General features: G+C 47.6%; 4 protein-coding genes across 6 annotated transcripts; 1 reads left to right on the top strand and 3 right to left on the bottom strand.

Annotated features, from left to right (window-relative positions):
- Positions 1-8,521: 8,521 nt before the first annotated feature.
- MFSD4A (major facilitator superfamily domain containing 4A) lies at positions 8,522-33,606 on the top strand. Its single transcript, XM_029574286.1, has 10 exons — positions 8,522-8,837; positions 22,807-23,005; positions 25,810-26,049; positions 26,597-26,768; positions 27,769-27,884; positions 28,210-28,383; positions 28,543-28,690; positions 29,098-29,168; positions 30,773-30,893; positions 32,067-33,606. The coding sequence occupies exons 1-10, from the start codon at positions 8,608-8,610 to the stop codon at positions 32,120-32,122; spliced, it is 1,527 nt and encodes a 508-aa protein (XP_029430146.1). The 5' UTR covers positions 8,522-8,607; the 3' UTR covers positions 32,123-33,606.
- Positions 33,607-38,831: 5,225 nt separating this feature from the next.
- Positions 38,832-53,032, bottom strand: ELK4 (ETS transcription factor ELK4). 2 transcript variants are annotated; one of them, XM_029574284.1, is made up of 5 exons: positions 52,612-53,032; positions 46,650-46,865; positions 45,258-46,022; positions 44,400-44,516; positions 38,832-43,682 (listed from the first exon to the last, which is right to left on the bottom strand). In XM_029574284.1, the coding sequence occupies exons 1-5, from the start codon at positions 52,699-52,701 to the stop codon at positions 43,584-43,586; spliced, it is 1,287 nt and encodes a 428-aa protein (XP_029430144.1). In that variant the 5' UTR covers positions 52,702-53,032; the 3' UTR covers positions 38,832-43,583. The 2 variants fall into 2 exon arrangements, with proteins under 2 accessions (XP_029430144.1, XP_029430145.1); XM_029574285.1 differs by lacking the exon at positions 52,612-53,032 and adding an exon at positions 51,883-52,573.
- Positions 53,033-66,681: 13,649 nt separating this feature from the next.
- On the bottom strand, positions 66,682-94,949 carry LOC115074340 (Krueppel-like factor 15). Its single transcript, XM_029573689.1, has 3 exons — positions 94,894-94,949; positions 85,511-86,447; positions 66,682-67,800 (listed from the first exon to the last, which is right to left on the bottom strand). The coding sequence occupies exons 2-3, from the start codon at positions 86,377-86,379 to the stop codon at positions 67,641-67,643; spliced, it is 1,029 nt and encodes a 342-aa protein (XP_029429549.1). The 5' UTR covers positions 86,380-86,447; positions 94,894-94,949; the 3' UTR covers positions 66,682-67,640.
- A 5,842-nt stretch (positions 94,950-100,791) lies between these two features.
- SLC45A3 (solute carrier family 45 member 3) lies at positions 100,792-119,847 on the bottom strand. 2 transcript variants are annotated; one of them, XM_029572908.1, is made up of 5 exons: positions 119,642-119,847; positions 107,876-108,322; positions 105,522-106,352; positions 104,803-105,068; positions 100,792-102,973 (listed from the first exon to the last, which is right to left on the bottom strand). In XM_029572908.1, exons 2-5 carry the CDS (start codon positions 108,045-108,047, stop codon positions 102,566-102,568), a joined length of 1,677 nt encoding a protein of 558 aa, XP_029428768.1. In that variant the 5' UTR covers positions 108,048-108,322; positions 119,642-119,847; the 3' UTR covers positions 100,792-102,565. The 2 variants fall into 2 exon arrangements, with proteins under 2 accessions (XP_029428768.1, XP_029428769.1); XM_029572909.1 differs by lacking the exon at positions 119,642-119,847 and adding an exon at positions 109,629-110,302.
- Between the last annotated feature and the right edge of the window lie 22,777 nt (positions 119,848-142,624).

Here is a 142,624-nt window from a genome sequence, read left to right on the forward strand (position 1 = left end):
GCAGCCACCATGGTACACACACTTTACAAGGACAAAATCAGCTCCTTCAGGCCTTGGAAAGGAACACAATCTTTTAGGAATAGAATGGAAATACATTACTGGTCTAATAATCTTATTTCAATATTAAGGGAAAGTTACATAAAGAAACAAGACTGCTATTTGTCTGCACAAAGTGTGGCTTTAATTCCCTTGGGTGCACGGGTGTCCCGGTTGTCGTACAAGTGATACTACATAGTAACATGGTAGTACGGCTGCCAGACACGGGCCGATGCAATAAAGTCAGCCTAGCCCAGCGCACAGGTTACTGAGCGTTTGGACGCGCATCCATAACTCCTGGTGCAATAAGGGGATCAGCGCATCCAATAAACTTGCCCAAACTCACGTGGAGCTAATAGCGCTCATCACATTAAATTCCATGGAGATGAGGCTATTAGTTAATATCCCGCGATGCACAAAATCCCCGTGCACCCAAGGCACCCTTTTTAACCCATCGAATTTTATGCCTGCCCCAGAGCAGGTGCAAAATCTTCCTGTGGGTCAAGGAGAAACCCAATAACTGAGGAGGAAGAGCCACAGAAAGCAGCACCATGCAAAAAAAAAAAGACTTGATGAAAAAGAATTTCCGGGGCACATAATATTCACCCACAAGTACACGCTCCGGGCCGTGTATACTGTGTGTTGTATTGTGCTAGTGAATTAGCGGCTGCGGGATAAAACGGATGCTCGTAAATTGAGTGTCATTTCCCTAACCCACACACAGCCACCTGTCCTGGGCGCCTGATGCCACGGATGCACAATTTATCCCTGCCACATCTTTTTTAGTGCAGCAGCTCATCTGATTATTGCATCGGGCGCCCAGGAGAAGAGATTGTGTGTTCGTTAATAAACATGCGCCCAGTTTGGATGCACATTGTGAACGGGTCGGTGTTGCATCGGCTTGAGAGATGGCAGATTGGGGGGGGGGGGAGGGGAAGATCAGATAATCCATGGAGTCTGCCCAGTTACTCCTACTGTGGAAGCACAGCCGCTGGCAGGGGCGGATGGGCCTATGGGGGGATCGGGCAAACCCCGGTGGGCCCATCGCTCCAGTCACGTGGTCTGCCATGCGCGGCCGTGACAGAGCCGCGCTCGGCAGACCACGTGACGTGTCCTGGGCCGGTCTGACATCGTGAGTCCGCCGCTGGCCGCTGGTAAGATCTCACTCCTTCTGCAAGGCAGCTGTTCTCACCTGCCACATCTGCTCGCTATCATCTCAGGCAAATGAGCAAACAGCATCCGCCACTTGAAATGGCCTCTCAGTCAGCAGACTGTGCATAATGGAGGGGATCCTGTCACACGTCTAGGTCAACCTCCTAGCATGCACCCGAAGTGAAAGTGGTCAAGCAATCCCTTCAGGGCGGAGAAGGGAGCACCTGACTGCAGGTCAGGCAGAACAGAGGAGCCATTCTGAGAAAAGCTTGAAGACCGGTCCTGCTGGTATCTCAGGGGACACCCAGAGCTGATGCCCAGCACTGCTCCAGCTTTAAGCTCATGGGATGTGCCCGGACCCAGATTTAGGCACAGCCTGTTCTAGTCATCCATTTCAAAGGGCACTGCCAGGGCACTCTAGGAGTCTGGAGAGGGACTTACCCTCTATCTGATTTCCAGGGGCGTCCACTGCCCCAAACATTCACTTTCCCAAATCCTAAATCTGCCACCAGGAGTTAAGGGCAGGAAGAGGTCAATCCCAAGTCTCCTTCCTTCATTGACCCTTCCAGTCCTAATATTTTTTTTTTCAATGTATTCTTTATTAATTTTTACAAATTCAAACAAAGCATCCACTTTGTACAGCAATGTGGCATTTCACTTGGAAACATTTTGGGAAAAGAAAAAGAAGAACATTTCATCTCAAGAAACATTCCCTTCTGTCTTAAGCACAATTATAGGGGGAGGGAGCAGTGAGAAAAGAAAGGGACTTAGGAAAAGGCATAACTCTGTCCGCCTTATTACTTTACGAGGTGATGATCTTACCTGGATGCTGCGAACGTGAAGCAGAACCTTCCTGCAATCAATAAAACTCCTTAAGTGTTCGGGCAGTTATCTCTCTTGTATTTAATAAGGGAACATCGGAAAAAAGGTCGCTCCCAAGGCCAGGAAGCCTTTCCTTTAGTCAAATCAGGAAAATCCCAAGTTTTTGACCCGAGAAGAGACTACAGGATTTCTTAAAATAACTCAAGTCTTTCTCATTGAAAAGATATCAAAAGAGGGCTCTTTCAATGACTCTAGAAAGCCAGTTCCATTCTCAAGGGCAATCGGAATAGCTTGAGATTGCGAGTTGACTCGAGTAGACAAAAAATAAACTTTATCCAGGGGGGGCGGGGGGGAGCCGATTCTGTTGTATATTCCAACGCTTCGAGGAAATATCTTCTAACAGTAATGCGTGAAACCTCTCCCTCAGCCCTGGGGAAATGTAACACTCGCAGGTTTAAGAGTCTCAAAGCATTTGCAATAAATTCTACCTTCCTATTTATTGCTGCGCAGTCTTGGATAACAGTAGACTGCACTGCTTTAACGTGATGTAATTCACTTTCCAGCTATTCTTACGCATTTTTAGCCATTTCTTGTGATAGAGAGTTAATTTTCAGGGAACAGTCAGAAAATGTTTTAGCCATTGCTGATGTAAGATCCCATAGGGAATCCAGAGTAACCACCGCGGGTTTCTGTGTCACCAAAATTACTCCAGGAATATAGAGGGGGATCAAATTCAGGCTTCTCACCTCCTCACCCCTTCCGGATCTAAAACGCCGGAGTCGCTCCCGAGGACTCGGATCCTCAAGTAGCTCAGCACGGGGTCATCCACCGATGCGGCTCCCGCATCCTCCAAGTCATGGGTTCCATCTTTGGGATTCCAGCCAGAGCGCAGCGTCATGGCCACCCGTGCAACCGGCGGTGGACAATCAGCCAGGGGGGCTAAGAGAGACTTCTTCCGAGGTCAGGGCGAGCTCTCCTCCGTCCGTCTCAACTGCCGGAACTCTAGCCCCAGTTTTCAAAGTCGTCCCGGCGCATTGCAAGATCATTTTCTGCCCAACAGGGATCGTGGGGCTTGAGGGGTAGGTCCTCACTCACCCTTTCCTCTTCGGGGGCATGATGATCCGAATTTAGGAAACGTTTTCCAGTAATCGTGGAAGCGAGCAGAGCAGTGCGGCCGTTCAAGTCGCCATCTTGGCTCCTTCCCCCCCCCCCCCAGTCCTACTATTTAAACGTCTGAAGTTTCACCCAGTAGTGGAGAGACTGCAGGGAGGAAGGGAGGCAGAGAGTGGTACCGCAAGGCATCCGAGGTGCCCGAGCCAGAGCAGCGAGAACAGTGGAGGAGCTGCCATCCTTGGGCAAAGTCAGACAGAGACTCACAGCCCTACTGTCAGGACATGGCTATCACAGGCACCTACAGGCGCGCCGCAGGCTTGCACACGTCACCCAGGATCAGCACAAGAACAACAAAGTGGGGCTCAGAACCTCTTGGGACTCTAATCATTTGAAAAGAAAAAAAAGCTATAAAGTATTTGAGTAGAGTGGACAACATTTCCAGCCTCCATAGGGGGCAGGGGCCACATAACTAGGGCTGGGGGGTGGAGGCAGGGTGGGAGAGGGGGCCTAGGGCAGGGCTAGCAATGGTCCTGGCTAGTTTGAACGGACAACAGGGGGTCCCTGGGAACACAGAAAAGGACAGGAGTGGTGGAGCCGGCCCCACTGAACACCGGGCAGCATTCAGAATTCCCAGGCTGCTTTGGAAAGACGCTGAGTGACCACGAGGACGCTTAATGAAAAAGTGGGTGATTTGGTGGAAATATTAGAGGGGGGTGCAGTTAAAGCCCGAGGACCTCTCTACAGATTGCTTGGACCTTTATCTGGCAGATTTAGGGATGGATACTTTTCTAATGGCACAAATGACCACAGAAAGGTCTGGAACAAACTCAGTTGTGGTGGTGGGGGGGGGGGGGGGGGGGGGAATGATTTACTGGTCAATGTCTAAAACTGGGCTGTTTACTCTGAGCATGGTGAGGGTGGTCTGGGGAGGTGCGGCTGTGCTCACGCAGCGAGCTGCCTTACTAGTTGCCGTTGTTCCTATCCCCTTGCTGGTGAGGGTAGAGTGAATTCTGAGATCATCTTGTTCTGCTTATTATTTATTACCTTCTTGCATTTACATTTGCATTCTATGGAAGTTAATGAAAGCTGCTGTGCCGTTTCATTCACTGCATAAAGAAATGAAGGAACTTTACTGGCAGAAGGGATAATGTGGTTATTGGGTAGAGGGAGGGGGCAGTTACGAGGTCACTAATCATCCCTAGAGAACATAAGAACATAAGAAATTGCCATGCTGGGTCAAACCAAGGGTCTTTGCTTCTGTGTTTACTAATGAGGATGTTGGGGAGATACCAGTTCCGGAGATGGTTTTCAGGGGTGATGAGTCAGACGAACTGAACGAAATCACTGTGAACCTGGAAGATGTAGTAGGCCAGATTGACAAACTAAAGAGTAGCAAATCACCTGGACTGGATGGTATGCATCCTAGGGTACTGAAGGAACTAAAAAATGAAATTTCTGATCTATTAGTTAAAATTTGTAACCTACCATTAAAATCATCCATTGTACCTGAAGACTGGAGGGTGGCCAATGTAACCCCAATATTTAAAAAAGGCTCCAGGGGCGATCCGAGTAACTATAGATGAGTGAGCCTGAATTCAGTGCCTGGAAAAATAGTGAAAACTATTCTCAAGATCAAAATCGTAGAGCATATAGAAAGACATGATTTAATGGGACACAGTCAACATGGATTTACCCAAGGGAAGTCTTGCCTCACAAATCTGCTTCATTTTTTGAAGGGGTTAATAAACATGTGGATAAAGGTGAACCGGTAGATGTAGTGTATTTGGATTTTCAGAAGGCGTTTGACAAAGTCCCTCATGAGAGGCTTCTAAGAAAACTAAAAACTCATGGGATAGGAGGTGATGTCCTTTCGTGGACTACAAACTGGCTAAAAGACAGGAAACAGAGAGTAGGATTAAATGGTCAATTTTCTCAGTGGAAAAGGGTAAACAGTGGAGTGCCTCAGGGATCTGTACTTGGACCGGTACTTTTCAGTTTATATATAAAAGATCTGGAAAGGAATACGACGAGTGAGGTTATCAAATTTGTGGATGTTACAAAATTATTCAGAGTAGTTAAATCACAAGCAGACTGTGCTACATTACAGGAGGACCTTGCAAGACTGGAAGATTGGGCATCCAAATGGCAGATGAAATTTAATGTGGACAAGTGCAAGGTGTTGCATATGGGGAAAAATAACCCTTGCTGTAGTTACACGATGTTAGGTTCCATATTAGGTGCTACAACCCAAGAAAGAGATCTAGGCGTCATAGTGGATAATACTTTAAAATCGTCGGCTCAGTGTGCTGCAGCAGTCAAAAAAGCAAACAGAATGTTAGGAATTATTAGGAAGGGAATGGTTAATAGAACGGAAAATGTCATAATGCCTCTGTATCACTCCATGGTGAGACCGCACCTTGAATACTGTGTACAATTCTGGTTGCCGCATCTCAAAAAAGATATAATTGCGATGGAGAAGGTACAGAGAAGGGCTACCAAAATGATAAAGGGGATGGAACAGCTCCCCTATGAGGAAAGACTAAAGAGGTTAGGACTTTTCAGCTTGGAGAAGAGACGGCTGAGGGGGGATATGATAGAGATGTTTAAAATCATGAGAGGTCTAGAACGAGTAGATGTGACTCAGTTATTTACACTTTCAAATAATAGAAGGACTAGGGGGCATTCCATGAAGTTAGCAAGTAGCACATTTAAGACTAATCGGAGAAAGTTCTTTTTCACTCAATGCACAGTTAAGCTCTGGAATTTGTTGCCAGAGGATGTGGTTAGTGCAGTTAGTGTAGCTGGGTTCAAAAAAGGTTTGGATAAGTTCTTGGAGGAGAAGTCCATTAACTGCTATTAATCAAGTTTACTTAGGGAACAGCCTCTGCTATTAATTGCATCAGTAGCATGGGATCTACTTAGTGTTTAGGGTACTTGCCAGGTTCTTGTGGCCTGGTTTGGCCTCTGTTGGAAACAGGATACTGGGCTCTGTAAAGTTTGCAGCTTAAGGCATTCCAGGACTTTTCATTTTGGAGAGCTAGCAGAGTAAATACTGCCCCCGTCTCTGTAAACATGAATGATATCATTCTGTTCTGCCCTGAGGAGATGAGGAAGAGCCTGGGTGCAATAATCAAAATTAGTAATTAGGAGAGGACTGGCATGAATGTATCACCCAGTGATTTAAGAGCTGCAAAAAAGCTGGCTCCTTCTGGAGCTGCTTGCCAGACCCCCAGGGGCAGGGATAATAATCATGGTTTCTTTCACTCTGGTGGCTAAAGAGACTATGTAGTTATATATCTCAGTTATGTTACGCCTTTATGTATCGTTAATGTTATTTTTTGTTATTAGGTTTCAATGTATTCTGCCCCCGAGGCGACAGTTTTAGTTCCCTGTAAACCGGTGTGATATGTATATTATACAGGAACATCGGGATATAAAAAATAAAACTAAATAAATAAATAGGGGACAAGGAACTGCAAGGAACACTGTGAATGGTTGGAGGGGGGAGGCACTCGGTGCATCCTCACCCCCCAAAAATAATATGGAGAATTTCTGGAGCCTGCGGTGCAGAGTGGCCAAGCCCCTTCCGCCTCTAATGAGCGAGTAAGGCGAATGCCAGGACCCCAAACAAAGCCAGCATTCCTTAATGCTTCGTCTCGTGTGAGGCAGAAAGAGGCAGGTATCCACCACCCTCTCCATGAAGAAATATTTCCTGACGTTGCTTCTGAGTCGTCCTCCCTTGTCGCATTGCTTCGCCGTCTTCAGATTGCCAGACACTGTCACTCCAAGGTCCTTCTCTTGCTCTGTGCACGTATTTGGACAAAAACTGAAAGGGAGCAATCTGCTGCTCCCAGGTCTGGATGATGGAGCAGGGTTGAACATGAGGCCCAGGGACAAAACCAGATAAAGAGAAGACGGCTTTCAGCGGAAGGTGTACAAACCTGATCTAATGGTGCCCTGACCGCAGAGCTCCTTATACCAAAAACCACCTTCAAAACTGGAAATGCAAAATCTACTGTCTGAAGAGTGAAGAAGGAGGCCTTGGAGACGGCGGTGGCTTGGACATGTGTGCTGAATGCCACCTCTCACACTGCCCAGGACAGACGTCTGCGGGCTGACACGGGACAACACCACAGACTGGCAGCAGTGGTGCTGGATCACAGAGGAGGGACTGAATGAAGGAATCTGAGATGCTCTGACCTGGCCCTGATTTTAACCTTCTATCCTTAAGCATCACTGGAATCTACAAACTTCTGAATATTTGGAGCAGACCTAAATTAATGTTCCTGACAGTTTGAGTTAACTGAGAAACCAACCATGATCATCATCCAAGCAAGGGGGGATCAGACCATTCCTGCCCCCACCCTACCTCCCTCTTTCCGGGGACGATGCAATAAAGTGCGCAGGTTCACACGTGGCTGGACTCACGTTTTGGATGCGTTACACTAGCACCCGATGAAATAAGGAGATTAGCACATCCAAAACATGCACCAAACAAATGCGAGGCCAATAGCGCCCATAGCATGAAAATTCCTTATACATGAGGCTGATGCCTTCCCAATGCAAAAAACCCGCTGGACGCCCAAACGCACACATTTTAATGTGGCAAATTTAACTCCAGTCCCAGAGGCAGCGTTAAGTCAATCCGCCAGTCAAGGCTTCATCGGAGGGTCCTCCTGGTCAGTATCCTTGTGACCCTTACATTTACTGCTTGCGGTAAATAAAAGTATATGGGCTCGATTTAAAAAACCCCATCCTGGACACAGCACTGGTGCTCAGCTATGGGCGTCCAGCAACCTCGGCCAGGAGCAGGATAAAAAGAGACGCTGGGGTTTAGTGCCCACTGCAGTTCTGGGCGCCGATGCACTTGAGCACTAGGGATGCACAATTCCTCCCCAGCGCAGCCCCTCATTCACATACGAGCACCCGTTTCTAACGCGCGTCTTATTGCATCGGCCCCTCTATCTCCACAGGCCGATTCCTACTGAATGTTACAAGAGGGTGGAGATGGCTTGAGATGCGGGAGACCCGGGTGCTAGTGCAATAAACTGAAAATCTCCAGCAGGGAGAGCGGGCACCACCTCCGACTCTCAAATTTACCACTAATGCTGGCCTCGGTATTTGCAATGGGTCCAAGAGCGCCTCCTACTGGAGCTCAGGGTGCAGGCAACACATCAGGCTGGGGCGCTCTCCGAATGCAGCTCGGATCTCCTCTCGCCACAATGTCCAACCTTTCGCCCTTGGCATGGCAGCGTCCTGCGCGATCGCTTGGCTTTGCGCGCTTTATTGTGCCATCGCCCTCCCTTCCTCTGGCGCCGGCTGCCGCTCTCGGGGGCGGGGCGGGGCGCGGTGCCCGCCCCCTGGGCGGGGCCCCGGCCACGCCCCCTCGCTCTGACCGCAGGCAGCGCCGCTCCGCGCTCCCCCTCCGCAGCACTTGCCGGGCTCTCTGCGCGCGCGTGGCTCCCCGGGGAGCCCCAGCTCAGGATGTGGCTGGATGAGCGGGTGCTTGCCCTGTTTAAGAAGAACCTGCAGCCCACCCTGACTTACTGGAGCGTTTTCTTCAGCTTCGGGCTGTGCATCGCCTTCCTGGGACCCACGCTCCTGGACCTCCGCTGTCAGACCCAGAGCTCCCTGCAGCAGATCACCTGGGTTTTCTTCTCCCAGCAGTTCTGTCTCCTGCTGGGCAGCTGCTTTGGAGGGCTCTTCAAGAGGACGTAAGGCACTTGCAAACTCAACACACCTGTAGCTCTCTCCCTTCTTCCTCATCCTGACACTTTACTCTCGCGCTCTCTCTCTGTCAATTAATGCCGAAACTCTAGCAAGAAAAAAACTTGCATTGCTTTATCTTTCACCAGAAATACTGCACAGGTCAGTCCCAAAATATGCGGCAAACTTGCTATTCACCTTGTATTATTGTAAGATTTAAGGGTAGGATGCTGAGGTGTGTGCATGGCTGCATGTGACCAGGAGCCCAGGGGCTGTCTGTCTCCTCCAGGACCCCCTCCATTCAATACCATCCTCAGACCTGCTTCTGCAACATTTCCAAGAGTGTAAAAAGTCTGCCCAGATGTAAAATCGCCATTGGACAGAGGACAAGCTCCCTTTCAGCTGGCCCTGTTAACTTTTCGGCAGCAGGTCAATTGTCTTGGATGGATGTCAGCTGCCTTGGGCAAATTCTTTGGAAAGGTGGCATATAAATTATAAAGAAAGAAAAGAAATATCTAGTCCTGTAACTACAATGAATATGCATGGGATCAACTGGGTACTTGCCACCTGAACTGGTCACTGTTAGAAGAGAGATGCTGGGCTCAGCATCTCTCTTCTTGCATTGGACCAGATCATGGTCCAAAGCTTTGCATTGGACCAGATCATGGTCCAAAGCTTTGCATTGGACCATGATCTGGTCCAATGCAAAGCTTATGTTCTTATGAAATATATTTGTATATATTGACTCTCTTCCTGAAAACCTGACTGAATGTCCCCATATACTTATTGCCACAACTAGGGTTGCTCGGGAAGTGGGGACCAAGGAGTGACTAGATGTATGCAAATTCTTTTATGTGTGAGCAACAATGTTTTTAAAGCAACAATTTTTGAGCACCAATATTAGTGTTGCATTTCTGTACATAGCACAAAGAACAATGTATGTGAGCGTGCATGTAAAACCTGTGAGCGATGCTCCGAAACGTATGAGCATTCACTCACACGCTCAGCTTAGAGGGAACTATGGGTGGGACTGTGCACGCTAAACATTGCCCGTTGGAGGCTCAATTGCTTCTCGCTGCTAGGTTCACAATAGCCACTTTTTGGAAATTCTTCCTTGCCTGAATTTCTGGTGCAGGCAGATCCGTGACATAGCTGATCTGGCGTTATTGTGTCAAAACTGAAATGGGACTGGATATGGGGAAGCTTCAGAAGACATTAAGGTGCCGATGCAATACAGTGCACTCTGCACTGCTTAACCCGCTGTCCGACGTGGGTTAAATAGGCGCTAATCCACCCCCTAATGCAATAGGGGATTAGTGCCTATTTAACAGCATCCAATGCGGAGTGAATGAGTTATTACTATTACTCATTCACTCCAAATGCAAAAAGATAAATGTGAAACATAGAAACATAGAAGTGACGGCAGAAGAAGACCAAACGCCCATCCAGTCTGCCCAGCAAACTTTCACACTTGTTTGTTTTCATACTTATCTGTTACTCTTGGCTCTTATAAGTAACTTTTTGGTTCTAATTCCCTTCCACCCCCACCATCGATGCAGACAGCAGTACTGGAGCTGCATCTAAGTGAAGTATCTAGCTAATTGGTTAGGGGTAGTAACCGCCGTAATAAGCAAGCTACTCCCATGCTTGTTGGTTGTCTGAATATAAATCCTCTTTTCTTCATCCCCCTGCCGTTGAAGTAGAGAGCTATGCTGAATATGCATTGAAAGTGAAGTATCAGGCTTATTTGGTTTGGGGTAGTAACCGCCATAACAAGCAAGCTACTCCCCTGCTTTTTTGTGGATGCAAATCCTTTTCTCCACATCTCAGATGCACAGTTATTGCTCAGATATTAATGCCTGCCTTTTCTGTACTTCTTTTTTAAAGTTAAAAATATAAAATAAAATAACTCGGCAGACCGCCGAGTTATGAAGACTGACGCCGGTAAACTCGGCGTCTGTTTTCATAACCGGCCGTCTGCCAGTAATGAAAATGGCCACCAATAAACTCGTGCTGGCCATCCATAGGGGCCGATGCAATAATCTTCACGGAAAGCGGGCGCTGACTTTTCAGCGCCCGCTTTCTTAATGCACACATGGCGCCTGCAAGAGGGGCACCATGCAATATGTAAATTAGGGGGTCATGCTAGGAAGGAGGCGCTAGGGTCGCTTGTGCAACCTTAGCGCCTCCTTGCTGATGCAACCCGCCGCGGCTGCCGGTTATGAAGACCAACGCCGGTAAACTCGGCCGTCTGCCAGAAATGAAAATGGCCGCCGATAAAGTGGATTTGTCAATAGGCACTCATTATCAGGCCGATACAGTACACTGCGCTCAGCCGAGCGCACTGTTTAACCTGCGGCTGGACGCGCGTTTTGGACACGCATCCACAACTCCTTACACCATTAGGGGTTTAGTGCGTCCAAAACGTGCGTCCAACCTCCCCAAAACTAACACTACTCATTACATGCAAATGTATGTTGATGAGGCTATTAGCTATTTGCCTTGGATAAAAAAAAAAAAAAGTGTGCCCGATCCGCACATTTTAGCGCTCAGAAATGAATGCCAGCCCAAAGTAAGTGTTAATTTTTGAGCGTCCATTTCCTAGCACCTAGCTGTGCACAGGTGAGGAAAGAGGTGCTTGTAAAATTGAGCATCCCTAGTGTCTCCCTATTAGTGTAATCCCTTATTTAAATATTGTATCGCGAGCCCGGGAGAGGTGGCTGGGCACGCGTTAGGAAAGCGAGCACTCAACGCTGAGCACTGTATGGGCCTGCCTTGGGCGGCAGGCTGTCCTTCAGGGGAGAACCACCCTCTGCTACCCTGTAATAGACCCTTACAGAAGATGGGGGAGTGAAAACACCAAAAGTGCCTAGAAGCAGCTACATTTTAAATCCATCCCTGGGTGCATGCAGTCGCGGCATGGGATGGATGTGACACATTCTGCCACTACACAAGCAGCAAAGAATGTAATGTAAGCACCAGAAATAGTCATTGTAGCCTCTGCCTAAACTCCAGGACATTTCTCAGATCATGAAAGGAAGAGCAGGCCATTTTTTGAAGTGACTTTCTTCTCTGTGTATGATGTCTTTCATCACACCGTAGACTATCCGCCTCTGTCTCTCACTTCCTTCTAAAAAGGCTTTCAGCTATGGCAGTCTGAAAAGTTGCGTAACTTGAAATACCAGGACTTCTAGTGCACAAATAAAAAGGTCATTTTTCCATATTGTTTTCTTTTGGAGAATGAAGACCTCTCCATGTCTTGACCTAGACATTCCCTGTACTGCAGCTAGAAAGTTCATCTGAGCCCAGGTCTCCCTCTCAGTGAATGTGCACTGCCTCCATTGTATGCAAATCGATCTCCTGCATATTCATTGTGGATATCCTGAAACCCTGACTGGCTGGGTGGGTCCTGAGGACTGGGTTCAGAACCACTGGTGTTTAATAATGATGATGAATCTATCAACAATGTAACAGCTTTAAAAAATCATTGTTCCATGTCAGGTTAAAGAATAGCTCTTTTAGCTCCAAAGCTGACATCCTGGTTCCTCCCTTTGGGCAAATATCTGACTTATATTTCTTGGGACAGACAGTGCTTTCTATTCAGACTTTGTTTCACGGCCTCTGACAAGATTTCATAGTCCCTTTTGCGCTGTTGCGGCTACAGAATGTTTAACCCCAGGTGTACCGCCTGTCAGACCCAAAAAGCAGCCAGCAAGCAGGCTCTTCCCTGTGGTTCATTGTGATGTCGCCAAACGTGGAATAAAACTAGAGCATTACAATGAAATAAAGCCATGTAACAGGAGAAGTCTTCAAGTACTTTAAATGATGTCATTCTTTGAAATGAAATGTACACGTGTCCTTTTCAACCATGCCTCCGAAATGCTCCTTTAATGCAGCTGAAAATCCATTTCTAGAGCTTCAGCCATTCTGCCTCTGTAACTTGCTTTTCCTGCTCAGATTTCAGTTAAACCTTTGAAAACTTACCCGCATATGTGTCTGGTACGGGCAGGGCAAATAACTGGTATGTAAAGTACCACTGCTCTGCCCACCGTGCAAGCTGGTCCTTGAAGGGAACGATAGTGTAGATCTGATCAAGCACCTTATTTATCACCCGCTTTTCTATACAAAATACTCAGACCCTAACAAAACTGAATGATCATAAAGCACAATCAAAATAAAGAAGTTTAATGAAAAATATAGCAGAGATGTAGACAAATCTAAGAAAAGGAGCCCAAAGTTGTATCTTAACCAGAACAATAAGATCAAATCTGCAATCACAGACTACTAAAACATGTCCATCTTTAAAAAAATTCAACCCTTAAAAGCTATTTCAAATAACCAGATTTTAACAATCATCCTGAATGATACAAAATCATTCAGCAGACTAATAGATTTAGGCAGAAAGTTCCATGGTTTTGGACCTGTACTAGAATCAGGAATATTTACTGGCCCGACCTTCTTTTGAGGCGTGAATAAGCTTGTGCATGAAGGGGGAGCAGGTTGATACAGTGCATTTGGATTTTCAGAAGACTCTCCCGGAAAATGAGAGGTTATGGGATTGGAGGCAGTGTCCTGTTGTGGACTGGTAACTGGAATCCAAGATGATGACAGGCAGCTCCCCTGCAGCTCTGCGTGGACCCATGGATGCCCGTGTTACCCAGGGTGCAGCGCTGCTGACAGTGGAGCCTCCTTGGAGAGAAAGCTGACCCCCCGTCTCCCCCCGGCTCGCTGGCATCTCTTGGTCTGGCGGTAAGAACGCCTTGGCTGGGGGAGGCGCTGACTGGTGGTGCTGATGCACATGAGGAGGACATTGTTTCTGTGGCTGGTCAGACCTTTCCACGGGAGAGCTTCAGCTGTATTTCCCCTTCAGTCCATCTGGCTTTGGGGAATGCTTCACCTTCATATCAGAAATCCACGAATCTGGAATCTCGCATTTGGCCTTAGAGAATTCTAAGGATGAAATGGATTCTCAGGAATCTGAAGTCTAAGCTAATGTGACTCGTGTAAAGGCTTTGCAAGAAAGTTTGCTTAAAGATAATAATTTCTTTCTAAGAGTTTGGAAAATTCTTTGATCTGTAGGAAGTTGCATTTAGTGATTTTCCCTGTGTGCCTTTGGTTTCAGGGCACCTATTGCTAGGATTTATTATTTGCTGCCCACTAAACGAGACGGCTTCCTATCTCCCACAGCTCCTTGAATGTCACTGCTAAGCCCTCCGCACTGCTGCGCTCTGACAGAGACTGGGATGTATTTTAGACATGGGGTTGGGACTTTCTTACAATGGAAGGCCATGGCATTTCCAGATGAGGCACGATCAGCTCCAAAGCCCAGGAAGCACTCCTGGGGCTTTGCAGCTGGGGGCTCAGTCTTTCCTCAGGTTCCCCTGCAAATGTTGCATTAAATAGAATAATACCGGTACTATCTATGTCTTTTTTTGAACTAGCCCACTTACTTTTTTTCCTACTGACAAATTTGTACCTTCGGATGCTCCCAGCCCTGCACCTACAGATCCAGTACAGGTATGAATTTGCCTTCTTTGCTATCTGATTGCCCAGGGGTTAGCTGTTCTGGTTTTCTTTTTTATTATATAAGTGTTTGGTTTTCTTATTAGATTGGGATCTTGGTATTCCTCACATTCTGGACTTGACTTATAGCTGATTATTAATTTGTTTATGTTCTATTGGATATATTTTTTCATTTTTTTTAAATTGTATATCAGCTTGTGCTTTTCTTTTTTCAAGTTTATTTTGATGCATGTAATTTGAAATTGCATAAATAAAAAGTAAAAAAAAAAGACAGGAAATGGAGGTTAGGACTAAATGGTCACTTTTCCAAATGGCGAAAGGTCGTTAGTACATAAATACATAAAACTTGCCATGCTGGGTCAGACTGAGGGTCCTTCAAGCCCAGTGTCCTGTTTCCAACAGTGGCCAATCCAAGTCACAAGAACCTGGCAGGATCCCGAGGGGTAGAGAGATTCCAAGCTGCTTATCCCAAGAATTAGCCGTGGATTTCTGAAACTCTCCAGGAACTTGTCCAAACCTTTTTTTAAACACAGCTACACTAACAACTTTCACCACATCCTCTGGCAACAAATTGCAGAGTTCAATTATGCATTGAGGGAACACAGAGACTCTGCAGGATATTAAAAAGCCATGGGATAGGAGGCAATGTACTTTTTGAGACTGATAACTGGTTAAAAGACAGAAAACAGATTTCCACATGGAGAAAAGTCATTAGTGGAGAACCACAGGCGTCAGTACTGGGATCTATGCTATTTAACATATTCATAAATAATCTGAAAAAAAGGAACAACGAGTGAGGTGATCAGATTTACAGATGACATGAAATTATTCAGTTGTTAAAACAGCAATAGATTGTGAGGAACTACAGGGAGTGCATAAGTGAAATTTAATATGGAAAAGTGCATAGTGATGCATGTAGGGGAAAATAATCCTCACACAATGCTGGATTTCACGATAGGAGCCACTATCCAAGAAAAGGACCTTGGGAATACCTTGAAATCCTTTGCTCAGTGTGCAGTGGCAATTGAGAAAGCAAAGAATGATCCAAAAAGGAATGAAGAATAAAACAGAGAATGTTATATTGCCTCTGTATCAGTCCATGGTGCGATCTCACCTTGAGTACTGGGTACAGTTCTGGTCACATCATCTTAAAAAAAAAAAAAGGCACAGTGGAAGTAGAACAGGAGTGCTGTGCTCCGGGTTATAAATACACGTGAAAAGCAGCCGAGGCTCGTGCTTCCCTCTCATCACACACTCGTGTTGAGACGGTCCCACATCCAGAAAGGCCCTTAGCTGCTTACCACACAGCAGGTAAATTATTTCCGAACCTAAGCTGACGGGCAATGCAAATCTTAGCTCCTGTCATCTTGTACGTTTCATACAAAGCTCCAAGCAGGAAAGCCATTTCTTTAGTATCTCCTCCTGCGCTGTTCACTTCATGCTGACTACAGAAGGGGCTTTATGTGCCTGAGACAAAGATTAAAGTTAGAAAACTAGGACTGTCCAGTATTCCCAAGAAACGATTTACTGCTAATCAAGATCAGAATGTAAAAACTGCCAGGGGGGACTGTCGGAGACCCACGTTACGCTCCTCACTTCTTTGTGGCTGATCCTCTCTCCTTTCAAGCTTCTTTGCCTTCAGTGCCCAGGGTCTTCCAGGAGTCCAGGTTGGCTGAAGCTCCCCATTCCCTCCCCAGGACAGTGGTGATCTGCACTCATGTTTCAAGATTGGGCAAATGGGCCCAGAGCTCTTTCTAGCAGAAAGGTAAACATCCTACAGCTAGACAAAAGGGAATGAACAGTTTGTATCAAAAAACAAACAAGTTAATCTGTCCTCATACACAGTCTTTGAGGGCATCTGAAGGCTCTCACCTAAAGGCAGAAAAATATCTTGCAACGCACAGGCCTGGATTTCGACACTGCCACCGGCATCAGAGCGTCTAAATCAAACCCCGCTGCCACATCTCTTCTCTGGTGGCAGCAGCAAGGAAATGTGAGACAAAAACCACGGCCCTTTCGCATCACCCCGCCACTTGCACGGGTTTCCCCAGGAACAGGGGGTCCGTTTCCAAAGGGTTTCGGCTCCTAACTTTTGGAGTTAGGCCCAAAGGTGCCAGCTCATGCTCCCTCGGTTGCCTTCACTCCGGCCTGGCCGGAATTCACCAGTGGCCCTGGGCTCGCCCCGTGGACGGCTGGCAGAAGAGCACAGAATGGCCTGTGCCGTGACTTGTGGGTCCGCTGGCTGGGTTCCTTCATGCGCCCCGTTGTCTCATTATGTGTGACGCACCATTTATTCAATAATTCAAGCTCTCTAAATATACACAGAACAGGGAATGTGGCTGCGACTCCAGCCCACCCAGCCCCTTCTGAAATGGGACACGTGTACCGCGAATGGGATTTGGGGCAGAAGTTTATCAGTTGCATTGCACATGAACAAGTCGTTCGGGTGAAATGAGACAGAACAAATTTAAATCTGGTGCTAACAGCGAAAGGCAAAGTAATGAGAGAGGAGATGACTGCTGGCCAGGTCTGTGATTAATGAGCCATGACTGGCTCAGGCGCCCCGTGACCTTCCTGGGGGTGGGTGGGAATTACCAGCGTACACAGCAGCGACTGCATCTCTCCCCCACTACCCGTGGCCATGCTGAAGCATCATCATCAGTGCAGCAGGCCCTGTGCATGCTGGGAGACAAAAACACTTTGCTGCAGACATGCGTGAGCCGAGCAGCACAGGTGCAACCTAAAATCTTGCATTTACTTCTACTAGAATTGCTTAAACCTGCCTTTCTGAGTATGACTACACCAAATCAAGAGCATCCACCCAGAACACCCCACTGTAGCACCCAGGGCCAGAGTGTTCCCCAGGAATACCTCACTGTAGCACCCCAGGGCCAGAGTGTTCCCCAGGAATACCTCACTGTAGCACCCAGGGCCAGAGTGTTCCCCAGGAATACCTCACTGTAGCACCCAGGGCCAGAGTGCTCCCCAGGAATACCTCACTGTAGCACCTAGGGCCAGAGTGTTCCCCAGGAATACCCCACTATAGCACCCCAGTGCCAGAGTGATCCCCAGGAATACCCCACTATAGCACCCCAGGGCCAGAGTGCTCCCCGGGAATACCCCACTATAGCACCCCAGGGCCAGACTGATCCCCAGGAATACCTCACTATAGCACCCCAGGGCCAGAGTGTTCCCCAGGAATACCCCACTATAGCACCCCAGGGCCAGAGTGCTCCCCAGGAATACCCCACTATAGCACCCCAGGGCCAGACTGATCCCCAGGTATACCTCACTATAGCACCCCAGGGCCAGAGTGCTCCCCGGGAATACCCCACTATAGCACCCCAGTGCCAGAGTGATCCCCAGAAATACCTCACTGTAGCACCCAGGGCCAGAGTGTTCCCCAGGAATACCTCACTGTAGCACCCAGGGCCAGAGTGCTCCCCAGGAATACCTCACTGTAGCACCCAGGGCCAGAGTGTTCCCCAGGAATACCCCACTATAGCACCCCAGTGCCAGAGTGATCCCCAGGAATACCCCACTATAGCACCCCAGGGCCAGAGTGCTCCCCGGGAATACCCCACTGTAGCACCCCAGGGCCAGACTGATCCCCAGGAATACCTCACTATAGCACCCCAGGGCCAGAGTGTTCCCCAGGAATACCCCACTATAGCACCCCAGGGCCAGAGTGCTCCCCAGGAATACCTCACTATAGCACCCCAGGGCCAGAGTGCTCCCCGGGAATACCCCACTATAGCACCCCAGTGCCAGAGTGATCCCCAGGAATACCCCACTATAGCACCCCAGGGCCAGAGTGCTCCCCGGGAATACCCCACTGTAGCACCCCAGGGCCAGACTGATCCCCAGGAATACCTCACTATAGCACCCCAGGGCCAGAGTGTTCCCCAGGAATACCCCACTATAGCACCCCAGGGCCAGACTGATCCCCAGGAATACCTCACTATAGCACCCCAGGGCCAGAGTGCTCCCCGGGAATACCCCACTATAGCACCCCAGTGCCAGAGTGATCCCCAGGAATACCCCACTATAGCACCCCAGTGCCAGAGTGATCCCCAGGAATACCCCACTATAGCACCCCAGTGCCAGAGTGATCCCCAGGAATACCTCACTGTAGCACCCAGGGCCAGAGTGTTCCCCAGGAATATTGCACTATAACATGTTTTACAGTCTCTCAAGGGTAGGAAAGGAGCACTATGTTAACCCATCAACAACAGTATTAGTTAAGGGGTTCAACAGAATGTTGGGAATAAGTGATACCTTGCTTAATCGCACAAATATTCAACAGTGGATGATTTTGGCTCACCTGCCTGTTGATTTTGTCAGGTTGGAATACATCTTTAATCACTTGGCAGTGACCTTGGACATCTCTCTGACAAGGGATTTCTGAGGAAATACCAAGTTCATCCCTTTCTGCAAGCAGCGTGGGATGTGGTGCAGTGACCGTGGCTGTCACTTCCCAGCCACATGTGGTCAAGCCAGCTCCCAATCAAAGTCAGTACTGCCGGATAAACTTCGGATCGGCCAATCAGACGCCTTCATCCCTGTGCATTTCCTGAGGGTTTCACAGGAGAAGGTTCTGACACCCCTGAAAGGCAAAACTCCATAGCATTCCTTGTGGAACCTCCAGTTTTATTTGTCTCTTGCATCCCTGTGCCCTTTGACCTGTAGTAGAGTCTGACCACAGAGGAGTGAAATGCTGAAACCTGCCCAAGCTCAGCCTGCAGACACATTAGCCACAGAAGACAAACAAGCATGGGATCAAGCCCGAGACGTGGTAAATAGTTTATTGTTTCAAAGAGCTAGAAAATCACAGAATGTTTTTAAACACAAGCAGGATAATTGAAAAATGAGCACATGTGTGCCCACACTCCATGAAGTTAGCATTGGGCACATTTAAAACTAATCAGAGAAAGTTCTTCACTCAACGCACAATTAAACTCTGGAATTTGTTGCCAGAGGATGTGGTTAGTGCAGTTAGTGTAGCTGTGTTTAAAAAAGGATTGGATAAGTTCTTGGAGGAGAAGTCCATTACCTGCTATTAATTAAGTTGACTTAGATAATAACCACCTCTATTACTAGCAACGGTAACATGGACTAGACTTAGTTTTTGGGTACTTGCCAGGTTCTTATGGCCTGGTTTTGGCCACTGTTGGAAACAGGATGCTGGGCTTGATGGACCCTTGGTCTGACCCAGTATGGCATGTTCTTATACACATATTGACACGCGAGCAAAGATCTGTTGGAATTTTTAATCGTTCGTGCACTTGCACGCGTACCAGACGTAAGTATGCATCTAAGTTTAAGAGGTTCCTCAAGCACAGCTGGGACTCGTCGGCTTTTACACGCATACGTCAACAAATCTGAAAAGCTGCTCATGCGATGCACATTCCCAGATTTCCAATAGCGAGGTCTTTCAGAGCCTTTCATTCTTCACCCTGCACGCCACCCAATTGATCCAGACCCCTCACCCTGCAGACTCGAGGAGCAGCAGTAAAGTTATGCGGACATCTCAGTTTTAATTTTATATTTATTCAGTTTTAATCAAAATTTCGTGATATAAAACAAAGCATTTTAAGTATTAATACAAAGGAAAAAAACTTACAAATAACAACCAATCTGCAAAAGAACAAGTCCGTATAATGCGAGCAGTAACAAACGTTCCTGGTACCATCTAAATCAGAAACCAAAGCATTCAAGACGTTTTGGCAGAAATACAAATTTCTAAGTGAACAGGATCCAGAAATATATATGTATTCTCCAGAAATTCTACCAAACATTTTACAGGGGCATTTTAAGAAAAAAGCACTCGAGATTTCAAACCCAGAAATGGCTTTCTTTTAGCTTATGGCTCTCTTGAGACAGTGTGAGCACAAAGTAAAGAGCTCTTACATTTAAAATATTGCTGAAGAAATAAATCCCTATCACTAGCAGACACAAAAGTGACCTGGTTGCTACGTTATCATTCGAGGTTGGCAAGAATAAAGAGACATCAGAACTATTAACGGACGCCAATCCATCCATGGCTCCATTTACCATTCCGGCTTCTCTTTTTTTGTCAGGCACATAATAGGAATTTGATAAAAGAAAGAGTTTGTCAGGAGAAAACTGTAAAATATCCGCAGAATATTTTTTAAAGAGCTCAACCCCAGATAATAAGCGGGTTTCGGGAAAATGTAACAAACGTAAAATCTTTGATCTCAGCCTATTTTCTAACATTTCACAGTTATAATGCAGTCACAAATTGTCTTTAATTCCTGAAGCTAACGAAGATTGTATATTGGTCATTGTCCCAGCTGGGGCACCCAAATCGGTCTCAGTTTGTCCCAGTCTTTTATCTACCTCTGTTAATTTTTAGAAATGGCAGATGAAAATTGACAAAGCTGTGCAAGAGAATTAGAAAGAAGATTCAATAAGTGTGATAGCATTCCAGATGTCTTTTAGCAAATTCACGGCTGGCTCACTGCTAACTGGCGGGCCGATACAGTAAAGTGCGCTCCGGTGGCGCGCACTGTTAGCCCACATTTGGCCGCGCGTTTTCCACGCGCTATTTTTACCCCTTATTCAGTAAGGGGTAATAGTGCATCGAAAACACGTGGCCAAACCCCCCCCGAAACTAATAGCGCTCGCAACATGCAAATGCATCTTGATGGCCCTATTAGGTATGTGCGCGGGATCCAGTAAGTAAAATGTGCAGCCAAGCCGCACATTTTACTTTCAGAAATTAGCGCCTACCCAAAGGTCGGCGTTAATTTCTGCCGGCGCCGGGAAAGTGCACAGAAAAGCAGTAAAAACTGCTTTTCTGTACACCCTCCGACTTAATATCATGGCGATATTAAGTCGGAGGTCCCGAAAATAAAAAAAAATTTTAAATTAAAAAAAAAAATTTAAAATGTGCCTGCGGCCCGCAGGTTGAAAACAGGACGCTCAATTTTGCCAGCGTCCGGTTTCCGAACCCGTGGCTGTTATCGGGCTTGAGAACCGACGCCGGCAAAATTGAGCGTCGGCTGTCAAACCTGCCATGGAAAGGCCATGCCCCTTTTCCGTCAGCTTGTTTTTCACACGTGCATGGGTACATACGAGTGTAATTTTTACAGCTTTTTTAAATCTGCACTCGGGTGCGGCTCAAATACACGTGTGTGGGGGCATTTTTGCACAAGCAATGCTTTTAAAATCAACCTCAAGCTCTTCAAGAAAGGAAACAGGGCTAGCAAAAGGCCAAAGGTCGGTCATCTCAGGAATCTGAGATGACCGGGGCAGCTTGAGATATAGAAGACAGCTTTCCATCCATTTTTAAGACATTAAACAGTCCACAGCCTGGGGCTGAAAATGTTAGAAGGGGATTTTCCAGGACCGTCTTACTGCACCTATTAGAGATGCAGAAGTGTATGGGGAAGGCACCAGGCTTGCGTGGGCTCGGTCTAGAGTATTATTAAATTCTAGTTTGCCCTTCTTTTTCCCATAAATACAATTACAAATAGCAAGCATGAAGATCCTAAGTACCCTATTAATTGAGGTTTGAATTGATAGCTCTCAAATGCATCTTTCAACGTCTTTGAAATGAGGTAACTCCAAGGTTTAGAGTCAGGCGCTCAGAGCATATTGTTTGTATAATTATGCAGGTGATTTAAGACTATTGTCAGTTCCACGAAAACACTCTCGAGCCCCTGAAGCAGGCAGCATTGTCCGCCGAAACGCTGTGCAGTGTCAGGTTCTAGAGGAGCTCAGGATGGCAGAGAAAGAGAGACTAACAAGCCACCAGAGTTATACAAACAATGTGCTCTGAGCTCCTCATTCTAAACATTAGAGTTGTCTCATTTCAAAGATGCTGAAAGATGCATTTGAGAGCTATCAGACTCGCTTGGAAAATATTTGCATGGGGCGGAGCTCACAATATTTTCCAAGTGATGCTGGATTAAGAGGCTAATGCATACGGACAAAAAGCACATACAAGGAGGAATACTTCTCGTTGATAAAGAGAAAAAAGAACAATGAATCTGATTCTAACAGCTTTTTGAGAATATTTATATATGTCAGTGCTGTACTAAGGCACTTATACTGCTCCATATTGCTCTTGTTCTTTTTATTGTTAATCAGTATACCGTATGCTGACTGTTGTAATAGGCATCGTCTGAATAAAAATTAATCAAGAAGAAAAAAAAAAGCAAAACATATGGAAAAACTGCCCTGTAAAGAGTTCTGTCCTCACTCGAGTAGGAATTTTAGTTTTACTACCACAGGGCTGGCAGCGCAGAATCTCTCGGAGCAGGGAAAGCGAATCGGAGCTGTGGAGCAGAATACCCGCACCCAAACACCCATTGAATTTAGTACATCTCAGGTTAAATTCTAGGATTCGGCAGTGCTAGCACATGGATAAATAAAATGCAATGTGTTTTATCATGCAGTGGCCCTTTGTCTTCCTCTTCTCTGGTTCAGGGTGAAGCAGTCCCTCCTTGTCCTCTTCATCTCAGCTTTGGCAATTTCGCTGGTCTTTTCCATCATCCCTTTCTGTCACAATGTGGTGTTGCTGGCAATTGTCATGGCGATGGCTGGGCTGGCAATGGGATGCATCGATACCATCTCCAACATGAAGTTGGTTGAGATCTACCAGAAGGACTCTGCCATTTTCCTGCAGGTAAGCAGCTGCCCCACGTTGGACAGGGTGCACCTACCCTTTCCCCATCAAAGCCTTCTGAAATTAAACTACACATCTCTACAGAAAAGGAGAATGTAACATTATGTCTCTTCAGTTTATTCTTCATGGTCTCGCAACACAAGAGACAACAACCTCCACTGCATCTAAATGACACTGTTGATCATCATCTAGTCTGTCCTCACTTCATTTCATGACTCTTTCTATCTTGGTTTTCTTCTTACCTCTCTCATCACGCTTTTAATGTACGCTCCAGTGGATCCTCTTCCACTGCTATCCCACTATCATAAGAACATAAGAAAATGCCATACTGGGTCAGACCAAGGGTCCATTAAGCCCAGCATCCTATTTCCAACAGTGGCCAATCCAGGCCATAAGAACCTGGCAATTCCCCAAACACTAAGTCTATTCCATGTTACCATTGCTAATGGCAGTGGCTATTCTCTAAGTGAACTTAATAGCAGGTAATGGACTTCTCCTCCAAGAACTTATCCAATCCTTTTTTAAACACAGCTATACTAACTGCACTAACCACATCCTCTGGCAACAAATTCCAGAGTTTAATTGTGCGTTGAGTAAAAAAGAACTTTCTCCGATTAGTTTTAAATGTGCCCCATGCTAACTTCATGGAGTGCCCCCTAGTCTTTCTACTATCCGAAAGAGTAAATAACCGATTCACATCTACCCGTTCTAGACCTCTCATGATTTTAAACACCTCTATCATATCCCCCCTCAGTCGTCTCTTCTCCAAGCTGAAAAGTCCTAACCTCTTTAGTCTTTCCTCATAGGGGAGCTGTTCCATTCCCCTTATCATTGCTGTGTCTCAGGACTGTCTTTGGATCTTCTTTTCCTCCCATTATATTTGTTCCCTCCTTGCTCTGATGTCCTCCCAAGCCTTTCAGTAACATCTTTATGCTGACTCCCAGAGCTACACAAAAGATTTCACCAGGAATCCTGTCCCAGATCTCAGCCTGCTTGACTGGTATTGCCACCTGGATGTCCCATTGCACCTTAACATGGCCTAAACAGAATGGGTTATCTTTCCTCCTTCCTCTCTCTATTGCTGTAGTAACACTGACATCTTCCTGGTCCCCTCAGTCTGTAACCTTGGGGTCATCTTCAATTCCTCTCTCTACACACATCCAAAATACTAGGGATGTGCATTCGTTTTGAACGAATGTGCAATCCGCAACTTATAGGTCTCTATTCATTGCATTCATGGGGTTCCGAAACGTATGGCGAACCCCCACGAATGCAACGTATCACTAACGAATAAAACCCCCACCCTCCTGACCCCCTTACTATGTCACAGGGGCAAAGGCTATCGGCGCCATTTTGAATACCGGCAGCCGATGGTCCGAGTGCAGGAGATCGCTCCAGGACCCCTGCTGGACCACCAGGGACTTTTGGCAAGTCTTGGGGGGGTCAGGAGGGTGGGGGGTTGTAGTTAATTAAATTTAAAGGGTTGGGATGGGGGTTTTTTTTAACTTTAATGGGAAATGAATACCATATGTAACTAATGAACGAATCGGGGTCCCCCGAAAACGGATGTAACGGATTTGGGTCCTGACGAATACGAATACCGAATCGAACGTATCCGACCCTGCTGCACATCCCTACAAAATACTGCTAAAATGTGTTACATTTTATATAATATCAACAAAATCCACCTCACACTTAAAATTATTGCAGCCAGCTTGTCATAGATCTCCCACTGAACCATCTGTCTTCACTATAGTCTATGCAGAATTCAGCAGCACACAACTTATCTTCTGCCAATATCACCCCACTTACTGTATACAACCCCTCTCTATCTGTTCCAACATAAGTTCAATCTTCTTTTACTCACCTACAAGTGTATTCATTCTGCAGTTCTTCATTACCTCTCCCTACACACCTCTTTGTGAACTCACTCCTGTCTATGTCCGACTCCTCTATCACCAGCTCCAGTCTCTGGGCTTTCCACCTGGCTGCACTACACACTTGGCATAGACTTCCTGAACTTTTCGAAAAAAAACTCAAGACTTGGCTATTCCTTCAGGCCTTCCCTTAACTTTCTAAACCCTGCAAATGCCATCTACTCAGACCCGCTAGATGGTCGGCTAGGCACCCCGCCTAACCTCCGCCTGTTAAGTAAACTTCTGTCCTTTATCTCTGGCTAACCTAGCCCCCGCCCCCAAGTTCATGTTACCCTGTTTTAAAGTAACTTTGCTTCTTGGTTAAATTGGTTTGTTAAGTTATATCCCCCTTGTTCCCTGTAAACCGACATGATATGATACGGTTCATGAATGTTCGGTATAGAAAAGAGTTAAAATAAAATAAATAAATAAATAACTGCTGCACTGCATTCTCTCTCTGGCCTTATTCAAATCCAGCCTAAAAGTCCTCCTTAATTCCAGGTTCTAACAATTTTCCATAGTAAATGTAACAGCCCAAGAGGTCAACATTGATAGCTTTTTTGTGTGTAACTTTTAAGAGCTGCACGCACAGAAATTGAGCGTTGAATATTCTCCCCTCTGACTGCTCAAATTTTGTGTGCACAAACCTTACCTGAGAAAGAGAGGCACGAATGGGGCACGGGTTTACGTGGCACATTGGGTGCAGTCTGGGCAGAGAGAGCACAATCCATTCAGCAGGACTTACACACACAAGACATGCACTGAACATGCAGGAGAGGGTCGGCACTTCACTTTTCACTGGACACTGACCTGTTTGTCTCTCCTGAGAAGGGATTGTCTCGTATGTGGATTTCTACAGGTCTTGCTTTGCTTCATATTTCCTCTTAGGCTCTCCATTTCTTTGTGGGCTTTGGCGCCTTGCTGAGTCCACTGATAGCAGATCCGTTCCTGTCCGAAACCAACTGCATCCAGTCCAACGGCACAGCCAACACCAGCAGCAGCCTTGAGCACATCCGCAACTCTCTGGTCGCCCACCACCCCAGGAACCTGTCCCATTACGAACTGCCCATGACGGGGCTGGTGATCACCAGAGTGTCCTATGCCTTCTGGATTATGGCGTTGATCAATGTAAGTGCCACAGGTGCAGCCTCTGCGACTTCCCACATTTTCCCTTTCACCTGTCTCCAGTTATTATGGCTCCATTCTCTTGTTTTACGCTTCCCTCAGACCTTTCCCTTTCTGTAAAGACATTGCAAGGTCTGCACTATCAACCTTTCTGATCCCAGTTCTCTCCAGCAGGACTGAGGCTGCTAATCCCTGTGCGGCAGCACACACAATGCTACCATGTACTCCTCATGCCAGGGATGTAAGAAAACATAGTGCAATTGTTAGTACTAATGCTCATTTGCCACCTATAGAACATGATTTGGCCATGTCACCATCCTTAAAAGCCACTTTCAGAATCAGCACTAACTGGTGCTCTAATTAACGTTTTCATTTTGAAAGAGCAAGCATTGACTAGGCCCGAAGTTTCTACTCACCACTAGAAGCATTTCCTCCAGACCAAGGAGAAGGCATTTTGCAATGATTACAGGTTTATGGTGAGGCTCCAGAAAAGTGCATCATTGTCTCACTAGCCTCAGACCGAAAATCCACTCTCTTGTTACTTCTCCAGCTGCCAGTGCCTATTGCGGTGTTCCTGCTCTTGTACAAGGAAGGGATGGTACCTGGCTGTGCTAGGAAGGGCAGCTCTCTCCTCAGAGCAGACGAGTTGGCTATGGAAACGCATGTGGCTGAAAAAGCGGAGGAGCACCACAGCACTCAGACAGCAGGACCCACAGCAAGCAGTAAGCAAGATGGTGATGAGCCGCAGGCTCCTAAATCAGCACTGAATTTGAGGCCGTCTTTATTTAAAATTCCCATATAGAAACACGACAGCAGAAAAAGACCGCATGGCCTATCTAGTCTGCCCATCCACACCAACTGATTCAGCTCTGCAGTCCCTTCCACTCCCTCAGAAATCCCTGCACTTATTTCATGCTCTCTTACATTCAGATACTGTCATTGTCTCTACCACTTCCATGCACCCACCACCCTCTCTGTAAAGAAAGATGTCCTAAGATTACTCCTGAACCTACCCCCTTTCACCCTCATTTCATGACCCCTCGTTCCACAGCCTCCTATCCTTGAAAGAGGCTCAGCTCCTGTGCATGGAAGGTCTCTCTCATATCTCTCCTTTCCTCTAGGGAGTACATGTTATGATCTTTAAGTCCTTCCCATATGCTTTAGAACAAAGACCACTGACCATTTTAGTGACCTCCCTCTGGACCGGCTCCGTCCTGTTTCTCTCCTTCTGAAGGTGGGGTCTCCAAAATTGTACTCAGTATTCCCAGTGAGGTCTCACCAGGGACCTGTACAGGGGCAATGTCACCTCCCTTTTCTGCTGACCCTTCCTCTCCCTATGCAGCCACGCAGCTTTCTGGCTTTTACTGTCGCTTTATCCATCTGTTTGGCCACTCAGGACTTTTTCAGTTTGAAACCAATCACAGGAAAATGATGACAAAAGTACAGGACCCATCGTTGCTTAAATAAAATTGCTGTAGGAACTCTAAAAAGCGCGGCTGATGCTATTGCTAGGCCCAATACTTTAAACGCAGAAGCATTCACTCCTGATCTTCCTGGAGCCGCTTTCGCTCCAGTTCCACTTTCTGCTTTTCTGGGGTACGGCAGGAGGTCCGAGCCCCAGCCTGGCAAACAATATTCCTATCCCTGCTACAAATTCCCACGAATGGCAGCTAGGAAATGCAAGCACTTGCCAAATTGTCTTTTTTTTTTTTATTATTTCAGGTCACGATGAGCTCTTTAGCTGCCTCCAGAGTAAAAACTTTCAAGGGGCTTCCTTCTCGTACTTTGCCATTCATGTCACTGGAGCGCTGGTTCTGTTCATGAGCGATGGCATTGTGGTAAGAGCCATGTCTGCTGGGCTGGGGCTGTGCATGCCTGCGTCAGGACGTTCCCCTCCAATGTCACGGCACCCGAGCCTCCCTTCTTCCTGTCAAAGTTTGGGGAGAGTCTGCTAGGCCAAACGCTCTGCTCTTCCTCTGAGGGAAGCTTGCTGGGCAGACTGGATGGGCCATTTGGTCTTCTTCTGCCGTCGTTTCTATGTTTCTATGCTTCACTTCATCCTTTTAATGGTTCCTTGTATTCTAGGTGATTGCTTTTCAGTAACACATTTTTTGCCTGAGAAATCTGTGGGCATGAATCTGTTTTCGGCTTCCTCCCACACAGGGCGAGTATGCTGGCTTTGTGTACACCTACGCTGTGGAGAAGCCTCTCTCCATAGAGCACAAGAAGGCCGGATACCTGCCCAGTCTCTTCTGGGCCTCTATCACATTGGGCCGACTGCTGTCAGTCCCCTTGTCCTATTGGATGAAAGCCACCACCATGATCTTCATCAATCTGGTAAGGCTTTGTCCACATGCTGCTAGCGAGACGCTTGAGATGGAAGAGCGAGATGGCAATGGGCAGGGTGGTTAGATTGCCTTCCCCTGAGAGAATTACAAGTTGAAGATGATTTCTTGCAGTTCCCCAGACCGACCATGCTGGCTCCTGTCATTGCAGAGCGGTGTGCTGCTCACGTTCCTGCTCCTGCTGCTCACCTCCTACAGCACCGTCTTCCTGTTTGTGGGGACAGCTCTGCTCGGTCTCTTTCTCAGCAGCATCTTTCCCAGCATGCTAGCCTATACGGAGGATGTGCTTAACTATAAAGGTAGCAGCCATGACTAAAAAGGGGGGGGGGGGGGAGGGCGTGCCCGAGGAAATTGCTGTAGGAGAAAGAGCCCTGGGGGGTGCCAGGAGGCTGCCACGTGGCGTGGCAGAAGCAGTCCTTTCAAGTTTCATTGATAAATCTTTCATGCCGTTCGTTGGGGCGTGTCGGGGGACCAGTGAATTTTTTAAATCTATACGCGCTGCATGGACTGTATTACTTGAAAAAAAAAATCATCTACACGATTCTCAATTTCTTTTTCAACTGTTTCCACCTCACGCTCTTTGGCTGAATCCAAGCAATGCTACCAGCTGGGCGAGGGATTTCCACTTTTCCATGGGCTGTTGGGGTTTGGCTGCTTCTTGCTTTCATGGAGTTTGGCTCTAACATCAGATTGTTCCCCTCTCCAGGCTGTGCCACGACGGTGCTGGTGACCGGGGCAGGGATAGGGGAGATGGTCCTCCAGATGATGGTGGGAACGGTAAGTACAGCGGAGAGTCCATTACTACCCTACGAGTGGGCTGCCAGACTGCTCAGCATCAGAAACGATTTCTAGGACAGCGGCTTGTGACCTCACATTGACTCCAGGTGACGAGGCGCAGAAACGTTTGCACACTCAGAGTAGAAATGTACCTAAAAGTAGTACACGTAAAAGGGATTTTTTTTCCAGGTGCCCGCTATTCTGCATGGTATTTCTTCTTTTCCGAGGGGAGCAGTCCCAGGTTGCAACCAGAATCTCATCTCATTTTAAAATCCAGTCCAGAGAGAATGAATAAATTAGGGTTCACAGAACCGCACCAGGACTGCCAACTTATGAAAATGATTTTTTCAGACATGCATCATTGCCATTTTGTGCACAAGACACCATACCCAGCTCCCCAATACTGCAGCCGTGACTTTCTTTTCATGGACTTGACAGCTGCTCTGCAGGTTAAAACCCTGTGTGTGGGGGGCAGGCAGAAGGAAGAAATTACCATTGAATGCAGAGGCAGTCCCCGAGGTGAAAATCATGCAACTGCTGACATCATTTATTTATATTATCCTCATTTATTCTACTACTTGGTTGATTTTTAAGTGCGCCAAAGTTCAGAAAACCTGGCGGGATATTAGAATTGATTTTTTGATTAGCCTGAGCCATGCAAATGAAAAAAATCAACCAAAAAGGCAAATATTAAAACAAAGATCTTAAGCTAGGAATAGAAGGGCATCTTGTTTCTGATTAATTAGGCAGCGACGTCACTGGGAAGGGGATGCTGTCTAATTACAGCAAATTATCATCCTGATTTGCATAATGCACACCAGATGTACACAGCACTATATGGATACATAATGGTGTCCCTGCACATGGGAGCTTACTATTTAGTTCAGACAAGACACAAAATAAAAACAAATAGGCTTAGAGTTAAAGCAGTGAGACTATGATTGGGATATAGAAGCAGAAGTTAACAGCAGATCAAGAGCTGATGGTTCATGAGCCTGCCCAGCTCTATAGTAGAGATGTGCATAGTTTTTTGTGTTCGTGTCGTTCTTCGTTTTTCGGCCGCCATGGAAAATGTCGTTTTTTTTTCGGTTCGGGTCTTTTTTTTCGCGAAAAATCGATTTTTAGTTAGTGCGCGCTAACTCCCAGTTAGTGCGTGCTAACTCCCCGTTAGTGCGCGCTAACTCCTGTTAGCGCGCACTAACAAAAACCGTTAGATTTTGTTAGTTTTTGTTAGTTTTTGTTAGTGCGCACTAACAGGACTTAGCGCGCACTAACGGGGAGTTAGCGCGCACTGACTCCCGTTAGTGCGCACTAATCAGAAAAACGAATTTTTGCGAAAAAACAGGAAAATCCTGATTTTTTTCGGGCTCCCTGAAACATGCCGAATTGGACAATTTCGTTGCAATTTTCCAATTCAGCAAAAACGAATGCACATCTCTACTCTATAGTCCCTTCCTCTCCTTCCCAGATCCCCTGTGCTTGTCCCATGCTTTCTTGAATTCTGATGTAGTTGTATGCGAATGGCCGAGAGCTCTGATACTCCTGGTTTCAGTACTGCCTGCCCCTCAGTCACACACACTATTTATTGTCTTTCCTTCTGGCAGATTATCCAGCAGGAGGGCAGCCACAGCTTCCTGGTGTGTGGGACAATCTTTGGGTGTCTGGCCTTTGCATTCTACGTTGTCCTCCTGGTGTTCCACAGGATGCATCGCAAGCCCTCAGCGGGTAAGGGAAAGGCACAGCTTTCTCCAGGGCTTCCTGCACCAGCTACCTTGGGTTAAACAATAAAAGAAAAAGAGGAAACTCTTGCTTGAAACTGGACAGAGGAAAGGGCGCAGTAAATTAAATCATGAAAACCAGAAAGCTTACTGGAAATAGATATTTTAGATTGAAAGTGGGAATGGATTGCATTCTACGTTTTATTTTTATGAGTGTATCTGTGCACTCTGCATTGATTCAGTGGATTTTGCAGAATATACAAATATGAAATAAACAAATACATACTGGGGTAGATTTTAAAAAATTGTGCAATCGCGTACTTTTGTGCGCGAACAAAAGTACGCTGGATTTTATAAGATACGTGCGTAGCCACGCGTATCTTATAAAATCCGGGGTCAGCGCACGCAAGGGGGTGCACATTTGTGCACCCTGCGCGCGCCGAGCCCAGCGCGCGCTGCCTGTTCCCTCCGAGGCCGCTCCGATTTCGGAGCGGCCTCGGAGGGAACTTTCCTTCGCCCTCCCCCCACCTTCCCCTTTCTTCCCCTACCTAACCCACCCCCCCGGCCCTATCTAACCCCCCCCTTACCTTTGTTGGCAGATTTACGCCTGCTAAAAGCAGACGTAAAGCTGCGCACGCCAGCGGGCTGCTGGCACGCCGTCACCCGACCCGGGGGCTGGTCCGGAGGCCTCGACCACGCCCCCGGGCCGGCGCCACGCCCCCGGGCCTGCCCCCGAAACGCCGGGGCCCCACTTCCGAAACGCCGCGTCATTTCGGGAACACCCCCGACACGCCCCCTCCCTGCCGCGTAAATCCGGAAGGATTTACACGCGCAGGGCTTTTAAAATCCGCCCCACTAGATTTTAGCTTTTAAAATAAAAGTGCTGGATCTTAGTTTAGGAAATCCCTCACTCTTTGATCATTCGTTAAACAAATTTCCATACCTAGGGGTGCTAAGAAGGAAGAACCTGCAAACTGCATGTGTCCAACTAGAAACAGAGCTGTCCTGTCAGCCCACCTAATAACTGGGCCAGCTGCATTCCCTGTCTGTTCATAGTGAGAATTTTTACACCAATCCTCTGTCCCTTCCCTTCCCCACATCCTGCCAGAGAGCAAATAAAAACCAAGCAGGCAGGCAGGCAATTGCATGAACTAACCCGCGGCTGTGCCTTCCTCTGCAGAGGTCTCAGGCGAGCAAGCAGCAATGAAGGAAGGGAGCCTGTCCTACCAGAGGTAGAGAGGACTGCGGGCCATGGCCTGCCGGAGAGGCGCTGCGCAAGAAGACCTTGCAGTGGGAGTAGCACTCGTTTCCTGCACCCACCCTGGCCTCTCACTATAGTGCTACGCTTATTAGGTGGTAGTGCTGCAGAGTGTGGAAACCGGCTGTGGATATGGAGCTGGTGAAGAGAGTAGCCTGGTTCCGAACCCAGTCCTCGGGACCCACAGAGCCAGGATATTTTGGGCCATTCTTTCGGGAATTCGGTCCTCAAGGACTTCCAGCATGAATCAAGTTATCTGTGTTTCAGAAAACAAGTCCTATCTTATTAAATCAGAGATTCAGAAAAGAAATGTAATTGTTTAGAGAACATTTCAATGAACATTGATAAAGCTGAAAGTTCATCATTACAACCTGCGCTTATTGTAATGATGTTTGTAGTCCTCTATGGCTCTCTCTCTGTTTATGATTTTACTTTAAGTGCAACCTGCTTTGTTGCTGGTGGGAAATCAAATGTTAATAAATGACATGAAAATGAATATGCATGAGCAAGATTTGCATGCAGTACCTCCTTGTATGTAAATCTTTCTCCTGCATATTCCTCGTGGGTATCCTGAAGCCCCTGAGGACTGGTAACATGCGCACGCTTTGGAGGTGGCGTCTGCCATATCTAAGGAAGGTGATTTTCCATGCCACATGTTATAATGCAAGGGGAGCCCCTAGGAGGTGTAACCGGAAAACCTTTCTCCTCCCTGATTTTAGCAGGGAGAGCCCCACAACCTGGAACTTGAAAGCTGCCCCACAGCAACCTCGCCTGATTGAGGTGCAAAACCCCCATGCCCACGCCCACTGTCTGACTGATTGAGGAACAAAAGGGAACAAGAATGAACAAATAAGAAAAAAATCTAATTGGATACAGGATTTAATCTAGCACGGTCCGGAATGGGTGTAGGCAGACCACTAAAGCTTACCCAATGCCCACTCCCTGGTCAGGCCCTGCTACCTCCATTTCTGTTCTCTGCAGGGCCTCCATATGCTCCAGTGAAAAATCATTTTTCATTTCTCCTGTTCCACGGGCCATTTCTGTACCTCTGCGAGCTGCCATTTTGGGGAAGTGGCAGGAGCTGAAGTCAGCAGCCGTGGAGCCTGGCCCGTGTGATGTCAGTGGGAGTCGCACAGAGCAAGAACTGACATGGGTTCAGCACTGCCTCGCCACGAAGGAAGGCTTTTCTTGCAGGATGGACCCCACATTTCCTCAGCTGATTTCTGAAAACAAGTGTAGCAGGCATCATGCCAATTCTCTCTTCCCTCAGAAATTGACAATTTGCCAGCAAGACATAACAGCACCTCTCAGCCAAATCGGCTCCCCCGAGAGAGGATATGCAGTCATGTTTCCTCTCTTGTAATGGACAAATAATTGAAGAAAAACCTTCCTGAAAACAGACTCCAAACGATGTTTGGTCTAGCTCTTAGTAGTTCTGTAAATATATTTAAATTGATAACCACTGGCTACTTTGTTATAGCTTCTGTGTGACTCCTTTGTACATTTCATCAGGATTTGGTTTTAAGTTCCAGGATGTGACTGGGAAACTCGTAACTGTCTAACTCCATGCAATGACAGTTTCTACAGCAGGATGAACTGTAGGCAGGGATTTTCTATCTGGCAGGACAGAGGTGGTGGAGGCAGCAGGCCTTGCATTGAAGGAGATGGGGGCTCTGCAGCTGCTGCCGTTGACTTGAATTCTCCCACGCCCGCACGCCTCTCTCTCTATCTAGATACAGGATGTGTGTTGCTGTAGCAGAATCATTAAAACCTATGCACGGGCCCTGAGGAGGAAGCTAGTGGTTAAAGCAGGGGGCTGAGAACCAGGGAAGCTCAGGGTTCAGATCCCACTGCCCCTCTTTGTGACCTTCAGCAAGTCACTTATCTCCATGTAGTTTGACAGAAATCCCTTCACCTAGCCGTCCTCTTCCTCCACCCAAGAATGAGATGCAGCGGCTACAGCCACACTGTAAGCTGGAACGCAGGCACTAACCCCGCTTATCAGCAATTCGGCCACTCAAGTGCTTGGGATTTCATATTTTGGCCCCCATAGCCAGAACCAGAGAACAGGGAAGGTGGGTGGGCTGGAAAGCAGTGCCAGCACACAGCCGAAAAGCACACGGAAGCAGGGTCCATAAGAACTGCTGTGCTGGGTCAGACCAAAGTCCATCGAGCCCAGCATCCTGTCTCCAACAGTGACCAGTCCAGATCCCATAAAGTAGGCTACCTGGCTACTACCAGAACCTGTCTAAACCCCGCTATGTTCATCACCTTGATCCCATCCTCTGAGAACAGGTTGCACAACGTGATAGTGCGCTGACTTTGAATGCACTTTCTAGCTGCCGGTTGTTGGGTTCCTGGCATGTTCGCTTGTTTATTATCTGAAAGTCCTTATTTATCTCCTGTCCTCTCTGTACCAAGCTGCATGGCCTCTCATGATAGGAGACCCTTTATCATTTTTGTCCCCACTCTAAGCACCTTTTCTAGTTCTGCTCTCACTTTCTGGAGATTGGACACCAGAACTGCACCCAGTACTGAAGGTACAGTCAAACCATGGCTCAGTCCAGACACAGTAGGCTATTTCCTGTTTCACTCTCCATTCCTTTTCAGATCCTTCCTAACTTTCTATCAGGCCAATACAGAATGGTGCGCCAACCCCCCCGAAACTAATAGCGCCTGCAACATGCAAATACATGTTGATGAGCCTATTAGGTATTCACCCGCAATACAGAAAGCAAAATGTGCGGCCAAGCCACACATTTTACTCTCAGAAATTAACTCCTGCCAAAGGAGTTAATTTCAGACGGCACCGGGCATGTGTATAGAAAAGCAGAAAAAACTGCTTTTCTGTACACCCTCCGACTTAATATCATAGCGATATTAAATCGGAGGCCCCAAAAATTAAAAAATAAATGAAAATCTGCCCGCGGCCCACAGGTTGGAAAACGGACACTCAATTTTGCTGGCGTCCGTTTTCCGAACCCATGGCTGTCAGCGGGTTCGACAACCGACACCGGTAACATAGCCGCTGCTTCCGCCAATATGGAGGCGCTAGGGCCGCACTGGTGTCCCTAGCACCTCCTTATTAGCACGGGCCCTAATTTAAATACTGAATCGCACGCCCAGGAAAGGAGCCTGGGCGCGCGTCGGGAGAGCGGGCGCTCGCCTTGGCGCGCCGGCTCTCCCGCACAGTTTACTGTATGGGCCTGTATTTGCTTTATTGATCACTGCCGCACCCTGCCAGCAGACTGTCCACAATGTCCTTTACTCCTACCACAGAACCCAGGATTATTTTTCCTTATCTGCATTATTTTGCACTTTTCCACATTAAATTTCATCTGCCCAGTCTCCCTGTTTCACAAGGTCCTTCTGCAGTTGATCCTGACTCTGTAGTTTTAACAATTTTGAATAATTCTGTGACATCTGCAAATTTGATCACCTCACTTGTCATTCCTCTTTCCAGATCATTTAAAAATATGGTAAACAGCACAGTTCCCAGGGTTTTGGCACTTTTCTGTTGCTTATATGTAAATCTGGGCATGGGATATCAGTTCCTTTCTGGGAGATGCAATAGAGCCTGGATCCCTGCTCGAGTGGCAAATTATATCAGACAAGTTACCAATGTAAAAAAGAATTCAATCCAATGTGCGTCTGTATTGAAACTTCAGTGTGCATCTCACTCGTTAGAGGAAGGATGCACATGAATGCCTGTTATGTTGCTTCAGGAAGAGGGAGCAGGAGCAGTGGAAAACCAAGAGAACATTTTGAATGGCTTTGCAGCAGCACAAGAGAGGGAAATTGGGATCACAGCCCTTGCTGGTGGGAAAGCCATTCTTAGCACAATAAGCATTGTGGAAACCGTGCAGCCTGTGCTGTTTCAGCAGTGTAACTCTGCACCCTAACCAGGCAGCCATGCCAGGACCGCTCCCATTCAAGAAACAGAACTGAAAAAATAGCATGAAGCTGATTTCGAGTGGATTAATGATAGGCCGCAGCTTTATTGCACAAAACCCTGACAATAGGTCTAAACTGCATACTCGAGCCTCAGGTATGGTTAAGGAGCCCCATTATCCAAGCTGACCCACTGCAGTAAGGCCATCCCGTGAAACCCGTGCACACTGCCCAGTAACAAATAAAAACCAGGAGAAGCGTTTCTGGCCTCGAGAATCTGTAATCTAGGAGCAGAGGCCGGCTTGCCTGCTGAAAGAACATAGCTTTCCCTACTTTTAAAAACCTCTGTCCCTCCAGCTGTGCATCCGGTGCTACAGACAAGTGCCCTAGCATTTGGGATACAGAGAATTGGCTTTCTAAAGCCTGCTGGTTTGTGCATTGACCAGACTAGCAGAAATAATTCTACAGCCTCAACCAAGGAGCTGCACTGTGAAAACTTTCAATACAAATCTACTTTTCACAGCTGCTAGACAGTTGGTGATAGATGAGAGGGCTTTGTTTTTTTGCAGCAGGCATTTAACAATAGCAGAGTTGGCACCTTCTGTTATAGTGGCTGTAGACTGAACTGAAACAGCAAAAAACAAATATTTGAATGGTGAGTTGTAATTAACTTATGTTGTTTAAATTGTTCTGCCAGAAATCAGGCAATGAGCACCAGCGCAGGGTTCCATCCCTGATTTTATGAAGGCAGCAGAGGCCACCACAGCCCCTGGAACGATGAATTAGGCAGGAGCCAGGCTGCTGGTAACTTTTCTGCAGCTATGGTTTCTGCCTAGCCCTCCAGTCTGGGGGCAATAATGCAACATGTTTCAGCAGATTTACCCGCCTCAAAGCATGGGTCTCCTCTCCTCAGGACCAAAAGGCATGGTTTTATCTCGTGCTGGGTCTGGTCCTGCCCATTTAAGTGCAACGCGCATAGCCCATGGGCAGACCCGCAGGGTTTGATTACTGCCCTCCAAGTGATAACAGGATTTCAGGTTCAGACAAAGATTTAAGGCTGTTACATATCCTAAATATACTTCTCCCACACTGTTGGCTGTCTGGGCTGGACTGTAAGCTCTAAGGAGCAGGAACTGTCTCTCATGGTATCTGCTCAGCACTGCATAGCCTAAGTGAGGAGAAGGAAAATGGCAAAATGCAAGAAGCCTGCAAACAACTTTCCAGATCTTGACCGAGTGCTTTCTGCCCTGCCCCAAGCAAAACTAAATAAAGCAATTATTATTGTAAAAGTGACTCAGCTGCTCCGGGCACTTTAACAGACTGAGGTCGGAGCATCCTTAGGTCCAATGAAGTGCACCAGCCCCATCTCAAGAAATCTTAGTCCATAAGGTGTCATTTGTTACTCCCCTCTGAAATTATTGTTGTGTTGCCACACACCATAGCTTGTTTATAAAAACATTGGTCTCTTCTTCAGCCTTGGCACAGACCCCCCTCCCCTGTGCAAGTTAGTACCTTCGACACACTTTGCACATGTAACTCAGACATGAGACCACAGTAAAAGCAAACGCAGATTGCAGGGCTCAGCGAGGCCCAGTTCATAGGGGCCGCTAAGGCTTTGATTGCTCTTAGAGATTGGGGGAACTCCATCTTAATAAAGAATCGAAGAGGTAACATTGCAACTTTTCCTGAAACGGCAGCCCAGAGGTGGCTTCACAGACATTTAAGAAGTAACAAAACCATAAAAACTCGCCATGATTTTGCATCTTATAATATTGCTAATTACAGATAACTTGGCTGCAATTTTTTTGTAAGCACCCAAGGACTGAATTTCTGAATCAATCACAGTGCAGCACATACGAAAGGCGGCTTCCTGTTATGCTGCACCAAAACAGCCATCAATTTATCAGAGCAAGGCTGTAATGGGGGGAAAAAAAACACAGACCAGAGTTTGTTAAAAATATTTATTAAAAAAAAATACAGTTCTGCAGTGAAGCTGCACATGTATGCACGTTGCAAAGAGTTTGCTAGGCTGCTTTTTAAAGCCAGTTTGCATTATTATACAGAGCAAAGCCCCTGTCAGTTCTCTTACATGAAACTTTTGTTTTGGGGGAGAGGGGGTTTGTACGTCACTCCCTTCCTGTCTTACAAAAGAGATACATTGCATTCTATATTGCGTTTCTTTTAGCACAAAAGGTGATGGGTTTAAAAAGAAAAAAAGGTTCCCAGTTTCTGAGAGTGTATGGACAAGGTTCGACTTCCGAAAGCATCTTCTCTCTGAGTCACGCTGCTGAGTCCCTCCCCCAGACTGCGTAACAGGGACTAGAGCCGGCTAACGCTATGCAGCACGTGGAGAGGAGGCCTCCAGGCCACTGCCACTCTGCCTGCAACCAGGACTAGTTTAGTAGCACCAGCAGCAGAGATGTCCTTTCACGCCATCTCTCACCCCCGCACAGACACCTGGGGACGAGCGCGGACAGGGCCCTCTTTATTACAAGTAGAAACTGCACCTCATTCAACCATTCCTGGTGCTTCCACGAGGGCACAACCTGAGAGATCCGTGTGGAAGAAAGTAATCTATAGGTAGGGCAGAAAATCTCTCACAAAAAATCAGAAGCTTCCTCTAAATTACACCACAACCCTCCTTGTGTAAAACTGCTGCCAGAAGGCAGAAGTATACCCAAGTGATATCACTGACGAAACAGCCAGTAATATCCCAGTGATACACCACCCCTGAACTGCTGCTAGAGGAGGATTCACTTTCCTGTCCATTACCTCTTTTAAGAATAGCAAAACTCTCCGCTATTTGGGAATTTAAAACTGATGGTCTGTCTTTTTTTTTTTTTTTTTTTTTTTTAATGGTTGTTATTAGCCTTGGATTTCTGGCTGTAAAGTTCAGCAGCCACCTCCCATGATAGAAGATTATTTTAATGAGGTTTTTTTTACCTCATACTGGCAGCTTGTACGCTGAGATTTACAGATCAGAAAGACTACGTTTGAAGTGGTTTATCAGATACAGCTCACAGTATGGAGACTGAGAAACCACGTTCAGGAAAGTTCATCTTAGTATAAGGACAACACAGAAGCACCAAGATAAAAGCTTAAAATCACAAAAAAACTGAGGAAGCTCCTGTCAGAAGGCAAATGTGCCTTCAACATGCAAATTCTCTGCTCCTCAGCTGAAGATCAGCTTCTTCCAATATCCACCCCACCGCCATTAGTGGTCTGGGAGTGCAGTCAATTTGATTTGTAATAGGCTCCTGCATCAGTCACTTCAGGCTCCCTGAACAGTTGTATTTGGAAATCTCAATCAATTCATATTTGAGTGAAACAGACAGCGATCCTGGTCCCAGGCAGAGTCCTGACTCGTCCTATCCTGTCCCCACACATTTACACTTCAGTTCATCTCAATGATAAAAAGGATTTCTTTATGATAAAGTGACATTAAAATAGTCTTGCTTAAGGCGGCCGATATCTGTCCTCAAACCAAGCGCATCACAGAAAGCACCTGTGCAAGAGGAAAGGATGAAAGCCTGCACAGAAATGTCTCTTTCCCCAAGGAAGAAGAGGAGACGCAAGCCCGGCCTTCGAGCTCACCCACACTCCCACAATCCAAGATGAAGCATGTCAGACAGCTGGAGGCTGCGAGCTGTGAAGCTGCTTCCACGCAGCGCTAGCCTGCTTCTCTCGCTGGAGTAACGGCAGAATGGAGCTGAGTGGGAATTTCCTTCCATATCAAAAGTGCTCCAAGGCTGAACCAGCACGCACTAAATGCAAAAAACGTGCAGCACAAAAATACCTTGTGCACAGGTTTGAGGAGGACTACAGCAGGTGAAAGGCCGTTTGCCTCTGCCAAGCAACCTCAATGCCGTGGAACAGACATTAAAAGACCAAAACCCACCATTTTCAAAACGGAGCTGGGCAGCGCCAGCGCCTGAAAGCATTCAGTTCCACTACATCACAGATTCCAGACCCAACAAGAAATAACTCAGGTTATGGAGTAACGTCATCAGGCCACCAAGCTCTGCTCAACCATTAAAGCGGAGACACGTGATTACCAGCAGAGGATTCCTCCTGAGAGCTGGGCAGATGAAATGCTTCGAGGATAGAGTGAGGTTTACTTTCGTACTATTACACCACAGAAATCAGGCCTTTATTGTGAAAAGGTAGCCTTCATAGTTCCTTTCATCCTCTTCCAGAGGGCACATCTTCCACAGAAAGGAAAGCATTACAAGCAAGAAATATAAGGTGCTTGCTGAAAACAAAAACAAACTAATGCTACATTTTCCCTTTGTAAGTGCTTCCTAGCAGATCCTCTCTCCACGTGCTACCAACTCTGGGTGCAATCCAAGTTGACACCCAAGACCCAGAGCTGTGCACCCACAGCACCATCACTCGCTGGCTTCAGCCGCTCCTTGCTAAAATCAGGCCCAGTTGGAGCACGCTCCTCCTATAAAAAGCTGTAGGTACATTTATTTTGGCTCCAATAACTAAAGGAGGAAATACAGGGGTTTCTGTTGTCAAGCATGCTGGCTATATCCATAACATATAACATAGTATATTAAATGCACCTTTACGCTTGGCTCGCCAAAATGCTAGGTTTTCCTTTGGCGAGTGCATAAAACCAGGAAAGTCTTGCAAACTGTGCAACACCGCAGGGAAATAAAATATTTCAGTGCGGAGAATGCTGAGCCATCACAGACCACTGTCCCTTTGTGAGCTGGTCCTTATAAAACAGTAGATGGAGACAGACAACCAGCAATTGCCCATGCAGTCTGTGATGCTAACAATATCCTGGCTGCCAGGTTCTCCAAAATGCATCCTGGTCTTATGCCTAGTCTCCTCCTCTTTGCTATCTTAACATATTGTTGGCAAAGCTACACCAGAAAAAGTACTCAAAAAGCAGCCTGAGACTACCAACTTCTTGGCCCTAGTGCAGAACGTTCAGACTTAAAGAAAATTCTGTGCAAAATGGGTCTTCATAAAGCTGCACAATTTGAAAGAAAACATTCCTAGTGGCTCTGGCTGCAAGGTCGGGAGGATTAGAACGGATTCCAGAGGCTCTGCTGTGTTGCTACGCAAGTTTTAATTAGCAATTTTTGAAAGACTGTGGGTTATGCAGTTGTGAATTACTATCTTGCCAACTGGAATTTCTCCTACAGAAGATTATAGCAAGTTTGCCCAATTTCTCCAGTAATGACAGCCAGCAGTGCTTCTGGAGTCCTAATAGGAATCCGCTTGAGGAGGGGGATCATCCCTGAATGTGCTGCCAATTCTGTATATGATCAGTCACCCTCTCCCACGCCAGTGGCACCAAGAGAAACGACCGTCCACGGACGGCAGAACTGGGAGACCTGCAGCGGCATTTACACTGCCCCTGGGAAGTTGCAGGGCTCCAGTGCAGGAATTCAACAGCTTAGCCGCTCTCTGCCAAATCAGCCTCTACTGCCCACTTGTGCCAATTGGGTTTCAGTGATTCCGTTTAACCCCTTAAGTGCTACATCCCCACTACAGAACCTGCTGAGAGCACTCAGCGATCAAGCTTTCCAGCTTCTTGTTGCAAATTAAAGTGCCGCGTTGTGTTAGATATTCTCCCTGCTACGGAGCTGGTGAGCAAAGCCTTGCAGTTTGCTGAGAGGAAGTACGTGAGCATAGGGTTGAGACATGGGCACAATTCTCAGTCTGGGCCTACTTTGTATTGGCAGATCCTGCCGGGCAGACACACGTGCACATGCAATTCTCCTCTATACTGCTAACTAGCGATTGGCTGCACCCCTTATTTAAAAGGGGTTTCAGCTCCCCCACCCCCGGTAAGGCTTGGCTCTCAGGGTTCCACAGCTTTTCCCTATCTTCTCCCTTTCTGCAGGGCCCTCCTGCCTATCAGTTCAGTCTCAGGGTCACCATTAACCCTGAGGCGAGCGGCACCCGTTCCACACTTTCATTGAACACAGACTGTTGAGGATTAACCAGTAATAAACCTGCCAGTCCTGTCCTAGTCCCACAGGAATTCATGCTGTCAGCTTTCCAGCAGATCCAACGACCCTGCCCAGAGAGGTGCAGCCTCCTCATCTGTTCACAATGGGAAGGAGCAGAGGTTTATCAAGTTCGGCCTTCTGCCTGCCACACTGTGCACCTTGGAGTCAACTCGCAGGTCGTGCAGAAATATTTTATGTTTTAAGGCCGTGCACAGCTAGGAAATACTCGAGTACTATTGATTCCTGAGCAGACCTGCATCTCAGAAGCAACAAAAGAACATAACGGCCATGCTGGGTCCAACCGTGAGCAATCCAGCTCACCTGGAAGGAAGCACACCTGGCCGCCCTCAAATCCAGCTGGCCCTGTCCTCACTGCATTACAAACTGTAACCACTTCAACAGATTGTGCGTGGACTGAAACTATTTTGTTACGTTCATTTTCATGGAAGAAGGTAAAGAGCAATTCCCTGTTAGCCTCGCGATTTTACAAACCTCTCGCTTGCCTTTCCTCCACGCTGAAGAGCCCTGACCCCTTTAGCCTCCCTTCTTAAGGGAGCCAGGCCACCCCCTGTCCTTTGCCCTTCTCTGGTTCTTTTTTTGAGATGTGATCTGCACTCAATACTCAAAGTACGGGTCACATCCCAGGACTTAGAGAGGAATGGTGACATTTTCTATTCTTTTCCAAATCCTTCCTGCCCCCCAGGACTCGGAGGCTCGCGCTCTGTACCCAGAGTTAGGATTATTATTCCTCATCTGCAGCACTTTGCATGTCTCCACCTTAAATTTCATCTGCCATTTCGATGCTCCGGTCCCCAGTCATTTCTCCCTTTCCCAGCTTAGTGAATGTTAACACTCGAGGTCCTGTTCCAAATCCCTGGAATATGCTGCTATCTGCCTCTATCCGCTGGGATACCAGACCTGTCCTCGGTTTCCAGTCTCCAATACGACACTGCCTCTTCTCTCATAACTTTTTAATTTCCTCAGGCATCTCTCAAATGTTTTTTAAAGTACAGATATGCTCTATAAACAGCTCCTCCTTACCCCCACGCTCATTCACACCTCAAAAGATCTTGTGGTACTAAGGCACACCCACTCGGGCTCTTCCCTATTAAGCCATGTTTATGCACAGGACCAGTAATCTTAGCTTCCAGCATTTTGTCAGGTTCCCGCGCTGCCCCTGCAGCTCATTTTTAGATCTGGCATTGCTCTGGCCACTCTCCAGTTCTCTGCTAGTGGCAGATCTGAACGACAGGTTAGAGAGATGCACAATGCAGACTCTATCAAGGAAACCCCCGACGCTCAGCAGCTTGCATTACTCCAAAAGGCAACAGGCAAGATTTCCCCTCTAGGCACGAGCAGAAAAATAAACGTGGAGATACGACTCCAATTAAGGCATTTTCCTGTGTAGATTCCCATTTCCGACGTAAGCGTTGGGAGGGTTTTGCAAAGGCATCCTAGCTGCGAATGACCACAACGGTTGCATGAAGTCAGTCTGGTCTTATGGTGCTTATTTTAGAGAGAGTGATGAACGCCACTGAATTTCCTTTTTATCTGGTCTCCTTTGAGGCTCTGTATGCTATGTCCTCTGTAGGTCTGGGGAGAAAGGGCCAGGGGTGGACGGCCCGTCCAGTCCAGGCAAGGCGAGTGGACAATGGTTGTTTAATACTGAAGGAAACTGAAAGAGAATACAAGAAAAACAAATGCACATCGTCAATGCCTTCTCTCAGCAGTTCCTCCCTCACACCTCTGAAATCAGCATGGCCAAGTCAGATTCAGGTTACAATAGGCTGACTGGCAGCAAAGTAAACTATTTTACAAAAGGGCAGCTACTGGCTCTTCTACACTCGGCTTTGAGGAGCATTATAACTACAGGTTCTTTCCAGGTAAACAAACCAGTAGGTGGCATGGATTTATTTGTTAAAATATAGCAACCACCGTGCAGAGACATTTCCCAAACGCTTACATAAATGCCTCGCAAGGAACTGAGAAGGATCTCAATCAATGCAGCCATTCTCACTGCTTCCCATGTCGCAGACTCATTTCCCCTGGGCCAGAGACTTCCCTCCCTCTGCTCTGAGACCAGGCTCCAGCACCTCATAAAATAAATATTTGATGTTTACATTATCAGGGCAGGGGGTTCAGTCTGTAGGACACAAGATGTCAAAAAAAGATAAGAACTGTTCCTTTATGACAAAAGAAAGTTATGGTGAAGGAAAAAGAGTTATCGCTTTGTGGTTTTAATCCTCCAAAGAATTAAGTCCCAGATGCTTGCAGACAGACAGACACCATGGATAAACTGCTTCACGAGGCTTTACAGATGCATGCAATGTGTTAGCACTGCCCAAAACCTGCTGCTAGCACTGGCGCTGCTGCCAAGCCCACGTCAGCATACCTGGAAAAGGCTGTTGGCACCTTGCAGTCTGGCTGGGCTCAACGGAGCAAAAGGACTGAGCGTGCTCCAAAAATGGATACTGGACAACAGAGGGCTGGGAGTCAGCAAGATCGGGGTCTGAAACAGACACAAAAATTCAGGATTTGTCAAATTAAAAGAACCCTTTTTAAAACAGTGGTGTAGGCAGAGAATACCAAATGCTTGGAGGTGCCCAGAGCGAGGCCTGCTCCCTGGTTAATGGCCTCCGTCCCCTTGGGCTGATCTAAAGGGCCAGCGGGGATCGTAGCTGAGCAGGCCCTCCTTCCTGAAGGATATTAAAATGTCAGCCAAAGAGACTTAATTATTCTGAACTGCCACCGTTCATCTGGCTCCAGACGTGATCACATTCGCCCACTTAAGACTGGGTGAGCTCTGGCTGCAGCATTTCAAATTAACTCAAATTAAGCTCTTGTTCTAGCTTTCTCTACACAGAAATAAAAGCCTGAATCAGTGTGGCCAGACTTAACTGCTAAATCATACAGAGATACTAAAATCTGAGCAGTCGTAGCATGGCCAGAATACAAAACGGTTCCTAAACTCGGGCAGGCATTAAGAGAGATGTCCGTACTGGCAGCACCTCAGTCGTTTTTGAGTTCAACATCGACATCCACAATCTAACAAGTCTGAGACAATCACTGTGCCGAGGGGTGCCTGATGGATATCACGCGGTCTGGAACATCCTCACTTCCACGGGGGGAGTTTATAACTCTCCCCCCCCACCACCCAAAAAAAAAGCTGAGATCTCAAGCCGTCCCTTCATCAAATCTGCAGAAAGTGTGTTTTAGGGTCCAAAAGAAACAAAGCACACAACACACTTACCTGAGAAAAAATTGCTGGTGTGAGAGATGCAGTAGGGAGGGAGGGGCTCAAGATCCCTAGAGGGCTTGGCTCACTCCCAGTAACCACAAGCAGAGGTGCCAGCTCCAGCCCAATGGGTTTTTTGGACCTAGATGTCTGACTTGTCCTGTGATCATTGTTTGAGTCCTCGGTGTCCACGAGCAGCTCCTGAGCCTCACTCTCTGCGTTACTGAGCAGCTCGGGGCTAGAGCTCGGGGCTGGGGAAGGCGACCTGGAGGGAAGAGGAGGCGTAGCAGGAAATGAGGAGGTTAGGTCGGGCATGGGGGGAGCTTTTGGCAGCACCAGCGTTTCCTCTTCAGAGGCTGTGGGCAGGGATGCTGCAGCTGAAGGCACTGCTGGCTTCTTGGAGGGGGCAGTTCCAAATTTTATCACAGAAGGAGTCTGATCCAGGGTGGCCCTCCTCTCTGCCAGCTTCTCGGCTGGATTCTCCATCTTGATCGACTTGAAAAGCTTCATGCCGGAAGAGCTGAGGGAATTCAGGGTGAAGGAGGAGTACAGCCCCGAGTGAATGTAGTCGTTGCGACCGGATGACTTGGGAGAGGACACCGGCAGCCTCTCCTTCCCAGAGTTCTCCTGCTCTTTGGCACCACAGCTGCTGATTTCGGAAGCACCCAGCTCAGCATCCCCCTCAGCCCGCCCCACCCCCACTGCTTCCATGTTCAAAATATCAGGATAGGAGACAAACTTGTACACAAACTTCTGCCCATTCACTTTTTTAAGGATATTCTGTAGGCACAAACAAAAAATAAAAACAAGTCCGTCATTGATTGCTCACTTTTCTATCATTGCCCATCTCTGGCTGCTGCTCAGCTCACAAAGGGACCAATTTGCTAAAATGAAGTCAGCAGCGAAAGGACTTGCCTCACAAGCACACAGCTCTTTTGCGGCAACCAATTAACATTTGTCATATACTGAAAATGCAGTTTGAAAATCAAGTTTTGCCTCATTAAATGTCACTCACTACTACTCTCCCCCCTGAGCCTGACCACGAACATCACTTAGGCCTTCTGTGCTAAGAAATTAATAAATGTCAAATGTAAAGTCAAAAGACTTTGTTCCTCTCTTTGCAAAATGTGATTTTGCTGCTTCAGTTCTTTAATTGAAATTGGTTGATTTCAACAGGTGGAAGGCTAAAGCTTTTACTGCTCTGCGCAACACAGAACGTTTGCAACACAAAGGGGCAGTAACTCCCTCTGCGCCGACAGAGGAGGTGGGATCGCAGGCACCTGCCACAAGATATCACTGCCGTATGCCTGCAAACTCCATCTCTGTTCCAGCTCAGGCGGCTACGACGGAAGTTAGAGCTGAGTGCACAATGCCACTCCCAGCAGCCCTCTTGCAGCCGCTCATTACCTTCACGTAGTAGTATCTCAGCGCGCGACTCAGTTTGTCGTAGTTCATGCTGGGCTTGTTCTTCCGGATCCCCCACAGCCGAGCCACTTCCTCCGCCCGCAGCAGTTTGAACTCCCCATCATTGGACGTCCAGGAGATCAGGTGCTTGTTCTGAGGCTCCTGGAGTAGCTGAAGCAGGAACTGCCACAGAGTGATAGCCGTGTCCATAGCAATGAGCTGCAGTTAAAATGGGGACAGAGCAAACATCGGTTAACCAGCCCCACATTTTAATCAGACTAACAGAATATATTTGTGACAAGCAATGAAGGGAGTTTAGCCCTCTAAAGCCAGCCACAAACATAAGAACTGCCACACTGGGTCAAGACCAAGGGTCCATCAAGCCCAGTATCCCATTTCCAACAGTGGCCAATCCAAGCTACAAGTACCTGGCAGAATCCCAAATAGTAAACAGATCCCATGCTGCTTATCCCAGGGCCATATTTAAGTCATTCCAAGAAAAAGGAACCAGACAGTGATAGGAGTATACTACAGTCCACCTGGCCAAAATGGTCAGACAGGTGCTGAAATGCTAAGCGAGATCAGGGAAGCAAACCAATTTGGCAGTGCAATAATAATGGGAGATTTCAATTACCCCAATACTGACTGGGTAAATGTAACATCAGGACTTGCTAGAGACATAAAGTTCCTGGATGTAATAAATGACTGTTTCATGGATCAACTGGTTCAGGAACCAACGAGAGAGGGAGCTATTTTAGATTTAATTCTTAGTGGAACGCAGGATTTGGTGAGAGAGGTAATGGTGGTGGGGCCACTTGGCAACAGTGATCATAACATGATCAAATTTAAACTAATAACTGGAAGGGGGACAATAAATAAATCTGCAGCTCTAATACTAAACTTTCAAAAGGAAAACTTTGATAAAATGAGGACAATAGTTAGTTAGAAAAAAACTGAAAGGGGCAGCTGCAAAGGTTGTGTTCAACAGGCATGGACATTGTTTATTAAAAATACAATCCTAGAGGCGCAGTCCCTATGTATTCCACACATTAAGAAAGGTGGAAGGAAGGCAAAACGATTAAGGTCATGGTTAAAAGGTGAGGTGAAAGAGGATATTTTAGCCAAAAAAAATCCTTCAAAAATTGGAAGAAGGATCCATCTGAAGAAAATAGGATAAAACATAAGCATTGTCAAGTTAAGGTAAAACATTGATAAGACAGGCAAAGAGAGAATTTGAATTGAAGTTGGCCATAGAGGCAAAATCTCATAATGAAAACTTTTAAAAATATATCCAAAGCAAGAAACCTGTGAGGGAGTCGGTTGGACCTTTAGATGACCAAGGGGTTAAAGGGGCTCTTAGGGAAGATAAGGCCATTGCAGAAAAACTAAATGAATTCTTTGCTTCCGTGCTTACTAATGAGGATGTTGGGGAGATACCAGTTCCAGAGATGGTTTTCAGGTTGATGAGTCAGATGAACTGAACGAAATCACTGTGAACCTGGAAGATGTAGTAGGCCAGATTGACAAACTAAAGAGTAGCAAATCACCTGGACCAGATGGTATGCATCCTAGGGTTCTGAAGGAACTAAAAAATGAAATTTAAGAGCTATTAGTTTAAATTTGTAACCTAACATTAAAATCATCCATTGTACCTGAAGACTGGAGGGTGGCCAATGTAACCCCAATATTTAAAAAAGGCTCTAGGGGCGATCCGGGAAACTATAGACCAGAAAGCCTGACTTCAGTGCTGGGAAAAATAGTGGAAACTATTCTCAAGATCAAAATCATAGAGCATATAGAAAGACATGGTTTAATGGAACAAAGTCAACATGGATTTACCCAAGGGAAGTCTTGCCTCACAAATCTGCTTCATTTTTTTGAAGGGGTTAATAAACGTGGATAAAGGTGAACCCGTAGAGGTAGAGTATTTGGATTTTTAGAAGGCGTTTGACAAAGTTCCTCATGAGAGGCTTCTAAGAAAACTAAAAAGTCATGGGATAGGTAGCTATGTCCTTTCGTGGATTACAAACTGACAGGAAACTGAGAGTAGGATTAAATGGACAATTTTCTCAGTGGAAAAGAGTAAACAGTGGAGTGCCTCAGGGACCAGTGCTTTTCAATATATTTATAAATGTTCTAGAAAGGAATACGACAAGTGTGGTAATCACATCTGCCGATGATACAAAATTATTCAGAGTAGTTAACAAGCGGACTGTGATACATTACAGGAGGACCTTGCAAGACTGAAAAATTGGGCATCCAAATGTCAGATGAAATTTAATGTGGACAAGTGCAAGGTGTTGCACATAGGGAAAAATAATCCATGCTGTAGTTACATGATGTTAGGTTCCATAATAGGAGTTAACACCCAAGAAAGAGATCTAGGTGTCATAGTGGATAATACATTGAAATCATCGGCTCAGTGTGCTGCAGCAGTCAAAAAAGCAAACAGAATGTTAGGAATTATTAGGAAGGGAATGGTTAATAAAACGGAAAATGTCATAATGCCTCTGTATCGCTCCATGGTGAGACCGCACCTTGAATACTGTGTACAATTCTGGTCGCCGCATCTCAAAAAAGATATAATTGCGATGGAGAAGGTACAGAGAAGGTCAACCAAAATGATAAGGGGAATGGAACAGCTCCCCTATGAGGAAAGACTAAAATGGTTAGGGCTGTTCAGCTTAGAGAAGAGATGGCTGAGGGGGGATATGATAGAGGTCTTTAACATCATGAGAGGTCTTGAACAGGTAAATGTGATTTGGTTATTTACTCTTTCAGATAATAGTCTAGGGGGCACTCCATGAAGTTAGCATGTGGCACATTTAAAACTAATTGAAGAAAATTATTTTTTACTCAATGCACAATTAAACTCTGGAATTTGTTGCCAGGGGATGTGGTTGGTGCAGTTAGTGTAGCTGGGTTCAAAAAAGGTTTTGGTAAGTTCTTGGAGAAGTCCATTACTTGCTATTAATCAAGTTGACTTGCTATCAATTGCATCAGTAGCATGGGATCTTCTTAGTGTTTGGGTAATTGCCAGGTTCTTATGGCCTGGATTGGCCACTGTTGGACACAGGATGCTGGGCTTGATGGACCCTTGGTCTAACCCAGTATGGCAATTTCTTATGTTCTTATGACAGCCTTTCTGTAGGAAGAACTGTAAATACAAGTGCAGTTTCAGTTCCCATGTGTCCAATCCATGTGCAAGTTTTTTAGATGGGACTGGAATGCTTAAGACTTGTCCTAAAGATGTTGTTACTCTTATATTTGGAGTTCATTTTTGTATGCCTTCTTTCTGATATAACATTTTTATTGAGAAAAACATCAGTTTTAAAAAGATATTTTAAAAGGATGAGCATAAGAACATGACCAGTGCCATGCTGGGTCAGGCCAAGAAGTATCATCCTGTCTTTGACCATGGCCAATCCAGGTCACAAGTATCTGGCAGATGCAGCATGTGCAATGCACTACAAAATAACCAAGCACCACCCACGATGACTCCCGAGATCCTTGTCCTCAGAGGTAATGGCTAAATAAAGAACCCAGATTTGTCCATCCCCCTTCCCCAGCCAGTATTATCTGAAATTCCCCTCTGCTGAAATTCCTGTCTTTTTATCACCCACTTCTTAGTTTTCTGAGATCACTCTGTAGCTTTTCAGTACCTGGTTTTAATTACCTGTAATAATTTTGTATCATTTGCAAAAAAAATAAACAAACAACAAAACTTTTACCACTTCACTGTTACTTCCTTTTTCCAGACTATTCCTGGTCCCTGCACAAGTCCTTAAGGGACAGCACTGTTGGATATTAAAAATGTTATATCAGTCCACAATACAAAATCAATGGCAGCTTACAGTCCAGCATAAAACAACAACATGTTTAAACAATGATATATCATCTCCCTCCACAGTGACAACTGACCATTTACTCCTGCTCCTCTCATTCTACCGTTTATGACCCATGGGAAAACTCCTTTTAGCCTATGACCAGTTAATTTCTTTAGGACTCTCTGGAGAGGGCCTCCCCAATCAACTGGATCCCAAAGCCGTATCTTTACCGACACATCAAAGATGTCAAACGAGTAAGGAGCCAGGACTTTCCCCGTTTCACTTGCCCAGAACGCTGGATAGTAGGTTCCCTCTTTTTGTCCTTTTCTTTGCTGGGCATACACTGCCAAACCTCCAATCATCTGGCACCAAGACTACCTTTAGCAGAAGGATACTTACCAAGGATATTAGTTCATATCTCATATGTGAATGTCATACAGTGCTGATGATTTGCTACAGTTTAACTTATTGATTTGTTATAAAACTTCTACTCTTCAGTTTGAGCCAGTGTTTCAGATTTATCCCCTGAAAAGAATGACTCCCTGGAAAATTCTCTCCCCTCACCATCAAACACTAATGAAAACCAAAGCAATACATTTGGCTTCTTTGCTATGGCCATATCTTCTCCAAGTGCCAATTTTTACACTCAGATCATCCATGGCCTCTTTCTAATTCATTTACGCAAAGATTTATTAATGGTTTCTACTTCTCTGTTGAGAAGCTCTTTAAATTATTATTACTCTTCTAGATGCATCTTTTAAATTTCTGAATAGCATCTATTTTCATGCAGCTCCTCTTTTTAACATTAAATATTGTGGCGGATTGTTTTTTGTTTAATGATGATGGATTTGACTATCATATATAGTGGCCCACCTATAGTTGTCTCCTGAGACTATAGGCCTCACTCATTACAGATTTTTTTCTATAGGCACAGAATGGGGAAAAGTAATTTTTAAATAAGGCCCTGTGTGTTCTAAATGAAAAACTGGCTCATGTCTCATGGGTTCTAGGACTAGTTGCTCCAAACAGTTGCATTTGCAGTACCCAGTTTTACCTCTATGTCATATTCTGATGTAGCTCCCAGTCTAAATAAGGTTAATTGAAGTAACCCACCATTAGTGTTTTACCTGTGTTTAATCTCCCTCAGCTTGGCACAACCATCATCACTATCCTGATCTGGTGGTCAATAGTACAGCTCTAAAACCAGACTTTTCTTATTTAAGCACAGAAGTTAAGCACCGTATGCTGCCGTTTCAAGTAGCATTTACACCTTATGTGACTATTTTAAATCATAGTGCTACACATTCCCTACTGTCATTTCTATATATGTATCCACATATTGCAGTATCCCATTGATTGTTTTACCAGGTTTCTGAATCAATAATAAAATTAATGATACTCAATCTCACCAGAAGCAAAAATGTAAAACTTCTCAAAATGGTGACAGCACCATTTTGTCAAACTCAGCCACAGATCAGAGTCCTCCTATTGGGTAGTTTGCAAAGAGTTACATAACATGTAACATAGCAAAGAGTTACTGTGTTTACTTTCACTTTATAATTTCACTTCCTGTCAAACTTTGGTCTGCTTAAAAAACCGCCCTCACTCAAATATCAAATGCATTTTATATTTGGAAAGGTCGATTTCTCTTTGACTAAAAAAATGTTTTACTATACTGTAAAAACATAAATAAAAGGGATATTTTCCCTTTCCACCTCTCAACAAAAAATAATATCTCTCATTTCCCAACAGGCAATAGCTCGCAGATTCTGGCGAGCATACATTGTGACCGCTTTCCTTTCCCAGTACTGCTGGGAAAGCAAGCAGATAGCAAGACTTGGAGTCAGAAGGCATTAACTTTGTTTCTACTACCGATTCAATGAATGTCAACAGAAGAAAAGAAAATCATAGGCCTGCACACACTGGGGAGGCGGAGGCCAACAGAGAAGACATTGAAGGGGAGTTTCTGGTGCTCAGCTGCTCTGCTCGTGGCCCCGCGCAGGGCCCCCGGACACGGGGCCACAAAGTATCACCGGCTCAGAGGGAAGAACTTTAAGCTGCCTGCACGTCAGGAGGGGGCAGCAGAACGGGGGAGGAGTAGGAGAGTAGGACTGGAACCCCCTCGCACTCCTACTCACCCCTTCCCCTCGCCTCTCCGTGTCCTCGGGCTCGGCCGGAGGGCTCTCAGCGGCCGCGTCCCCTGGATTCGTCCATTCCGGTGCCTGCATGTATTGCGGAAAAGGAAGGGCGGCTGGGGGCTCCCCGGGGCCGCAGCCCCCTGGTCTGGCCTCGGGTTAGCTTTCTGCTGCGGTAGGAGGGGGTGGGGGGAACAGTTCCGGTGCCTGCGTGTGTGCGCGCCAGTTGTCGCGTTCTGATGACGTCAGAGGTGTGAGGGCGCGTTCTGATGATGCAGCGGACGGGCTGTTGCCGGCCATTTGGTTAGTAATAGTAACGTACATGTGTTTGGTGGCTCGGAGGGGAAGGATTTAACGCATGCTGAAGTTTCGCGGTTTAGGAGGGCGGATAGTCCCCTCCTGGTTTAGATACACGGAGGAAGGCGGCGGGAGATGACGCAAAGCTTCCGGGACCCTCAGCGGACAGCTGCCGAGCTCCCGCATCCCGCAGCTGATTGGTGCTTCCGAGCAGAGTGAAACCAATCAGACGGGGAGGCGGGGCATAGCGCCAGGTGCTCCAGGAAGAGGAGGGAGGGGAGGGGAGGGGTCGGGAATTCAGGGAGGAGGGGAGAGGGGAGAGGTGGTTAAGGCAGTGCTGTAGCTGGGTTTAAAAAAGGTTTGGCCAAGTTCCTGGAAAAGACCATAAATTGCTATTACTCAAGTTGACTTAGGGAATAGCAACTGCTCATTACCTGCATTAGTAGCAAGGGATCTATTTAATGCTTGGGTACTTGCCATGACTTGTAACTTAGATTGGCCACTGTTGGAAACAGGATGCCGGGCTCGATGGACTCTTGGTCTGACCCGGTATGGCAGGTTCTTATGTTGGAAAAGGAGCAGTAGACAGGATGGCTGGCGAGCAAGACCACAAGAAGAGTCTGCTTCTGGAATGAAGACTAAGTCTGTTGAGGGATAGGGATGGGGAAGGGACATGAAGCAGAGGAGAAAATGATAATTTGGAGGAGAGGTGATTCAAAGAGGAGTGATGGACTGTGGAGGAAGCAGGTGAAGGGGATAATGGATCAGAAGAGGGGTAGGTAAAAGGAGTGAAGGGAGTTTAATAGGTTTTGATATACTGTCTTTCATTGGTGTTTGATGGGACAGGAACTGAGCTGAGGGAAAGTCAGGGCTGATACTAGGTGCTTGCCTAGAGTGCCAACATTTTGGGAGTGACAAAATCCTGCCAGTGTGAGGCATAGAAGGGTGCCAGCTTTGATACTGGCAGTAGGAGGGAGCACTGTGCTGGAGCTGCTGCCAGTAGGTAAGCTGGAGAAAAGGTGCATAACCAAAGGTTTGCCTAAGGTGCCAAATACTCTTGCACCAGCTCTGGGGAAAGTTCACCCCAAAGTAGCAGTGGTATGACTTCATTAGGGCTCAAAGAAAGCATAGCGAGGCCAGCAGTGTTATGACCATGATGGGCTTGGCCAAGCTTGGGGCAGATATGAGAGGACAATTGAGGGATCAGGTAGAAGACCCAAGGAAACTTGGTATATTTAGGAATTTGGTAAGCACATTTACCAAAAGAGGATGAATCTCAACTGGGTAGATTGGATGGGTCAATTTAGTCTTTATCTGCTGTCATTTACTGTATAAAAGTCATTAAACAATTATTAGCCAGATGGACTTGGAGAAAGCTGCCGCTTATCCCTGGGAACAAGAAATGGATCTATTCTTTGAGATACTTCCTAGAGATCTGGATTGGCCATTTTCAGGCTCGACGGACACTTGGCACATCTTATGTTCTTATGAGGGGCGATGGACCAGCTCTCTGCTATTTATTATCACTAAACATGGCCCACTATGAAAAATAATTGGGACCATTGCTCTGCAGGCTTTGAGTTTCACAAGCAGCTCTGGAGCTGGGGCTCACCCCTTGTCCCCCCTCCACCAACGATTATTCTATGGGTGCTGCAGGCTTTGCTTGTGGCCACTATAATTATAAGAAAAATATGTACATTAGATATGTTTATGATTTATTTGGCAAATCTCTTGTTTTTAAGAGTTTGATGCTGGGTTTGGCATTACTGAATGGAGCGGGCTTAAGCTGCTCCTCTTTTGGTGGATCGGAGCTAGGCACCTGCCCATCTGAAGCTGCTGTGCCAAAGTGGCCTAGTCAGAACAGCCCAGTTCCGTCCAATGTCTTCTCCTGGTGGTGGTGGCGGCAGTCATGCCCAGGAATCCCCTGCAGGAGGCAGGGTCATTGGTGCTTCGTGACTTCCACCACTACCAGTGCAGAGGCAGCAGCACCGAGCTTATCCCTATCAATTAAAAAGCAGAATAAAAATACAATCAAAAAACAAACTTTGAAATGTTTGTATGCTAATGCCAGAAGTCTAAGAAGTAAGATGGGAGAATTAGAATGTATAGCAGTAAATGATGACATAGACTTAATTGGCATCTCAGAGACATGGTGGAAAGAGGATAACCAATGGGACAGTGCTATACCGGGGTACAAATTATATCGCAATGACAGAGAGGAGCAGTCGGGAGGAGGTGTGGCGCTTTATGTCCGGGATGGCATAGAGTCCAACAGGATAAACATCCTGCATGAGACTAAATACAAAATTGAATCTTTATGGGTAGAAATCCCTTGTGTATCAGGGAAGACTACAGTGATAGGGGTATACTACCGTCCACCTGGTCAAGATGGTGAGATGGACAGTGAAATGCTAAGAGAAATTAGGGAAGCCAACCAAATTGGTAGTGCAGTAATAATGGGAGACTTCAATTACCCCAATATAGACTGGGTAAATGTATCATCGGGTCACGCTAGAGAGATAACGTTCCTGGATGGAATAAATGATAGCTTTATGGAGCAAATGGTTCAGGAACCGACGAGAGAGGGAGCAATTTTAGATCTAATTCTCAGTGGAGCACAGGACTTGGTGAGAGAGGTAACGGTGGTGGGGCCGCTTGGCAATAGTGATCATAATATGATCAGATTTGATTTAATGACTGGAAAAGGAACAGTGTGCAAATCCAAAGCTCTCGTGCTAAACTTTCAAAAGGGAAACTTTGATAAAATGAGAAAAATTGTTAAAAAAAAACTGAAAGGAGCAGCTACAAAAGTAAAAAATGTCCAAGAGGCGTGGTCATTGTTAAAAAATACCATTCTAGAAGCACAGTCCAGATGTATTCCACACATTAAGAAAGGTGGAAAGAAGGCAAAACGATTACCGGCATGGTTAAAAGGGGAGGTGAAAGAAGCTATTTTAGCCAAAAGATCTTCATTCAAAAATTGGAAGAAGGATCCAACAGAAGAAAATAGGATAAAGCATAAACATTGGCAAGTTAAATGTAAGACATTGATAAGACAGGCTAAGAGAGAATTTGAAAAGAAGTTGGCTGTAGAGGCAAAAACTCACAGTAAAAACTTTTTTAAATATATCCGAAGCAGAAAGCCTGTGAGGGAGTCAGTTGGACCTTTAGATGATCGAGGGGTTAAAGGGGCACTTAGAGAAGATAAGGCCATCGCGGAAAGATTAAATGATTTCTTTGCTTCGGTGTTTACTGAAGAGGATGTTGGGGAGGTACCCGTAATGGAGAAGGTTTTCATGGGTAATGATTCAGATGGACTGAATCAAATCACGGTGAACCTAGAAGATGTGGTAGGCCTGATTGACAAACTGAAGAGTAGTAAATCACCTGGACCGGATGGTATACACCCCAGAGTTCTGAAGGAACTAAAAAATGAAATTTCAGACCTATTAGTAAAAATTTGTAACTTATCATTAAAATCATCCATTGTACCTGAAGACTGGAGGATAGCAAATGTAACCCCAATATTTAAAAAGGGCTCCAGGGGCGATCCGGGAAACTACAGACCGGTTAGCCTGACTTCAGTGCCAGGAAAAATAGTGGAAAGTGTTCTAAACATCAAAATCACAGAACATATAGAAAGACATGGTTTAATGGAACAAAGTCAGCATGGCTTTACCCAGGGCAAGTCTTGCCTCACAAATCTGCTTCACTTTTTTGAAGGAGTTAATAAACATGTGGATAAAGGTGAACCGGTAGATATAGTATACTTGGATTTTCAGAAGGCGTTTGACAAAGTTCCTCATGAGAGGCTTCTAGGAAAAGTAAAAAGTCATGGGATAGGTGGCGATGTCCTTTCGTGGATTGCAAACTGGCTAAAAGACAGGAAACAGAGAGTAGGATTAAATGGGCAATTTTCTCAGTGGAAGGGAGTGGACAGTGGAGTGCCTCAGGGATCTGTATTGGGACCCTTACTGTTCAATATATTTATAAATGATCTGGAAAGAAATACGACGAGTGAGATAATCAAATTTGCAGATGACACAAAATTGTGCAGAGTAGTTAAATCACAAGCAGATTGTGATAAATTGCAGGAAGACCTTGTGAGACTGGAAAATTGGGCATCCAAATGGCAGATGAAATTTAATGTGGAAAAGTGCAAGGTGATGCATATAGGGAAAAATAACCCATGCTATAATTACACGATGTTGGGTTCCATATTAGGTGCTACAACCCAAGAAAGAGATCTAGGTGTCATAGTGGATAACACATTGAAATCGTCGGTTCAGTGTGCTGCGGCAGTCAAAAAAGCAAACAGAATGTTGGGAATTATTAGAAAAGGAATGATGAATAAAACGGAAAATGTCATAATGCCTCTGTATCGCTCCATGGTGAGACCGCACCTTGAATACTGTGTACAATTCTGGTCGCCGCATCTCAAAAAAGATATAATTGCGATGGAGAAGGTACAGAGAAGGGCTACCAAAATGATAAGGGGAATGGAACAACTCCCCTATGAGGAAAGACTAAAGAGATTAGGACTTTTCAGCTTGGAGAAGAGACGACTGAGGGGGGATATGATAGAGGTGTTTAAAATCATGAGAGGTCTAGAACGGGTAGATGTGAATCGGTTATTTACTCTTTCAGATAGTAGAAGGACTAGGGGACACTCCATGAAGTTAGCATGGGGCACATTTAAAACTAATCGGAGAAAGTTCTTTTTTACTCAACGCACAATTAAACTCTGGAATTTGTTGCCAGAGAATGTGGTTCGTGCAGGTAGTATAGCTGTGTTTAAAAAAGGATTGGATAAGTTCTTGGAGGAGAAGTCCATTACCTGCTATTAGGTTCACTTAGAGAATAGCCACTGCCATTAGCAATGGTTACATGGAATAGACTTAGTTTTTGGGTACTTGCCAGGTTCTTATGGCCTGGATTGGCCACTGTTGGAAACAGGATGCTGGGCTTGATGGACCCTTGGTCTGACCCAGTATGGCATTTTCTTATGTTCTTATGTTCTTATGTTCTTTAGGTGAAAGTCTGGTTTATGTGCTTTGAGAGGCATCAGTGCGATTTAAAAACTCGACTAGGTGGACACTCTTTAAGCACAAATCTGGGTTGCTTTAATTTCAAAGACACATTGCTGAGATGCAAAGAGCCTAGAATCTTTGAGCTAGTGAGTATTTGAATTTCCTTCGGAATAAGCTTTGAATAAAATTATAGTTTTGCCAGGGCTCCATGTGAAAGGTAATAGGAACTGTGCTTTCTAAGTGTCCTTTTCCCTAGAGACTGTTTACAGCCAAACAGATTTTAGTATGTGCAATTAGAAAATATTAAAATTCTGGCTGACATTTTTTTTATTTAGGATTTTTTCAGAAAATTAACTAAAATGATCAAATAGATTTAGTCTTTGATTCCTTTAAAAAAAAAAAAAAAAGCGAGTGTCTGAAAATATGATTGAAAATGAATTAACTCATATTTGTGTGTTTTTACATAAGATTACTGTTTTGTTCAGTGATTGTTTTAATGTATGTTATTTTGTATGTTATTTTATAAATTGCTTAGGTTTGGTAAGTGATTAAGAAATTAATAAATAAGAGAAAAACATGTTTGAACTAAAGAAATAAGAATTGTAGACTATAACAGATTTTCCTTATTGTCCTGCCAGACCAGTCCAGACAGATGGGTTTTCCTTCTTTGCCAGCAGATGGAGGCAGAGAGCACCATCTTTTTCTGACATCATGTTCCCTTTTATAGGCTTTCAGTAGTTCTCTGCTTCTAGCAGAGGAAGATCTGTAGCAGGAAGGATTTTTTTTTTTTTTTTTGCTAAGCTCCCAGACTTAGCCTGGCGGATCGATCTTCCTTAGGAACTGAGCCAAAAAAGAGGGGTGACATCCAGGATTGGGCCTGGTCTGAGAAAGCCCTGCATCCAGAGGTGGGAGAGCTCCGGATTCCCGCAGTGGATCTGTTTTCTTTGCGTGCTTCTCCTTAGCTGCAGAAGGCCAGTGGAGAGGGGAGGAGGAGTCTGCGGCGCAGCAGCCAGCGGCACAGTACAGTAGCAGGTTTCTTTTGCAGGAGCTGCGAGAGCCCAGAGGAGTCTGCAGTCGGTCTCATGCAGTGGGGGAAGGTAAGAGCCGCTGCTGCCGCATCTGAGAGGGAAGAACCGCTGGCCCAGAAGGTGGCCTAGGTGGGGATAGCATCGGTGCTCCTGGGCCGCAGAGGAAGCTGAAAGAATATTATGGCCCCCTGGCAACCAAGCAGCAGCAGACCACGAAGCTCCATGAGGCCATGATGGAAAAGGGTTTTCCCACAGGCTTTGTCTTGATTGTGCACGCGGCTTATTGTGTAATGAAGAGGGGGAAGGCAGAGGTTTGGTTATCCCTGGGCTTGGAGAGGAACAGTCTCCAGGTTTGAAGAGACCCTGGATGGAACTGGATAAAGTCCCTTTCTGAAGCTCTCAGGAGCAAAGGCAAGGGGAGAGATAAGATATGGAGGAAGGCAGGAGATAGCAGCACTGTAAGCCATGGGAACCCCCAGGCTATAACTTCTAGAATCCAACTGGGTCAATGCCACTGGTTTGTGGTAGCCAGGTAGCATCCAGCAAGGCCACGGGGTTCTAGAAATCCAGATGTTTGGGCTACAACTTTGCTAGTTTTGGTAGATGTTGAGATTATTACAAAGCGCACTTCATTGGGTGAACAGTAGGTGGTTATGTAGAGACCCAGGACAGGAGCAAAAGACGTCTGCCCCAATGGATTGAAGAGACAGATTAAAGCAGAGCCTTCCTAGATTAGAAGAGCAAGAGAGAGGCGAGAGAAAGTGGAGCAATAGGAGCAACAGAGATCCTCTTCTAGAAGGTAGAGGAGAAAAAAGGGGTCACTTGTAAATGAGCTCATTAAAGGGGCAGAGATACTGAGTGGAGCAAGCCCGGCCAGGTAATCCCCACCGCGTTATCTAAGAGCCCAGCCTTCTGCACTTTCTTAAATGTTGGAATCGCCAATAAAGTTGAGATGAAACCAAGGTTGAAGTCTTGATGATTGACAATACTGCTCATGCCTAAAAAGTGCAGACAAATTCAAAGGAGGTATATGTGATGAGGGATGAGACCCTGCGGTGATCGTGTCTGACAACCTGAGGGCAGTGAATCCATGTGAGGAGGCAGAGGCTAAGGCTGCATAGAGAGAGGAATAACCATGAGGAACAGGGAGGTGCTGAGGCCTTTGCACAGGTCACTGGTGAGGCTTCACCTGAAGTAGTGTTCAGTTCTGCAGGACAGATCTCAAAAAAGATAAGGACAAACTCAGAGGATGGGAATGAAGCACAGAGCTGCAGTTATAGCCCTGAACAAGAAGGTGAAAGGGGATCCTGCATGGAGCGGCAGTTACAGCCCCGAACAAGAAGGTGAAAGGGGATCCTGCATGGAGCGGCAGTTACAGCCCCGAACAAGAAGGTGAAAGGGGATCCTGCATGGAGCGGCAGTTACAGCCCCGAACAAGAAGGTGAAAGGGGATCCTGCATGGAGCGGCAGTTACAGCCCCGAACAAGAAGGTGAAAGGGGATCCTGCATGGAGCGGCAGTTACAGCCCCGAACAAGAAGGTGAAAGGGGATCCTGCATGGAGCGGCAGTTACAGCCCCGAACAAGAAGGTGAAAGGGGATCCTGCATGGAGCGGCAGTTACAGCCCCGAACAAGACGGTGAAAGGGGATCCTGCATGGAGCGGCAGTTACAGCCCCGAACAAGACGGTGAAAGGGGATCCTGCATGGAGCGGCAGTTACAGCCCCGAACAAGACGGTGAAAGGGGATCCTGCATGGAGCGGCAAGTTTACAGCCCCGAACAAGACGGTGAAAGGGGATCCTGCATGGAGCGGCAGTTACAGCCCCGAACAAGACGGTTGAAAGGGGATCCTGCATGGAGCGGGCAGTTACAGCCCCGAACAAGAAGGTGAAAGGGGATCCTGCATGGAGCGGCAGTTACAGCCCCCGAACAAGAAGGTGAAAGGGGATCCTGCATGGAGCGGCAGTTTACAGCCCCGAACAAGAAGGTGAAAGGGGATCCTGCATGGAGCGGCAGTTACAGCCCCGAACAAGAAGGTGAAAGGGGATCCTGCATGGAGCGGCAAGTTACAGCCCCGAACAAGAAGGTGAAAGGGGATCCTGCATGGAGCGGCAGTTACAGCCCCGAACAAGAAGGTGAAAGGGGATCCTCCATGGAGCGGCAGTTACAGCCCCGAACAAGAAGGTGAAAGGGGATCCTCCATGGAGCGGCAGTTACAGCCCCGAACAAGAAGGTGAAAGGGGATCCTGCATGGAGCGGCAGTTACAGCCCCGAACAAGAAGGTGAAAGGGGATCCTGCATGGAGCGGCAGTTACAGCCCCGAACAAGAAGGTGAAAGGGGATCCTGCATGGAGCGGCAGTTACAGCCCCGAACAAGACGGTGAAAGGGGATCCTGCATGGAGCGGCAGTTACAGCCCCGAACAAGACGGTGAAAGGGGATCCTGCATGGAGCGGCAGTTACAGCCCCGAACAAGACGGTGAAAGGGGATCCTGCATGGAGCGGCAGTTACAGCCCCGAACAAGACGGTGAAAGGGGATCCTGCATGGAGCGGCAGTTTACAGCCCCGAACAAGACGGTGAAAGGGGATCCTGCATGGAGCGGCAGTTACAGCCCCGAACAAGACGGTGAAAGGGGATCCTGCATGGAGCGGCAGTTACAGCCCCGAACAAGACGGTGAAAGGGGATCCTGCATGGAGCGGCAGTTACAGCCCCGAACAAGACGGTGAAAGGGGATCCTGCATGGAGCGGCAGTTACAGCCCCGAACAAGACGGTGAAAGGGGATCCTGCATGGAGCGGCAGTTACAGCCCCGAACAAGACGGTGAAAGGGGATCCTGCATGGAGCGGCAGTTACAGCCCCGAACAAGACGGTGAAAGGGGATCCTGCATGGAGCGGCAGTTACAGCCCCGAACAAGAAGGTGAAAGGGGATCCTGCATGGAGCGGCAGTTACAGCCCTGAACAAGAAGGTGAAAGGGGATCCTGCATGGAGCGGCAGTTACAGCCCTGAACAAGAAGGTGAAAGGGGATCCTGCATGGAGCGGCAGTTACAGCCCTGAACAAAAAGGCAAGGCAGACTGCATGGACCATTTTGGGTTTTATTTGCCGTCAGTTACTAGGCTATCTTTTGTGGATTTATATAGTAAGGTTCTCTGGACCTGATACCTCTTTAAAAGCTTGTGTACAATTGAAGGAGCTAGCATCTGCAGCTCTGTGCTGAATTTTAGTGAGGATGTTAATTCCTGTTTGGAGACTAGATGGTGCTCTGAGTCGGCTCCTTGGGAGCCACTGGTTAGCAATTTGTGATGACACAACCCAGATCCCACGGGCTGTCCCCTTCGGAAGGCCTGTGTGCAGACTTTACTCCCAAAGCACACAAATTAGCGCTCCTCCATTTAAGTCCCATGTTAATGATACAGAGAGGTGCATAGGCTTGACCCAGGGTTTCTTATTACTTGAAATTTTCCTCCTGGTAATGGGGACTGAACCTGGGTTTGTGGTGCAGGAGGTCCTGCACTCAGAAATTCTATGCCCAAATCAAATTTTCTGTGCATAAAGCAGATTTTATGCAGTACTGAGTGCACCAATGTTTTTCTGCACATCACTTATTTTGTGTGTGTTTGCATAAACTATGCATGCTGTGCATAACCAAATTTCTGACGTGCTAAGTGTGCTTTTCTAAATCCCATCATATTAACATACCATTAGCTGATTGCATCAGGCGTTATTTTTTTGGCCTTTGCTGAATTTCAGCGCACACTTCTAACTTACAGCTTGTCACTTCGGCCTCGGAGATGGCACTTTGGACTTCCTGATTTCTGACAAAGTACTCTGCTAGGCTCTAAATGTCCCCTGAGTTGAAGTCTCTGGCATTTTTACCCCCGACCTTTGCTGCAGTCTCCAGCAAAAGCAGCAGAATCTCTTGCCAGGGTGCAGCCTGCCCTAAAAGCGTCTTCATCTGCCTTTCCCCCTTACAGAACGGCAGGCTGCTACCAGTGAAGCTTTGTTGGGCTACCTCGGGTGATTAACACAATCTCATGCTGACCAGACAGCATAGTCAGGGGATTTCTGTGAAACACAAGCAGGCTTGGAAGTACCTTCCAGTAATTAATAATAATAATTAGGTGCTGGCCCCCAGCAGCTTTCTGTGATTCTGCGATTTGTAGCCATGAGATAATTGGTTAAGCAGTCTCACGCCTTCCTGCTCCCTCCTGCCTTATCAGGTTCGACAAGTAATGTTACAGTTGGGTAACCATGACATACTGGTCTGACTGGGACATTCCTGGCATGGGGGTGGGGAGGGGAGTTCCTGAAATGTCAGGTATTGGGTGCGTGCCCAGTGAAGGTCCCCATTCATGTCCCGCCGCCGTTACAGAAATGCTGCAGTGCTGCTTACAGCAGTAACCCCCCCCCCCCCCCCGCGCTTCCTTCTCCCATGGCCTCACTCCCTTTCCTGCTTCTGAAGGTCACAAAAGCCTCACACCTTGAGGTTTGAGAGGCCTGGACATTGCAGACAAAAAGCTGCCAGTGCCTGGTACCTCGGCTGGACAGAGCCAGAGGAAAGAAAGAAGTGCCTTGGCTGTAGCCCGGTCATTTGTAGTGCAGGGCCCGCTACCAGGGCAGGAACCCAGATTCTTCTGGGAAGGGGCGCAGCTGAGGACCCCCAGAACAGCAGGAGCAAACGTTCACTTCCAGTCTTGGCTTTTATATTTGGCCTCTTCCATTCTAGATTTCGCAGCAGCGTCAGGTAAGCTCCAGGTCCAGCGTTTTCACTCCTTGCATTGTATGCAGGTCTCCAATGAAACCTTTCCCTCTGCGGTGTTATCCCCGCAGTAGGAGGCACTGGAAAACAGGTGAACTGTGGCAGCTCCATTTGACCAATAAAACAGGAAAGCCAAAAACTAAAACATTTCTAGCAAAGGGCCAGTGCTTCCTTGTGACCTCTCTCCTAACCCGCTTCCTGCCCGAGGCTCTAGGTTATTGTGAGCTTTCAGGCAGCCCAGGACAGCAGGGCCCGCTGACTTCTAACCACGCGTCCACGTGTACAATTACTCCGTGGCATTGGGCCTGATGTAGGGAAAGCTGATGGCACCGTGAGCTGGGCCCTGCAGCAGATCTAATGTTAGCAATAGAAATGGCTCCCTTTGCAGAAGCCTTGGCCCCAGTCAGAGCCTGCACCCGGTTAGTGATCTTACGAAGCTCCAGTGCTCTTGGGTTAATCGCACTCTTACCGGAAAGACTCTTCAGCCATGTTTATACCATGAACACCGGCTTATTTTTACATACGACCTGCTCAAGCCTCAGCAAGAAGAACCTTTAGTGCACTGACACAGCAAACCTTGTGGATAAAACCGTATTTTTTTGTTTCCCCCCTGCTGCTTTGAATTTCCAGGGTAATCAGAACTAGTCCCTGGTGGGTCTGTGGCACCATTTGCAGTGATGTACGTGTCCCCGCTCGCGTGTAGCCAAGGCATTGCAGCCAGGGCCACAGGTGGTAGCTCCAAGTGCCTGATCCCGGCCTGGGTCCCTCCCCCAGAGCCTGGGAACACGGCGGCCGCAGCATCCCCAGCCCTGGCCAGTGGAAGAATGAATCCCAGCCACCCTGGCCCAGGCGACAGTACGCAGCGGCATCTACCAACTGACTTTACCTTCATTGTGAAGCTGTCACAGCTGGCATTGTGAGGGATGGGCGGGGAATATTAAAGTGGCAGGATCTGACAGTGACTCCGTCTCCTTTCCAGGCCCTTGTTTGCTCCTGGAAAGTTACCGGAAGGTTTCTGCTCAGTGCCTGTGTTCCTGTTACCCTCTTTTGAAATAGGATCCTGGAACGAGTCTTTCTTTGTTTCCGCGTTGTAGCGAGAGGTTGGCAGTGATTGAGAGGGAGCTCTTTCTTTGAGCCCCGAGCTCTGCTGCAGACACAGGGTGACTGCTCATTCTGCTCTGATCTGATAGGCGGCAATTCAGGGAAGCCTGGGCTTCGGCCATAAGACAAGATAGTAAGGAGGGCAGAAAAAGGCCAGAATGGTCCATGCAGTCTGCCCCAGCAAGCTTCCCTGCCGCTCTGTGTACCTTACTCCCTGTTTCTGTGAAAACGATGGTATTGATGGGCCGGAGCTGGCAGGCTGTAGCTTCAGGTCCCGCTCCTGTAGAAATGATTTGAAATATCTCATGTCCCCCGCATTCACTGAGCCTTCCATGCCTTGCGCTTTCCGTAACCATGCAGGACGTGAAGCATAGGAAGCTTATGGTGCTGTCAGTACGGGGGTGACTTGTAGGCGTGATTTCCAGGACAGAGCCCACGTCTCATGAAGTGGACTCTGCCCGCGAGAGCTCGCGCCTCAGTAAATCGCTTAAGTCTAAAGTGCCACTCGATTCCTGTCATTTTTGCTACACCAGACTAACACGGCTGTCCCTCTGAAGATTTTTGTGTCCAGGACTGGAAGTCTGCAGTGAAATCCAAAAATCCAGTCAGGACAACTCTTTAAAAAAAAAAAAACAAACAAACCGAGGAGCAAGTTCTCCCAATCATCTTAAGACAGCCCCTCAAGCATTGCGTTGATTGAAAGTTGGGTCTTTGAGCTCTGAATTGATACTACAGGCACCAGTTAGAGCAGTGTGACTCCAGCGAGCAGGGGCCAAGAAGGACGTCAATGTTTTCCCTCCTCCCTCACCTGGCCTTATGCTGGGCTACATGAGTCAGGCCCTACCCAGCGGCGCTAGAATCTCTCACTGGCCTGTGAGCCACACACACCCACATTCTCTTCAGGAAATGGAAGAGAAATCCACCAGAAACTGTGGCAAGCACTACAAGGAAGAAAGATCTCAAAAACCAGCAGAACTACACCCCCTCCCCTCCTTTTAAATCTAAAATGGGGGCTGCTCGGTGCATTTCTCATGCAGAGGAGCCGACAGATAAGGGACCACGAGGCCCCGCACCACAGACTCCAGCCCCTCACATCCTCACAGTTAGGGCTCCTGGACCCGTCCCAAGCTTTCTGGAATTCTGTTACTGTTTTTACGTCTGCCTCCTCCACTAAACGGCTGTTCGATGCATTAGCGAGGCAGGAATCTTCTCTCCAGGCCTGGAGAGGCTGCATTCATGACCTCGGGGGGGGTGGAGGCTCAGCCACCACTCAGTAGTGCCGCCAGTTAGGGGCTAGAGTTAGGACCCACGTTAGGTAGGTTCCAGCCAATAGCTGGGCCGAGCTGGGAGCGAGATGTAAAAATAAGGGACAATAGCCCAGTGGAAGCCAAGCCAAACACATACACTACAGGGAATTGGAGACCTCAAAGAAGACAAAAAGGAGGCAGATAAATAAAACGCTTTTATTTTGTAAGCTCCAGTAAAAATCAGATTTCATACCCAATGCTCCAAACGAGTGGGTAAGGCCGGCTCTAGAGGGAGCCCCTCCCCCCCCCCCCCCACCACACACACTCCAAGCATTCCCTGGTGGTCTGGTGGCCCCCTCCCACCTCGCCCCCACACACACACACTCCAAGCATTCCCTGGTGGTCTGGTGGCCCCCTCCCTCCCCCACCCCCCACACACTCCAAGCATTCCCTGGTGGTCTGGTGGCCCCCTCCCTCCCCCCCCCCCCCCACCCCCTCCAAGCATTCCCTGGTGGTCTGGTGGCCCCCTCCCTCCCCCACCCCCCACACACTCCAAGCATTCCCTGGTGGTCTGGTGGCCCCCTCCCTCCACCACCCCCCCACCTTCTCTTACGTCTTCGCACCCCACTTACCTAAAAGAAGACTCCCCTGTAACCCAGTGGCGCCCAGCACACCACTAGCTCTGGGCCAGGCGACACCATTTTCAGAAATGCCAACAAGCAGCCTTTGCTCCTATCATGGGACAGGGAAAGGCCAGTTGACACCATTTTGGGGAAATGGTTTTGACCATCCCGGAGCCAGGGATGCTCTGGGCTCCCCCTACATTACCAGGTAAGTGCTCGTGCACTGTGGTGACACGGCCCATGCCAGGACACTCTCATCCTGCCTCGGCCTTACCAGGAGTCTCTCTGGCTACAGTGGGATAGAGGATTTTGGCGGTGCCAGCTGACTGAGGGTTGGGGTCACCTTAGGTTCAGGATATAAAACTCACTTCAGTCATTGCCGGTCTCTCTGGTGCCACAGTATTTGTTGCAAAGTTTCAGAGCCTTTATGACTACGAAGCCCTCTCTGTTTATTGCCACCTCTAAAACAACCCTGTGTCTTTCACGGAGCCCATTCTGACGGCACCACAGATGATGCCTGCAGCGGGGGGGTTCCCTGCGCTGGATGCACAGGCTTTTTCCACATAAGCCTGATTCAAGGCCTCCCCTAAACCCCGACTGCTAGAAACGGGGAGAGTGTGATGGGGGGGCAGGCGCGTCCACGCTTTCTCTGAGCACCGGCTGCTCCCCCCTCTCAGCAAGACACTGGACTGGATGGGCTTTAGTCTGACCAAGTTTGATATCCAACCCATTCTCTCACCCCCTCAAAAAATAAGAATACAATAAAGTCAGTCTTCGTCACTTCTATCTACAAATGGCTTCATTATTTCAAGGCTCCCAAACCGAGTGCTACCCACCAGAGGTCAATGACTAAGGCCAATGTTCTTGAGCTGAGGTAGCCTGGGAAGGTTCCGCTGTCTGCAGCAAGCTGAAGAGGAAGCTATTTCATAGGCTGCAGAACATGGGCTAACTGCTGGTCCGCACTGTCCTGCCGCCCCGATGGATCTTCATGTGTTTGGACAGGTGGTCGCTGCGTGCAAACATCTTCTCGCACACGCCACACTTGTACGGTTTGATGCCAGAGTGAGATCGCCTGTGGCGTGAGAGCTCATCGGAGCGGGAAAACCTAACGAAGGAAACATATCCAGGTTACATTTGGATGGTGGAGTCGAAACCTGCTCCTTGCAGGAGTCTGGACAGAATCCAGAGTCTCAAACGAGATCTGGGAAGCTGAGCCTCACAACTTGCCACAGGTTTCCTGTAACTGGAGCAATCTCTCGTGCACTACAGCGAGCAGGACGTTTATGCATCTTGACTTATTAATTAATCACAGTTCTAAAGCTAAGACCAACTCATGGAAAATGTATTTCTTTAGCTCTTGCCTTGTCATCTGTAGCTCAAGGGTAGTAATGTTCAGGTACTGAAGGTGTGTAGTGCTCTTAAGGGGTTTTAGTTTGCACAAAAATGTGCTGTCATGCCCACTTGGTGCAAACATTTCTCAGAGTGACGGACATTCGAGCAGGCGTGTTTGCACAGACTAAGCAAAGCTTTAGAGAAGGGCTGAAACCCCGTGATTCTCCACCCATAATCTCCTACAAGTCTGCATCCCGTTATCTCCTTTCTCCCTCCCCCAATATCCAGATTTTATTATTCCAAACCATGGGCTCTATTTATCAATGCACAACACAGGTTAACACATACTCTCGCTAAACTGACCCCATCGCAAGCAATGGTAGCCCCGATAAGTAACGCGTACACCCCTGGGCAGAGCAGCTAAACCCTACTCGCAGTTGAGCGGGACAGTGTGCCTAACAAGGCATAAGCAGGGCTGGGATGGAGGGCTTTGGAAGACTCTCCCTGTTTCTGGTGAGTCTCTGGCCCATGAACCAAACCGGGAGAGCCTTGTAATTATTGGTTCTAATTGGAAATGGAAAGTATTGGGTTAGGCTATTTTTTATGTTGATTTTGGAAGGGACTCGCATCAAACTAAGCAGAACAGCCGGGGGAGTAGGGAACATGCTCCCGCTGGTATCCTGGTTTTTTTGCCTGTCAGAGAAGATCGGAGACAGTACATGTGCTAGAGAGGATGACAAATCTTTGCAGGAACTCTGAGGGGCTGGAGAGTGGCACTGCACTCCTCCCATCGGTAGCCCAATGGCACAGGTCTGAGGCAGGGAAATTAAGGGATCGCTTTCCTTTCTAGACAGCTCAATATGTACTGCGCTGCCCCAACCTTATACCACCATTCTCCCAAAAAATGGAAACATTTTTTCTGAGTGAAAAGAAATCTGTTTTTAAATGTGGATCATTTTAAAACCCAACGAGACTCTGGATGAACTGGAATATTCATCTTCACGCACCTCCCTCACTAATCTCCCCCCAGATTTTTTTTCTTCGGTATTTTGTATTTAAGAAGGCATAAGCTAGTTCAGAGCTGCAGTGTGTACTACACCAAATACAATCTGAGCCGACTCGCTGTGTAGCAGGATCAGGGGTAGGCAACTTTGGTTCCTGAGGACCACAAACGGGCCTGGTTTTCAGGATAGCCACAATGAATATGCATGAGTTAGATTTGCATACAGCAGAGGCAGTGAATGCATCCTGAAAACCACAACTGTTTGTGGCACTCGAGACTGAATTGCCTTCCTCTGCTGTAGCTAATTGTGCCTATAAAGGTACTTGAATTATATATGCAAAAGTGCGATCTGTATCATCTGGGTTGCATAAGGTGGCGGATAGAAGTAAGATAACACTGGGCAACAAATTTTCACAAAAGTCATGTTACGGAAATGAAATTAGTCAATTCTTATACATTTCCATGTGATAAACATGAATGTGACTGTGAAAATGCAAAATTGGCTCTAGTTTTTTTGTAATATGCAATAATATAATTACATCTTGAATTGTATGCCAATAGTAGGAGACCTACGGTTAATACCGTTTGAAAAATGAAGTCATAGACTACGTCTTAGATTTCTTTGCTTGTCTCTTGTACACCTGTTCAGGAGCATCTCTGCGGAGTGTCCAGCAGTAGTCAGCCAGCATGAATATTTCAAATGCTCACCCTTTCTGACTGGGCTGACGTCAGCTTACTCGGCAGCAGCATGGCAGTAGAGCTGCACTGCATCAGAAAATGATGTAATAAACTCTGGATGATGTGTGCATGATGGTATTATGCAATATGATGCAATATTACAGCATTCTAGGCTTATTTACAGTCCTGCTGAATAAATTTACACGACTAAACATAGAAAGTGAACTATATTAAATATCTTCAAAACGAGAGCCAATAAAACCTTTTCATGGTCATATTCGTGTTCCGCACATCAAGATACTACAGAGTAGGACCTTTTTAGGTCAGTAACACTTTCATTGTTGCCCAGTGTAACATGAGATCACCAGATACTATATTATTCTGTGGACACATTGTATCTTTCTGAAATGTAACCATCTGGAGATTCTTCCTGCTCTGAGGCTGTGACATGCACCTCCCTGCTTTCTCCGAGTCATCAGTTCCCAGGAAATGTTGCGCTAATTTTTGACCACGGGCCCAGCAGCCTGGAATGTAAGACCTAGAGCAAAGGTGACTGTATCAGCAAGGCAGATGTGGAATGGAGCACTCCAGCTGTGCCTGTGGGGCAAGGCACAGGAGGGGTTTTTTGGGAGCTGGGTGTCATGAGCCATATTTATGCTTATGACATCCAGTTCCTGATTTCTTTTGTAGGGCCCCTGTCAGCTCCCTGCTAGGGTTCAGACAGAATGTACCATTAGTGTGGGGAGGAGACAGAGCATTAGTGTTGCTGTTTGGTGGGTAGTTTCCTCTGATATATACAGCCAGTCCACCATCTTAGAGTTTGGATTTTCTGTTTCTCTTTCCAGGGGCTGCTGTCCTCTGATTTTTCTGTTTGGTTAAGTTTTAATGTTTCCATGGAGCTTATTATTTTTGGATAGCAGTTTCTGTCCATTCTCCCTATCCCTTTTATAGTTTTATGATGATTTATTTGAGTTCTGAGTATGCAGTAACCTTCTGTTTTTGCTTTTCTGACAACGAAAGGGATAGGTCCCTTCACTGAGAAGGCACTTGCGGATCGTCAGCATCCAGAAGAGGGATGACTTACAGCCATCCAACAGAGAAGAAGGAGAAAGGGAAGAAAGGAATTGGGATTGAAATAGTTAAAATGGTTTAGCTCCTTTTCAATAAAGAATTTCAAAGTGAAATATATTGTTGGTTTAAACTTAAGAACATAAGAAAATGCCATACTGGGTCAGACCAAGGGTCCATCAAGCCCAGCATCCTGTTTCCAACAGAGGCCAATCCAGGCCACAAGAACCTGGCAAGTACCCAAAAACTAAGTCTATTCCATGTAACCATTGCTAATGGCAGTGGCTATTCTCTAAGTGAACTTAATAGCAGGTAATGGACTTCTCCTCCAAGAACTTATCCAATCCTTTTTTAAACCCAGCTACACTAACTGCACTAACCACATCCTCTGGCAACAAATTCCAGAGTTTAATTGTGCGTTGAGTAAAAAAGAACTTTCTCCGATTAGTTTTAAATGTGCCCCATGCTAACTTCATGGAGTGCCCCCTAGTCTTTCTATTATCCGAAAGAGTAAATAACCAATTCACATCTACCCGTTCTAGACCTCTCATGATTTTAAACACCTCTATCATATCCCCCCTCAGCCGTCTCTTCTCCAAGCTGGAAAGTCCTAACCTCTTTAGTCTTTCCTCATAGGGGAGCTGTTCCATTCCCCTTATCATTTTGGTAGCCCTTCTCTGTACCTTCTCCATCGCAATTATATCTTTTTTGAGATGCGGCGACCAGAATTGTACACAGTATTCAAGGTGCGGTCTCACCATGGAGCGATACAGAGGCATTATGACATTTTCCGTTTTATTCATCATTCCTTTTCTAATAATTCCCAACATTCTGTTTGCTTTTTTGACTGCTGTAGCACACTGAACCGACGATTTCAATGTGTTATCCACTATGACTCCTAGATCTTTTTCCTGGGTGGTAGCTCCTAATATGGAGCCTAACATTGTGTAACTACAGCAAGGGTTATTTTTCCCTACATGCATCACCTTGCACTTATCCACATTAAATTTCATCTGCCATTTGGATGCCCAATTTTCCAGTCTCACAAGGTCTTCCTGCAATTTATCACAATCTGCTTGTGATTTAACTACTCTGAATAATTTTGTGTCATCTGCACTATGAGGCCCCAGAAACATCATGAGTTGCTGGTACAAGATACGTTTGGACAAATGTTTCATTGCTTCCTTTGTGATTAAAAAGGAAGGCTGTAAACCTGATATCCCTCAGGATGTTTTCAAGGTTAAGTTAGCTTTCCCAGAGTAGTTAGGAATGCAGATGTCTTCACCCTTTCATCTTCAATCAAAAAGTGCTTATCTTACCGTTTTATCTTGATAAGAAAGTATCCTGAAATCTTGCATATGCCAAGTCAATTTGGAGTCAGTCAGTATTGCTTGCTGGCTCCCCATGCCCACATGAATAAAGGGTTAAAATCAAGACCTTCCAGTCTCTTTGCATATTGCTGTGTTGGTAACTTTTTCATAGCAGATGGTTGAAGGAGGATCCTCGTCTGCTGACCTGGAAAAGTACAACTCCACTGTCTGGGTGCCCCTTCTCTCAATTCGAATGGAACACAGGACCCTGGAAGGCATTTGGTCTCTCTTTATCTCTCTGTCTTTTTGTGCTGGTCCACTTGTATTGCACTGGCATGGGAAATGTTACTTATTTATTATTTTTGCGCTACAATATGGAGACTGCTATATTCCTTTGTCATAAGAGTTATTTAGTTTAAAAATTAAGGCCTAATACAGCCTGGTAAAATCCTGGTAAGAATTTCAGGGAGGTGAATCTCTGTGAATTACAGGAAAATAAAATACCTGGGTATACAGTCTAGGTAAATAGACTGAGATAACAGCTTGCCAGGCCAATTCAGTAAAGTCCACAGGAGACCGGGCAAATGCCCACTCTCCTGGCGCGCACACAGGCCACTCGCCTGTGCGTACAATGCAGTATTTAAATTAGGTCTGGCAGTAGAAACGGGCAAAAGGAGGCGTTAGGGACACTAGCGCGTCCCTAACGCCTCCTTTTGGCCCAGAGCGGCGGCTGTCAGCGAGTTTGACAGCCGACGCTCAATTTTGCCAGCGTCGGTTCTCGAGCCCGCTGACAGCCACGGGCTCGGAAACTGGACGCCAGCAAAATTGAGCGTCCAATTTTCGACCCAACAGCCGCGGGCCGACTTCACATTTTTTTTTTCTTTTTTCTTTTTTTACCCTTCAGGACCTCCGACTTAATATCGCCATGATATTAAGTCGGAGTTTTTGCTGCTTTTCTGTGCTCTTTCCCAGTGCCCGAAAAAATTAGCGCCTACCTTTGGGTAGGCGCTAATTTCTGAAAGTAAAATGTGCGGCTTGGCTGCACATTTTACTTACTGAATCACACGTGCATACCTAATAGGGCCATCAACGTGCATTTGCATGTTGAGGGCGCTATTAGGTTCGGCGGGTTGGACGCGCGTTTTCCGCCCCTTACTGAATAAGGGGTAAGGGAAAACCGCGCATCCAATGATAGATTAACTGTATCGGCCTGTGTGTGAGGTAGAAAATAAGGATCCCTACCAGGGAGGTCCCAGATACAGAGAGAGAGAGTGTGTGTGTGTGTGTGTGTGTGTGTGTGTGTGTGTGTGGTGCTAGCCATGGGGGACCTACCCAGAACCTCCAGTGAGAACCCCTGCTCACTATATGTGGAAGAATGATGGACCAGAAATAGTAGGGTTTATGTCTGAATGGCATCATGCCACTAAAGGAATATTTTCAGCTGAAGGTACTTTCAATTTAGAAAAGCTGCGTCTTCACGGAGAATTAGAAAGGAAAAGGTTGCAGTGCAAGGAATTAGCTCGGCAAGTTAAGGAGTTAAAGGGACACCAGGGACCCTCCTGAATATGGCAGTGTTCAGCCCATGGCTCCAGTGTAGGAGGAAAAGGTGTCCATTATGGTGCAGGATATCTTAGATGACCCTTCATATTCTGCCAGGGGCTCCTTCCCGAGACGTTACCCCTAGTTCCGAGAGGGTTGATCTTTCAGGGGCCTCGGATAAAGAAAAGAAAATGGAACAGCGATCAAGAGTGATTGGCCAGGGGGAAAGCACAATAAAAAAAGTGCTCCAGCCCATTTAAAGTTCCTAATGGTACAGGAGGGACTCAGTCAGGCCGGGGGCCATGGACAAAAAAGGAGCTGGTAACCCTGATGCCTCGCCTGTATCCAAAAATAATTGGGCTATTGAAATGGGGCTTATCTTAGATGCCCATTAATTTAGATGTAAAACACCTTTTGCATATCCTCCTCCCCCCTGAACTAGGACCTATCGCCCTCCCTGGTAGTGAGGTTATGAGGGGAGTCTGCCACCCCCCAGGGCAGACTGGACGAAGATAAGGGGAGTATGGATGGCACCGGATTCTCCTTTACAGTATCTAGGAAAGTTAACCCCAGTTTTTAGCAGGATTGACCCCCAAAAAGTGCCCAGAATTATCTGCTGGAGATTTGGAGAAGAGACGTTGCAGAAGGATCACCCTGAGGTACTGTGAGGAGACAGAGGAGGTAAGACCCGAATGGATGTGTAAAGATGGATTTCACCTTTAATGATTCACCAGCTTTACTCGCCAAATGGATGGGAGAAACATCAAATTAAAGACTGAATTAATTGGCTTTAACATCATGAACCCTGAAAGGACATCTTTTTCTATTCTTGAAGTGTAGCAACAAAGCTTGAGATTAGGGAGCACTGTCCAGGGATTACATTATTAAGGTTGATAACTTCTATGATTGTATTTGTACACATTTCCTATTCAAGCTACTCCCAAGGCAGATTTCAATCAAACTTCAGATTAAAATCTCATGCATATTCATTGTGGATATCCTGAAAACCAGACCTGTTCATGGCTCACTGTAGTGAAATGTATGCCTTGCTTTCAGAGTAGTAAATTGATTTTGAACAAAAGCAAAATGGGGATTTGTGTGGCTTCAGCCTTTGAGAGACTGTCGCATTGAGATTCTAGGTTTCCATGGAGCCTCATGGTGGGCCGCGGGCTTCTATACAGCTTTGACCTTCTTTAGATTCTTGGACCCTAAAACCTGTGGCGTCTGCCTCGGTCATGCCAGTTCTTGACTGTTTTAGGGTCTTGCTGGAAGGCTTTACTTGTAAACTTCAGTTACTGGAAAATAGTGCAACTGGACTGCTCTTAGGACAATCTAGGTTTGAAAGGGCTTCTCCTCTGCTTTGCATAAGTTGTAGAGATGGCAAAGTTCAAGCTATTGGCCATTGGCTTTTGCTTTGTATCTATGGGATAAATCGGATTGGATCAGGATCTGAGACCACCTCAGGGTTGTCAGTTCAGAAGGATGCTCTGCTAATCGCGCCTTTTCTCCTGCAGTCTCTCAGGTGTAGATGGCTTGCCAAGTTCACTCAGCGCGGAGTAAACTGTTTGAAACTTTGCAAGCAGATGAAAGGTTATTTGTTTCCCAGGGTGGTCTAATTTTGGAGTGAAATGGTAGCTGGGTTTTTCTTTTTGTGTTTAATTTTAGTATGTTTTATTTGTTAATTTTTCTACTGTTTTATTGATTTTCTGTGGATGATTGCTTTTCTGTAAACCGGTTGTATTATTTTTGTACCTGTGTACATCGCTGCTTACATCTCTTAATAAATAACAAATTGCCAGCTCCAAACACAGATGCTACAACTGAGAAGAATTCCAGCAGAACCAGATGTAATATTTTGTTTTTAACTGCAAGGAGGACACTGTAAGAAGACCTATGCCTGGAAAGGGAATAAGTAAAAGAGTTTGCAAAGTCTCTCCCTATCCACGATAGAATCAGATTTCAAATACTTAGTTTAGTTCCTAAAGCCCTGTGCTCTGGCCAACCACAGGTCCTGCTCATGGGTTCGTGTCCTTAGCAGCCAACTCGCTGCCTGCAGGCATCGCAGTGAGACTGGCTTCAGTCATGAGATCAGAGCACACTCTCCCAGTGAGACTGGCTTCTGTCATGAGATCAGAGCACACTGTCCCAGTGAGACTGGCTTCTGTCATGAGATCAGAGCACACTCTCCCAGTAAGACTGGCTTCTGGCATGAGATCAGAGCACACTGTCCCAGTGAGACTGGCTTCTGTCATGAGATCATAGAACACTCTCCCAGTGAGACTGGCTTCTGGCATGAGATCAGAGCACACTCTCCCAGTGAGACTGGCTTCTGGCATGAGATCATAGAACACTCTCCCAGTGAGACTGGCTTCTGGCATGAGATCAGAGCACACTCTCCCAGTGAGACTGGCTTCTGGCATGAGATCAGAGCACACTCTCCCAGTGAGACTGGCTTCTGTCATGAGATCAGAGCACACTCTCCCAGTGAGACTGGCTTCTGTCATGAGATCAGAGCACGCTCTCCCAGTGAGACTGGCTTCTGGCATGAGATCAGAGCACACTCTCCCAGTGAGACTGGCTTCTGTCATGAGATCAGAGCACACTCTCCCAGTGAGACTGGCTTCTGTCATGAGATCAGAACACACTCTCCCAGTGAGACTGGCTTCAGTCATGAGATCAGAGCACACTCTCCCAGTGAGACTGGCTTCAGTCATGAGATCAGAGCACACTCTCCCAGTGAGACTGGCTTCTGGCATGAGATCAGAGCACACTCTCCCAGTGAGACTGGCTTCTGTCATGAGATCAGAACACACTCTCCCAGTGAGACTGGCTTCTGTTATGAGATCAGAGCACACTCTCCCAGTGAGACTGGCTTCTGTCATGAGATCAGAGCACACTCTCCCAGTGAGACTGGCTTCTGTCATGAGATCAGAGCACACTCTCCCAGTGAGACTGGCTTCTGTCATGAGATCAGAACACACTCTCCCAGTGAGACTGGCTTCTGTCATGAGATCAGAGCACACTCTCCCAGTGAGACTGGCTTCAGTCATGAGATCAGAGCACACTCTCCCAGTGAGACTGGCTTCAGTCATGAGATCAGAGCACACTCTCCCAGTGAGACTGGCTTCTGTCATGAGATCAGAGCACACTCTCCCAGTGAGACTGGCTTCTGTCATGAGATCAGAGCACGCTCTCCCAGTGAGACTGGCTTCTGTCATGAGATCAGAGCACACTCTCCCAGTGAGACTGGCTTCTGTCATGCGATCAGAGCACGCTCTCCCAGTGAGACTGGCTTCAGTCATGAGATCAGAGCACACTCTCCCAGTGAGACTGGCTTCAGTCATGAGATCAGAGCACACTCTCCCAGTGAGACTGGCTTCTGTCATGAGATCAGAGCACACTCTCCCAGTGAGACTGGCTTCTGTCATGAGATCAGAGCACGCTCTCCCAGTGAGACTGGCTTCTGTCATGAGATCAGAGCACGCTCTCCCAGTGAGACTGGCTTCTGTCATGAAATCAGAACACACTCTCCCAGTGAGACTGGCTTCTGTCATGAGATCAGAGCACGCTCTCCCAGTGAGACTGGCTTCTGTCATGCGATCAGAGCACGCTCTCCCAGTGAGACTGGCTTCTGTCATGAGATCAGAGCACGCTCTCCCAGTGAGACTGGCTTCTGTCATGCGATCAGAGCACGCTCTCCCAGTGAGACTGGCTTCTGTCATGAGATCAGAGCACGCTCTCCCAGTGAGACTGGCTTCTGGCATGAGATCAGAGCACGCTCTCCCAGTGAGACTGGCTTCTGGCATGAGATCAGAGCACGCTCTCCCAGTGAGACTGGCTTCTGTCATGAGATCAGAGCACGCTCTCCCAGTGAGACTGGCTTCTGTCATGAGATCAGAGCACGCTCTCCCAGTGAGACTGGCTTCTGTCATGCGATCAGAGCACGCTCTCCCAGTGAGACTGGCTTCTGTCATGAGATCAGAGCACGCTTTCCCAGTGAGACTGGCTTCTGTCATGAGATCAGAGCACGCTCTCCCAGTGAGACTGGCTTCTGTCATGAGATCAGAACACACTCTCCCAGTGAGACTGGCTTCTGGCATGAGATCAGAGCACACTCTCCCAGTGAGACTGGCCTCTGTCATGAGATCAGAGCACACTCTCCCAATGAGACTGGCTTCTGTCATGAGCACACTCTCCCAGTGAGACTGGCTTCTGTCATGAGATCAGAGCACACTCTCCCAGTGAGACTGGCTTCTGGCATGAGATCAGAGCACACTCTCCCAGTGAGACTGGCTTCTGTCATGAGATCAGAGCACGCTCTCCCAGTGAGACTGGCTTCTGTCATGCGATCAGAGCACGCTCTCCCAGTGAGACTGGCCTCTGTCATGAGATCAGAGCACACTCTCCCAGTGAGACTGGCTTCTGTCATGAGATCATGGAACACTCTCCCAGTGAGACTGGCTTCTGTCATGAGATCAGAGCACACTCTCCCAGTGAGACTGGCTTCTGTCATGAGATCAGAGCACACTCTCCCAGTGAGACTGGCTTCTGTCATGCGATCAGAGCACACTCTCCCAGTGAGACTGGCTTCTGTCATGCGATCAGAGCACACTCTCCCAGTGAGACTGGCTTCTGTCATGAGATCAGAGCACACTCTCCCAGTGAGACTGGCTTCTGTCATGAGATCAGAGCACACTCTCCCAGTGAGACTGGCTTCTGTCATGAGATCAGAGCACGCTCTCCCAGTGAGACTGGCTTCTGTCATGAGATCAGAGCACACTCTCCCAGTGAGACTGGCTTCTGTCATGAGATCAGAGCACACTCTCCCAGTGAGACTGGCTTCTGGCATGAGATCAGAGCACACTCTCCCAGTGAGACTGGCTTCTGTCATGAGATCAGAGCACACTCTCCCAGTGAGACTGGCTTCTGGCATGAGATCAGAGCACAATCTCCCAGTATGACTGGCCTCTGTCATGAGATCAGAGCACGCTCTCCCAGTGAGACTGGCTTCTGGCATGAGATCAGAGCACGCTCTCCCAGTGAGACTGGCTTCTGTCATGAGATCAGAGCACGCTCTTCCAGTGAGACTGGCTTCTGTCATGAGATCAGAGCACGCTCTCCCAGTGAGACTGGCTTCTGTCATGCGATCAGAGCACGCTCTCCCAGTGAGACTGGCTTCTGTCATGAGATCAGAGCACGCTCTCCCAGTGAGACTGGCTTCTGTCATGCGATCAGAGCACGCTCTCCCAGTGAGACTGGCTTCTGTCATGCGATCAGAGCACGCTCTCCCAGTGAGACTGGCTTCTGTCATGAGATCATGGAACACTCTCCCAGTGAGACTGGCTTCTGTCATGAGATCAGAGCACACTCTCCCAGTGAGACTGGCTTCTGTCATGCGATCAGAGCACACTCTCCCAGTGAGACTGGCTTCTGTCATGAGATCAGAGCACACTCTCCCAGTGAGACTGGCTTCTGTCATGAGATCAGAGCACACTCTCCCAGTGAGACTGGCTTCTGTCATGCGATCAGAGCACGCTCTCCCAGTGAGACTGGCTTCTGTCATGAGATCAGAGCACGCTCTCCCAGTGAGACTGGCTTCTCTCATGCGATCAGAGCACGCTCTCCCAGTGAGACTGGCTTCTGTCATGAGATCAGAGCACGCTCTCCCAGTGAGACTGGCTTCTGTCATGAGATCAGAACACGCTCTCCCAGTGAGACTGGCTTCTGTCATGAGATCAGAGCACGCTCTCCCAGTGAGACTGGCTTCTGTCATGCGATCAGAGCACGCTCTCCCAGTGAGACTGGCTTCTGTCATGAGATCAGAGCACGCTCTCCCAGTGAGACTGGCTTCTGTCATGCGATCAGAGCACGCTCTCCCAGTGAGACTGGCTTCTGTCATGCGATCAGAGCACGCTCTCCCAGTGAGACTGGCTTCTGTCATGAGATCAGAGCACGCTCTCCCAGTGAGACTGGCTTCTGTCATGAGATCAGAACACGCTCTCCCAGTGAGACTGGCTTCTGTCATGAGATCAGAGCACGCTCTCCCAGTGAGACTGGCTTCTGTCATGCGATCAGAGCACGCTCTCCCAGTGAGACTGGCTTCTGTCATGCGATCAGAGCACGCTCTCCCAGTGAGACTGGCTTCTGTCATGCGATCAGAGCACGCTCTCCCAGTGAGACTGGCTTCTGTCATGAGATCAGAGCACGCTCTCCCAGTGAGACTGGCTTCTGTCATGCGATCAGAGCACGCTCTCCCAGTGAGACTGGCTTCTGTCATGAGATCAGAGCACGCTCTCCCAGTGAGACTGGCTTCTGTCATGCGATCAGAGCACGCTCTCCCAGTGAGACTGGCTTCTGTCATGAGATCAGAACACACTCTCCCAGTGAGACTGGCTTCTCTCTCCCAGTGAGACTGGCTTCTGGCATGAGATCAGAGCACGCTCTCCCAGTGAGACTGGCTTCTGTCATGCGATCAGAGCACGCTCTCCCAGTGAGACTGGCTTCTGTCATGCGATCAGAGCACGCTCTCCCAGTGAGACTGGCTTCTGTCATGAGATCAGAGCACGCTCTCCCAGTGAGACTGGCTTCTGTCATGAGATCAGAACACACTCTCCCAGTGAGACTGGCTTCTCTCTCCCAGTGAGACTGGCTTCTGGCATGAGATCAGAGCACGCTCTCCCAGTGAGACTGGCTTCTGTCATGCGATCAGAGCACGCTCTCCCAGTGAGACTGGCTTCTGGCATGAGATCAGAACACGCTCTCCCAGTGAGACTGGCTTCTGTCATGCGATCAGAGCACGCTCTCCCAGTGAGACTGGCTTCTGGCATGAGATCAGAACACGCTCTCCCAGTGAGACTGGCTTCTGTCATGAGATCAGAGCACGCTCTCCCAGTGAGACTGGCTTCTGTCATGCGATCAGAGCACGCTCTCCCAGTGAGACTGGCTTCTGTCATGAGATCAGAGCACGCTCTCCCAGTGAGACTGGCTTCTGTCATGCGATCAGAGCACGCTCTCCCAGTGAGACTGGCTTCTGTCATGCGATCAGAGCACGCTCTCCCAGTGAGACTGGCTTCTGTCATGAGATCAGAGCACGCTCTCCCAGTGAGACTGGCTTCTGTCATGCGATCAGAGCACGCTCTCCCAGTGAGACTGGCTTCTGTCATGCGATCAGAGCACGCTCTCCCAGTGAGACTGGCTTCTGTCATGAGATCAGAGCACGCTCTCCCAGTGAGACTGGCTTCTGTCATGAGATCAGAGCACGCTCTCCCAGTGAGACTGGCTTCTGTCATGCGATCAGAGCACGCTCTCCCAGTGAGACTGGCTTCTGTCATGCGATCAGAGCACGCTCTCCCAGTGAGACTGGCTTCTGTCATGAGATCAGAACACGCTCTCCCAGTGAGACTGGCTTCTGTCATGAGATCAGAGCACGCTCTCCCAGTGAGACTGGCTTCTGTCATGAGATCAGAGCACGCTCTCCCAGTGAGACTGGCTTCTGTCATGAGATCAGAACACGCTCTCCCAGTGAGACTGGCTTCTGTCATGAGATCAGAGCACGCTCTCCCAGTGAGACTGGCTTCTGTCATGCGATCAGAGCACGCTCTCCCAGTGAGACTGGCTTCTGTCATGAGATCAGAGCACGCTTTCCCAGTGAGACTGGCTTCTGTCATGAGATCAGAGCACGCTCTCCCAGTGAGACTGGCTTCTGTCATGAGATCAGAACACACTCTCCCAGTGAGACTGGCTTCTGGCATGAGATCAGAGCACACTCTCCCAGTGAGACTGGCCTCTGTCATGAGATCAGAGCACGCTCTCCCAGTGAGACTGGCTTCTGTCATGAGATCAGAACACACTCTCCCAGTGAGACTGGCTTCTCTCTCCCAGTGAGACTGGCTTCTGGCATGAGATCAGAGCACACTCTCCCAGTGAGACTGGCTTCTGTCATGAGCACACTCTCCCAGTGAGACTGGCTTCTGGCATGAGATCAGAGCACACTCTCCCAGTGAGACTGGCTTCTGTCATGAGATCAGAGCACACTCTCCCAGTGAGACTGGCTTCTGGCATGAGATCAGAGCACACTCTCCCAGTGAGACTGGCTTCTGGCATGAGATCAGAGCACACTCTCCCAGTGAGACTGGCTTCTGTCATGAGATCAGAGCACGCTCTCCCAGTGAGACTGGCTTCTGTCATGCGATCAGAGCACGCTCTCCCAGTGAGACTGGCTTCTGTCATGCGATCAGAGCACGCTCTCCCAGTGAGACTGGCTTCTGTCATGAGATCATGGAACACTCTCCCAGTGAGACTGGCTTCTGTCATGAGATCAGAGCACACTCTCCCAGTGAGACTGGCTTCTGTCATGAGATCAGAGCACACTCTCCCAGTGAGACTGGCTTCTGTCATGCGATCAGAGCACACTCTCCCAGTGAGACTGGCTTCTGTCATGAGATCAGAGCACACTCTCCCAGTGAGACTGGCTTCTGTCATGAGATCAGAGCACACTCTCCCAGTGAGACTGGCTTCTGTCATGAGATCAGAGCACACTCTCCCAGTGAGACTGGCTTCTGTCATGAGATCAGAGCACACTCTCCCAGTGAGACTGGCTTCTGGCATGAGATCAGAGCACACTCTCCCTGTGAGACTGGCTTCTGTCATGAGATCAGAGCACACTCTCCCAGTGAGACTGGCTTCTGGCATGAGATCAGAGCACACTCTCCCAGTGAGACTGGCTTCTGTCATGAGATCAGAGCACACTCTCCCAGTGAGACTGGCTTCTGGCATGAGATCAGAGCACACTCTCCCAGTGAGACTGGCTTCTGGCATGAGATCAGAGCACACTCTCCCAGTGAGACTGGCTTCTGTCATGAGATCAGAGCACAGTCTCCCAGTGAGACTGGCCTCTGTCATGAGATCAGAGCACGCTCTCCCAGTGAGACTGGCTTCTGGCATGAGATCAGAGCACGCTCTCCCAGTGAGACTGGCTTCAGTCATGAGATCAGAGCACGCTCTCCCAGTGAGACTGGCTTCTGTCATGAGATCAGAGCACGCTCTCCCAGTGAGACTGGCTTCTGTCATGAGATCAGAGCACGCTCTCCCAGTGAGACTGGCTTCTGTCATGCGATCAGAGCACGCTCTCCCAGTGAGACTGGCTTCTGTCATGAGATCAGAGCACGCTCTTCCAGTGAGACTGGCTTCTGTCATGAGATCAGAGCACGCTCTCCCAGTGAGACTGGCTTCTGTCATGCGATCAGAGCACGCTCTCCCAGTGAGACTGGCTTCTGTCATGAGATCAGAGCACGCTCTCCCAGTGAGACTGGCTTCTGTCATGCGATCAGAGCACGCTCTCCCAGTGAGACTGGCTTCTGTCATGAGATCAGAGCACGCTCTCCCAGTGAGACTGGCTTCTGTCATGAGATCAGAACACGCTCTCCCAGTGAGACTGGCTTCTGTCATGAGATCAGAGCACGCTCTCCCAGTGAGACTGGCTTCTGTCATGCGATCAGAGCACGCTCTCCCAGTGAGACTGGCTTCTGTCATGAGATCAGAGCACGCTCTCCCAGTGAGACTGGCTTCTGTCATGCGATCAGAGCACGCTCTCCCAGTGAGACTGGCTTCTGTCATGCGATCAGAGCACGCTCTCCCAGTGAGACTGGCTTCTGTCATGAGATCAGAGCACGCTCTCCCAGTGAGACTGGCTTCTGTCATGAGATCAGAACACGCTCTCCCAGTGAGACTGGCTTCTGTCATGAGATCAGAGCACGCTCTCCCAGTGAGACTGGCTTCTGTCATGCGATCAGAGCACGCTCTCCCAGTGAGACTGGCTTCTGTCATGAGATCAGAGCACGCTCTCCCAGTGAGACTGGCTTCTGTCATGCGATCAGAGCACGCTCTCCCAGTGAGACTGGCTTCTGTCATGCGATCAGAGCACGCTCTCCCAGTGAGACTGGCTTCTGTCATGAGATCAGAGCACGCTCTCCCAGTGAGACTGGCTTCTGTCATGAGATCAGAGCACGCTCTCCCAGTGAGACTGGCTTCTGTCATGAGATCAGAACACACTCTCCCAGTGAGACTGGCTTCTCTCTCCCAGTGAGACTGGCTTCTGGCATGAGATCAGAGCACGCTCTCCCAGTGAGACTGGCTTCTGGCATGAGATCAGAGCACGCTCTCCCAGTGAGACTGGCTTCTGTCATGCGATCAGAGCACGCTCTCCCAGTGAGACTGGCTTCTGGCATGAGATCAGAACACGCTCTCCCAGTGAGACTGGCTTCTGTCATGAGATCAGAGCACGCTCTCCCAGTGAGACTGGCTTCTGTCATGCGATCAGAGCACGCTCTCCCAGTGAGACTGGCTTCTGTCATGAGATCAGAGCACGCTCTCCCAGTGAGACTGGCTTCTGTCATGCGATCAGAGCACGCTCTCCCAGTGAGACTGGCTTCTGTCATGCGATCAGAGCACGCTCTCCCAGTGAGACTGGCTTCTGTCATGAGATCAGAGCACGCTCTCCCAGTGAGACTGGCTTCTGTCATGCGATCAGAGCACGCTCTCCCAGTGAGACTGGCTTCTGTCATGAGATCAGAGCACGCTCTCCCAGTGAGACTGGCTTCTGTCATGCGATCAGAGCACGCTCTCCCAGTGAGACTGGCTTCTGTCATGAGATCAGAGCACGCTCTCCCAGTGAGACTGGCTTCTGTCATGAGATCAGAGCACGCTCTCCCAGTGAGACTGGCTTCTGTCATGCGATCAGAGCACGCTCTCCCAGTGAGACTGGCCTCTGTCATGCGATCAGAGCACGCTCTCCCAGTGAGACTGGCTTCTGTCATGCGATCAGAGCACGCTCTCCCAGTGAGACTGGCTTCTGTCATGAGATCAGAGCACACTCTCCCAGTGAGACTGGCTTCTGTCATGAGATCAGAGCACGCTCTCCCAGTGAGACTGGCTTCTGTCATGCGATCAGAGCACGCTCTCCCAGTGAGACTGGCTTCTGTCATGAGATCAGAGCACACTCTCCCAGTGAGACTGGCTTCTGTCATGAGATCAGAACACACTCTCCCAGTGAGACTGGCTTCTCTCTCCCAGTGAGACTGGCTTCTGGCATGAGATCAGAGCACGCTCTCCCAGTGAGACTGGCTTCTGGCATGAGATCAGAGCACGCTCTCCCAGTGAGACTGGCTTCTGGCATGAGATCAGAGCACGTTCTTCCAGTGAGACTGGCTTCTGTCATGAGATCAGAGCACGCTCTCCCAGTGAGACTGGCTTCTGTCATGAGATCAGAGCACGCTCTCCCAGTGAGACTGGCTTCTGTCATGAGATCAGAGCACGCTCTCCCAGTGAGACTGGCTTCTGTCATGAGATCAGAGCACGCTCTCCCAGTGAGACTGGCTTCAGTCATGAGATCAGAGCACGCTCTCCCAGTGAGACTGGCTTCTGTCATGAGATCAGAGCACACTCTCCCAGTGAGACTGGCTTCTGTCATGAGATCAGAGCACACTCTCCCAGTGAGACTGGCTTCTCTCTCCCAGTGTATGTGCAAGCAGCGAGCACAAAGGAAAAAAGCCGGGTTCGTTCCAGTTCTGACAGCCGTTGTTTAGTTTGTAAACTGTTTGTTTTAATTATGTTGGCTTTATATGTAATGTATTTTAGTTGTGTTTTAAGTTGTTTTTATAATTTATTGGATTTTATTGTAAGCCACTTTGATGACACTGTATCAAAGGGCAGTCAATCAAATTGAATGAAGAAGAAGAATTAACTACATGCTCAAATAATTTGAGATGCTAAATTCTTTAGTTCTCTTCTTAAGGACTGGATGGACATGTTTTTTTAAGCAGAGAACATAGCTTTGCAATTTTTCTTTAAATAACTGAACATCTACAACCCATGGTGCAAAGTCTTACCTCCATTCACAGTCGGGCCACATGCAGACATAGGGCTTCTCCCCTGTGTGGCGCCGGAAATGGGCCTTCAGGTGCGAGCTCTTGGTATACATCTTGTTGCAGCCAGGGTGGCTGCACTTGTGCACCCGGATAACTGACGAGGAGACCCTGGGAAACTTCTGTGCTCCATCCACCCCCAGGACATTTCCCAGGTTCAGTGGCCTCATAGTGATGGGCAGTGGGGCAATCCGTACGTACTTTTGGTCCATGATAGCCAAAGGGGAGGGAGCAGCCTGTGGGGTGACGGTGCTGATGATTAACTGTGCCACTCTAATGCCAGTGCCACCCACAGCACTCTGTGCTAGCTGAGCGCCATTGTCCAACTGAATGGGTTGCAGCTGGAGGATGACTGGAATGCTTCCCGTGGGTGCTGCCACACAGTTGACAGTGCTCAAGGTGGCTCCCCCAGCCTGGTGGTTGCTTGGTGTGCCATCTCCTGAAGGCGGCACTGCTGGAGACTGCTCTGCGCAAGAGCCACCCAAATTGATTGACTTGATCTCGAGCTTGGCTCCAATTGGCTCCTTAATGAGCTCCATCTTCTCCTTCAGGAATTCCTCAATCTCCTCTAGTGTGGGGATGAAGTCCCGGGACATTTCGCTGCAGAAGTCGGGTACTTTCAGGTGTGCCTCATAGACTGCTGGCTGGGGGTCATCACCTTTCCTGACTGTACTCTCCTGTGGCAGGTTGTTTCCCCCACTATCTGACACTCCAGGGCTGGGAGCTTCTCCCCCACAGTTCTCCATCCTGCACCTGTGCAAGCCCATGGGACTGGAAGAGGAAGGAAACAGGTCCACAGTGGCCAGGGTCTCGCTGTGCTTTACAGAAACCATCAGTTCACCAGGTGGGCACTGGATCTTGTAGTACAACTGGTAGTTCACAAAGGAGATCCTTACACTACCTAGCAGGAAGAACGAAGTACAGCAATTAGTCAGTCCCCAAGCAACAAGAGAATTTATCCATTTTATCCCCCAGAATGAGAATAGCCTTTTTGTTTACTCCTTTAATTTACTTTAAGGATTTCAGTGATCTTGTATTTAACCTAAATACTGTTATCATGAAACTCTGAGCCCTACTCAGGCAAGGTGACAGACTGGGAATAGTGAAATGTGGAGCACAGGCAAGAGCAGTGCATGCTTCACACAACCGCTATCCCAACACACAACAGGTACAGCACGGGCAGCAGTGTGGCACACTTCACACACACACACACACACACACACACACACCAGGTACAGCACTGCACACCACATTCACACACAACAGGTACAGCACTGCACACTTCACACAGACACATGCAACAGGTACAGCACTGCACACTTCACACACACTGCCCCATCTCAGAGCAGGTACAGCATGGGCAACAGCACTGTCTCACACACACAACAGGTACAGCTCTGCACACCAATGCTCCCTCCATGGAGAGACTAGGTGTGTGCAAAATGTTTTTCATGAGAGCAGCAATTTTTTAAATCAACAATTTTTGAGCACCAGTATCAACACTGCATTTCGGTATATAGCACAAATAAAAATGTATGTGAGAAACCATGTAAAACCTGTGAGTAATGCTCCGAAATGTGTGAGGAATCGCTCACCTGCTCAGCTTAGAGGGAACAATGCTGTACACTTCACACACACACAAAACAGGTACAGCATGACGCACTTCACAGACACACACACACCAGGTACAGCATGACGCACTTCACACACACACACACACCAGGTACAGCACGACGCACTTCACACACACACACACACACCAGGTACAGCACTGCTCGCTTCCCACAGACACCGGCAGCAGCAAGCTGTCAGAATGGTTGTTGTGACCTGGACATTTGCACATGGAGAACTAGGTAAACTCAACACACTCCCCATAGTTTACTACACAAATCTCCTTTAGCTGGTAGCAGATTAGAAAGAAATCCTAACATAAAAAACTACATAAAGAAGATTTAGTGGAGGGAGAGGAAGGGTCTTGGCAGTTTCCTCACACCCCCTTGGGCTTCCCATTCAATCAGAGCCAGGGCTGGGACCTGGAACCTTGAGCCCCCAATCGCAGCTGCCTGGGGACTTTCCCCCTCCTATCCGTGTCCATGGCATCCCCAGCTGTGGCTGGCATAGGGAGCAGAAGATCTGAGCTGGGAGCCTTTCATCACTGCACTACAGCTCAAAGAGAACCTCTTCATTTTATTTCCATTATTATTACTTACTTAGACCTGCCCATTATGATGATGTAGTTACTTGCTCTCAGTTTTGCTACTGTCCACCCTGGTGTTGCAGTTACTAAAGGGAAGGTGAGAGATTTTGTGTAAAGTATCTAGAAAGAGCTTCCAGAGTGTGCAGCTCCCCTCTTCCAAGCAGACTCAGCCTCCTCATTTAGATTTCTCCCTGTGAGATGAATTGCAGCTGTACAAGTGTGCTTTCTCGAAGCCTCAAATTGTGCATGTAATGTGTTTTGTCAGACAATACCTATGAAAGGCACTTGTTTTCAGTTTTTATTTAATTGTGTTGGTAATTCGTGTTTATTACAACAGATATGAAAATGTAAGGAATCAATTAAAAATATGACTTCATTTTTGCAGGTATTTATTTATTTATTTATTTATTTCTTGGTTTTTATATACCGAAGTTCCTGTATACAATACATATCACTCCGGTTCACATTTAACAGATATAGCTATCGCCGGGTAGGCGGTTTACATGGAACATATCAAATATAATATAATGAACAGAAGAACTATAATACAGTGTAATATATTATATTAAGAAACAACTAAGATCAACTTAGGTAACAACTTGGAACAAAAAACTGACTCAATGTGAGCATTACATTATTGTGGTAAGACAAGGCTGGAAGTTTGTTCTTCCTGCTTTAGCTCTCTGGGAAAGCTTGAAGGAAGAGCCAAGTCTTGAGTTTCACCTTGAACGTTGTATGGCACGGTTCTAGGCGGAGGTCCGGTGGTAGTGAGTTCCAGAGTGACGGGCCCGCTGTGGATAGAGCGCGTTTCCTCAGGGTAGATTTTGCAGGTTGGGTGATCATTCTGTTCTGGTATGCCCTTCTGGTTGGTTTGTTAGAAGAGTGTAGTTGAAGCTGGAAAGTTAGGTTGAGGGGGGAGATGTTATGTAGTGCCTTGTGAACCATCATGCAGGTCTTGAACTGGATCCTATATTTGATGGGGAGCCAGTGGAGGTGCTGTAGGATTGGGGTGATATGGTCCCTTTTTTTGGCATTGGTAAGGATCCTTGCAGTGGCATTCAGAACCATCTGGAGTGGCTTGGTAGTGTATGCTGGAAGGCCCTGCAGGAGTGAATTACAGTAGTCTAATTTAGTTAGAATGATGGCTTGGAGTACTGTGCGGAAATCCCTATAGAGTAAAAGGGGCTTTAGTTTCTTTAGCACTTGTAGTTTAAAGAAGCATTCTTTTGTGGTGTTATTTATGAATTTATTGAGGCTGAGTTTGTCGTCAAGTAGTACACCCAGATCTCTGACTTGAGGTGCGGTGGAATATCCTGAGGTGTCTGGAGAGTTGATGGATGTTGGCGGGGTAGATTGATCTGGTGCTATGATGAGAATTTCCATTTTTTTGGTGTTTAGCACCAGGTTGAGGCTGGTTAGTAGATCGTTGATGGATGAGAGGCATTTTTTCCAATAGGATATGGTTTTGTGTATGGTCTCCGTGATAGGGATGAGAATTTGAATGTCATCTGCATATAAGAAATGGGTGAGCTTGAGGTTAGTGAGTAGATGACAGAGAGGGAGCAGGTAAATGTTGAAAAGGGTGGGTGAGAGTGATGATCCTTGTGGTACCCCCATCTTGACTTGGATGGGGTGAGATTCCTTGTTGTTTATCTTCACTTTGTATGTTCTGTTCTCTAGGAAGGACTTAAACCAGTTGAGAGCTGTTCCAGTGATGCCGATGACTGATAGTTGTTGTAGTAGGCTAGGGTGGTTCACGGTGTCGAAAGCTGAGGAAAGATCCAGAAGCACGAGAAGACAAGGTTGGCCTTTTTCGAGATTGAAGATAATGTTGTCTGTTAGTGTGGCTAATAAGGATTCGGTGCTCTTTTTCTTTCGGAATCCATATTGGTTGTTAGTGAGGATGTTGTTGTCTTCAAGGAATTCAGAAAGTTGTCTGTTGACGATTTTCTCCATAATTTTAGCTAGCATAGGGAGGTTCGCTATAGGTCTGTAGTTAGCCAGATCTGTAGTGGGAAGGTTGGGTTTTTTGAGTAGAGGTTTGAGAAGTGCTAACTTGAGTTGTTTAGGAACTTGGCCTTGGGCGAGGGAGCAGTTAATGATATCAGCCACTGGCTTGGCAATGGTGTCCTGGATTGAACTCAGCAGGTTTGATGGTATATGGTCTAAGGGGTGAGAGGACGGTTTTATCTTCTTAAGGATATTTACTATTTCTAAGGTGGAAGTGGGTTCGAGAGATTCAAGCACTGCTGTGTGAGTGTTGGGTTGAGAGGCGGTTGTTGTATCTGATTGCTGGCTGTGGTTGCTTGTAAGGCTAGTGTGTGGCGTAGGCCCTTTGAGGGGGGCTACGAGGGCTGTGATTTTGTTGTCGAAAAAATCGGCAAGTTCACTGGCTTTTTTTAGAGCTTGGTCATCTGGGATGCTTGGTCCAGGAGGATTAGTGAGGGCTGAGACATAAGAGAAGAGTGCTCTTGAATCGAATGAGAGGTGGTGTATCTTTTTGGAGTAATATTCTCTTTTTGTTTTGTGGATTTCGTTTCTGTAGGTGTTGAGGCATGATTTGTAGTTGAGGAGGGTTGTTGTAGAAGGGCTTTTACGCCATAGGTTTTCCTTGCTTCTAAGCTCGTGTTTACGAGACTTCAGTTTTGTGGTGAACCAAGGTTTTCTGTTATCTTTGTCCGGGTTAATAGACTTAGTAGTCAAGGGACATACATGATCTGCAACCTTGTTGGTGATGTTGAGCCATGATGAAGTTGCTGAGTTAGCGTCGGTGAGGTCCAGATTCGTTAGTTCTTTGGCTAGGTGTTTGCTTAGGTGATCTCCTGAGCACTGTTTCCTGACTGAGATGTTAATAGTTTGGGTTGTTAGGGGAAGAGGCTCAGGGATCTTTAACATTGAAGAGATGATTCTGTGGTCAGTCCAAGGAACCGCAAGGCAGGTTGGAGTGGTGTGGGAAGATAGACCTTCGTTTATAAAGATCAGGTCTAAGGTATGACCAGCTTTGTGGGTAGGTTCTGTCACAATTTGTCTGAAACCCATATGGGTGAGGGAGGCGAGAATGGTTTTGCAGTTGGAAGAATGAGGATGGACATCCACGTGGAGGTTGAAGTCTCCCATAAGGATAGTTGGTTTTCCTGAATTTAAGTGTTTTGCTGCTAGTTCTATGATAGGGGAAGGGTCTGATTCCAAGAGACCGGGAGGAGCGTAGATTAGTGCTATAGTCAGATGCTTTGAGTTGAATAAAGCGAATTCCAAGTTGGCTATGGTGTTGGATGTCTGCAATGACAGACCTAGTGTTTTTTTGGTTGCTAAGAGGAGGCCTCCTCCTCTTTTTTTGCGTCTGGGTATGGACAGTATGTCGTAGGTCTGGATAGGAAGCTGGTTGATTAGAGTTGTGTCGGTTGGTTTTAACCAGGTTTCTGTGATGGCACAGATATCTGGTTTAGAGTCGGATAAGAAGTCGTTAAGTATGTGTGTTTTCTTGGATATGGATTGCGCATTAAACAGTGTGATTGAGAAAAGAGCCAGGCCGAGGCATTGGGTGATTGGTGTCAGCATGATGGGTCTGAGTCTCTGTTGGCGGTTGTGGTGTAGTGGTGTGGTGGGGAGCTTGGGTGCTTTCCATCTTTGGTTGTGGATGATAGGGATGGTTATGGGGTGCATGATGGGAAAGTAGCTTGAGAAGATGGTTGAGTGCTGAGAGGCGAAAGGTGTTGTCTGGTGCTGGTTGTCTGGAGTTGGTGCTGGATGAATGCTGCTAGGTGGTCAGATGTAGTTTGTTGCTGTCGATTGTTGAGTTGGAAGCTGGTTTTTAAGGGATTGGTAGGTTAGACTTTGTGTGAAGGCCGAGGGTCCCCGAGAACGTTACAGTAAGCAGAGGATTGTCTGTGGCTACTCCGGGTTAGGGTCGGGGCTCCTTCGGGGCTGCAACTAAGGGGCGAGACAAAGGGGCAAGCCCCTTTGACGCGCTCCTTCGGCGCGCGACGTTCGGCGCGCGGCGCCTGAGATGTCTGAATTTGAAGGTGCTGTTGGTCACTAGTCGTGATGTGATTGGTTGCCTGTCTGTTCTTGGTTGCCTGTCTGTTCTTGTTTTAATAAATTCCCAGGAAAAAATAAAGTAAAAACTGAAAATGAAGGCCCCATGAATACTGCATAAAACCCGAGCTCTCAACATGTAGTTTTGGTACCGCGTGGCCCAGGGGCTTTCACAGCAGACAAAACAGTTTCATCCATCATAGCCGAGCATGACACACCCCTGGTTCATAAGATGAGGAAAGATAAATCTATAATAGCAAACTGACAGTGTTCTTCATCTTCTGATTCTGGGGCTCCTGCCCCTCCTGGGCTATGTGCACGTCACAGCATCTTGTCCTCTCATGACTAATCTGTCATTTGCATACTTTTCAGATGTCATCATTTTCCTGTAGGACTAAATTTCTTCATCTCAGACTCACAGGAAAAACTAACACAGATTTTAACCTTTTGAAGGTTAAGATCTCTTAAGATTCTTCTCTGTTTCAAGTGCATAAACCCATAAAGTGAGAGCAATGGGCAAAAACTTTCTATTTTTTAGGAAGAAAAATGTGTTTGCATTTATTGGGCACAGGGTAACAGTCACAGCTGGGGTTGAATTAGCTCAAGTGATCATGTGGTAAGTAGATGTGAGAGATCTCTTAAAATGAATGAATTCTGAATGTAGGTGAAAGATGCATGCATGGACAGTAGCCAGGGTTGACGTCTTGACAATTAGTACTCCTGCTCACTTCGAAACTTAATTCAATCCCTTTGTTCTTTATGGAAAAGTCATCGTAGATTTCATGCATCCGAATAGGGCAAGGAGGGCCACAAGGAATTCTATGTTCTTACCAATGACACTGCCCTGCTTGGCGTGTCATTGGTAAGAATTCCTGAATTCATTATGCTAAGATTATCAGGGCACCTGCAGATTCTCTTCAAGCCCCTGTTTCTCATTCTGTTTTTGAATCTGAGGAAGGGAGGATCATCTATAGAAAGCTGGTAAATTGCTCCAGTAAACAAGATATCACCTTACTCTCCCTTCTGTGCATGCAGCTGGACTAACACAGCAATCACACAACACAACAAGGAATCTTCTAAGGCTCCTATTTCCATTTCCACTTAATATCCCATCCTTTCAGTCTAGCAAAGTTGCCCAAAGCAGTTTAAAATCCAGAAGCTTTAAAATATATTTAAATAATAGTCATATAAATATATATCATACAATATAATGATAACAATTATCCCCACCATCCCAAACTTCTCTAACCAGCCCCCCTTTCTCACTGAGGAACAGCATCTCTATCCTCCTATCTCACCCCAATTAAATAAATAAACCCCAAGGGAGAGGTACAATATTGGAGGTGACTTTCTTCTAAGCACAAAGGAAGAGCAGGATCTGGGGGCAATTTGTATCTGATGATTGTATATAGCATGTACATTACTCCTGCTTTTTGTAAATTAACCCTGTACTCCCCTCCCCTGTTCCCAGCATACTCATTAGCTCCAAGTTACTGCCCTGCCCCTTCCCCCTCCTCCCCCCCAGTTAAAATATCAGTTACAATGTAAAGCCCTGTTGGCTGATTTTGCTGTTGTCTGGAAACCGATGTGATGTCTCGTGCGAATGTCGGTATAGAAAAATGTTAAATAAATAAATAAATAAATAAATAAATAAATGATCTTAAGGTGGCCAAACAGGTGGATAAAGTGATGGTAAAAGCCAGAAAAATGCTTGCCTGCATAGGGAGAGGAATGGTCAGCAGAATAGTGAGGTTATATTGCGTCTATATAGGTCCCTGGTGAGACCTCACTTGGAATACTGTGTACAATTCTGGAGACCGCACCTTCAAAAGGAAATAAACAAGATGAAGTTGGTCCAGAGGGTGGTTACTAAAATGGTTAGTGATCTTCGTTCTAAAGCATATGGTATAGACTTAAAGATCTAAACGTATACTTTAGAAGAAAGGCGAGCTAGGAGAGACATGATAAAGACATTCAAATGTCTCAAATGTTTCTATGCACAGGAACCGAACCTCTTTCAATTAAAAAGATTATCTTAGAATGAGATGGGATAAGAGTAAAAGATGGTAGACTCAGGAGTAATCTTAGGAAATATTCTTTTACAGAGAAAGCAGTGGGTGCATGGAACAGCCTCCCACTTGAAGTGGTTCAGACAAAAATATCTGAATTTAAGAATGGGATAAATGCAGGGGTTCTCTAAGGGAGTGATGGGAATTATAAAGCTAAATTAGGTGGGTAGATGGGTCACACGGTCTTTTTCTGCAGTCATGTTTCTATGTTAATAAACCTGGCAAGCCCAAACCCACAGAAACCTCCCATCCCCGGTCCATTCAAAATATTCTGTTTCAGATTCCTGTCCTCTCTTCATCCCTGCCCTTTATCAACTACACTAATCTCTGCAGAATAACCCAAATCTCTGGGGCTCTTCTAATATCGCCCTACACCAAAAAATAGACTCCGAAGGATTTTCTGTTCTGGCCCTTCTTGGCTTCACCTTTTTGAGAAGAGAAACACGCGTTTTGAGTTTTGTTTTGTTTTTTAAAGGAAACTTTTGGTCATTTCACCATTTGACATTGCACTAGAACTTTGTAGTCTTGCTTCTGCCATTTTACATCAACAGTACAGGCACCAGAGAGCAGCAGATGACGATGCTGAAAAGTGCCCGACTCCCGTGTGCTCTTTAAACTCTCCTCGGGCAGGGCGCCGGGTCTATGACGTCACCTCCGCCTCGCGTCTTTCCCCTGCCCCCAGTCCTTCCTGATTGGACGAGCTTCCCAACCTGACAAGCCGTGCCCAACTTTTTCATTGGCCCGAACTCGGCGTCCCCAGCCACGTCACATGCACAGAAGAAGTTGCCAACATTCCGAAACTGCCCCCCTCCCCCAGCCCAGGGCGAGCACGCGCGGTCCCTAACCCGGTCCGGGACCGAGGCGAGCAGCGCGCGCTATCCCATAACAAGTCAGTGCGCGCCGGACAACAGCACACGCCAGGCAGGGGATTTACTGCGCTGCAGTCGCCACCCAAATCCAACTCCCCGGATCACATGCTCCCAAAAATGAACTCTGCCCCGATCGCACGTGGAGTGGAGCTGCGGGTTCCGAGCTGAACCCCTTACCTGACGGACGGCGGCGGCTGCTCACTCCCTGCCTTCCATGCTGGCATCTCCTCCTTCTCGCTCACATGACTCTGCTCCCGGCGGAGGCTCGAGCCAGATCTCCTCCCTCCCATTGGGCGGCGGGAGAGGCTCGACCCAATCGCTGTGCGCTCATTGGTCGCTGGCAGAGAGAGGCTCGCCTCGGCGCCGCATGTGACGTCATGGCATGCGTGGTCTTGTGGCTGTCGGATACGGGCTAGTTAGTATTTTGTCTCTGCGGAGTGGAACGGCTGCAGAAGGTTTATTAGGACCGTGTCCCGTTTATAAAAACCTTTCCTGAGTGCATTCCTCAGGTGTACATGCTTCACTTATAGGAAGACAAGATCGCCATCTCAGCTCTGGTGTTCCAAACAAATTAATCCTGTCCTGTTTTTTTCATTACGTGCATGGAAATCATAACTAGAAACCCCGGCACTATATAAGCCTGTTTGGTCTAATGATTTCAGTACTGCGTGGGGGGTGCCGATTATATACTTTCCTATGTTCCATACCATATATGATAGATATACCAGTAGCTTAAAACAGGAGGGGGAACTGTGCTGTTCTCACCTACCTGTGTTTAATTAGATTGTACACTCCCTTGTTAAAGTTTACTTTAAAAAAAGAAGTTAATAAATCATAATTAAAAAAAAAAACACCAGACTACACTGAACTAGGCTCCTGGACTTTAGGAGCCCCAACTTCAAGGTGATGCTCTATTGCAGGGCTTCCCAACTCTATCCTGGGGACCCCACAGCCAATCGAGTTTTCAGGATATCCACAATAAATATGTATTAGATCAATTTACATATAATGGATTTGAGAAGCCCTGCCCTATTGGAAGTTTGAGGAAGGGAATGGAAAATAAAACAGAGGATGTATCGCTCCATGGTGAGACCACACCTTGAATACTGTGTGCAGTTCTAGTCACCCATTTCAAACAGGATATAGCTGCACTGGAGAAAGTGCAGAGAAGGGCGACCAAAATGATAAGTGGCATGGAATGGCATGCCTGATGAGGTAAGGCTAAGGAAGTTAGGGCTGTTCAGTTTGGAAAAGAGACAACTGAGGGTGGGGGGGGGGGGGATATGATAGAGGTCTATAAAATTATGAAAGGACTTGAACAAGCTAATGTAAATCAGTTATTTACTCTCTCAGAAGGACTAAGGAGCACTCCATGAAGTTAGCAAGTAGCTCATTTAAAACAAATCAAAGAAAATTCTTTTTCATTCAGCACATAGTTAAGCTCTGGAATTCATTGCCAGAGGATGTGGTTACAACAGTTAGCGTTATTAGGTTTAAAAAAGGTTTGGATAAGTTCATAGAGGAAAAATCCATAAACTGATATTACAGTAATTAATAAGCAATAGTAGCTTGAGATTTATCTAATGATTAGGTACTTGCCAGGTACTTGTTATTTAGATTGGCCATTGTTGGAAACAGGATACTGGGCTTGATGGACCCTTGGTCTGACCCAGAATGGCATATCTTATTTTGTTAAGGGGAGGATGGATGTAAGGTGAATAGTGGAGTGTCCCAGGGATCCATTCTGTGATCACTGCTTTTTAATATATTTATAAATAACCTGGAAATGGGAACAAGTGAGGTGATCAAATTGGCTGACACCAAATTAACTAAAGTTGTTAAATCAGAAGAAGAATGTGAGAAATTGCAAGAGGACCTTGAAAAATTGGGTAGGGCCAGCACAACCAAGCATGCATACCGTGCATTTGCATGGGGCAGCAAACCTAGGGGGGGGGGGGGCGGTGGCGGCAGTGGAAGCGAGCAGATTCATGGCAGCCTCCTCCTACCAAGTTCTGCTTGGCCAATGTACTGAACAGCAGAGCTCGAGACAATTAGAAGTGCAGAGTCACGATGGGAAAATGCCTTGGGGTGTGTGGGTGAGTGTTGTGTGAATGGAAGCTTGCCTGGGGTGGGTGTTGTGTGTGTGTGTGTGTGTGTGTGTGTGTGTGTGTGTGTGTGTGTGTGTGTAGAAAAGTTTGTGCCATCCTCACTAATTCACGACAAGCTCAAGGTGTCAGGACATTACATTTTTTTTCAGGTATGGAGAGTGGGAGATTTTTCCTTTCTTATTAGTTTCAATTATTGGGTAGTTTGTGCCTCTGCTATTTTGAAATATTCATTGCTGTTTTAGAAAAATTATAAACTTTTTATCTGTGTTCTTAATTATTCAATGTTATTCTATTCATCAGCTCTTTGACAATATTCATTTTATTAATATGGTTTATTATGCTTGTCATATATCTTGACTTTATTCTTTGATGATTTATGAGGAATGTTTCTGTTTTTCCATCACTGCATTGCATACACAGTCTGGTTTGTTGCAGTTTCCAGTTTGGTTTCTGTCTATCCATTTCTATTTATTCTGTATTTGGTGAGGGGGGGGGGGGGTCTGTCTGTGTTTGGCATCTGTGACCAAGGTGCGTATTCTGCTAGAATGTAGTTTCTGTGGACAGATTTATAAAGCCTGGTTTGTTCTGCATGCCTAAAGGAGGCATTTTAGAGCCTGGTGTAATATCTGCAGGGTTGCTGTTTCCTAGATAGGGTTGTTCCCTTTTGAGTGTTGACAGCTCCTTCTTGGTACATGATGTTTACTACATTATTGTCATTCAGTTTACTCTAGGCTTTCTGAGATCAAACCCACATCTATACACATTATAATAGCCCTGATACCATAAAGGTTCCAAATGTATTTTTTGCAGGGATTTCTGGGTGGCATCACAACAATGCATGCTATAAGACCCAGCCGGTGCCATTTTTATGTACTGGTAGGTGAAGCAGGACCACATCTGCACAATTTAGGAATTTTGGACCAGTGGGTGGGGTAAGATAGGTTTAGGAGGTATCAACTTTGAAAGCTTGGATTGTCAGAAGGCACAGGGCTTTTTTTGGTGGGGAAAGGGGTATGAGACAGAGCATAAGACTGATAGTTTCTATTGTGTGTTGGTTACTGGGAAAACAACAAAAATTCTGTATTAAAAAAAAAAAACAGAACAGGGGTGGGGGGGGGGGGGCAGCACTGTAATTGTTCACACAGGGCAGCAAAAATGCTAGTACCAGCCCTGAAACTGGGAGATTGGGCATGCAAATGGCAACTTAAATTTAATATAGACAAGTACAAAGTGATGCAACCCAAATTGTAGTTATAAAATGCAAGGTTCCACATTAGAAGTAATCACTCAGGAAAAGGATCAGCGCTGAAAATATGTTGACATCCTCTGCTCAGTGTGCAGCAGCAGCAGCCAAGAAAGCAAATAAAATGCTAGGGTAGGGATTATTAGGAAAGGAATGGAGAATAAAACAGAGAATATCCTAACACCTCTGTATCACTGCATGGTGAGACCTCATCCTGAGTATTGTGTGCAGTTCTGGTCACCTCACCTCAAGAAAGATATAGCAGAATTAGAAAAGGTACAGAGAAGGGTGACCAAGATGATAAAGGAGATGGAACGATTCCCCTATGAGGAAAGGCTGAAGAGGTTAGGGCTGTTCAGCTTGGAGAAGAGACGGCTGAGGGGGATATGATAGAAGTCTTCAAAATCATGAAAGAACATGAACAAGTTATTATAAAACAGTTATTTACTTTCTCAGATAATAGAAGGGGCACTCCATGAAGTTAGCAAGTAGTTCATTTAAAACAAATTGAAGAAAATTCTTTTTCACTCAGCACATAGTTAAGCTCTGGAATTCATTGCCAGAGGACGTGGTTATGGCAGTTAGTGTAGCTGGGTTTAAAAAAGGTTTGGATAAGTTCCTAGAGGATAAATCCATAAACTGTTATGATGGTAATTAATAAGCAATAGTAGCTTGATATTTATTTAATATTTGGGTACTTGTCAGGTTCTTTTGGCCTGGTTTGGCCTCTGTTGGAAACAGGATGCTGGGCTTGATGGACCCTTGGTCTGACCCAACATGGCATTTTCTTATGTTCTTATGAGTACTGTGTGCAGTTCTGGTCACCTCAGCTCAAGAAAGATATAGCAGAATTAGAAAAGGTACAGAGAAGGGCGACCAAGATGATAAAGAGGATGGAACAGCTCCCCTATGAGGAAAGGCTGAAGAGGTTAGGACTCTTCAGCTTGGAGAAGAGACGGCTGAGGGGGGATATGATAGAGATCTATAAAATAATGAGTGGAGTGGAACGGGTAAGCATTAATCAGTTGTTTACTCTTTTGAAAAGCACAAAGACCAGGGAATACACAATGAAGTAACCAGGTGATACATTAAATGACTATTTTAAGTGATGATTTTTCTTCTGCTATTAGATAAGGGAGAAAGTGCATTGTTGGTGCTACTGATTTATTACTCCAGAATTAAAAGGGACTGTGTTGAGATAATTAACTAGTTTTCTACAGGATGGGAAGCAAATAGTATTTCAGGGAAAAATCTGAGATGTGAGGGTACTCCAGGGTATTCACTTTCTCCATTGCTTTTTAACATCTTCATGAGACAAATTGGGGATCCGATAGGTGGATTCAGCTTTTATCCATACATTTATGCTGATGACATATAGATTCTGGTGCCATTCACATTTGACCTGGATCAGTCAGTTCTTTGTATCAGGTACCTGAGCAGGTAAACGAGTAAGCTAATTTTAAACTCAGCAAAAAAAAGGAGATTTTGCAGTTGGGTGTGGGAGAAATCCCCCAGAGGATTACATCTTAATGGGATTGAGTTGATTGAGAAGGAGGAAGTGAGATCATTGGGGGTTTTGCTGGACCCCAGTTTGAATTTGGAAACTCATATTACACAAACGGTGCACAATGTTTATTTGAAAGTAAAACGGATTAGACAGCTAAGATTATATGTTAAAAATTGTTGCATTTGCTTTGGTGCTGTCACACATTGATTACTACAATGCTCTATATTGGGGGTTACCTATAAATGTAGATCACAACACGATTGCATAGTCACAGGGCCTTCTAGAAGGACCCCAGCCTTGCCTTTGCTGTTACAGCTACACTGGTTTCCTGGGCAAGCATGTTGTAAGGTTAAAGTACTTCGGCTTACTTTTAAGATAATGCAAGGTCTATGCTCACCTCATCTGAAAAGCAAATCACGGAGGTAAGAAGCAGGAAGGAATCTGCAATCAGCTTCAAAGCAATTTTTGAAGACTCTTGGGGTGAAGGCTTTTCACCATCAAAGCCTGTAAAATAGATCTTTTCCAGCCTCTGGCCTATTTGGCCTCAAGAATTGAAGGAAGAGTAGGATATATTGAAAGTGGCTTTTCTGATGCCTCATTAAATGCTATTTTAATTATTTTATTTTTTAAGAATCTTACTATTGTATTATGAGTTTGCTTGTTTTTGTTTTTAATTTGTGTTATGAAAAATGTTGCCAATCGCCTTGTGACATATCAGGAAGGTGATTAATAAATATTTTTTAAAATAATACATTTAAAATACAATATTTTTTTTTTACTAAATGCACAATTAAGCTCTGAAATTTGTTGCCAGAGGATGTGGTGAGAGCTATTAGGGTAGTTGCATTTAAAAAAGGTTTGGACAAATTCCCGGAGGAAAAGTCCATTAAGAATTATGAAGGTGGAGTTGCAGAAATCCACTGCTTATCCCCGAGTGTAAGCTTTTTGGGATCCTGCCACGTTCTTGTGACCTGGATTGGCCACTGTTGGAAACAGGATGCTTGACTTGATGGACCTTTGGTCTGATGCAGTATGGCAAGTCTTATGTACCAACACTCTTACAGACATACTATATAAGATTTCACACTTTTTTTTTTTACATATTTATATATATTTTTATGCTGTACAAAATATTTACCCTGCTAAATAAATATAAGCTGAACAAATTGCAAAAAGCACAGCGTTCAACATAAGGCATCAAATATAAACTTCCAGCCCAAAAATAACATTCACAAAAAGATTGCACAAATCATTCCAAGAAAATTTTTTAAAATACCCTTCTTTTCCCGGATAGAAAAAATTGTGACTGAGCCAGCAAAAGTTCCTCTTCAGGAATGCACAAGGCGGGGAGTGGATTCACTTCATTAAGGGCAGAAGTCCCTGTCTGCAGCCGCTCTCCTGCTGCTCCTTCATTTAATTCTGATTTTCCTAGCTCTAATCATTTAAACTGAAGCAGCCCCCTCTCCACAGCAAGGCTCTTCTGCCATGCTGTGGCTGCTAGGGAGAAGGCGTCCCCAATCTTCTGCGCTTGTGCCAGACATACTGCTATCTCGCCATCTTTCTCTCTCTCTAGCGGGGCAGGACATCTTCTCTGAATGACCATTGCTGGCCAGACTTCAGCTAGGCAGATTCCATGTCAGAAACAAGCAGCAGGAGGAGAGAGGAGAGTGAGTGCCAGGGGGAATGGGGCAGCCTGTCCTGCAGCAGGAGGAGAGAGGAGAGTGAGTGCCAGGGGGAATGGGGCAGCCTGTCCTGCAGCAGGAGGAGAGAGGAGAGTGAGTGCCAGGGGGAATGGGGCAGCCTGTCCTGCAGCAGGAGGAGGAGAGGAGACTGAGTGCCAGGGGGAATGGGGCAGCCTGTCCTGCAGCAGGAGGAGGAGAGGAGACTGAGTGCCAGGGGGAATGGGACAGCCTGTCCTGCAGCAGGAGGAGGAGAGGAGACTGAGTGCCAGGGGGAATGGGACAGCCTGTCCTGCAGGAGGAGGAGGAGAGGAGAGTGAGTGCCAGGGGGAATGGGACAGCCTGTCCTGCAGCAGGAGAGGAGATGATGAAACCACTGCAGGAATCCATCGCCACTTAAAGACCCCACATCTGGGTTGTCTCTTCTGTATAAGCCTGCTTTCCTGTGACGGAGGGCCAGCAAGAGCCTCTGGCTACCTCTAACACCACTGGCACCTCATTCTGCAGCCCGATTTATATTACCTCTCTCCCTGCGCTAAGGGCAACCAGACTGGCACAGAGGTGAAGGGCAGCAGTCCCCCATTCCCTACACAGAGCAATGTAGGCACCAGGTCACCAAACCCAAACCTTTTTATTTTACTGCTGCTTGAGGGAGGGGCTCAGTCCTGGGATAACAGAGGTGAGAGAATGGAAGAGAGAAGATGGAGGGAGAAAGTTGGAGAAGAGAACAGGATGGTAATAAGGGGCAGGAGAGATGGAAGAGGAAAGGCAGACTGAAAGAGGTAGAAAAACCTGACCCCTCCCTTCACGGTGAGTAGTTTGGACCTCCCTTTCTAGGGTGAGCCTGGATCTCAGTCTGGAATACAAAGCATTTTGAAAATCCTGGTATGAGGAGGATCTAGAAGTGTCACGTTTAGGGGGAAAGCAAACTGCCTTGGCGTATCTGGGAGGCCATCAGGAGTATCATTAATTGAAGGAAGGGGAGAGAGAGGACAAGCTCATGCAGCCCCCGGAGAAATAGCCCCAGGGTAGAAAATCCCTTGGTTTCTAAATGCTACAAAAGGATTGCGCCTCCTAAGAAGGCCATCTGATCCACCTAAAATGCAGACAGATGAGGCCATAGACTCCTCTGCATGTCTAGCGGGGAAGGCTGCCGCATGATTGACACTAGTGCACAGAGAAGACACCTACAAAAGAGGAAGGCTGTTCAGAGAAAGATCTCGCTACCTTGCTGCTTGTCAGTGAGCACGGAGGAGTCTCCCATGAGGGAAAGGGGCTGTGGATTGCAGCAGGGATGCAGGCAACTGCAGAGTCAGGACACTGAGCACTGTGCCATGTCACTTTTATCAAAAATTACTTTGGTTGCAAAGTAAATGGCCACCAGGCCAAAGCCAGCAGCAGAGACCATGTAGGAAGTGACTGACTGTGTAAACTGGACAATGGCGCCCATGAGGAGAGAAGGCACCACCTGAGAGAGGAGAAAGGCACTGTCCAAAATGGCAAGGTCCAGACAAATCCCCCGCCCTGGTGCTGGGAGCTTGGGCTCCGGCGCTCCTCCGGCTATCATCATGGAGACCTCGCAAGGGGAGCTCCTGCAGAGGGAGGGATCGGAGGCTGGCAGGGAGAAGAGGCCATTGGGGTAAGGTCCTTTCAGGTAGGGCTGCTTCGTCTCTTTCACCACTTCTTCCTCTTCCACTCCTTTGTATTTAGGTAAAAATATCTAAGAGAGAAAACAAAGTTCCCTGGAATGAAAAGTGAGGTCACAGCAAAGGAGCTGTAGAGCCTGCCAGGAAGTGCCTCACTCACAAGAGTTTCTTTTCAATTAAAAAGAAAATACACACAGAGAGCAAACAAAGAAGGCGGAAACTCACATAGGAACTTGAATCAAAAAGCAGAAAGGAATTAAACAGCCTTCATGCAAGATTTGCAGAATGCGAAGTGGTAAGGCAAGTCCCTGCAGCTCCAGTCTGCTGCTAATGAGCTCCCAGCTTTAAGTGGAGGCGGGGCCTAGTGGTTACTGCAAACCAGGGGTCAGCGCCTCGTGATCGTAGGTGTCACTTCCCCCTCCATTGCCTCGAGTACAAAGTTAGATTGAGGACCCTTTGGGTTACCTGCTTTGAAGTGGCTGAGCAGTCACAAAAGGCAGAATATCAGTCACCTGACATGAAGGAGGGCAAAGCAGTGGAAATAGTGCCGCCCCCCCCCCCCCCCCCCCGGGAGTGCAGGAGTGCGCATCCTCGTTAGGTGACACCCAGCCGCAACACAACACAGGAGCACTAATGCAGCAAAGCAGCGTCCAGCAGACCTCCCGATCTGGCCACGCTCTGTGCCCAGAGTGGGCACCCACAGGAGTTCCCTCTCCCAGTAGCAGCCCAAGCCATGCCAGCAGCACGACACTTACACGTCTCTGACTGGCTCAGTCCTGGCCCGGCACTTGCTGTGGTCCAGGCTCTACTGCCCTGCCCCTTTCACCTAGTCTTCTGAGGAGAGCGACAGGACAGAGGAAATAGGGAAAGATGCCAAGGAAAAGAGAAGAGAGAGTTACAAGCACAAGCAAGGTTACAGCATGGAAACTAGCTCAGCTGCAGATTCACAGTGTGTTTGCTCTTCATCTGATGCTGCATCAAACCTGTCGCCAATAACAGGCCTGGGCTGAAAAGACAGAATGGCAGGTGTGCTCCTGCCTGAGCCACGCGCACTCAGTCCTGTCATACCCGGCCAGGGTTGCCCCCCTGCCACCAACACACCAATTTCAGCAGCAGGGGGCCAGCCCTGGGCCTGGCCTTCACTAGTGCATCTAGGAAAGCCGAAGCCTAGGCCAGTTTGGTACTGGAACAGGCTGCTGAAACCATTCCTGTCCACAATCCCACTTAGGGGGGCAGATTCCTTTCATTTGAACTATTCACAGAAATGGAAAACTTTTTGATCGTTTTTCTGATCCGGGACATTTCCCTCACTTGGCAGTGTCTGGTGGCTTCTCTAGTGGGCTTACTAATTGAATCGTTACTGGTGGCACTGACCTATGCTCCCTTCTGTACTTCAGTAACGAGTGCTCTTGCTAACACACCCTAACCTGCTACCTGATTTCCACACCCTAACCTGCTAATGTCAAGTGCGACATCACAAGTCTGACAGATAAAGCAGCAGCATTAGGACAAGTTTTACATCGCTTAATAATCAGAATTAAATAAGGAGGTATTTCTTTCCTGGGACACATCAGCAGTTCAAAGCTTCACATGTAGTAACTCCCTATTAGGAATCTAAGTACATGTGGGGATGTTATCATGAGAAATTCCCTTCTCCCACAAGCAGGCATCGTACAGATCCATGAAACCAGCAGAGAGCGTGGTATCTGCTTCCGTATCGCCCTGGCATTCTTCCCAGGATAACTGAATTAATAAATAGGGAGCAGTTTCAGCACTGGTAAATCTCCCCAGAGACCTCCTGTCACGGACGAGTTTCAGGACCATCCTTGAGAAGGCTCCTAGAAGAGATACCTACCCCTCCCTCCAGGGAGCAGAGCTGGGGGCCCTGCTGCCACACTCTCACCTGTTTCTCATGGTGATACAAGGACGCCAGCGTATAGGGGAGGATCTGAAGCGTGGAGAACGTAACCCCCGTCAATGCTGCCGATGCAGTCACGATCACGATGCTATTAGAGAGGCACATGATGCAGGCTGCCAGGGGAAAGAGGCCCACGCTGGCGAGGTAAACAGCCCGAGTCCCGAACTCTGTCACCAGCCTGCCCATGATGGTGGAGAAGAGGATGGAGACCGTACACTGCAGAAAGAGGCCCAAACTGCCCATTCGGATGCCTGGAAGGAGAGAGAGCAAGCACACGAGAAGAGTCATGGGAGATGTGCTCAGTCTCACCCCTCACTACAGAGCTGGGCTAAGCTACAGGGACTTATGACTTAAGCAGCTCTCTCCCACTGCTGGCCCCAAGCACCATCAAGCTTGTAACCTCCTGCAGTGCCCCTACCTAACCTGCTCAAGGAGGACTGCACCCTGCGCCAACACTCAGAGCAAGGACTCCTGCTTCGCTGCAGCTGCCATGAAATGTCTCTCTGGCATCAGAGTGGTTTGCCTCCCTATGCTGCAACCATTCCCGCACCTCTTCCCCCTTGCCTCCCCCCCTCCCCCCCTCCTCCAGCCATTCCTGGTGCATTTATCTTATCCGCTCTCCTGCTTGAATGCAGGAATCCATGAGCTGAAAGTCCTTTCCAAGGGACAAGTTCATGTCGTCAGAGGTCAGCTGGGTTTCTTACCTTCGTCATACCGGCGCCTGGCCTCTGTCCCTGCCTTGGCCATGGGCACGCCCCGATACAGGCCCTCCCCAATGAAGTCTGTGTAAAACAGCAGGAACGTCATGAGTGCCATCCAGCTGCACAGCTTGGCCATGAAGAGGCGACGAATGGCCTGGGGCACACAGCAGCAGAGGCTGCGGAAGTGCGAGACCAGAGTGCACACATTCCTAAGTGCCAGCAGAAGGTGCCGGGCCCAGAAGAGCAGCAGGGAGAGGTGGCCAGGGAAGCAGCAGCTGACGGACAAGGGTCGGGGCAGATCCTTCATTGCTCGTTCGTCCCGGAGATCCATCGGTGGCACTACCACCTCTTCTCTCACAAATAGGGTGGCCAGCATGCAGCCTAGGAAAATGAGGACCAGCAGGCTGAAAAGGCACTCCTCCTGCCCACCAACATAAGCTGCTAAGAAGCTCTGCTTCCAGTTAATTGCTGGGAGCAGGTAGCCAATGCAGCCTCCCAAACTGACCATGAAGGAATAGATGGAGAAGGCCTGCCGGCAGTTGTCTGCATCCTGGAAGAGGTCAGAGAGCAGGGCCTCCAGGGGAGTAAAGCAGGCCTGCCCGCAGAAGTCCAGCATGCAGATTCCAAGGATAAGGAAGGCGATTTCCATGCTGGTGGAGCCACGGCTGAAGAATGCTGCCAGGCGGTTAGCGTGTGGGATTATGAGGAGGCCCAAGAGTACCCCAAGACACAGAAACCAGATGAAGGGCCGGCGGCGGCCATAGCTGCTTATCCAGTGGTCACTGGCAGAACCAATCAGTGGGACAAGGAAAAGAGCCAGGACAGGCCCAATACCTGAAGAGGAAAGAGAGAAGTAACTATCCTTAGATCTTAAAACTGGTGAACAGTTTTACATATCATGAGTGTCATCGGGTTTACAAATGCAAGGCTGAGGTCTAGGAAAGAGCAGGTACAAATCAGGCAGTGGCAGTGCCAGCTTCCCTCACACACACAGTACAGGTCAGATCACACAGTGGCAGTGCCAGCTTCCTTCACACACACAGTACAAATCAGGCAGTGGCAGTGCCAGCTTCCCTCACACACAGTACAGGTCAGGCAGCAGTGCCAGCTTCCCTCCCATACATGCCAGATCACACAGTGGCAGTGCCAGCTTCCTTCACACACACAGTACAAATCAGGCAGTGGCAGTGCCAGCTTCCCTCCCACATGCCAGATCACATAGTGGCAGTGCCAGCTTCCCTCACACACACAGTACAGGTCAGGCAGCAGTGCCAGCTTCCCTCCCACACATGCCAGATCACACAGCGGCAGTGCCAGCTTCCCTCACACACACAGTACAGGTCAGGCAGCAGCAGTGCCAGCTTCCCTCACACACACAGTACAGGTCAGGCAGCGGCAGTGCCAGCTTCCCTCCCACATGCCAGATCACATAGTGGCAGTGCCAGCTTCCCTCACACACACAGTACAGGTCAGGCAGCAGCAGTGCCAGCTTCCCTCCCACATGCCAGATCACATAGTGGCAGTGCCAGCTTCCCTCACACACAGTACAGGTCAGGCAGCAGTGCCAGCTTCCCTCCCATACATGCCAGATCACACAGTGGCAGTGCCAGCTTCCTTCACACACACAGTACAAATCAGGCAGTGGCAGTGCCAGCTTCCCTCCCACATGCCAGATCACATAGTGGCTGTGCCAGCTTCCCTCACACACACAGTACAGGTCAGGCAGCAGTGCCAGCTTCCCTCCCACACATGCCAGATCACACAGCGGCAGTGCCAGCTTCCCTCACACACACAGTACAAATCAGGCAGCGGCAGTGCCAGCTTCCCTCACACACACAGTACAGGTCAGGCAGCAGCAGTGCCAGCTTCCCTCACACACACAGTACAGGTCAGGCAGCGGCAGTGCCAGCTTCCCTCCCACATGCCAGATCACATAGTGGCAGTGCCAGCTTCCCTCACACACACAGTACAGGTCAGGCAGCAGCAGTGCCAGCTTCCCTCCCACATGCCAGATCACATAGTGGCAGTGCCAGCTTCCCTCACACACACAGTACAAATCAGGCAGTGGCAGTGCCAGCTTCCCTCACACACACAGTACAGGTCAGGCAGCAGTGCCAGCTTCCCTCACACACACACAGTACAGGTCAGGCAGCAGTGCCAGCTTCCCTCACACACATGCCAGATCACACAGTGGCAGTGTCAGCTTCCCTCACACACACAGTACAAATCAGGCAGCAGTGCCAGCTTCCCTCACACACATGCCAGATCACACAGTGGCAGTGTCAGCTTCCCTCACACACACTTCCAGGATTCTGTGCTCACATCCTATAAAAACTTAGAGAGAATAAACTCTGTACCTAAAACCATGGTCATGAAGGTTTCCTCCACACCGGCCTCCAGAAGGAAAGGAGGTACATAAGTGGTGCCTACAGCCAGGCAGACTTCCAGGCCACAGGTGAAAGAGTTCACCAGTAGCAGTTGGGCCCTGCGGCTCTGGAAGAGTAGATGCCCTGAGGCCTTCTGAGGCATGCTCTCCTCCTCCTCCGTCCTGTCACAGTGCCTGGTGATTCAAGGAAGCGGCACAGCCAGACCCTTGCGTCTCTGCTCGTCTGTCTTGTCCAACCCTAGGACAGTTCTGGCCATCTTGCCATCACCCTCTCTTCATGGCAGCACAGGAGGTTTCTCTTCTGTGCCCTCCTCCCTGGGGAGCTCCCATCATCCACACTTGGCACTATTCAGAACTCCAAGAGGACACTAGGAGCCACCTCTCGTGCCTTCATGCAACGATCTTCCAATCCCATATGCTGGAAGGAAAGAGGAAGTAAGAGCACATGAGTATTAGTGACAAAACATAGGCGAGACATTCAGACTAAGACAGGTCTCAGCTTCCTCTGGACAGAAGCCCAGTGCCTTTGGAGGACTCGCAGCCTTGTCTGCTGTGGAGTAATCTGGATTCTTTAATTGAATGGGCAACTTCTCCAGAGATGTAGCACACAGGAGCTGCCGATAGCCCTGGTGCCTTCTTCTGCTAAGAATCCAGTTTGCTCTGCAGTAAAGACACAAAGGCTCTGTTCCCAGGCCTGGAGCAGCTTCATAGCCCCGTGCACAGTTATTCCCATGGCTAGCACCTCTCACAGCCTGACTAGCCACATCTTGTTTCCTTTTGGCCAGCAGGAGGCTATGTCCGGTGCAATGATTCTGTGTTTCTCAGAGTGCGGAGGGCAGCCCCGCGGCCTCCACCTGCTCCAGTTCCCATTTCATTTGGAATCACATGGAGGCTATAGGTAAATCAGGGCCTGGGAGAGCCCTCTGCGAGAGGTTACTTGCAGGCCCAGGAGATGAGAACCGCTCCCTTATTCCACGTCCCCTGTGCTCAGGAGCTGTGGGACACTGAGCGTGAAGCTCTGAAGCTGCCCGGAAGTGTAGGTTCACTGGGACCCCCTCCAATCCAAGCCTTTCTTCCTTCTCCTTATTGACCTGCACTCATATGTTTGGCTGGTTGAACCCTTGCTCAGGAAGTAGGAAGGCTGCAAACGGAGAGCTGGGAGGGGGACTCCATCAGCCACATTCTTCAGGCATTGCTTAGTACAAAAATACCTGAGGCCTCAGGCCAGCAGAAGCTGCTTCTGTTTCTGCAATAAGGCAGGGAATGTGTGGCAGACAATTACTGACCTTTCGCTAAAATATTCCTGCCAATCCCCCACTTCTCCCTCAGGCCCGGACCTGCCCGTGACCCGTTCACCTCTGGGTGCTAGGAGGGTAGCACTATATTCCAGCACTTTCATTGCACTATCAGCGCTGGGAATGTCCGACATCGGCTTTCAGGGAGGAGGCTGCTTCGAGAGATTTTAGAACAGTAAAGCTGCCTGAAGAACAAACATTACTCATTCCAGCTTCCAGAGTGCAAGAGAAAGTGGCCTTGGCTTCAGACCAGCTCGTTATAAAGAGGGACCCGGCTCCCCAGAAGGCCTGCCAGGGACCAATCCAGAGATAGCAGAGTACTCCTGCTCCCCAGCTTCTCTGATCAAGCCATGAGCCAAATCCCAATGGATCACTGAGGACGCGTGAAGGCACCTGTCAAGAGAGGACGAGAAGAAAGACGACACAAACCTCAGCCCTGCCCCGGCACGGCTCTCTGGCTCCAAGACGACAAGAAAGCTAAGTCAGAAGAGCCTCCCAGGCACCAACCTGCTGAAGAGCTCCCACAGCCGAGGATTAGCACTCCCGACCCAAGCGAGCTCCCACAGCCGAGGATTAGCACTCCCGTCCCAAGCGAGCTCCCACAGCCGAGGATTAGCACTCCCGTTCCCAAGCGAGCTCCCACAGCCCAGGATTAGCACTCCCGTCCCAAGCGAGCTCCCACAGCCGAGGATTAGCACTCCCGTTCCCAAGTGAGCTCCCACAGCCGAGGATTAGCACTCCCGTCCCAAGCGAGCTCCCACAGCCGAGGATTAGCACTCCCGTCCCAAGCGAGCTCCCACAGCCGAGGATTAGCACTCCCGTCCCAAGCACAGCAGCAGCAGTTCACTCACTTTGCCAGCTGGAAGAGAGACATCCCACCTAGCTGGTACTGCCCCACTCTGTGATCTCTCTCACAGCCTGCCCGCCTCCTGCAAGGGCGGAGCCCACAAATACCTGCAGCTTTCACTATCCCCGCTCTCCATACCTGCATTGTTTGGGCAGGTACAACACTGCACAAGTCATACAGCAGCGCTGCACCCTACACAAACACAGCCGGGGCAGGAAGCGAGCAAGCGTCCCTGTCCCACCCTGCAGAACAGGCACAGCACAGGCAGCGACAGGGAACGCTTCCCCTCCCACCCTGCAGAACAGGCACAGCACAGGCAGGGACAGGGAACGCGTCCCCTCCCACCCTGCAGAACAGGCACAGCACAGGCAGCGACAGGGAATGCTTCCCCTCCCACCCTGCAGAACAGGCACAGCACAGGCAGGGACAGGGAACGCTTCCCCTCCCACCCTGCAGAACAGGCACAGCACAGGCAGCGACAGGGAATGCTTCCCCTCCCACCCTGCAGAACAGGCACAGCACAGGCAGGGACAGGGAACGCTTCCCCTCCCACCCTGCAGAACAGGCACAGCACAGGCAGGGACAGGGAACGCGTCCCCTCCCACCCTGCAGAACAGGCACAGCACAGGCAGCGACAGGGAACGCGTCCCCTCCCACCCTGCAGAACAGGCACAGCACAGGCAGGGACAGGGAACGCGTCCCCTCCCACCCTGCAGAACAGGCACAGCACAGGCAGCGACAGGGAACGCGTCCCCTCCCACCCTGCAGAACAGGCACAGCACAGGCAGCGACAGGGAACACTTCCCCTCCCACCCTGCAGGACAGGCACAGCACAGGCAGCGACAGGGAACGCGTCCCCTCCCACCCTGCAGGACAGGCACAGCACAGGCAGCGACAGGGAACGCTTCCCCTCTCACCCTGCAGGACAGGCACGAACAGGGAACGCGTCCCCTCCTCATCACTAGAGGACACACACACTCTTTCTGTCTGGGTTATCCCTGCTGAAGGCACCTTCACTGTTTCACTTTCTAATTTGTGGAACATTCGGGAGTTGCCTGCTTGGGTTATCTGTAAATAATTATAATCAGCATTTGTAGAAACCATTCCAGATGTATGAAGTGCTGCTCCTTGGTGCTTACAATCCAGTCATGATGGACTGACAAAACACACAGCAAAAGACTCATGTGCGGCTTTGAGATTGCAACAAAGCCATGACAGAGAAGGTTTCGCATGGGCCAAATTGAGGAGGCTATTTGACTTTTTCTTCCAGTATGATCTGGGGTTATTAATTTTCATGGAGGAAGAAATAAGATCAGGCAGGTAAGAGGTGCAGGCTTCAACGGTCGGCTTATAGATCACTTCCCTGGTCAGTTACATTTCCAGAAATCAGGCATTTGTCTTAGAAAAAGTAGAAGTTACTGGGCAGAGGTAGGTGGGAGATGAGGGGCAGGAAAGGGCCCTGTGATTGTGGCTCTTGAGTACCAAACACCCACCTGAATATTCATCATATGCAAATTTCTGTCATGCATATTCATGGCGGGATTTGTGAAAAGCCGGCCTGTTTGTGGCTCCTGAGGACCAGAGGAGGCCAGCCCTGCCCTCTGTGGACAAAGTGTTGCCTCCTGCTTTGAAGCTCACACATCGCAGTGCTATCCTAATACAATTTAAAAAAAGCTTTAAAAACCGAGCAGGAACCAGGAACAGCTAACAAAAGTTATCCGAGAGAGGCTGAAGGAATCACTATTTTGAAATCTGGGCTAAAAGGCTTTTGGCTAATTTGTTTCTCATTATTCTGACCAGCAGTTTTATTAATTAATTAAAGAGACCACCTCAAACTCAGTCCAAACAAGAACTTGGAGATGGCAAAACAGTCTGGGGACAGGTCTGCTCACGGGGAAGAGTGAGCGGTCTCGCTGCTGTGCTGGTTAGTGATCCCCGCCACGTTCTGCACTGGCTGCAGGTCACCAGCGGTTACTGGGACTAGTTTGCTCCCAGAAGTTCATTCGTTCAAGGTTTGCTCTAATGTGGAACTTGCACCGGATGTGTGGGGAAGAGACTGGCAGAAAACCGCTCTTGCGAGGAGATCTCAGAGCCCCAAAGTCACCCTGGCATGACCCCAGGGCACTGGGTATTTTTTTTTTCTATTTCTAGACTTCTGCTATTCCAGTTTTTACCATGGATGACCTCAAGGCAGATTTCAACAAATTTAATAAACAGACATTAACCATGTTCTCGTTATATAATTAGTTGGCTTCTCCACAATTTGTAAGGCAGCGTGCGGCTTATGGCCTTGATCAAGAAAGGTCAGTGGCATGGAGGGGTGCAGGGCAGACTGGCCGCAGAGGGGCTCGCTCTGGGGCAGGGCTGCAGCACCGTATGCATGCATGCATGGGTGGGAGGGGGGCAGTGCCAATGCCCAGGATTAAGTCCCGTTCTTTCACCGCAGCTCTGGCACCTGCAGACTCACTGCTGCAGCTCTACCACGCCAGGCGTTTCCTGGCTCCACTGAAATCCCCACAAGCAGACGGCTTCTAAACATAGGGCAGTGTGTCCCTAACCACCTTAAAAAGAAACAAAAAAATTATTTCTACAATGGTAACAGCTAGGAAAATGGCAAAACACTGGAATTTGTCCTTGTGGGGTGGTCACGTGAGCAGGCCTGCCCCTCACCCGCCCAGTGTCTGCTCACCATGCTGGAAACAGTCATCCCCCAGACAGGAGAGGTGGGGATGGGCAGCTCACAGCCTGGACCCTCTCTAGAGACTTGGGGAGGGCCTTAGTTATGAAAGCATCATTTAATCCCTCTAGCTCGGACTATGGGCCACATCTCAGGGCCCTGCTGAGACAGTCCCCAGCAAAGAAGAGACTGGACGAGCCGCAGGTCATCTCCTGCCTCCTAGACCTGCACAGTCCGGTTTTCTTTAAGGGGTGGGGAGTTCAGGCACAGCTGTGCCATCGGGGTCATGCATGCGGCAGAAGGTTCAAGGGGACTAGGAAAGGAGGAGAGAGAGTGCTCCCATCTGTTGAAGGAGGGTCCTAGAACAGCCCTGACTCGGAGCGGGTAAACCTGCCACCCCAGGCCAGGGCAGCCTTTGAATGCCGAAGGATTTAAAAGCCCCAAGAACTGTACAATAAATGACAGAAAAGCTGAAGTGCTGGGATACCTGAAATAATAATGAGAGCCATCAAGCCATCTCAGGTCAGAGCGCAAGACTGGACTCGGTGCCTCACTTCTAAACCTTACGTTCTGTAATGCTATTATATATAAAGGCACCATCAGCATACTCAGCACTGTACAAGGGGAGAACATGCTGCAGGTGATAAGAATAAGAGTGGGGTTCCCTTCCAGCCCTGGTAATTGCTGGGTGGATACAGAAATGCACATCAGGGCTGTTTTACTTATTGATAATAAAATCTGGATCCCGTGGGGAGGACCAGGAGGATCTTTTCTTAAGAACTGTCCCTGTTCGGAGGACCTCGGGAAAGGCTCCTTGCTGCTAAGCCGATCCATGGCAGAAGGCGGAAGTTGACTATAAATGAAAGAGTGATGACAAGGCTGACCCGTGTGCTAGTGCAGGAATGAAAGAAATGAAGGCTGACAAGCAGGAGGGAGGGGCCAGGAGCTGGGCGTGCTGAGCGCAGCAGAGACACACGAGGTGTGCAGGGGGAGCGGAGCATTTACCTGGAGGTGGAGGGCACACACACGAGGTGTGCAGGGGGAGCGGAGCGTTTACCTGGAGGTGGAGGGCACACACACGAGGTGTGCAGGGGGAGCGGAGCGTTTACCTGGAGGTGGAGGGCGCACACGAGGTGTGCAGGGGGAGCGGAGCGTTTACCTGGAGGTGGAGGGCGCACACCAGGTGTGCAGGGGGAGCGGAGCGTTTACCTGGAGGTGGAGGGCGCACACCAGGTGTGCAGGGGGAGCGGAGCGTTTACCTGGAGGTGGAGGGCGCACACGAGGTGTGCAGGGGGAGCGGAGCGTTTACCTGGAGGTGGAGGGCGCACACCAGGTGTGCAGGGGGAGCGGAGCGTTTACCTGGAGGTGGAGGGCGCACACGAGGTGTGCAGGGGGAGCGGAGCGTTTACCTGGAGGTGGAGGGCACACACCAGGTGTGCAGGGGGAGCGGAGCGTTTACCTGGAGGTGGAGGGCACACACCAGGTGTGCAGGGGGAGCGGAGCTTTAACCTGGAGGTGGAGGGCGCACACCAGGTGTGCAGGGGGAGCGGAGCGTTTACCTGGAGGTGGAGGGCACACACCAGGTGTGCAGGGGGAGCGGAGCTTTAACCTGGAGGTGGAGGGCGCACACCAGGTGTGCAGGGGGAGCGGAGCTTTAACCTGGAGGTGGAGGGCGCACACCAGGTGTGCAGGGGGAGCGGAGCATTTACCTGGAGGTGGAGGGCAAGGGCACAGGAGAGGCACAGGCTGACTTAGGGGGGCCCCAGAAGCACAAAATCTGAACAGTGCATCCCTCTCTCCAGGCCCCGGTTCTGGGGGGGTCACATTGCAATTCCAAGGCTGCTTTACCTTAATGTGTCAGTCCTGGGGGATAGGTGGGCTCTAGGGTCCCCTGGCCCTGTAACCTTTCCTTCTCTCTGGCGATTCAGGTAACCCAATGGACATTGCAAAAGATGTGGCATGTGAGGCGGAGCTGCTGGCCAGAGGCAGGGTGAAGGGATGGAGCTCTAGGGAAGGCTGTCATTGTGATAACTGGGCTGGGCCTATAAAGGGGGAAAACGCCTCAGACAGGAGCCCAATAGAGGAAACAGCCCTGCCCAGCCCTTCGGCTCCCTGCATGGGGATATGCTCACATGCACAGAGAAGAGGGGAGTTGCACATGGCTTCCTCAGATCCATATTCCCTAAGTATGCATCAGATCCCCAACTAATCTATTTTGCTCTCTCTTTCCCAAGTCTACTGGCTAAGAACTGGTTATGGACTTTCCTTCAGGAGCCTGCCCAGTCCTCTTTTGAACCTCACTATGTAACTTGCCTTCATCACATCCTCTGGCATCAGATTCCATAGCTCGACTGAGCGCTGAGTGAAAAAATACTTCCTACAATTTGTTTTAAATCTGCCGGCTGCCTCTTTCATGGAGCGTCCCCTAATCCTAGTGGTGTTTGAAAGAGCAAATAACTCTTCCCTATTTACCCGTTCCACCCCACTCATGATTTTATGAATCTCAATCTCTTTTCCAAGCTAAAGAGCCCAGGGCTGGGAGCTGTTCCATCCCCTCTACCATTTCCGTCATTGCCCTTCTCCATACCTTTTCTACGTCCACTATTGTCTTTTTTGCGATGGTGGACACAGAAAATGTATAGAGAAGGGCAACAAAAATGATAAAAGGGAATGCAAAAGCTCCCTTACAGATCTGCACCTTTAAATCACTATTTTTCTTGTACCATATTCTGCCTGCACTAAAGTTTGGCTTTTATTAAGAATCCAGGATTTGAGGCTTTAGAGATACATTTGCGCCTTTCAAGGGGTTTCTTTCTGTCACCAGAGTACCACATGCCCTGCTCCTTGCTCCATTGGACAAGGCCTGCACTATTTTATTGCTTAATTTGTATATTGTTTAGGTTAGAAGGCACACACCTTTCACCAGTGCCTCTTCCTAGAAGCCTTCAGAGCTGCCCATGCTGTACACCTATCGATGCAGCTCCCTGATTTATGGAGGCACTGCAAAACACTGCACGGAACGGTAGTAGCCACAGAGGCATTCACGGAGCGGGATGCCAGTGGCCAGTGGTTGGTGTTCCACCTTCACGGAGCGGAAGGATGGAGGGCTGCCATCTCCCAATTAAAAAAAGAAAAACAAACAAACAAAAAAAAAAACAGGGATGGGTTCATGGGCTATAGGTATTACCAGTTATTAGGCTTATTCAATTACCAATTGTTAGGCTTTTCAATATTTGATGATAGTTAATGTGACTTTCAAGGCATACTTCACTTTCAATGCATATCCAGCATAGCTCCCTGCTTCAACGGCAGGGGAGAAGAAAAACTAATACTTCACGCATATCTCTGCTTCAACGGCAGAGAGCTATGCTGCCACTTACCCAACTAATCAAACTTAACATTTCACTTGGAAGCAGCTCCATCAGTGCTCTCTACATTAATAGGGGGGGTGAAAGGGAAATAGAACCTAAGGTTACTAAGAGCCAAGAGAAACAGATAAGTATGAGAAAAAAGAAGTGTGAAGCTTGCTGGGCAGACTGGATGGACCGATTGGTCTTCTTCTGCCGTCATTTCTATGTTTCTTTCACCTGCTTAGAAAGTAGGAGCCGAAACCAGGACTGCACAGTCAGCATGGCTGGGCACCTTGCTGGCACTGCAGGAAGGGGCGAGGCAGCACAGAGTTATCCCCACTCTGTATGCAGAGGCTCAAAGTTCACCTGCCATACAAAGCAAACAGGCGGCTCCCACTGAGCAGGAATCGGGCTGAATCCTCCTGCAACGAGAGCTACCAGTACAGTTTATCCAGTGCAAAACTGGAACAGCAAGCCTTCCTGCCTAGGTTTGCAGAGTAAGCTGTGCTCACTCATCAGGAGCCCCCAGGCCATAGCACGAGCAGCTACCAAGGTCATATTTAATGGTGCTAAGTCTTACAAAAAAAAAAGCAATTTCCCAGCTGCACTTGCTTTCATAAGCAACAAGGAACTTCATGCCCTGTCGTGCTTCCAGCGGGGAAGGCCCAGTTAATGTTTCCCTAATGGAGACACAAACAGTGGTCTGGGGCCACCTGATCCGCTTCATCCCACTCAAGGTTAGGCCTAGCATAAAGCCCTGCTGATTGAGAAGCCGAGAGAGGGGACGCTAGGATAATTCCTATTATTATGACAGCCACAGCTTCCACCTTTCTGGCACAATCCAGACGAGCGAGGGGCCGCCCTCCCAGCCCTAGTCTTTCTTTTACTGTACGCAGTAAACCAAAATATTTAAATTAGGGCCCGCGGTAAAAAGAGGCACTAGGGACACTAGCGCGTCCCTAGCGCCTCTTTTTGGACAGGAGCGGCGGCTGTCAGTGGCGTCGGTTCTCAAGCCCGCTGACAGCCACAGGTTCGGAAACCGGACGCCGGCAAAACTGAGCGTCCGGTTTTCGACCCGACTTCCGGGACCTCCAACTTAGTATCGTTATGATATTAAGTCGGAGGGTGCACAGAAAAGCATTTTTTTCTGATTTTCTGAACACTTTCCCAGTGCCCGGAGAAATTAGCGCCGACCTTTGGGTAGGCGCTAATTTCTGAAAGCAAAATGTGCGGCTTGGCTGCACATTTTACTTAACTGAATTGTGCAGGAATAACTAATAGGGTCATCAACCTGCATTTGCATATTGCGGGTGCTATTAGGTTCGGGGGGGTTGGACGTGCGTTTTGGACCTGCTATTACCTCTTACTGAATAGGGGGTAAAGCTAGCGCGTCCAAACGCTGGCTAACAGCGCGCTCCATCGGAGCGCACTGCACTGTATGGGCCTGACACTGGGTAAACAATACAAAGTTTTGCAAACAGGAACCAAATGTGGTTTGCAAATCCAATGCTAGCCAGTGCCAGACGGGTGGGGATGAGACAATGACAGCAGCTGCTGAAGGCAGGATCCTTCCTCCTCTGTGTAAGAGCAGCACAAGATTAAAGGGCTCCTGGTGCCAGACTTTACAAGCTCCCCACACTCAGCCCTGTCAGGTTTCATCTGACCTGCCCAACAGCTTCTAAAGGAGAGGAGCAATGTACTAAGTCAGAGCTTCCCAAACCTGTCCTGGGTTTTCAGGATATCCACAAGGAATATGCATAAGACACATTTGCATATCATGGAGCCTCGCTATATGCAAATTTAACTCATGCATATTCCTTGTGGAAATCCTGAAAACCCGACTGGCTGTGAGGTCCCCAGGACAGGTTTCTAATTATGCCCCAAAGAAGCAGAATCTGATGATGGCTGATAGGAGCCGGAATGTGGAACAGAAAGCGCGTAAAAACGCAAGGAGGAGCGAAAAGGCCCAGAAACAGCTGACTTACGTAGTCTTTGCTGGACAGAAAAAAGTAGTACTTGAAACCGACCATAATAAGCATCAAGCTAAGTAATGATTAAGTCTGAGTCACAGCTCCCCCTTTCCGGTAAACTGGGAATAGAGGAAAAAATATTCCGGAAAAATAGGGTTTTAAATAGTCTGCACGGAGCATCTGTGTCCACAGAGAAACGCTCCAAGGCAAAGTCACAAGGAAACAACTGCACAAAGGGCTGAGAGCAAGAAAAGGGAATCCTAACGTGCAAAGAGAGGAACCACCTCCAAGGGCAGGAGACTGAACTCCAGGACAGAGTCATACATACCCTCCGAGCCCCCGAGGGGTCGGGAGAATCAACTCCAGAACAGACTCATAACCCCCCCAAGGGGTCGGGAGAATCAACTCCAGAACAGACTCATAAACCCCCCAAGGGGTCGGGAGAATCAACTCCAGAACAGACTCATAACCCCCCCCAAGGGGTCGGGAGAATCAACTCCAGAACAGAGTCATAAACCCCCCCCAAGGGGTCGGGAGAATCAACTCCAGAACAGAGTCATAAACCCCCCCAAGGGGTCGGGAGAATCAACTCCAGAACAGACTCATAAACCCCCCAAGGGGTCGGGAGAATCAACTCCAGAACAGACTCATAACCCCCCCCCAAGGGGTCGGGAGAATCAACTCCAGAACAGAGTCATAAACCCCCCCCAAGGGGTCGGGAGAATCAACTCCAGAACAGAGTCATAAACCCCCCCAAGGGGTCGGGAGAATCAACTCCAGAACAGAGTCATAAACCCCCCCCCAAGGGGTCGGGAGAATCAACTCCAGAACAGACTCATAAACCCCCCCAAGGGGTCGGGAGAATCAACTCCAGAACAGACTCATAAGCCCCCCAAGGGGTCGGGAGAATCAACTCCAGAACAGACTCATAAGCCCCCCAAGGGGTCGGGAGAATCAACTCCAGAACAGTCATAAACCCCCCCAAGGGGTCGGGAGAATCAACTCCAGAACAGATTCATAACTCCCCCCAAGGGGTCGGGAGAATCAACTCCAGAACAGAGTCATAAACCCCCCCAAGGGGTCGGGAGAATCAACTCCAGAACAGACTCATAAGCCCCCCCAAGGGGTCGGGAGAATCAACTCCAGAACAGATTCATAACTCCCCCCAAGGGGTCGGGAGAATCAACTCCAGAGCAGATTCATAAGCCCCCCCAAGGGGTCGGGAGAATCAACTCCAGAACAGACTCATAAGCCCCCCCAAGGGGTCGGGAGAATCAACTCCAGAACAGACTCATAAGCCCCCCCAAGGGGTCGGGAGAATCAACTCCAGAACAGATTCATAAGCCCCCCCAAGGGGTCGGGAGAATCAACTCCAGAACAGATTCATAACTCCCCCCAAGGGGTCGGGAGAATTAACTCCAGAACAGACTCATAAGCCCCCCCAAGGGGTCGGGAGAATCAACTCCAGAACAGACTCATAAGCCCCCCCAAGGGGTCGGGAGAATCAACTCCAGAGCAGACTCATAACCCCCCCAAGGACAGGAAAGTAAACTCCAAAAGGAGCCGGCTAACCCCAACCCCCCGAGGCGATCTCTTACCGGGGCTGAGGAGGGGACCCTGCCGGGCGGCTCTCCGCTCCCGCCGCGCTGCTGCAGCCTTTTAAATCGCCGAGGAAATGTGCCCTGCGCATGCGCACTGACAGCTGCCGCGACTCAGCCCGACCTGGCAGAGGATCGAGTGCCCTGCGACCGAAGCCGTTGCTGGGCGGAAGCTGACGCAGTGCCGAGAGCGCTGCTGTGCGAGTACATTTGGCAGCTGCAGCTGCTCGGTTAAGCCCGGTCCTTACCCAGTACCGAACCTGAGGACTTGCCCCGAGCTCGCTTCGGAAAGGCCACTCATTACTACCGCTAGGACAATTGTCCGAGAAGAGCTGCCCTCCTCCAGCTTTCTAGCTCCACAGCATGAAAACGTCCCTGCTTCAGCTGTCATAGTGCATGCAGCACCCCTTCCTCCAGCCAAGCTGTCACACACATTGCAATGCACCCTACTGAAGAGCCTCACCTTTTCTATGCTCTCTTTCTTCATCTCAATCTGCTCTCCCCACCGGTTCCTCTCTTAATCCAATCCTGTTCCCAGCAATCTCCCTCAATCCATCCACCAGGCTCTCTCTCTCTCAATCCCCCAACTTCCTATTCCTATCAGTTGTTCAGCTCCCCCCCCCCCCCCCCCCAAAACATCGCTCTTAGTCCCTCTACCCTGTGCACCCAAGTCTTTCCGTCTTCCCACCCTGCTCCTAGCGCTCTCCTGGCCTTCCCCCAGGGGTACTCAAAGCCACTGTGTGCACATCTAGTATCTCATCCCCCAAAAGGCAGACCTGCTTATGGCGCTCGAGGACTACATGTGGCACCCAGCGCTGGTATAACACATCCTGTACCACAAGACTGAGGAACGTTTGAAAAACAGAGCACACAGCCTTCAGCTAAAGAAAGAAAAGGAAGAGTCAGCTGGAGGGCCTTCAGTACCACGACATGCGCAGCGCTGTACAAACCTACAAAGAGACAGTCCCTGCTCAATAGAGCTTACAATCTGATAAGACAAACATACAGGACAAGAGACCTGGTTAAAAGAAAAGAGTTAGTCAAGACTAAAAGCAATCAGGCATAAGATTTAAAAGCTGCTTCCAAAATGTGGGGCTTTAGAGGGGATTGAAACGGGGCAAGAGAGGGAGCAGGACGCACCAATTCAGGAAGTTCATCTTGAACTTGGAGAGTGACCAAGGTGTTGGTGTGGTAGAGATGCAAATCAAGATAGGTCTCAATTGCCCTGCCTTCTTATATCCAGACTAAGAATCCCTGGCCCTACGTCTATCAAGGGACAGGTTTGACTGAGCAACTCCAGCTCCAGCTGGGCAGATTAAGAAGGGTCGGAACTGAAGACTGAAATCCACTGGGTCAGTCCTTGGTGACACCGAGTCATTCCACGGGGAAGGACCGAACTCTTCCACCCACCGGAGCCAGTGGGTCTCAAAAGTTGTCAAAAAGCTTAAGTTGGATCTGCTGCTAAGCTTTTGGCTGACGCCTTTCCCTCTGCTGACCTCAAACCGGGGAGCTCAGTGACGCAGATAAGAGGGAAGAGCAGCACTTAGAGGAAATACCCTGATAGCAGGCAGTAGCCAGCTGCTCCGCTGCTGTCCACTAAAGTGGACTGATACCTTAATCAGAGCCACCTTCTTTGGAACTTTGCCACTGAATAACTTTTCACCTGTTCAAGGTATGTCCTGGAGATGATCACGCACTGCCTCATGGAGGCCACTCACAACCATGAGAGCCTTCATTTCATTTAGTAAAATGTATTAATCACCTGTCACAAAATAGGTCTAGGCGATGTACAATAAAACATACATAAAATAATCTGAAAACACAAAATACAACAAACAGTCATACTGTTACCAACAGAGGCTGAAGAAAAATCATTGCTTCTCACATTCCCCAACATCCTTCACTGCTCGACAGGAGTGCACACGCTCGGGGTCTGATGAGTCAAGCAGAGGCTTTAACTTTTGCACACATTTGTGCAAATACTGGACCATCTAGAGCCAGTGAGCCATAATCAAAGCACACAGCATCCCTGGATCCTTGAAGACCATTTTACCAAATGCATCCAATGCTCTTGTAGGAGGCATGTTCGAGAGATCAGGAGTGAACTTAGCATATTTCAATGCAGACTCCAGCACACAGAGTGGAAACCCTGCTGAGGCCTGGGCTCCATACTCTGGGCTTTTTGGTGGTCTGGAAGCTGGACTTTGTGTTTGCCATCTACCATATCCTCAGCTGTAGGTCCTTGAGGAGCTTGTGAACTGGGAGAGCTTTGGGGAACTGAAGAAGCTCAAAGACAGGTTCTTGGGACACTGATGCACAACATCTCTCTGCCAGAGATATGCTAAGGCAAGGCCTGCAGGGGATCAGAAATCATAAGGGAACACCGAACCCTGACGCCAATGATGAAGGCAACCTCCACTGCTCTGAAGGGGAAACATCCCAAATGCAGAATGAATTGATCCCACTTCTTCTGGAGGAGGAGAAGCCATTCGTTCATGGTGAGAAATGGCTCCCAAACCCTTTAGGAGATCTGGCTGTTCCACTAGGTGAGAAAGTTTCCTGCATTCTGCAACAGAAAACTCATCTCCCTCTCCAGAGGTAAGGAAATTCTTCACTTGGACAGAGTGGCTGGCCCAGAGGCAGATTGGATGAGCCAATTGGCCTTTTGCTGGTGTCCCGTTGTTATCTTCATTACAGAGGATGAACTCTACGGCTTGGCCATGACCAGCCAAGGGACTCTGCTCTGGTTGCAGCAACTCTTCCTGAATGGTGCCTTGGCCCATCGCCAGCAGCAGGACTCCTGGCTTTATGTGCCCGTATACACAGTGCCTTGCTATGCCATAACCAAGTGTATTGACTGCTCCTTAGAATACAAATTCTATGCCACTGACCTGATGGTACCCTGGCTCTGGATACAATAAATGGCTTGGTACCATGGAGGGATCTTTGGCACCTTAAAGAATTACGCAACCTGTGCCAATGAGACGCCATCTACACAGGCCTTTTCTTCAGCGCCGAGGGGAATGACCCCAAAGGGGGTGTCCTGCACCTTTTAAGAACTCTTCTTGGCATCTCATTCAACAGCACAGGCTCCCACATTACGCTCAACCCCTGATCTGAGCCAAATGTATTTATTTATTTTTATATACCGGTGTTCGATTTTACATATCACATCGGTTTACATTAAAACAAAACATGCAGGAAATCGGGCGTTTCCTTTGTCTAATACATTGAACATCTATAACATGGAAATTGTTAACAAGGGATATAAAAGAACATGGAGATGGCTAATACTACGGGTTGCACGAAGGGGAGTGCCCCTTCGGCGCGCGACGCACAGTGCGCAATGCCTGGTGGATTGGTGCCGTTCAACTATCCGGTGCTGGCTGCGATGACGTCGAGGACGCGGGTCTCTCAATCCTAGCTTTCTCATTGCTAATCTTTTCCCACTTCGATAGGTTGTTTTTTTTTTTTCTTTTTACCTTGGTCTTCAGTCGTGGTGGGTAACCCTCCCCCTCATGAGCGCCTGATGGATTGGCGCCGTTCCACCAAGGGGAGCTTTGCACATGCCTGCAGCAAGAAGGGGTTCTGCATTTTGTTAATATTCGTTCTTTAATTTCTCTGAGCTGTATTTTGTTTTCCATGTACCAATGACATAAGCTGTCTCTCCTGTTTCTGCATTTTGTTAATATTCATTCTTTAGGTGAAGCCTGGTTAAGTAGTGAGTACACCTCACTAACTATACCCCAGTATTAAACAGCGTTTCCAGTGCGACTCCTCCGTTCAGTATGGAACCGTTTACAAAGATTTAATGTCAAAGTTGTGAATATATAATATTTTATAACTTACTTCTTTATAAGCAGCGATTCAATCTGTCGGGCAATAAATGCCATGAAAATTCACCAATGGAGTTCCCTTAGAGATAGGAGGATGATGGAGCCTGGGCCCAACCCCTGCTCTATTGAAAAAAAATGAGCTCAAAGTATTTAGACAATCCCTGCACAAGCGCTTCCTCCCTGGTTATTGCACAAGCTCTCTTTTATCTGCCCTCAGCGAGTACAAAACCATTTGTCACCACTGAACTAAGAAAGTGAGTCCCAGAGCAGACACACCTCAGCGTCACACCCAAGCTCCTGTTTTCTGACATGACTTGTATTCCCCTCCTGGGATCAGAGGCCCTGTTGATGCTGCTTTCTGGACCAGCGATTATAAATGAAGGAGTACTGCGAGGAAGACCATTTTTCTACTGCTCTGCCACTGTGCACAGGAAAGGGAGCCGACCTTTGCCTGGTGATGCTCAGGAAGCATTCAAGAATCTGGAGCGATCCTAGCTGAAGGGTCGCCAACTCTGGTCCTCACCAGCAACAAACAGGCCTTATTGTCAGGATACCCCTAAAGTTTCTATGCACTGTAAATAGATATCTCATGCATATTCACTGAGAATCACCCAAAAACGGGTCCCGTTTCCAGCTCTCGAGGACAGATTTAACCGCCCCTGTCTGAGGGTTTTGATGATTCCTGGAAGAGTGCACACCTCAACCCACGGTTCACTGCTCTCTTATTCAGCTCATGGTATGTTACAGGGAGGTGTCTGAGCTATTTTCCTCTCCCCAAAGAGCTTGCGGTCTTTGAGGTGGATGCCAAAAAACAGCTGCGCATTAAAACTGGGCCCTGAAATTCAGTACTTTCCTGACATACAAGCTAGTGCTGCAGTAAATGCCTCAGGAGTTAAAAGGTGTGCACAAACCCTGCTTAAAATGTGCACACAGCAGACTGAAAGCAGGTTTAGGTGCAGGGGGGGGGTGCATGCCCCAGCTCTTTCCTGCTGTCTGTGCCTCTGTCTGTGCCTGCTTCCTGCCCTGAACGCAGGGGGACGCTGATGGCTCTGCACAAGCAGCTCCTGCAGACCGGAGCCACTGTCAGATCAGAGACGCTGGGGAACAGAGTAGGAGAAGTGGAATCTCTTAGTATCTGGGAGGTCGCGCCTGGGCATTTTTCTGGGAACCCCAAAACCTCCTGCAATAAAGGGGCCCCCAGCCTGAGGATGTCACTAACGGGAGCGCAGCCCTGGGCTACCCCTCAGCGCCTTTCTTTCAGAAAAGAGCTCCTCAGGCAACCTCTGATGCAAGAAGAGCACAAGGCTGGTAGGACTCCCAATTATTTCTATAAATTACTAATTATGGGCGCTCTGCCCGCACAGCAGCGCTAGAAACGTCTGCAGCTCTACCCAGCACTAAGAAAACCTGAGCTAAGCAGTATGGGGGAGGGGGGGGGGGGAGGAGCGTAATGTTTAAGGCTCTCATTTGCATAGGATTTCCATGCAAGGGTGCTACGTAGGACGCAGGTTTACACGCATGTAAGGTTACTGCCGGAAGGAGGAGCAGCAGCGGGATCTGAACCCTGGCTCTCAGCCTGCTGCCCCAACCATGAGGCTGCCCCGCCACTCCAGTTGTTCTACCGACTGACCTCAAACTCAGCATCTTCCATTACACCAGGCTGTGCCCAGCCATTGCTGGCAGCTCCTAGGAACCAAAGACATCTGCCAAGCCTAGTGTGAAACAGGAGCTGCTCTGCCTGCGTCTTAAGAGCTCCCGCAGGCCTGCTGTGCCATGCTGGGCACTAATCTGATACTAATGCTGGACTCACTCACCAAAAACGGAAGCAGTCCATGAAGAAGGGATCTGGTGATCCTCTTACACAGGTACGGATAAGCGGGTTCTCACCTTGCTATTATGGACATTCCTTAGGCAGCCAGGGGTTGGATTCGCACCTTTGTTCCTGTGAAAGCTTTACTGGACCGGGCTGTTGAGGAACTAACCAAAGGTATGCAACTTAAGAGCCGGCACAATGAAGTCAGCAAACCAAGAATGATGGTCTAGAATAGCCAGTAAGAGTATATAGGATATAGGATAACAAAGGAATCTAACTTTGGGTTGGCCCATTGCACCTAGTTGGTAGCAGGTCCAAAAGGGACAGACTAGCTGGTGTCTGCATCACTGTGGCAGAGGGTAGGTTGAGTTGGCTTGGGTTGCGTACCGTCTTTAAGGTAAGAAAATCCAACGAGCAGCTGTCAGCTTACAGGGCAAGGGACTTGCCCACCACTTCAGTCGCCCCATTCTGGCAGAAAATGGAAAAGACTAAGCCTGGGAGGAGAGTGAGGGGCCTGCTCAAATACTCACTGTCCAGCCCGACAGAAATGAAACGGAGCAAATGCAAACATCTTCTGAAGCCTCCTCGTTTGTGTGTGTGCCTGTAATAACCAGAAGCAGGGAAAAGAGGAGCGTTCCTGCAATAAAATGAGCAGGCAGCAGGGCCTCCCCACTTCCAGCAGCAAATCCCGTACACTCTCCGAGCGGGGACCATGCCCTGCAGACTCTGTGACAGCTGAATATAAAGATATATTTTAATTGTTGTGTTACCCTATAATATGAATGTTGCTTTTATAAACCGTTGTGATATAAAATGCATTAATAAATAAATAAATATGTGGAAAATCGAGACTACAAGGCACATACATACCGCTAACCTGCCGCTGCTGCCGGTTTTCCCAGCTGTGGAGAGATTGCACAGGGGAACGTGCATGCACTGAGAAGCCAGACAAGGAGCCCAAGTGTTTCATACTCACCCACAGCAAACGCCTGCAAACCTTAAACCTGAAATACAATTACAAAGCATAATAGACCCTAAGAAAAAAAATGCAAAATAATAAATCTACCATCATCCAACATATGAAATTTCCTACAGCACCAGTAATATCCAGCCCTTCCTTCCTTCCTGCACACACTGTCAAAAGCCTTATCCCCACTGGCACCTGCTACTTACACTACCACTTCCCAGTGCACCCTCTCTCCCCGCTACAATCTATGCAGAGGGCAGTGCCTGTCCCGCTGTAGGTCTAGGAGTGCATCCCAGAATTGTACGTCATACCTGCAAAACGCTAATGCACACGAACCCCTTTTCTAACCATGACAGAGGACAGATTGGAGCATTTATTACAAAACTGATGCACAGCTAAAAGCAGTGCCCTCCCTCTAAGGAAACACCTCCAGGCTAAATTCTGGGAATGAGTCCAGCAGGGGACCATGCAGAATTTGGGGGCTCAGGTGGTGCCCTGCATTGCACTTTTCTGCGCTGGAGCCCTTGCATTTCCAGTTTTAGGGACCGGAGCAGAGGTGACCCAGCTGCCAGACACTGCAAGTTCCTCTTTCCCGTATTTACATTTCAAGGACACAGCCCTGTTGTGTGCTAGGCCCGTTGCCTGAGGTGCGATGCCTGGAGGACCTTTGTTTTATGATGTAAGTGGATGTATAATAGTTGTTCTATGGGATATTTATACTCCAAGTTTTGTCAAGTCAGAGGCCACTAAACTAAAAACATTTACCGCCAACAGATCTAAAGAACATAAGAACATAAGAACATAAGAAATTGCCATGCTGGGTCAGACCAAGGGTCCATCAAGCCCAGCATCCTGTTTCCAACAGAGGCCAAACCAGGCCACAAGAACCTGGCAATTACCCAAACACCTAGAAGATCCCATGCTACTGATGCAATTAATAGCAGTGACTATTCCCTAAGTAAACTTGATTAATAGCAGTTAATGGACTTCTCTTCCAAGAACTTATCCAAACCTTTTTTGAACCCAGCTACACTAACTGCACTAACCACATCCTCTGGCAACAAATTCCAGAGATTTATTGTGCGTTGAGTGAAAAAGAATTTTCTCCGATTAGTCTTAAATGTGCTACTTGCTAACTTCATGGAATGCCCCCTAGTCCTTCTATTATTCGAAAGTGTAAATAACCGAGTCACATCTACTCGTTCAAGACCTCTCATGATCTTAAAGACCTCTATGATATCCCCCCTCAGCCGTCTCTTCTCCAAGCTGAACAGCCCTAACCTCTTCAGCCTTTCCTCATAGGGGAGCTGTTCCATCCCCTTTATCATTTTGGTTGCCCTTCTCTGTACCTTCTCCATTGCAACTATATCTTTTTTGAGATACGGCGACCAGAATTGTACACAGTATTCAAGGTGTGGTCTCACCATGGAGCGATATAGAGGCATTATGACATTTTCCGTTTTATTAACCATTCCCTTCCTAATAATTCCTAACATTTTATTTGCTTTTTTGACTGCTGCAGCACACTGAGCTGACGATTTCAATGTATTATCTACTATGACGCCTAGATCTCTTTCTTGGGTGGTAGCTCCTAATATGGAACCTAACATCGTGTAACTACAGCTAGGGTTATTTTTCCCTATATGCAACACCTTGCACTTGTCCACATTAAATTTCATCTGCCATTTGGATGCCCAATCTTCCAGTCTTGCAAGGTCCTCCTGTAATGTATCACAGTCTGCTTGTGATTTAACTACTCTGAATAATTTTGTATCATCTGCAAATTTGATAACGTCACTCATTGTATTCCTTTCCAGATCATTGATATATATATTGAAAAGCACCGGTCCAAGTACAGATCCCTGAGGCACTCCACTGTTTACCCTTTTCCACTGAGAAAATTGACCATTTAGTCCTACTCTCTGTTTCCTGTCTTTTAACCAGTTTGTAATCCACGAAAGGACATCGCCTCCTATCCCATGACTTTTTAGTTTTCGTAGAAGCCTCTCATGAGGGACTTTGTCAAACGCCTTCTGAAAATCCAAATACACTACATCTACCGGTTCACCTTTATCCACATGTTTATTAACCCCTTCAAAAAAATGAAGCAGGTTTGTTAGGCAAGACTTCCCTTGGGTAAATCCATGTTGACTGTGTCCCATTAAATCATGTCTTTCTATATGCTCTACAATTTTGATCTTGAGGATAGTTTCCACTATTTTTCCCGGCACTGAAGTTAGGCTCACTGGTCTATAGTTACCCGGATCACCCGAGTGGAAGTCTTCTAAACTGTGCAATGATTCAAACATTGAATACTGACAACTGGGGGAACAATGGTTCTCGTTTCTCAATCTTTTACATAAAGTTTGGTGAGGGGCGGCTACAAGATGGGGTTCTAGTGTGACCTTCCAGTGGGTCCTGCCTCCCCACCCCAAGCAGGCACCTAAAACGGAGCCCCATATGTCTAAGCAGGAAGTGCCCCTCTGCTAATCTGGAGGTGCTGGTTGGCTCCCCTTAGAGTCGGCCAGGCTGCAGCTGGAGCCCCAATAGAAGCCCTAAGAAAATGGCTGCTGAACTGCAATATGCTGGTGTCTTAATGCCGCGGGCGTGGAGAACGTGCAGAAAGATGCGAGTGCAAACTGGGCGCCTGCTTTTTCAACGCGCACACATCCCTGCACTAAGAAGGACACGCTGGGGATAAATTGTGCATCCCTAGCATCGGGCACCCAGGACAGGGGGTTTTTTTCATGCTGCTTCCTGCTACTTAGTATCGTCCCACTATTAAGTAGGAGGAACCACAAAAAAGCAGTATTTTGGGCTTGGAGTGTGTGAAGACTTAACGTCAGCTTCGGACCTGGTGTTAAGTTTTGCATGTTAAGAGATGCACATCGGTGCAGCAGGGGTAATATCTAAAAGCCTCATGTACAAGGCGTTTACACGTGATGAGCGCTACTGGGTAGGCACTGGTTTGGATGTGCTAATCCCATCATTGCACTGGGAGTTATTCCAGCACGTTCCACCGTGCGGCACGCTGTGCGCTAGGCTGAACACGCTGCATTGCATCAGCCTGAACCAGAACAGGATTTGCACAGGACCCCTGCCCCATGAATTTTAGGTTCAGCACCAGAAACGAGTTCACAGGAATTACCACCCTCAAGAAAACTGGGAGGTGAGCCTTAAGCACCTGTCTCCATTGGGGAGCAATAGCTGATGCCTTAGCACAAGACTTGCACAAACACACACTAAGCTGTGCGCTTTACGTGTCTGTATAATCGCGTGTTAATGTCTGCACCCCTTATTACATCAGCTTAAGAGTGATAATTACCTCCTCTCCCCCCAACCTTAGGGGCGAGGCGCTTTACATAACACTGGCCTGTGACGGCACAAAACAGATCAGGAAAGAGGAGAGGCGCAGATGCAGAGAAAGGAAATACAGAAGACAGAGAGAAAGACAGGAAGATCCTTTTGGCAGAAACCCCACAGCTCAGCCTTTAATCCTGTCAGTCCTCTTTCAGCTCTGACTTATGTTTTCACTACTTATTAAAACAAACAGGAGAAAGGATCATGAGACTTAGTACCAGGTCACAGAGACCCAACAAACAATCCATATCCCAGAGCAGAGAACAATGTTTAAAAGAAAAGAAACAAACCCAACAACTGAGTTCAAGGGTCTGTGCCAGATCCAAAGGCAGACAAAAAATATCTGTTCCAGAGTTCGGTCTTTAACTGCTAGCAGCACTGCTTTACCATTACTATAGTCAGTGCAGGTGCCACGTACCTCAGCATAACTCAACAGGAAAATGTATATCATCTCTCTCACGACTGGGAGGGCAGGTCTGGCCTGGGGAAACCAAACTCTTAGTAATAGCAGTGTCCTGTGCAGCAGACACCTCCCTTCCCCCCTCCCCAATCCCTTAAATCTGTTCCCTGCATCCTTGCCTGTAATATGTTGCCAGTTTCTTAGCAACAAGCTCTGCTTCACTGGCTGAGCTACATAGAGAAATTTCGTCTTATCTGTCCATTTCCTTTCCTTGAATCCTGCTAGACCAGTCCAGACATGTGTGTTTATACCACTCTGCCAGCAGAGAGATAGAACATTCCTGGTATTAGTGCTGAAGCAGCGCAGACACTTCTCTTTATGAGAAAACAATCGAGTACACACCTCACACACAAAATAACGAAACGAAAGAGAACCATCCCAAGTAATCCCTGCTCTCAACTCTGTACCAGCAGAAGAGGAGGGATGGTAATAAATGACAGAGAAGCCTTGAGCTCCACCCAAGGAGAAAGAGGACTGAAGTTCTACAGTGACCGACAGCTCTTATTTTTATTTATTTATTTATTTAAAAGGTTTTATATACCGACATTCATCAATGATATCACATCGGTTCACAGCGAAACATAAAACTAGTGCTTAGAAAGCACTTTACATCGAACACTTTATAACGAACATTTTACATCAAACAGGTTTAACATAAAAGTAAAACATAAAAGTAAAATATAATAAAACATATTAAACAATGCTCTTGAGTAAGAACAAGAACAAGCAAAGTGCAGTCACTAACTTCCCAGGTGGGCCCTGGACTGGACTTGCAGGATTCAAGGAAAGTGTCTGAGCCCATGCAGGCAGGAAGACAGGGCTGCCCTGAGAACATCCATCTTGTAATGCTTATTGAAGAAATACAATGACCACCTTACAATATCATCCAGAGTAAGTGCTATAGCCTCACCCTTAACGGAGCATAAAAGAATTCCAGAGCTTCAAGGCCCTCCAGCAAGCATACCAGAGTCTCAATTTCAAAGCTGCCTGTCCCTTGTGAGGACAACCAGAGAAAAAACAGCCTCATTTCCTAAATGGATGAAGCACCTTGAGATATATACAGCAAAGGTAACGACAGCAGAAAAAGACCAAATGGTCCATACAGTCTGCCCAGAAATTTTCTTATAATAGTAACTGCCGCTCCGTGCAGGTTACCCCCATGTTTCTGTTAAGGGTAGTAACTGCCGCTCCGTGCAGGTTACCCCCATGTTTCTGTTAAGGGCAGTGACTGCCGCTCCGTGCAGGTTACCCCCATGTTTCTGTTAAGGGCAGTGACTGCCGCTCCGTGCAGGTTACCCCCATGTTTCTGTTAAGGGCAGTGACTGCCGCTCCGTGCAGGTTACCCCCATGTTTCTGTTAAGGGTAGTGACTGCCGCTCCGTGCAGGTTACCCCCATGTTTCTGTTAAGGGTAGTGACTGCCGCTTCGTGCAGGTTACCCCCATGTTTCTGTTAAGGGTAGTAACTGCCGCTCCGTGCAGGTTACCCCCATGTTTCTGTTAACGGTAGTAACTGCCGCTCCTTGCAGGACACCCCCATGTTTCTGTTAAGGGTAGTAACTGCCGCTCCATGCAGGTCACTCCCATGTTGCTGTTAAGGGTGGCAATATTTACAATCTAAACCAAGCAACTGTCAAACTCATATCAAAATTACAGCTAGCAACATTTTTATGGGCTGAGCAGCCTTCCTGATAATTCAGACAGCGCTGCTTGAATGTGCTTTGCTTTTGGACTTGGCCATAGAAGCAGTCCTGTGCTTTATCTCTAATGTCTGCAGAGCAGTATCCCAGACTGTAAAAGTCAGGGCCCAGCATTGGCTGTCGTTTGACTCCAATTCTTTTACCCTCACCGTTGAAGCAGAGAGCAAAGTTGCAATTCCTTCAAAGCTTATCGGTTAAGGGTAGTAACCCCCATCCCTTCTTTAAGGATAACCGCCGCACAGGCAAGTTACCCCCATGCACTCTTTTCCTCATTCCCATCCTCGAGCCTTTAGGGATTCTCAGTGTTTATCCCATGCCTTTTTTAATTCATTCACTGTTTTTGTCCTCGTCTCTTCTGGAAGGGCATTCCAGGCATCCATCACCCTCTCCATAAAGAAATATTTCCTGACGTTGGTTCTGATTCACCCCCTCTGGAGTTTCATTTTGTGACTCCTAGTTCTACTGTTTCCTTTCTGATGGAAAAGGTTCAAGCATCATTAGAACCTCTCAGGTGCCTGAAAGTCTGTATTATATCTCCCCTGCACCTCCTCTCTTCCAGGGTACGCATATTTAGATCCTTCAGCTTTTCCTTATCAATCTTCTGATACAGACCCCCCAACATTTTGGTCTCCCTTCTCTGGACCGCCTCCATCCTGTCTCTGTCCCTTTTGAGATACGAGCTCCAGCACTGAACACAGACTCCAGGTGAGGCCTCACCAAGGACCTGTACAGGGGGATTATCACCTCCTTTTTTTCTTACTGGTTATTCCTCTCTCTATGCAGCCCAGCATTCTTCTGGCTTTAGCTATCGCCTTGTCACATTGCTTCACCATCTTCAGATCGCCAGACACTGTCACCCCAATGTCGCTCTCTTGGTCCATACACATCAGTCTTTCACCCCATCACATACAGCTCTTTTGGATTACTGCACCCCAGCTGCACGACTCTGCACTTCTTGGCATTGAATCCCAGCTGCCAAATCTTTGACCACTCTTCACACTTTCTTAAATCTCTTTTCATGCTCTGTGCTCTATTGCAGATCTTAGTATAATCTGTAAATAGACAAAAGCTTTACCTTCTATTCCTTCTGCAATGTCACTCACAAAGATATTAAACAGAACGAGTCCCCTTTAACACCTTTCTTCAGAATATTTTCCATTTACCATCACGCGCTGTCTCTTGTCAGTCAGCCAGTTTGTAATCCACTCCACCACCTTGGCGCTCACTCCCAAGCTTCTCATTTTATTCACAAGCCTCCTACGTGGGATCACATCAAAAGCTTTGCTGAAATCCAAGTAGATCAAATCAAACGCTCTTCCCTGATCCAATTCTCAAGTCACCCTATCAAAAAAATCAATCAGATTCGTGTGACAGGACCTTCCCCATGTGACTCCATGCGCCCTCAGGTCCAGCACCCCACCGGATTGTCGATAGTTCACTCTCCTTTCCTTCAGCAGCATCTCCATTAATTTTCCCTCCAACGAGATGAGGCTCACTGGCCTGTTTCCAGCCTCCTCTCTTCTGCCACCTTTATGAAGCGGGACCACCACTGCTCCTCTCTACTCCCACAACACCACTCCCATTTCCAGGGATCTATTGAACAGGTCATCTCGGAGCTCCCTCATCCGATCTCATGGCCTTGTCCACTTTCAGATTTCCTAGCTCTCTTCTGTAAATGTAATTGCATCTACCCCACCCCCATCCATAGTCTTGATAGCTGGCGATGGTCCTTCTCCAGGGTCCTCTTTACTGAACACCAAACTGAAGTATTTGTTTAATATTTCTGCCATTTCTTCATCTCCACGCGTTGCTCCTCATCAACTTTCTGTTTTACTCTACCACTTTGGATCTTCCTTCTTTCTCTGATAAAACATTTTTCAGATATGTCATCTCGCTTTACCTCTTTCGCAATCCTTTCTTCCATTTGACCTTTTGCTTTTCTGATTTTTTTTCTTCGTCTCCTTCACTTTCATCAGGTATTGTTCCCTGTGTTCCTCTTTTTGGGATCCTTTATATATGGAAAACTTGAACATCTAAGCGAAGAGCTTTATGCTTTCCAAAGCAATTCTCCTTTACAAAAGCTGGGAGAAATATCCTTCAAGTTAAAATGACCTTGGGCAAAGACAATACCAGATGAAAAGACCAATTAGTGAAATAAACTAGACATTCTGCGAGATAAGGCCTGCAATTCAGAAATACTCTGCAAAGGAAACGAGCTACAATCAAATGAGAAGCCACCAAGGCCCCCTGAAGCAGAGATTACGTCCATATGATCCTTCAGGGAATTAAGGAGGATCAAAATGGCTGGAATGTGTGCCCGCCAGGGCATCTCAGAGCCTTACAACACACCAAACCTTAATGCAATGAGGTCAAGTTCTTATGAGCCTTCAGTAAAGTGGAAATCAACACTACAGGTCATTCCTTCCTGTGTAAGTGAAATTGTTTAAGGGCCAGGCTGTAAGATAAAACAAAGCCAGACACCCCCCCAGCCTTTGGCTAAGATAGCAACTACAGAGATGATAAACAGGAATGCCACTATTGGTCTCACCAGATTGGCATACCACAGCCTTCTTTGCTATCAGGATAACAGTTGACCAATAGCCCTCTATTTTCTTTAGCATGGAGTGCCCCCTAGTCCTATTATTCGAAAGTGTAAATAACCGATTCACATCTACTCATTCAAGACCTCTCATAATTTTAAACACCTCTATCATATCCCCCTCAGCCGTCTCTTCTCCAAGCTGAACAGTCCTAACCTCTTCAGCCTTTCCTCATAGGGAAGCTGTTCCATTCCCCTTATCATTTTGGTTGCCCTTCTCTGTACCTTCTCCATCGCAATTATATATTTTTTGAGATGTGGCGACCAGAATTGTACACAGTATTCAAGGTGTGGTCTCACCATGGAGTGATACAGAGGCATTATGACATTTTCCGTTCTATTAACCATTCCCTTCCTAATAATTCCTAACATTCTGTTTTCTTTTTTGACTGCTGATATATGATGTACCAAGATATCTTACCATGACTAGCACTTACCCAGATTAGATCCCCTACACCTTTGACCCTTTGCTGCATCAGTACCTGACCTAAACCTATGTACAAAGTTATTTTACACCATTCATCTTTTTATCTTTACAGTTTGCTGCTCTTGTTTGCCAGTTTCTGGCTACTTCTCTCCCTTTCTTTCTCTGTAATCCCATCCCCGGTACCTGTTTGATGTATTTTCTACCTGCAGTTCTGATGTAAACCAGTAAGATGTAACTACTAATACCGGTATAAAAAAACCAAAACAAAAAAAACCACACAACTTGAAATAAATAAATGTTCTCTGTGCTGTGGAAGAACTGAAAAGGAGGGTTCTAAACTGAACGTGTTTGCTCAGAATGCAAAAACCTAAGCCATTTCTGGCAATCCTCCCTGACAGGAATATGGAAGTTCACGAGAGCTCCAGGTAGGAGAGGTCATCCCCCTGCCTGACAACCACAATGGTAGAGTGAAGAGTCTCCATATCAAAGCGGGATATCCAGAGACACCTGCTGACCCCCTTAAGGTCAAGGATGGGCTGGAGCCAACCATTCTTCGGAGCTTCAAGGTAGATGGAATGCCACCTTGCCCCTGAATGGTACTGAACTACAGCTTCTCAATGCCGGAGTCTCTCCAGGGTAGCCCTTATTGCTACCTTCTGGGAATCCAATTTGCCAGGAGACACCATAACTGCACTGGAAAGTGGAATGGCAAAATCTAGAGCACCCTTTCTGAATAACACTGAGAACCCACTGTCCACTCCTAGTAGTACCGCATAAGATGCCCGTCCACTAGAATCACCTCAAAGGGGACGTGCCAATGCACTGAGCTAACCAGGAAGCAGCAGAAACTCAAGCATTATTGCTCCCGAGCCTGCTAGCTCCTTTAAATGACCCTATTTGTCTGGGCCAAATATCTCCCTGAGGCATCCATAAGCTCCACTAGCCTAGGACACCACTTGGACATCCTCTGGGAGTTTCTGGGGCTTAGACCCCCCTCCAGATCCTTCGCTTTTCCCAGATCTACTCCAAGGGAAGCTTGCTTAAATAGGCCTTACATGTTGTACCTGTCACCCAGTTACACTGCAACAGCAACCTTTGTTTTAGCACAAACTACCACCCAAAAAGTGATCCTTACCAGGTCATACAATGGGCTTGTGTCAAAGGCAAGTCTGGACTCCAACTAGGCCATCTCTGGACAGTCCAGAAACTATTACAAACATCACATCAAAGCCTGAACCATGTACTCCAACATCCCAGCCACCACCTCAAATAGAGAATTGGACTCTCAAGAGCATAGACAAAAGAAGCAGCTTGCTTTAAAAAGGGACTCAATCTTTCTATCCTGAGCATCCTTAAAAGAGGTCCTACTTTCCACAGGAATTGTGGTCTTGCAGGTCTTGAACACCACCAATACATCAACCCTATGTCCCTCAAATAAATTCTCCTTGTCCTCTGCCAGACGAGGATACAGCATAGCCATGGCCTTGTTCCTCTGAGGTCCCCACCTCCTTTAGGATGCACTCACTCTGCTATCACCATGTGCCCAAGCACTTTGTGAAGAGACTAAAACAGCAAGTCCTTCCTTCTGAAGCAGCCGGATTACACAGTTTCTTTCCTTATAAAGACCACCCCACCTCTTCCTCCAGTTCTTCTGGTGAACTCAGGGGGAACAGAAAAGAAACTCCTGCTCCAAGAGCAGAACCTCTCTATGCTCCTTAGGGTGCATGGAAGCAGAAGTGTCGTCTGCAGGAAAACCGGGCAATGAAGCAGAACCAGGAGCCAGGGATCCTTCCTACCATGCTTCTGCATGGTGCAGAAAGTGGCTCAAAAAATGCCATGGGACTGAGAGGATGAAACCCAAACAGCTTCCTGTGCCCTCTGGGGTCAAAACCAGAGGTGTCAGCAACTGTGACTGGAAGCCCCCTCTAATGAAGACGCACCCCGAGCTGAGCTGCACAGGGGATCCAAACCGACAGCTATTCCTGCGTGCAAGAGAAGCTCTCTGCCATGTCTCCTAGGCTGCAAAGGAGGGGCAGAAGATGGAGCGCTAAAGACATCCCATGGCCTGGATACCACATGGCCCCCTCCCTCACCAGCTAATCACTGACCCCCTTCCCCCAGCCCTCAGAGCCCACTGGCTCTCTCCTCTTCCGCCAGCCACACCAATTCCCTCTCACGCTAGGCTGGGGATAAGGAATCCCAACAGCCTGTAGCCTAAGTTTTTTTCTGTTTTGTTTTAAAGTAGAAGGTGGCTTTCATCTGTCTGCCAAAGCTTATCACTGATCCTAGGGGGGAGGGAGGAGGGTAGAAGAGAAAAGGATAAGAGGATTTTACTAAAAAAGCTCTCCTGCATCCTTCAAAGCTCTTAGGTTCTGGAGAGCCATACTAGGACTCATTCAGCCAAGGACAGGCCCTGGGAGCTTGATCAACCAAGGGAATAAACAAGGCACTTATAGCCCCTGGACCTCACGCCAGCAGGGGATTCAGCCCACAAACCGATGTCATGGGGAATAGGACAGTTTCTCTCTATCAAGGACAGGCGCCAAGTCCAAACCCTGGGAGCCCAAGAATCCTGCAGCACCCGTTCAGCACATGCCCCATCTGCTGGAGATACAAAATACCAGCAAGTCATTTTGCGACTATAGTACTAATACCAGCCAGGTCACCACAAAAGTTATGTTGTCGCCATCTGCTGGCAGAGGCGTATAAACCCACACGTCTGGTCTGGTCTGCTTCATAGCGTACATCCATCCCAATCCCTGTGCTCTAAAGACAGTTTAATTCAAAGAAAACCAGTAAGACTACGTCATGGACACAGTAGATGACAGAAGAAAAAGAGCTGTCTGCCCAATTCTGTTCAAACTGGCAAGAATCTCTCTCGGTGACCACATGTAAGGTCCGATTATCCAGGATACTCTTCTCATTTCTATTCCACCCCCTTGGGTAAGAGGACACAAGATCCCCACATCTAACCACACAGCTCTGTTTTCATCTGCCTTAGCATTAGTGTGGCCATTGCAGCTGGCTTTTTAAGTCAGAGCCAACTATGGGAGCGCCTGCACTTCTGCTCGGAGGTGCAGCCTGCCAGCCAGAACCAGCCATGTGGACACAGGTGCTAACAGGAGCACTCAGTCTATTGTACTGTGTATTAAATTCTGTCTCTGTAACTCAACTGTTTGTAATTTATTTACGTTTTCAAGCTGTAACCCACTTGGATTCTTAGGTTATAGGCAGTATATTAAATACATACATCTGGATTTCATATTAACTGCTTTCCATTGTGGCAGCCCCAACACTCATTGAATCACCACGATTACAAAACCTGCAAAGCAAATAGCAAGAAATCACCATATACTTCCTGCTTCTGGATCTTTCTTTGTTTGGTGAGCACAGTACAGTAAGTATGTGAGAGGCAGTCCTAACCCAACAAGTTTATAAACCACATTTTTATCTTATTTACTAAAGCAAATACTGTAGTGGTTCACACAGGCTTGCTTTCTAGTCTTACACTCACATTTCTGAATAAAGCAAGGCAGGAAGTGCTGTTACATCTCAGGATTACATTTAGAAAAGGAATCATCTCATTAAAGATTTTAATATGCTTGAAAGATGGAATATAAATAAATTGGATTAGTGACATGGCCCAGAACCTCCATGGAAGCCCCCCCCAAACCATTAACTTCCCATATTGGAAGATATACAATAATGCACATTCAGAAACGAGTGCCAGTCAGAAGACACTACGGTAGGCAGTGGTCATTTGCTACACAAATTCAGCCCTGGATTCAAAATCCAAGGAGCCCCAGCACTTGCACCCCAACAGGAGAGGACTGGTTAAAAAAACTGCCCTTTTGTGGCAAGTGGCTTGCCTGGTACCTACACAGAATTTACCACAGCTTAGCAGAGAAACACGTGCAGGAAGTCACAGCAGGGGTGGGCAGCTTTCTTAGTAAAACACGAGACTGCTTCGAGCATATTCTTGTTAGATTGGAAAACACCTTGGGTCCAGAATGAGAGAGGAGGCCTCCCCGGAACTGCGAAAGGATCTTACAAATGCTCAGCTTAGCGTGGAGCAGCAGGAACCAAAAAAGCAAATAGGATTTATTCACAAAAGAATAAAAATGAATATCATAATTCCTCTGTACAGATCTACAGGGCGACTGCTCCTCAAGTGTTGCATGCATTTCTAATCACCACATCTGACAGAAGATAACGACAGAATTAGAAAAGGTACAGAGAGAGCCAAAACAAGTCAAGGCTCTTCAGCTTGGAGAAGACATAGCAAAAGGTTATGAGAGAGGTTTATAAAATCCCAAGTGGTGGGAAATAGGAACGGTTATTCCTAGAACTATGATGGCAGAAAAGATCATGTGGTCCATCCAGTCTGCCCATCCGGCCAATTCATTTAGCTTTACTATTCCCATCACTTCCTTAGAGATCCCCTGCTTTCCTGTATTCAGATCCTGTCCTTGTCTCCACCACCGCCACTGGGAGGCCGTTTCATGCACCCACCACCCTTCTCTGGAAAGAAATATTGCCTAAGATTACTCCTGAGCCTACCTCCTTTTATCCTCGTTCTAGATCCTGCTTTCCATTGAAAGAGGCTCAGCTCCTGTGCATGGAAGGTCTCTGTCATAGCTCCACGATCTCGCCTTTCCTCTAGGGAGTACATGATTAGATCTTTAAGTCCTTCCCCATATGCTTTAGAACAAAGACCACTGACCATTTTAGTGACCTCCCTCTGGACCGGCTCCGTCCTGTTTCTATCCTTTTGAAGGTGGGGTCTCCAGAATTGTACTCAGTATTCCCAGTGAGGTCTCACCAGGGACTTATACAGGGGCAATGTCACCTCCCTTTTCTGCTGACCCTTCCTCTCCCTGTGCAGCCAAGCAGCTTTCTGGCTTTACTGTCGCTTATCCATCTGTTTGGCCACCTTAAGATCATCAGATACAGTCACCCCCAGATCCCGCTCTGCCTTGCTTAGAAGAATTTCACCTCCAACATTATCCCTTTTTCCATCCTAAATGCATTACTCTGCATTTCTTAGCATTAAATCTTAGCTGTCAGACCTTAGACCAGTGATGCTCAACCTTTTTTCAGTCAGGACACATCTGACAGATGGTTCTCACATGCATGACGCACTGCTCATTACAATTCATAGTAGAAATAAAACAAAAAAGTCCCCTTCTTATTTTTATTGTTAAGAATGACAAGGAAAAAATGAGTACTGTCTCTGAACATAAATTAGATAAATGGCGGGAGATCCGAGATGGCTGCCTAAAGGGAGGCCGGTGATTCAGGAGCGCCGATCTTCTGCTGATTTTTCTTGCTAAACATGCCTCATACAAAGCGTAAGGGGAAACTTCATGTGGCTTCCCGACTCCCCACATGATAGCCCCTGCCCAATCAAGAATTGAGGGGTTCTTTGTGCCGATTAACATTTGAACTGCGGGTGAGCCGTCTATTATGGTGTCGGGTTTGGAGCAAATGCCCACACTATCAGACCTACAAACCACTCTAAGCCCCGGAGCTCCAATGACTCCGTCTCCCCCCGGACCCAGGAACAAGAGACTCGTGTGACTCGTTAGACGATCTTGCGCCCGTCCTGGGGGAACCTGAGGCTGAGCTGGAAAGCATTAGAGCCGTTGGAAGAGCAGGTATCCCAATGCAGAAACAAGAGCCAGTGCCGTGTGCGACTGGTAGGGAAAGCCTGGAGAATATCCCAGCGGCCCTAAGGATGGAGCATGAAGGTATTCAGGAAGAGGGGGGTAAGCTTGCAAACTTGCCTGTCGCACACGGTTTCAAAAAAAGAGATTAGCTTAGAACTTGTGTGGCAAGCACTAATCTCTCTGGAAAATTCAATTTCCACTTTACCTGGTATAATAGCACCGGAATAACATACTTATTCCGTATTATCATACTGATAATAGCACCGGAAAAACATACCTCACAGACCTCAAGCAACTCTCCAGACATCTCAGGATACACCACCTCACCACAAGTCAGAGATCTGGGTGTGATATTAGACGACAGATTCAACCTCAATAAATTCGTCAACAACACCACCAAAGAATGCTTTTTTAAATTACAAGTTTTAAAGAAACTAAAACCACTTCTACGTTACAGAGACTTCCGCACAGTACTCCAAGCCATCATTCTCCCAAAACTAGACTATTGCAACTCACTTCTGCTGGGACTCCCCGCCTGCTCCACCAAACCCCTCCAGATGGTGCTGAATGCCACAGCAAGAATTCTCACCAACGCCAAAAAAAGAGACCACATCACCCCGATCCTCCAGCACCTTCACTGGCTCCCCATTAAATACAGGATACAGTTCAAAAGCAGCATGATGATTCATAAGGCCCTTCATAGCATATCCCCACTCAACTTAACCTTCAAGCTGCAACTACATACTTCGGACAAGCCGACTAGAAGTGCATACCAAAACAGAATGATTACTCAGCCCGCAAAATCCTCGCTGAGAAAACGCGCGCTATCAACCGCGGGCCCGTCCCTCTGGAACTCCCTACCACCAGACCTCCGCCTGGAGCCGTGCCACACCACTTTTAAGGCGAAATTAAAAACTTGGCTCTTCCTGCAAGCATTCCCAGAGAGCTAAGAACTAACTGATATAACAACCCATAATTACCCTGATCCATTGGTTCTAATGTATTTTTTCTCTGCACTACTTAGCTAAGACTAAATTGCCTTACTTATATGTTTAAAGTTTGAAACTAGTTAGTTGGTTTGCTTATTCTTCTCATATCAAGTTCTGATTTGTTCCAATGATTTGTTCCAATGAAAAAATTTGTTCCATGTAAACTGCCACACGGCAGTAGTTATTACCGTTTAACTGTGAACCGGAGTGATATGTATTGTATACAGGAACTCCCGGTATATAAATCCATAAATAAATAAAATAAATAAATATAATGACTGAGACCCAGCAACATGTAAGCCAGATAGACCCTGTAATAACCTCTCACACAAGTAAAATTATTGAACTAGAAGGGAAAGTATGCCAGATACAGAAAAATCAAGAAGGAACAGTGAAAGCAGAAATGTTTAACACTAGAAGAGTAGAAAACAGAATGAACTGAGATACAAAACTCTTTGGGTTTTAAATTTTCCTCAGGTTAAGCTGGTGTCACTGCTTGAACAGTTTAAAAAATACTCAACGGAAATATTGAATTTATCACAGGAGGCTTTTCCTCCCGTTGAAAGAGAAAAAAAATCTGATGAAAAAAGAACACAGAGTACACCAAGCCCTCAGGTTGAGGCGATAACCAATTTAACTGAGATTCTTGAACAAACCCGGGAAGAACAAATTGTATTCCGTGGAACTCTGTTGATTAGATTTGTATTTCCATCTGACAGGGACTTAACTTTGAAAATGTTTCTACGAAATAAGGAAAAGATCCATCTAGGTCAGAAAATCTGGATTGACCCAGATATAGTGAGAGAGACCTAGGTTCGGAGGAAAAACTTTGTGTGCAAGATCTCTGGGGGCAGCCATTAATATCAGATATCCAAGCAAAGGTGTTTTGAAACTTAATAATGTGAGATATGTGTTTTTTGTTACTTAAACTACAATGGAATATATATGTATATAATGTTTGACCTCCTGAGTTATTTCTTTAAGATATTATTTTCCTTTTATTTGAGCTCCAAATAAGCCTTTGATCTCCCCAGTATTCCTTTACTGGTCATACCGTTATTTCTTAAGGTGGAAAGATAAATAATGTAAAGAGTTGATAAGTAATATTGCTTTGTTATGTTTAATTATGGTATACTACCTTGACCACTTAAAGACAATTGTGAATA

This window comes from Rhinatrema bivittatum, chromosome 12 (assembly GCF_901001135.1).
Source record: "Rhinatrema bivittatum chromosome 12, aRhiBiv1.1, whole genome shotgun sequence".
In the NCBI taxonomy this organism is placed as follows: domain Eukaryota; kingdom Metazoa; phylum Chordata; class Amphibia; order Gymnophiona; family Rhinatrematidae; genus Rhinatrema; species Rhinatrema bivittatum.

What these genes read in the sequence shown, in the direction of transcription:
- MFSD4A (XM_029574286.1), top strand. Translation starts at nt 8,608, where the DNA reads ATGTGGCTGGATGAGCGGGTGCTTGCCCTGTTTAAGAAGAACCTGCAG. An exon ending in AGCAGGACCCACAGCAAGCA is followed by an intron (nt 26,769 to 27,768) that starts GTAAGCAAGATG and finishes TTATTATTTCAG; the next exon opens with GTCACGATGAGCTCTTTAGC. An exon ending in TCCAGATGATGGTGGGAACG is followed by an intron (nt 29,169 to 30,772) that starts GTAAGTACAGCG and finishes TCCTTCTGGCAG; the next exon opens with ATTATCCAGCAGGAGGGCAG.
- LOC115074340 (XM_029573689.1), bottom strand. Translation starts at nt 86,379, where the DNA reads ATGGTTTCTGTAAAGCACAGCGAGACCCTGGCCACTGTGGACCTGTTT. An exon ending in TGGCCCGACTGTGAATGGAG is followed by an intron (nt 67,801 to 85,510) that starts GTAAGACTTTGC and finishes TTCCTTCGTTAG; the next exon opens with GTTTTCCCGCTCCGATGAGC.
- SLC45A3 (XM_029572908.1), bottom strand. Translation starts at nt 108,047, where the DNA reads ATGCCTCAGAAGGCCTCAGGGCATCTACTCTTCCAGAGCCGCAGGGCC. An exon ending in CTTCATGACCATGGTTTTAG is followed by an intron (nt 106,353 to 107,875) that starts GTACAGAGTTTA and finishes TTTCCTCTTCAG; the next exon opens with GTATTGGGCCTGTCCTGGCT. An exon ending in CAGGCGCCGGTATGACGAAG is followed by an intron (nt 105,069 to 105,521) that starts GTAAGAAACCCA and finishes CTCTCCTTCCAG; the next exon opens with GCATCCGAATGGGCAGTTTG.
- ELK4 (XM_029574284.1), bottom strand. Translation starts at nt 52,701, where the DNA reads ATGCAGGCACCGGAATGGACGAATCCAGGGGACGCGGCCGCTGAGAGC. An exon ending in CGGAGAGGCGAGGGGAAGGG is followed by an intron (nt 46,866 to 52,611) that starts GTGAGTAGGAGT and finishes TTTTAACTGCAG; the next exon opens with CTCATTGCTATGGACACGGC. An exon ending in CACCAGCAATTTTTTCTCAG is followed by an intron (nt 44,517 to 45,257) that starts GTAAGTGTGTTG and finishes TGTCTGTTTCAG; the next exon opens with ACCCCGATCTTGCTGACTCC.